Consider the following 113,573-nt stretch of genomic DNA (forward strand, 5'->3'; position numbering starts at 1 on the left):
TGTGATTTTTTTAAACCTATTTTTAACTGAAATACAAGAGTTATACTACCAAAACAACAACAACAACAACACAAATTACACATGTACAGCTCATGGAATTATTCCATAAAACACACATCAATTTAACCACCATGGAGGAAAAGTTACAGAACATCACCAACCTCCTAGAATCACCTCCCTCACAACATGTCCTCTTGTGATAACTATACCCTCTCTATTCCAGAGGTTCAACATCATAGATGAGTTCTGTTTTTGAACAAGCAAATTGAATGATTCAGTGTAATTGTTTTATGTCTGACATTCAACAATGTTTGGGAAATGTATCTGTTACTAAATGGAGCTACAGTTGGGTTTTTCGTCATTATATAATATTCCATTATATATCACAATTCATTTATCCATTATACTACTGCACACATTTGGATTTTCTTGTGTTTATTTAAATACTGCTGCTCTAAGAATTCTTGCACATGAATTTTGTTGCATTTACTCACACATTTCCATTAGGTATATACCAGGAGAATAATTTCTGGGTCATAGTTTATCTATATACCTAGATATCTCTTCAACTTTAGGAGAGAATTCCAGCCAATTTTTAAAGTAGCTGTACAAATTTATAACCTTACTAGCAATATATGAGTATTTCAGTTGCTTCTCATGTTTATTAACACTATTATCACTTTTAAATTTTAGCCACTCTGGACTATGTAATACTAATAACTCACTATAGTTTGCCTTTCCCTGATTACTGATGAGAGTGGACTTCCTTTACTCCTTTTGACTATTTGAATATTCACTTTTATAAAATGTCTGCTCAAGTCTCTCATCCATATTCATTTGGTGATGATTTTATCGTTCTTTCCATGTAGGCACTTTATCAGATATATGTGTTGCATAATGACTTCTCTACAAAAAAAAAGTACATAAAATTGAAATTTGAATGTCGATTGATTTCTTATGGATCCAGCTCTTATTTCCAAACTTGTAACTATCAAGTCACGCTATACATGTGCCCCCTAAGCACATAAAGCAAATATTAACAGGCATAAAGGGAGAAATGACAGTAATACAATAAAAGTACAGGAATTTAAAAGCCCACTTACATCACTGGACAGATGATCCAGGCAGAAAATCAATAAAGAAATATGGGTCTTAAACAACGCATTTGATCAGGTTGACTTATTAGATACACAAAAAATATCATTCAAATAAAACAGAATACATATTCTTTTCAAGTGCCCAAGGAACACTCTCAACAATAAATCATATGCAACTCCATAAAACAAGTCTTAGTATATATAAGAAAACTAAAAGTGTATCAACTATCTTGTCTGACCACAGCAGGATAAAACAAGATAACTTTAAAAAACTAGAAAAACCATAAACTTGTGGTCTAAACAACATGCTCAGTTCAGTTCAGTCTCTCAGTCGTGTCCGACTCTTTGCGACCCCATGAATTGCAGCACGCCAGGCCTCCCTGTCCATCAACAACTCCCGGAGTTCACTCAGACTCACGTCCATCAAGTCAGTGATGCCATCAAGCCATCTCATCCTCTGTCGTCCCCTTCTCCTCCTGCCCCCAATCCCTCCCAGCATCAGAGTCTTTTCCAATGAGTCAGCTCTCCGCATGAGGTGGCCAAAGTACTGGAGTTTCAGCTTTAGCATCATTCCTTCCAAAGAAATCCCAGGGCTGATCTCCTTCAGAATGGACTGGTTGGATCTCCTTGCAGTCCAAGGGACTCTCCAGAGTCTTCTCCAACACCACAGTTCAAAAGCATCAATTCTTCGGCGCTCAGTCTTCTTCACAGTCCAACTCTCACATCCATACATGACTACTGGAAAAACCATAGCCTTGACTAGACGGATCTTAGTCGGCAAAGTAATGTCTCTGCTTTTGAATATGCTGTCTAGGTTGGTCATAACTTTTCTTCCAAGGAGTAAGCGTCTTTTAATTTCATGGCTGCAGTCACCATCTGCAGTGACTTTGGAGCCCCCAGAAATAAAGTCTGACACTGTTTCCACTGTTTCCCCATCTATTTCCCATGAAGTGATGGGACCGGATGCCATGATCTTCGTTTTCTGAATGTTGAGCTTTAAGCCAACTTTTTCACTCTCCTCTTTCACTTTTATCAAGAGGCTTTTGAGTTCCTCTTCACTTTCTGCCATAAGGGTGGTGTCATCTGCATATCTGAGGTTATTGATATTTCTTCTGGCAATCTTGATTCCAGCTTGCACTTCTTCCAGTCCAGCATTTCTCATGATGTACTCTGCATAGAAGTTAAATAAGCAGGATGACAATATACAGCCTTGATGCACTCCTTTTCCTATTTGGAACCAGTCTGTTGTTCCATGTCCAGTTCTAACTGTTGCTTCCTGACCTGCATACAGATTTCTCAAGAGGCAGGTCAGGTGGTCTGGTATTCCCATCTCTCTCAGAATTTTCCACAGTTTATTGTGATCCACACAGTCAAAGGCTTTGGTATAGTCAATAAAACAGAAATAGATGTTTTACTGGAACTCTCTTGCTTTTTTGATGATCCAGCGGATGTTGGCAATTTGATGTCTGGTTCCTCTGCCTTTTCTAATACCAGCTTGAACATCAGGAAGTTCACAGTTCACATATTGCTGAAGCCTGGCTTGAAGAATTTTGAGCATTACTTTACTAGTGTGTGAGATGAGTACAATTGTTCTGTAGTTTGAGCATTCTTTGGCATTGCCTTTCTTTGGGATTGGAATGAAAACTGACCTTTTCCAGTCCTGTGGCCACTGCTGATTTTTCCAAATTTGCTGGCATATTGAGCACTTTCACAGCATCATCTTTCAGGATTTGAAATAGCTCCACTGGAATTCCATCACCTCCACTAGCTTTGTTCATAGTGATGCTTTCTAAGGCCCACCTGACTTCATATTCCAGGATGTCTGGCTCTAGATGACAACATGATACTAAACCACAATTGTTTCCTTGAAGAAATCAGAGATAAAATCTAAAAAACAACCTCAAGACAATTGAAAATGAAAACACAATGCTCCAAAACCTATGAGGCAGAACAAATGAAGCGCTAACAGGGAGGTGTATAGTAATATAGGCCTACCTAAAGAAAACAAACAAACAAAAAAGCCTCAAATAAACAAACTAACCTTATCCCTAAAGGAATGAGAATAAAAAGTGCAAGCAAAACCTGAAGCTCATAAAAGAAAAATAATAAGCTTGGAGAAAAAATAATTGAAAAAGAGACTGAAAAACAAGTGAAAAGGTCAATGAAACTAAGATACTTCTTTGATGAGATAAAATTGATAAACCTCTAGTAAAACATATCAAGGAAGAAAAAGAGAGACAAAATAAATGAAATCAGTAAAGAAAGAGAAGCTATTAATAATTGTCGTTTTGCATTGCTCAACTTTGCTGTTTTTAGATATTGGAATACATTCTTAAATAAATGTGGTTATATTGCACATCATTTTAAAGCTCATTTCTCACTTTATGTTATGTTGCTAATGACATTATTGTGTATTTTATATTTAGACTATGGAAATTATATTAGACAAAAAGCAAATTCTAGAATTTTCTTAATTGAATTCAAAATGGGTTGTAAAGCAATTTGGAGAGTTTTATAAATATTATGAGGTGTTTAAATATATTAATAATTGATTCCTTTATAATATTTTAAAATTCATTTTACATTAAAAAAAAACTATTTTTCAGAAGAACAGAATTCATCAGTCGTGGTCATAAGGCACAGAAAAGGTTAAGAACAGGTGGGCTGGATAATCAGCAAGATTTCTTTCAAATGGATGGAGTTTATAGCTCTTATCTACTCCGATGGGTCTACTGTCCAACTTTTAAATGGCTTAAGGGTTTCTAAGATAGTGGGTAGGGAACAAAAGGGTGGGCTTCCCTGACAGCTCAGTTGGTAAAGAATCCCACTGCAATGCAGAAGACCCTGGTTTGATTCCTGGGTCGGGAAGATCTCCTGGAGAAGGGATAGGCTACCCACTCCAGTATTCTTGGGCTTCCCTTGTGGCTCAGGTGGTAAAGAATCCACCTACTATGCGGGAGACTTAGGTTCAACCTCTGGGTTGGGAAGATCCCCTGGAGAAGGGAAAGGCTACCCACTCCGTATTCTGGCCTAGAGAATGCCATGGACTATAAAAGAAAGTTCCAACTCCCAGTGATTAAGAAATATGTCAGTTATGGTAAGAGACAGACCCAAAGCAAAAGCAAGTCAGATACACTGCAAATACTACATACAGTCAGTGACATGTGTGAGTTCAGATTCATAAGAAGAAATGCGCTAGAGAAACCTTTTTAATAATTTAAACTCAATAGCAAAAATCACAGAGAAAGGGATGTACTGTGAGAGGTACAATTAGTGAGATGTTTGGTGTTGAAGTGTGATGAAAGGAGAGTTGGACTATAAAGAAAGCTCAGTGCCGAAGAATTGATGCTTTTGCACTGTGATGTTGGAGAAGACTCTTGAGAGTCCCTTGGGCTGCAAGGACATCCAACCAATCCATCCTAAAGGAGATCAGTCCTGAAAATTCATTGCCAGGACTGATGCTGAAGCTGAAACCCCAATACTTTGGCCACCTGATGCGAAGAATGAACTCATTGGAAAAGACCCTGATGCTGGGAAAGATAGAAGGTGGGAGGAGAAGGGGATAACAGAGGATGAGATGGTTGGATGGCATCACCAACTCAATGGACATGAGTTTGAGTAGGCTCCAGGAGTTGGTGATGGACAGGGAAGCCTTGTGTGCTGAAGTCTATGGGATTGCAAAGAATCAGACACGACTGAGCGACTGAACTATAATGAAAGGTAGCTAACAAGCAATGTACCTAGCCATATAGTAAACTCTCAGTAAATAGTTATCAGATGAAAGAGAAAGGGGAAGATAAACAATAGATATAAGCAAAAGTGAAATCATCAAGGGACACAAAGAAACAAAAATCCAGGTTCTCTTTTTTACAAACTTGTATTGAAAGACTTTGCAGGGGGTTGGTGAGAGCAGCACGGAACTAGGTTGGAGGTAGGCAGGGACAGCAGACAGGACACATGAATCACAGTCCTGTGACCTTAAAGGACCTTATAATTTCAGCAGCAGGCAGTTCATCTCACAAATAATACAGGGGAATGAAGTAGAGAGGGGAAAGAACACACATTAGAACAAGCCACGCTGGAATTATCAACAGTCATTTCCAGAGGGAAGTGTCACCACAGAGGGTTATGCTGATTTCTATCAAAACTCCATGTCCCTCTCTAGCCCTGGACCACTTCAACTTTAGTTGCATATAGATTAGTGATTTATTTTCCTAAATTCAACTGCTTGCAAGATTTCCTGTTTTCATTTGGGATGGTTTGATTAATTATATTCTTCAATATTTCAATGATTCAAATTTGGGAAACTCATTTTAACTAAGCCCAATACGATCACAATTTCATCTTACAACAGAGACGAGCTCTGTCTTTGTCCAATCCTTCCTAGAACGCTGGACTGATCCAGAAATGTGTGAAGACCCTGACCTAAGAGGAAAAAGAAAATCCAGAAGGAGATAGTCCCTATGATACTTCACAACATTCAGGATTCTAGGGATAGAATCAAAATTTGGCTTGGAATCCAATCAACAGTTCCTTTTCACCATCATCACTAAATTCCCTACTGAACACTTGATCCCTGTACAGGCTACAGGACATTGCTTCATGAAAGCATAAGCAGAAGAGGATGCAGTCATTCAGAGTAGAGGAAAAGGCATGTTTTTCTATTTACAACACTTCTGACACCAGAGCAATTCTATTCTTAAAATCTCTCAGACAGTGAGTAGCAAGGGTTGAGAGGTAGACATAGCCTGGCCCAGTGTAAGCATGAGCAGGTGAATTGTCTGTAAAGAATTTTAAAATAGTAATAAAACTGAAAGAAAGTTAATCTGATTTTCATCACATTTCATGACTATGCTAAACAATGCTGGTGATACAATAACTCTCAAAGAAAAATCTTTTGTTTCTCTAAGTGCTAAACAAATGATCGTTGTTGTTGTTCAAATGCTAAGTCATGTCCTACTCTTTGCAACCCCATGCATTGCAGCACCCAGGCTCCTCTGTCCTCCACTATCTCCCAGAGCTCAATCAGGCACATTTTGTGCCTCCAATCCTTGTGGTAGAACATCAGTTCAGTTCAGTCGCTCAGTCATGTCCGACTCTTTGCGACCCCGTGAATCGCAGCACGCCAGGCCTCCCTGTCCATCACCAACTCCTGGAGTACACTCAGACTCATGTCCATCGAGTCAGTGATGCCATCCAGCCATCTCATCCTCTGTCGTCCCCTTCTGCTCCTGCCCCCAATCCCTCCCAGCATCAGAGTCTTTTCCAATGAGTCAACTCTTCGCATGAGGTGGCCAAAGTACTGGAGTTTCAGCTTTAGCATCATTCCTTCCAAAGAAATCCCAGGGCTGATCTCCTTCAGAATGGACTGATTGGATCTCCTTGCAGTCCAAAGGACTCTCAAGAGTCTTCTCCAACATCACAGTTCAAAAGCATCAATTCTTCGGCGCTCAGCTTTCTTCACAGTCCAACTCTCACATCCGTACATGACCACAGGAAAAACCATAGCCTTGACTAGACAGACGGACCTTTGTTGGCAAAGCAATGTCTCTACTTTTCAATATGCTATCTAGGTTGGTCATAACTTTCCTTCCAAGGAGTAAGCGTCTTTTAATTTTATGGCTGCAATCACCATCTGCAGTGATTTTGGAGCCCAAAAAAATAAAGTCTGACACTGTTTCCACTGTTTCCCCATCTAATCACCATGGAGTGATGGGACCGGATGCCATGATCTTCGTTTTCTGAATGTTGAGCTTTAAGCCAACTTGTTCACTCTCCTCTTTGACTTTCATCAAGAGGCTTTTTAGTTCCTCTTCACTTTCTGCCATAAGGGTGGTGTCATCTGCATATCCGAGGTTATTGATATTTCTCCCGGCAATCTTGATTCCAGCTTCTGCTTCTTCCAGCCCAGCGTTTCTCATGATGTACTCTGCATATAAGTTAAATAAGCAGGGTGACAATATACAGCCTTGACGTACTCCTTTTCCTATTTGGAACCAGTCTGTTGTTCCATGTCCAGTTCTAACTGTTGCTTCCTGACCTGCATACAAATTTCTCAAGAGGCAGGTCAGGTGGTCTGGTATTCCCATCTCTCTCAGAATTTTCCACAGTTGATTGTGATCCACACAGTCAAAGGCTTTGGCATAGTCAATAAAGCAGAAATAGATGTTTTTCTGGAACTCTCTTGCTTTTTCCATGATCCAGCGGGTGTTGGCAACTTGATCTCTGGTTCCTCTGCCTTTTCTAAAACCAGCTTGAAGTTCACAGTTCATGCATTGCTGAAGCCTGGCTTGGAGAATTTTGAGCATTACTTTACTAGCATGTGAGATGAGTGCCCTGCTCTAAAACTATAAATTTAAAATAACCCTAGTCATGTAAGATTTTTCTTTCCTGAGTTAACTTTTGTGTGAGATGAAGTTTCAAATGAGGTCAATCAGACACAAAAGTATCTGCAAACAGCCAGAATATTCCTTGAACACCAGTAAGACACCAAGATTAAAATTGTTCCTTGAACGTCAACCCACAAAATTGTATAGAAAGCCATTACTGATGCACCAACAAAATGTAAGGAAACTGACATATACAAAAAGAATCAAAGCATGAATACTGCTGGGAGAACAAACAAGAGATGACAGTCTCACATAGCCAAAACTATGAGTTTGGCTCAAAGTTTTGAGTTTGCTCAAACTCAAGTCTATTGAGTTGGTGGTGCTATCTAACCATCTCATCCTTTGACATGCCCTTTTCCTTTTGCCTTCAATCTTCTCCAGCATCAGGGTCTTTTCCAATGAGTCAGCTCTTTGCATCAGGTGGCCAAGAACTGGCGCTTCAGCAACAATCCTTCCAATGAATATTCAAGACTGGTATCCTTTAGGATGGACTGGTTGGATCTCCTTGCAGTCCAAGGACCCTCAAGAGTCTTCTCCAACACCACAGTTCAAAAGCATCAATTCTTCAGCACTCAGCTTTTAGTCCAACTCTCACATCCATACATGCCTACTGGGAAAACCACAGCTTTGACTATCCTGACCTTTGTCAAAAAAGTGATGTCTCTGCCTTTTAGTATGCTGTCTAGCTTTGTCATAACTTTCTTTTCAAAGAGCTAGTGTCTTTTAATTTCACAGCTGTAGTCACCATCTGCAGTGAGTTTGGAGCCCAGGAAAATAAAATCTGTCACTGCTTCCACTTTTTTCCCTTCTCTCTGCCATGAGGTGATGGGATCAGGTGCCATGATCTTGGCTTTTTTAATGTTGAATGTCAATCCAGCTTTTTCACTCTCCTTTTTCACCCTCATCAAGAGGCTCTTTGGTTCCTCTTCACTTTCTGTCATTAGAGTGGTATCATCTGTGTATCTGAGGTTGTTGACATTTCTCCCAGCAATCTTGATTCCAGCTTGTGATTCATCCAGCCAAGCATTTTGCATGATACGATTATAATTGATATCGTATTATAATAAAATATATGTAAACTTCAAACTATCACTTTTTACAAACTAATCCACTAAAACATTTTATTTCACAGGCAAATTAATTTGAAAAATTATCAGTTACATAGTCAGATTCAGCCACTTATATTACTTTTCACAGTACTGATAAACTCATAACAATTTGTAAACTTTCAAGTTCACATCAGGCACATTTTGTGCCTCCAATCCTTGTAGTAGAACATAGCCCTGCTTCTAAAACTATAAATTTAAAATAACCCTACTCATATAAGATTTTTCTGTCCTGAGTTATTTTTTGAGATGAAGTTTCAAATGAGATCAATCAGACACAAAAGTATCTGCAAACAGCCAGAATATGCATTGGACACCAGTAAGACACCAAGGTTTAAAATTGTTCCTTGAACATCAATCCACGAAACTGTATAGAAAGCCATTAACTATGCACCAACAAAATGTAAGGAAAGTGTCATAGACAAAAAGAATCAAAATATGAGTACTGCCAGGAGAACAAACGAGATGACAGTCTCATATAGCCAAAAAATATTAAGTTGGTGCAAAAGTAACTGTGGGTTTACATTGTTGAACTTTACCATTTGATATTGGAATACATTCTTAAATATATATGCTTATGTTAGGTATCATTTTAACGTGCAGTTCTTGCTTTATGGTTTTTTGCTAAGGACATGACTTGCTGTCTATTTTATATTTATTTTAGACTACAGAAAAGATTTTAGACAAAAGGCAAATATGATTGATTTTCTTATTCGAATTCAAAATGGGTCATAAAGCAGAGGAGACAACTCGCAACATCAACAATGCATTTGGCCCAGTTACTGCTAACCAATGTACAGAGCAGTGGTGGTTTAAGAAGTTTTGCAAAGGAGATGAGAGCCCGGAAGATGAGTGTATTGCCCAGTCATCACAGGCTGACAACGACCAGTTGAGAGTCATCATCAAAGCTGGTCTTCTTACTACTACACAAGAAGTTGCCAAAGAACTCAGCGTCGACCATTCTACAGTCATTTGGCATTTGAATCAAATTGGAAAGTTGAAAAAAGTCGATAGGTGGGTGCCTCATGAGCTAACTGGAAAATTAAAAAATTGATGTTTTGAAGTGTCATCTTCTCTTATTCTATGCAATAACAACAAACCATTTCTCGATCAGATTGTGACATGTGATGAAAAATGGATTTTATATGACAACTGGCAATGACCAGCTCAGTACTTGGACAGAGAAGAAGTCCAAAGCACTTCCCAAAGCCAAACTTGTACCAAGAAAAGGCCATGGTCACTGTTTGGTGGTCTACTGTCGATCTGATCCACTACAGCTTTCTGAATCCCAATGAAACCATTACATCTGAGAAGTATGCTCAGCAAATTGATTTGTTGTTCAGTTGCTCAGTCATGTTTGACTCTTTGAGACCCCATGGACTGCAGCACGCCAGGTTTCCCTGTCCTTCACCATCTCCCAGAGCTTGCTCAAACTCATGTCCATAAAGTCAGTGATGCCATCCAACCATCTCATCCTCTGTCGTCCCCTTCTTCTCTTGCCATCAATCTTTCCCAACATCAGGGTCTTTTCTAATGAGTTGGCTCTTTGCATCAGGTGGCCAAAGCATTGGAGCTTCAGCATCAGTCCTTCCAGGAAATAGATGAGTTGCACCAAAAACTGCAACACATGCAGCTGGCATTGGTCAACAGCAAGAGCCCAATTCTCCACAACAACACTTGACCACATGTTGCACAACCAATGCTTCAGAAGTTGAATGAACTGGGCTGTGAAGTTTTGCCTCATCCATCATATTCACCTGACCTCTCGTCAACCAACTATCACTTCTTCAAGCATCTCAAAAACTGTTTGTAGGGAAAACGCTTCCACAAACAGCAGGAGGCAGAAAATGCTTTCCAGGAGTTTGACCAATCTTGAAGCACAGATTTTTACACTACAGGAATAAACAAAACTTATGCCTCATTGGCAAAAATGTGTTGACTGTATTGGTTCATATTTTAATTAATAAAGATGTGTTTGAGCCTAGTTATAATGATTTAAAATTTGTGATCCAAAACCACAATTACATTTACATTTGCACCAACCTAAATGAATAAAGACAATGCTTGATGCTGTACATTTTCACCATGTGGATATTTCTTTTTTAAAGCAAATGGATCAAATAACACGTGTCAATATTCAATTTCCCTGAATTTTGCAAAGAAGAAAATCTAACCAACTTTTACCAGTAGAAATTTAGGATGAATTTTCTGATGATGATGTTATACTGAAATGTGGAGATAAGCTGCAAAAATTAATCCCAAATAAATGAGACACAGAGACTACTGCAATTTCTGAAATTTATTGTGAACTGTGGTTTCTATTATTTTCTGCCAACATATCCATATGTTTAAGACTTTTCCTATTTGCATAATTGTTGCTTCAGACTAAGGAAATTTTTAAAAATTAAAATTAACAAGTGTTCTCTGGTTATCTAAGAGGAAAACAGAATGACAAATATAAATATGCTTTCTAACAAACATGAGTATGTGTCTAGGGCTTCCATAACAAAATGTCACAAACTGGGCAGAAATTTACTATCTTATAGTTCAGAAGTCCAAAATCAACTTGTCAGCTAGGCCAAGCATTCTCTGAAGAATCTAGAGAAGAATCTGTTCCACATCTGGTGACAGGGACAGAGTAAAGTAGAGAAGTAGGTGATTAAATAGTTAATCCCTCCAAGGGATTGCAAGTAGAAAAATATATGGGAGACCCCTGTAAGATAATGATTACTCAAGAAAGCAGGTTTGCTTAACCACAAAACCAAGCAGGCTTGCTTAGCAACAAAACCATGAACAGAAGCAAGACACATGCCCCAAACAAGAAAACAATGGTAGCATGAGCCTCACATCCTGACCAATGAACTCAGTAAGTTAGGACATGTTCTGTGCACACATAAAAAACAATAATTTGTGAACCTAGCTTGACCACGTAGGGACAAGAAAACTCCCCTGCCCAGCCTGGAGGAGGAACAAATGATGGAAGCATGACCTCTACTCAAGAATGACGAAGAAGTCTTCTCCTCCTCCTCACTTTTTGATTTTAAAACTGTAGCCCAGTAAGTTCTTTGGGTGCAGCAACCTCTTGTCTGCCTGCTTGTAAGTCTCACAAGCATCCTATTCTAATAAATCAGTTCTTATCTATCACTTTGCCTCTCACTGAATTCTTTCTGCACTGAGACATAAAGGACCACAACTCTTCAGAACCTCCCAACAGGACACTTGACAGTTTCAGTTACTCTTAAGTTTCTTATGTTTGCCAGAAATCCTTGTCTTGCATTAGACAACTCTGATCTTTGCCTTCCTGGTGACATGGCATTCTCCTTGTGTGTCTCTGTCTCTTCACAAGTGTTCTTTTTATAAGGACACCACCCCTTTTGGATTAGGCATCCATCCTAGTCCAGCTGCAGTCCATGGGGTCGCAAAGAGTGGGACACAACTGAGCGACTAAACTGAACTGAACTAGTCCAGCATGACCTCATCTTAACCAATTACATCTGCAAGGACTCTATTTTCATAGAAAGTCACATCCTGAGGTACTGGGTGAAGGAGATACAGGAGGTGTGGGAGTGGGGTAGGACTTAGCATATATTTTTTGCGGGGGGACACATCTGAGTACATGCTGCTAAGTCGCTTCAGTCGTGTCCAAGTCTGTGCAACCCCATAGACAGCAGCCCACCAGGCTCTCCCGTCCTTGGGATTCTCCAGGCAAGAATACTGGAGTGGGTTGCCATTTCCTTCTCCAATGCATGAAAGTGAAAATTAAGTTACTCAGTTGTGTCCAACTCCCAGCAATCCCATGGACTGCAGCCCACCAGGCTCCTCTGTCCATGTGAATTTCCAGGCAAGAGTATGGAGTGGGTTGCCACTGCCTTCTCAACAAGGAACAATTTTGACTAAGTCATGGCAAATCAGCTGACACAAAGGCTCAAAACCAGAGACTATAATGTTACTGTTCATTTCTTTAACACATAAATGCATGTTTTCCCTTTTTAAAATAAAAAACAGTGATGTAATTTAAAAATATTAAATCATTACTTTTCCTTTGAGCACAGTAATCTTTCTTGAACTAGGATGGTTCTATGTGCTTTGCAAATTAAAAATGTCGCCTGCCACATCAGTAAACAAACGATGTTGCAGTCATCAGCCACTGCAGGCACCTCCTCTCCACCACAGTAAACCCCAAGGAGACTCAGGACAGAAACATAACCCTCCCCAGTGAATCATCATACACTGCAGCCACTCACTGAATACAGCAACCTGAGGAGACAGGATGAGAAAACAGGATACTAGCCTCCAATAGCTGGGGTGCATATCAAAACAATGATCTCAGTGAGCCTAGACTCTTGCATCTTCTCATACATAGAAAAGCACTAAATCCCTTGAGATATCTGACTTTAAGAGTAATCTTTTGATGCTCCAACTACCCTGTCTTCCCTGCAAAATCTTTTATATTTTCTGCCCTCCACTCACTCCAAACCCCTTCTACAACCCCCTCTGCCACCATAGCCTCTTGGAGTTATGTTAGCTACTGTGTCGTGGGATCAAGTCCTCAGTTTTGTCTGCTAGGTAAAACAACTCTCAACTTTCACGTTGTGCTTTTTTTTTACCAGCCAACAACTTAAAGGAAAGAAAATTTTCACCATCTCCGTTTCTTTCCTATTATTGTTATTCATTCATTTCGCCATTACTACTGAAAACAGTTTTCTTTTCAAAATGACACGCTCAGCGTGTCAGACGCCCCGCGCCTCAGAAAGAGCAGGTCCGCCGGCCTGAAGGACTGGAACACCGCCAGGCACTTTCCTCTTCAGGTCCTCACTCTCAGAGCCAGCTCCTGGCTGAGCTTCCCAGTGCGGGGTCACATGACGACTGTCGCAGCACCAGAGAAACCGTCGGCCTCCTCACTCCACACTAGGGGGCGCCTGGTTCCCGGGCAAACCAGCCGCGCCCGCTAGACCAAACTCTGCCGGTCTCTCCTCCTCCGGACCAGGTCAACGCCCCGTCTCCGCCCTCCCCAAGGCTGCCAACGAGGCAGGCCCTGATACACATGCGCAAACACGTCCACCACGCAGCTACGTAAGGCGCGTGGGTCCTCTAAGCTCCGCCTCTCGGCCGCGTCTCTGTTTCCAGTTCCGGCCTCACAGGGGCGGGGAGCAGCCGGGAACATGCGGCTGTCTTTCGCCGCCGCGATCTCCCACGGCCGCGTATACCGCCGCCTAGGCCTTGGTCCCGAGTCCCGCATTCACCTGTTGCAGAACTTGCTTACGGGACTGGTGCGACACGAACGCATCGAGGCGTCATGGTCACGCGTGGACGAGCTGAGGGGCTACGCCGAGAAGGTAAGGGGCGTGACCCTCTTGTTCTCGCCTAGGTCTGGCCTGAGGGGGCGGGATCCGGCTGGAGTTGGGGAAGAATTGGGACCGCTCTGGTAAAGAGTGCCGGAAGTCTCTTTCCTTATTATCGTGAGCTGAACCTACTCCTGGTGCCCCTCAAATGGAGACCTGATTAGGACTGCGTGGTTAGCCTGCGAGGTAGCCTGAATTAGCGACATGCTTTGCTAGCGTATGGAATGAATAGGTTGCAGTTTGGCATTAGAGGATTAAGATTGACGCCTCCTTTCTTGCTCGGATTTTGGTCAGTGATGTTGTGTCCTCACAGCTCATTGACTACGGGAAGCTGGGAGACACCAACGAACGAGCCATGCGCATGGCGGACTTCTGGCTCACGGTGAGTGCATCCTGTCCACTTCCCAGATCTTATCCTTTGGTCCTTAAGTGGAAGGGAGTTGTTAGAGGAAAGGGAACTGTGCGAAAGTAAGGCACGCACTTACGGACAAATGTGAACTAAGTTAGAGATATATGTCCTACGTTGAGTTCAACGTGAATCTCAGTCTACACAACTGTCTGTCATTGATCACTTTATAATACCACGTCAGAGGGTGAGGGAAGGGCTGTGGGGGTGTGTGTGTTTGAACCCTACCTTTGGGGATACTGAAAGTTAATGTCTCCGTGATGGTGCCTGACTCTGCTCTCTCCTGGAAAACTCTCCCCCTCTAGGAGAAAGACTTGATCCCAAAGCTGTTTCAAGTACTGGCCCCTCGGTACCAAGGTCAGAATGGGGGCTACACGAGAATGCTGCAGATCCCAAATCGGAATCAGCAGGATCGGGCCAAAATGGCAGTGATTGAGTACAAAGGGAACTGTCTCCCACCCCTGCCCCTGCCACGCAGAGACAGCAACCTCACACTCCTAAACCAGCTGCTTCAGGGGCTGCGGCAGGACCAGGAAGCAAGCACCCGCAGCTCCCACCCAGCTCAAACACCAGAGGTTTAACTGAAGCCAAAGGGCATGTGGCCCTCATCAGTGCCCGTGATCACAGGCCTTGGGAGCTCTATTAAGCTCTAAGAACTGGAGCTTGAGTTGTAAAATGGACGTTTGATTGGAGTCTGAAGCCCAGAACTTTCTGAGAGCCAGATACCCTTTTCTTTGCACAATAGGTAAAAATTCATTGTATGTATATAAACTGATTGTTTTCCCCCCTTCGGATTTCTGGAGAATAAGAACTCTCCACATCGGTCTGTATGAGGTAGTAAATTCATGGCATGTTTCTGGCTCTTAATCTGGGTTGTGTTGAATTAACACAGCTTTGTTTTTCTTCATGCCTGATTATATGGGGCATGTATTCTGTAATTCCAAACTGGCCCCCATAGGTGATTGAGTTTTGTTATCTAGCACAGAGACTGAGCCCCTGGGATTTCTTAAAGATTACTTCCTGACAAGAGTAGGAGGATTAACATCTAGAAGTGAACTTTCTGCAATAATCTGGTACCCTAGGAACCTGCAAGTTTCCATTCCTCTATTTCTGGACAGGATCACATGTTACCCTCAAGTGCTACCTTCAAACCCTGAATAGACTTCAGAGGAGAGGACCATCAACCTGGCCAGGAGAATGGAACCTTTTAGCAGAGGATGTTGACTGCAGAATAAGCTCCTTCCTTTGAGGGTGGGAATGGAGGGGTGAAGGAGAGGGAGGGTAGAAGTGGAAGAAAGATGAGGAAGTCAAGTACGTGGGAATTTCCTGGAAGTTTTCATTGTTGTCAAATCTGGGCCTCTCTGGGAACTCGGAAGAAGGAAATCCGGCTTCAAAATGGTCAGGATGTGAGAAGTAGGAAATTCCTTTATGTGTACTAGGAACTGTGAAGCCAGACTGGGCCCAGCCAGGCTGCCCATCCTCACACTCAGAGGCTTCACTTGGGAGATAGTCATGGGAAGTCTTGGAGCTATCATCCCTGCACGAATACAGGATATCAGGGCCTAGGAGATCCCAGATTTCTAGTACAGTTAAAAAATAGAGATTTTTTATCTTAGGGCAGACCTTCAGAGGGTATTTGGCCCACCAAACCCATACACTGTTTGAGATAATAAGGTTGTGGGTGTAGGGCTCCCCAGTCTAGCAGACAGATACTGGCCTCAATGCCAGCTACTCTGGTCCCATTTCAGGACAGCTGCCTAAGTGAGAAACTTATCTGCCCCCAACAGAGATCTCATCTCTTTTATTCTACTCCAGTTGGTCTTCTGCACTGTTACAAAAAAGCTCTTTCTGACATTATATTTTAAGTGACATATAGTAGACACTTAGAATATTTATTGACTAACGTTTAACTCTGAATGCTCCTCAAAAAAAATTTGCCCCCATTCTGTGTTTTTGGCACTAACTCATTCCCCTCAACCAGATATCTTAGAGTCAGCCTTGACTCCTAGAAAAAGCACTTTCCTTAAAATTAAAACCACATCTCTAAGTGTTGCTAACAGGTGGATTATGACTGGACTCTTTTCCTTTTAAGCCCCAGAAGTACTCCTTCCTTTGGGGCTTCTAGTAGTTCCCCAAGTGTTTTATTCAGCATCTGCTAGTACCCAGCATCATTTTAGGCACTAGGGATATACTAGTTAACAAGTGTCGGCCATATGTCGGGCCCTGGGCTACATATTAGGATGTAGAATTGAGAAGAAACAACCTTTGCCATCAAGGAGCTCACAGCCTGATGGGCCATGTCCAGTGCCACAGTGGTCTCAAGAGACACTGCATCCCTTTTAATGTTTTAGCCTATATAGTAGATAGGGTATGTGAACCCTAAAGCATTTACTAAAGACTCAGGGATTGGTGCAGTGGTAAAGAACTCCCCTGCCAATGCAAGAGACAAGTTCAATCCCTGGGTTGGGAAAATCCTCTGGAGTAGGAAATGGCAACCCACTCCAGTATTCTTGCTTGGAAAATTCCATGGACAGAGAGTCTCATGGGCTGCAGTCCATGGGGTCACAGAGTTGGACTGGACTGAACATAAACACTGGGATAACACCAGGGAAATAACAGTATAGCAGTTTCACTAATCAGGCCTATAAATGGCAAGTCCCCAGCTAAATAGGTGGAATATGCCCCCAAATCCATGCTGGCACCTATTTAATAAATTCCAAACTCCCAAGAGAGGCCCGTATATACTAAAAATTCCCTCCTACTTACAAAGTTTCTCTGTTCAAGCTCCAGCTTCACAGGTTATGCCCATTCTCAAAATGTAACAAATTTAGTCTCAATAGAGCAATGGCAGTGTAAGCCCAGAATCCAAAGGAAACTACTACAAAAGTCAGGCTATTATATTACACTCATTTTCTAGAGTCAAATTAGCACGTCATGGGAAATTTATTTCCATAGTGTTTCTCAAATCTGTACACACGCCTCCCTAGTCTGAAATCCAAGACCCCCCTATCCTGCATTACTCCAGTAGTCCCCTAATGGACTTCCCTGCACGCTGCAGCCATAGTGATAGAGATCTGCTGTCTTAATTCTCTGCTCTACTTTTCCAATAGGGAAGGAGTCCAGCTTCCTTACTGTGACTCTCCTCAGTGAGAAGGCATCTGCTCATTGCTCCAACTTCTTCTCTAGTCTCTAATTTTATGTTCCAGAGTCGTGGAAGGCCTTATTTTGACCGTTTCCCTATACATGGGCTTCCCAGGTGGCGCTAGTGGTAAATAAAGAAACTGCCTGCCAATGAGACAGAAGAGACAGTGGGTGGGGAAGATTCCCTGGAGGAGGGCATGGCAACCCACTCCAGTATTCTTGCCTGGAGAATCTCTATGGACAGAGGAGCCTGGCAGGCTTCTGTCCATAGGACCACAAAGAGTCAGACACACTTAGCACTTCCTCTGTGCATGGCTTTCCTTAATACATTTTGTTCATCTGCCACCCGGAGAACTCTCTGCCTTTTACCTACCTGACTTGTACACACACTTTTGGCATCTCTTGGGTGACTGCTCTGACCATCTCCAAACTTAAGTTTATTACTTAGTGACCCTAGGTGCCACTACAGTATTTCCGTAATGCACTGAATTTACCACATTGCGTTAACAGTTCTTGCAGTGGGTTGATTCCAAAACAAACGCCCCAGATTAGTCTAAAGGTAGTCATGGTACTTCCACCCCCTGGCTATTGATGGGTTCAGAGATAGACAGGTCTTAAATAATTTGAGGCAATGAGAATCCAGGCTCTGTAACAGTAAGAATACATATTATTCTGATAAACAGGGAACTGGCTCAAGGCTGAAGATGATACTGAGAATGGTAGGTCAGAAGAACTAAAAGATACTATATAATAAGAATCTTTAGTGATTACTCCCATTTGTGCCTGAGTTTTCTCTATGAATTGCTACCAAAAGTAATCTGATAACATTGTTTTGTAGTGTTGAATTTTTAGTGTTTCTCCAAATTTTTTTTTACCACAGATCAAAATACATGTACATTAAACACAATATTGATGTGTATATTTATATTGTTGAAACAAAAGCATCACAAAATATTATTTATAAATGTCATGTGCACTGATACTGTCTACTCTCTTCTAGTTTACTTTTTTAAAAGGAGGGTCCCAACTCACCAAGTTGATTTTACAACTCGGTAATGTTTTACAACCTAGCTCTGAAAAACCTGGTTTAAGCCAGCATTACAGTGATTCAGCATTAGCTGTGCTGGTTAAAATCCAAGCTTGTATCCTGGCACAAAGGCCTTCTATGACCTGGCCTGTCACCTCTCAGGCTTGTCTCCTACCTTAATCCTAGAGTTAACTTGTTAGTCTCCAAATGTATCATGCCTTTCTGCATGGTGGTGCCTCTAGCGTAGTGCTTGCCCTCTTTCAGGCTACCTCCTACATGTGATTCAAATCGCTACTCAAAGTCAGTTTTTTGAGGCCAACTTCACATCACCTTCCATATGGGAATAGGTCCATTCTTGGGTGCAGTAAGAGTCCTGAGGTATGGCTGTCAAAGCATTCTCACGCTGTCCTATAGTTGCCTGCTTGGCTGACTCCTTCACTCAGCTGAGCACCCAAAGCCAGGAGCTAGGATTCACCCTTCTGGATAACTCTGTTCCTACAATTGAACCTGAATTCAATATATGTTTTTTACATGAGGTGGCGTCAGCTACATGTTGTCTTTGTCATAATCAGCTCTCTGGCTCAGCTTTACAAAACCATAAATGTACTGTATGCAGGGACAGTGCTGAGCTACACTGCTGAAGATACCAAAGCTGAAGAAACGGGCTCCTTCCTCTCCAGGGACTTAGGTGTTCATAATGACAATCAAGAATGTAAACTTGTGTCTAACTGATTTCCCACACATTTCATATTTCAATTTCCTGAAATATTTCTAACCTACCTACAGACAGAAAATGCCTATACATTTTCCTAGATGTAGCCAGAAGCTGATCTGTTGCCTCCTCTAAGAAGTATTCACTGAATTCTGCAAGCTAAGTTAGGGGCTTTTCCAGTGGTCCAGTTTCTCATGGTACACCCTTCATTGTAGCAATGGCACAGTTACATTGTTCAACACCCATCACTAGCTGATGAATTCCTAGAGGGTAGGGGAGATACCTAATCAACTCGGGCCACCCAGTAGAGAACCTGGGAAAAATAGGCATCTATAAATGTCTCAACTGAGTCAACATATTGTACTAAGTTCTTTAGCCAAGTTCTGCATTTTAAGTTTCCTAACTCCTCCCTTCCCCAGTTTCCTCTTACTTCATCTGAAAATGAACTTCCTGCGATGCTGATTCCCCATTGTTCACTACTGGATAATGTCCGTACCCATGAAGTTTTCCTCTGTGCCCTTAAATGTGTGGGCATATTGTAGCTCTGACTCAGGAACATGAATTCAGTAGTTAAATTTGAGCTGTCATAATAAAAAGGGTTTCCCTGGTGGCTCAAATGGTAAAGAATCTGCCTGCAATGTGGGAGATCTAGGTTTGATTCCTAAGTGGTCTGTGTTTTTATTTTGAGGCAAGGAGTTTCAACTTTTGCGACATTTTGCATTCTGTTCCACAATATATATGTTTAACATAAAAATAATGGTTTTAGTTCTTACAAGTTAAATATTGTACATTGCACACACACATACTAATTCTATCAAAATTGATGCTATAGGAAGATGAACTTTGTTTACACTGTGGCTTCACGTATACTTTGGCACACCACTGTGTGGCCCAGCATGAAAAGCCAAAGCATTAAAGTTTTACTGCCCTTCACTTCAAGAAGATGAAAATACGAAAGCTGTACCTAGAGATGTAACTGAAAACTCAATCCCATTGCCCTGACTTAACTTCTAACTGCTCTTTCTTAAACTGGTCTCAGATTTCCTACAATTAACCTTTCCCTTTATCTCACATGGAACAAAGGAAAAGAAAAATAGTTCAGTTTTGTATGTGCTGAGTTTGAGATGCCTGGGAGCGTGTGGAGTTTAGGAAAGAGTTCTTCCCTGGGAAAGAAGATTTGTGAGTTCTTGGCAGTTAAAGCTAAGGAAATGGATGGGATGACTCAGGGTATATATGTAGAGGGAAAGGAGACGGAGGTCAGACATTAGGGGACAGACAGGATACAGAATATGAAGGAGACTGAGAAATTGCCTTTCAGAGAGGAAAGAGAACCTGCAAAATTCATCACAGTACCCAGTACACTGTCTTCCTTGTGCATAGGAGAGACTCAAAAATTAATTACCAAATGAATTTAGCAAACAGTCCTCCTTCATTCAAAGCACGATGCTAGTATAGAGAATACAGGGATGACTCCTCCAGGGCCCAAAAGGCCATTTGGAGGGACAAATCATGAATAAGCACAAGATAGTAAGATGGATAGCTAATAACGTGGTGTGCACGAGGCATACTGGAGTACTGAGAAAGATCAGTAAGGAACTTTTCAGAGGAAACAATGCTAGGGCTGAATGTTGAAGAACGAGTAGGCATTCATCAAGTATTGGGTAGCAAAGTCCCCTGGGAGGGCACTCCAGGCAGCAAGATCTGCAGGTAGAAGTGTGTTGAATTATGAAACAGAATGGAGTGGTTGAGAAATTCCAAGTAAGTAATTTGGTACATCTGGGATTTAGTTTTGAGGATGAAGTGGAGGAAATGAAGCGAGAAAGCCAGGCAAGATCAGGTTACAAAGGGCCCTGTAAAACATGATAAAGTGCTTGGATTTTATCCTGAAGATGAGGGGAAGCCACTGAAGGATTTTTAAGAGAAAAGGGATCAGATTTACAATTCAGAACGATCATTCTTGCATCAGACCAGAAGATGGGTTAAGGGACAAGACTTGAAGCAAGGAAATCAAATTCCTAGTTAAGGAATCCAAGGGGAGTTGAGGGAAGATTAGACTAGGACAGAAGCAGAGGGAATGGAGAGAAGCCCACAGATCAAACAGGTATAGAGGAGATAGAATAGACTAGATATCACATGTGTTTCATGAGGTAGAGGAAGAAGTTAAGAGTCAAGCATAATACCACATTACTGCTTGGACAGTTGGGTGAAATAATTCCATTCACAGAGAATGAAGACGGCAGAGGAGAAGCAGATCTGAGATGAGCTTTGTTGTAAACATATTCATGTTAAGAGCTATCTCATGAAGAGTTGTTCTGGAGTTCAGAGAATATATAAGATAGTAATACACATGTGAGACTCACACACATATGTGGAAAATGAAGCAACTGGACTGGATGAGATTTCCCACAAAAAATATAGAGTATAAGGAAAAGGACAGAGTCAACATTCAAAGGCCACACAGAAACAGAAGCCCTCTGAGGAGGGTGAAAAGAACTGCAGCTAGAACACTGGTGTCTCAAAATCCAGGGGATGTGGGGTCAGAAATATCTTCAGATTCTGAGCTTCTGGGGACAGACACTAGATAATTTTTGTATTCTCGGAACCTGATGTTGGCCAGGCTCCAAATAGTAGTTATTATAATGAGTATCTTTGGCCATCCGGCTTGAAAATTAGGATATTCGCTGTTGACCGCTAATGGACCAGTTTCTTGAGAGGGGCAAAAGCAGAAACCATAAAAACAGCTAGAAAAGTGTAGTGACAGTGAAAAGGGAGAACAGGGACTTCCCTGGCAGTCCCATGGTTAAGACTTTGCCTTTCAATGCTGAGGGCAGGTGGGAGGGGAGTGCAGGTTCAATCCCTGGTCCTAGAGCTAAGATCCCACATGCCTTACAGTCAAAAACCAAAACATAAAACAAGCAGTATTGTAACAAATTCAGTAAAGATTTAAGAAAAGGAGTTGGGGAAGATAGAAGAGATACAGCAGCAACTTGAGAGGAAAGGAGATTTAAAAAGTAAAATTTGAAGATCAGTGAATTGATCTTTTGCTATGGTCTGAATGTTTGTGTCTGCGCCCACCCCCACAAATTCCTATGTTGAAATCCTAATGCCCAGGGACTTCCCTGATGGTCCAGGGACTAAGATTCCACACTCCCAGTGTAGGGGGCTCGGGTTTGATCAGGGAACTAGATCTCATATGCTGCAACTAAAAGTTCTCATGGCACAACTAAAAAAGATGTCCGAGCTAAAGATCCTGCATGACACAATGAAGATCGAAGACCCTGAATGTTGCAAAGACCAGTGCAAATAAATAAGTAAAACAAGTTTCAGAAAGAACTCCTAAGCCCAATTGGATGATATTGGGAGGTGGGGCCTTTGGAAGGTGCTTAGGTTTTGAGGGTGGAAGCCTCACAAATGGGAATATTGTTCTTATAAAGAGGACACAGTGAGAAGATGTCAGCTATGAAACTGGCTGAGGGTCCTTACTAGAATTCAGCCATGCCAGTACCTCGATCTTGGATTTACCATCCTTCAGAACAATGAGAAATAAATTTCTATTATTTATAAATAACCCAGTTTGTGGTATTTTTGTAATAATAGCCCAAATAGAGTAAGACAATTTTATAATGAGTACTTTTGCCAGGCCTTAGTTATGGAGATAGATAGACACTTAAGGATTTAGACAAATTTAAGGGAAAAGTGCAAAATCTTGTGTTGAGGGCAAAGGGGCTGGAGATCTTTCTCATTCCCTACTGCAGCTTCCACCACCTTTATGTAAAGCCTCTTTTCTTGAGAACTCAAGACACTGGTTGTACCACCTCCTCCTGATGTTCTTGGCTTTAACTGCTAGTGGATGCCTAAAGCACCTGCTGGCCCACTGTGCACAGGAAGTCAGTTGGCAAGCCTGCATGTTGAACATGTCTGCCTTTGAGGAGAAAACATGCAGTGTGTAGCCCAGAGCTAGTCACAAAATGAATCAGACTTAGCAGGATGGGCTAGAGCTGATAGACAGAATATCAGGAATTCCAAACATGACTGAGAAATCAACATGGAACTAGTAGAGACAGGAGCAAGTACAGGACAGTCCAAACTCTGAAAGGGTTTTATAATACTAAGAAACACTTGCCCACATCCATCTTTTTTTATAACTGACTGGGCCATTCATTGCACAAGCCGACTGGGGGTAAAGGTGGGAGAAGACAGCTTCTGATCATTCACACATTCATTCAAGTCTTAGGCACAGAGTCTTACCATCCCAACCTGGGATGCTCCGTTAGAGGTGCTGGCCCCATAGTTCTTTATTGTTCTCTCCTCCTGAAGCCCATCTCTCCAGCCCATTCTGTTTACCAGGCCTTTGACCCTTTCGTGACCAGATCTACTTTACCCTAAAGCTTTACACTCCAGAATCTCATTCTCTAAACCCAGCTTCTGGCCTCTGGGTCTCTCATTCCCTTTGCACATATATCAAATTTTCAAACTCTAGAAACTCTCCAGTCTCCTGAACACTTTTCTGCCTGTGTGTACCAGGCCTTTCTTTCTTTAGTCTGGATATCATGATCCAACATTTCATCTGTTCTCATGGTAGCTCCTACTCAACCCCATGTCTTTCTCTCCCACCCACTTATGAATTACCAGGCTACTCCTGTGCAGTCATCACTAAGCTTCTAGGAACAAAAATGTATTACACAACCACTGGCAATGGGATCAACAAAATTCGGTCCTGAACACAACTATGCAGTCGTAAATTGCTCAATCCTACCATCTCTTGACCCCTCCAAATGTTCTACACTTCTCTTAAACTGTTTTGTATCATCTTCATCTCTTGTTATAAGCACTTAACCTCACCTCCTACTTCTAAAAAAAAAAAAAAAAAGAGGCTATAAGCATGGTCTTCTCAATTCTCTACCCTCCTGATCTTTATCTACATCCAGGAATTAGGCAATTAGCTGAAAATCTGTTTACTGAAGACAGGTCACCCATTGACCAAGCTCCCAAAGGCTCAATTCATCAAGTTTTCCAAAGTTATCAAGTTTAAAAACTGATGGTTTTGAGCACCAAAATCTAATCTGGTAAAGTTATCAATTCACCAAAAATTTGTTCCTATCAGTAGTTTATAAAATTTATGGAAATTGTGTTGCATGGAAAGGTTTAATAACTTTGTAGTTTCACTTTTTTTAATTTTAGTTTTCAATTAATTTCAGGTTGACTTAGTTGAGTTTTACCAAAGTCTTCTCTTTAGGTCTATTGTGTACCACATTTCAATCAAATTGTATTGAATGTCACTATTGTTAGTAATCCTAACATCAGAAACTTAGGATTCAGATGCCCAAAACAAATAGATAATACTCATTTGATCAAGCTGATTTAAAAAAACATAGGAATTTTTAAAAAGTTAAAAACGGCACTTTCTAACTCATTCTGTGAAGCCGTTATTACCATGAACTAAATCCAGAAAAAGAAAATATCACAAGAAATATCACATCACAAGAAAATATCAATACCCCTTATAAACATAGACGCAAACTTTTCAACAGAATACTAGCAAACTGTATCCAACAGCATAAGGAAAGAATTATAAACCAGAACCAAGTCAGTTTTACCCTAGAAATACAAGGTCAGTTACCATTCTGAAATCAATCAGTAAATAAAAACCAATTTTATTTCTACACACTGCTGCTGCTGCTGCTAAGTCGCTTCAGTCATGTCGGAGTCTGTGCGACCCCATAGATGGCAGCCCACCAGGCTCCCCCATCCCTGGGATTCTCTAGGCAAGAACACTGTAGTGGGTTGCCATTTCCTTCTCCAGTGCATGAAAGTGAAAAGTGAAAGTGAAGTCACTCAGTCGTGTCCGACTCTTAGCGACCCCATGGACTGCAGCCCACCAGGCTCCTCTGTGAATGGGATTTTCCAGGCAAGAGTACTGGAGTGGGGTGCCATTGCCTTCTCTGACACACTAGCAAGGAGCAATCCAAAACATAAATTTCATTTACAATAGTATAAAAAAGAATAAAATGCTTAGGGATAAATTTAACAAAAGAACAAGTTTACACACTATAAACTACGAAAGATTATTGAGATAAAATGTAAAACGCCTAAATAATGTAAAGATAACACATGTTCATGGATGCAAAGACTTAATATTGTTAAGATACAAATACTCCCCAAATTGATTTAGAGATTCAACACCATCCCTATGAAAGTTATGCTGCCTTTTTTATTTGCAGAAATACTAAAATTCATATGGAAATTCAAGGGAGTCAGAATAGCCACACAAAATATTCTTGAAAAAGAACAAAAATGGGAGGACTCATACTTCCTCATTTTAAAACTTATACAAAGTAAGCAAGACTATATGGTACTGGCATAAGGATAGACATGTAGATGAGAACAGAATTGAGAGGTCAGAAATAAACCCTCACATTTATAGTCAATTTTTTCCTAACAAGGATGACAAAAAAATCAAAAACAAGTTTTTTCAACAAATAATGATAGGACTAGGTATCTACATGTAAAATAGTTGCTGCTACCTCACCCACATACAAAAATTAATTCAAATGGACCGTAGACCTAAATGTAAAAGCTAAAATCATAAAGCTTTTTTAAAATAATAAATCTTGACCTTGGATTAGGTGATGATGTCTTAGATAGGATGCCAAAAACACAAGCAACAAAAGGAAAATAAGAGGGAGAGGGGGCAACAGAGGGGTGGGGAACAAAAGGGTTATATAATGTGATTATATGAAATCATGTGTGAGACTGAAAACTGTAAAGCACTACAGAATTTAAAGACTCACTCAATTAAAGGTTTGTAAAAAGGAAAGTTAGATAATTATTTAAGGAACAGAATATCCAAGAACTGTGGACGGTGGAAGACAAGAACTCTGGGACAGTAACAATATATGTAATGGGAATACGGAGGGGGAAAAAGAGAAACAAGAAATATTTGAAGTAATAATCATTGAGAATTCTCTAAAATTAATGGAGGATGCCAAACCACATATCCAGAAAGTTCAGAAGACATCAAAATGGACACTGAAAAAAAAAAAAAAAAAATGGACACTGAAAAAATCTACACCTAGGTGTACAAGACTGCAGAATATTTAAACTACAGAATATTCCAACCACAGGAAATCAAAGACAGAAAAAAATCCTGAAAGAAATCAGAGAAGAAAATATACAATGGCCAATAAGCATATAAAAAGAGGCTGAACATCATTAGTCATTCACTTCAGTTCAGTCACTCAGTGGTGTCCAACTCTTTGTGACCCCATGGACTGCAGCACACCAGGCTTCCCTGACACATCACCAACTCCTGGAGCTTACTCAAACTAATGTCCATTGAGTCAGTGATGACATCCAACCATCTCATCCTTTGTCGTCCCCTCCTCCTCCTGCTTCAATCTTTCCCAGCATCGGGGTCTTTTCAAATAAGTTAGCTCTTTGCATCAGGTGGCCAAAGTATTGGAGTTTCAGCTTTAGCATCAGTCCTTACAATGAGTATTCAGGATTAATTTCCTTCAGGATTAACTGGTTTGATCTCCTTGCAGTCCAAGGGACTCTCAAGAGTCTTCTCCAACACCACATTCAAAAGCATCAATTCTTTGGTGCTCAGCTTTCTTTATAGTCCAACTCTCATATCCATACATGACTACTGGAAAAACCATAGCCTTGACTAGACAGACCTTTGTTGGCAAAGTAATGTCTCTGCTCTTTAATATGCTGTCTAGGTTGATCTACTACTCTGTCCAGCCCCGTTCTACTCCATCCATCCCACCCTCTCCAGCTAAGAAAGCATTCCAGCCCTTTCTAAGCCTTTTCCCTCCTGGATAATCCCAGAGGATGGATACCTAGGATGGAGCCAGAACAGCCATAGAGGTAACATCAGGATCACCCCGTGTGTCATCCCTGCACTCGGGCCCCATCCCAGGGGCCTCTGCTCCCTAGTGAGAGGAAGTGCTGGCATCTAGTCGAGGTCACGTGAGGAATCTCACCCAAGGTGTCTGAAGACACTTGTGGCCCAGAAACGCTGCTCTGGCTTGCCGGTCAGCAGGGCTTCCCTGAACCCATGTGGGCAGCAAGGGAACCCCTTCTTCTCTGGCAGGGGAGGCAGACCGGTGGGAGATTTGGGACATCCGGACAGCATGGTGCAGGGTCCCCTGCTCCTGTCCTACCCCCAGCATCTTGGCCAGACGAAGTGTGTTGGCAAGGATGCAGATATATTGGAACCAACAAACATTCCTGGAATAAAGGTAAAATGGTAAAGTTGCTATAGAAAAACTTGGCCCATTTCCTCAAATATTTCCTTAAAATGGTAAACATAGTTTACAATATGCAGTTAACTATATATCATACCAGCAATTCCACTCCTAGGTATATACCCAAGGGAACTAAAAGGGTGTGTCTGCACAAAAATTTGTATGCAGATGTTCACAACAGCATTACTCGTAACAGCCAAAAAGGACAAAAAATCCAAATGTCCATCAGCTAATGAATGAATAATCAGAATGTGATATATTCATACTGCTGCTGCTGCTAGGTCACTTCAGTCGTGTCCGACTCTGTGTGACCCCATAGACGGCAGCCCACCAGGCTCCCCCATCCCTGGGATTCTCCAGGCAAGAACACTGGAATGGGTTGCCATTTCCTTCTCCAATGCATGAAAGTAAAAAGTGAAAGGGAAGTCGCTCAGTCGTGTCTGACTCTTCGCGACCCCATGGACCGCAGCCTACCAGGCTCCTCTGTGAATGGTCCAGGCAAGAGTACTGGAGTGGGGTGCCATCGCATAGGATGGAATATTATTCTGCCATAAAAGGGAATGAAATACTGACGCATGCTACAACACATATGAAAAAAATAAGCTAAGTGAAAGAAGCCAGACACAAAAGGCTACTTACTATATGTTTCCATTTAAATGAAATATCCAAAACAAGCAAATCTCCAGCAACAGAAAGTAATTATTTATTGCCAGGGGTTGAAGGGAGAAGGAAATAGGGAGTAATTGCTAGTGGATATAGGATTTCTTTTGGAACAAAGGAAACATTCTGGAATTTGATTGTGGTTGATGGATACACAACTCTGAATATACTAAAAGTGACTGTGAACTGTACACTTGAAAAGGATGAACTTTATGAAATTGTATCCCAATGAAACTGTTACTTTAAATTAAAAAATCAGAGTAAAAACTTTGTTTAGAAGTAGTAACTACACAATCAAGGATAGGGATAAGCAGAGATATTCCTAAAGTACAGTCTTCCTATAGTGACATGAATGGGACCAGCAGAAATTCTACAAATGTTTCTTCAGTGTCACTATGGCAGGAGGCCCATTTATTCATGGTCATCATGAGATCCTAGAATAATTATCTTGAACTAATAAATTTATATAATTAATTTTATCACTTACTGTAGTAACTATTAATACCATTTACCAATAAGTAAGGAAATATTAAATGGCCGTATTTCAGCCCATATCTATATACCTATTAAAATTATAAATATACAGAAAAGTATTTAAAAAAACAAATTATTAGTTTGAAAATGTTGAAAGACAGAAACCCCCCAAGATTGTTTATATTTGACATTTGAGTCATTTTAAAATAGTTACAGAACAAAATACACAAGAAATTCTCACTCTCAAAAGTGGTAGATTCAAAGTAAGTAAAAATTTAGACTACACTGAACTTTGGCCAGGCCAGCCCTGGCAAAAATGACTTCAGGAAAACAGCTGCAAATGAAACTAAAACTGAGCTAAACTACACTTCAAATTACACTTTGTAATCTTCAAAACTAGTTAAAATCCATACAGCCATGCAAATGGTTGTAAACTTTACACATAATTAAACAAAATTTTGGTAAATTGGCAAAATTGGTGAATTTCAGCAAATTGATTGCTCTGTGAACTGAAATTTAGAGAACTGGCTCTCCTCACTTCCTATCCCAGAGGACAGGAGTCCTTCCTCTTCTCCACATTTAATCCCTCCACCTGTGTTCTAGATTCCATCTGGTTCTGCCTTCTCTGGCTCCTGCTCTGTGGGAGAGAATCAAGAGTCTCCTAAAAAGAGACTTCCCTAGAGTCTCTACAGGGAATTGAAATCCTTCAGAGCCTGAAAAACATACTCTTGGAAGAGCCCAACTCAAGCAGTGCTGGACTCTGGCCATTTTTTAATACTCTTGCTCACTTTCTCCAGGGCTGGGCTCTACTGAAGAGTGCTATTAACTGTGGCTTTCTCATGAGCATTTGAGCAGGGGCTTAGTCTCAGAGCAGTCTACAGCTAAGCACTGATGCTACCCGGTGCCTCCCCCCTCACTAAGAAGGAACAAATGATTATAGAGCCAGCAAGAATTGATAGCCTCCCATCCTGTCTTTCAGGATCATCGTTTACAAGGCAGGCCTTTGGGGTCATCTTTCCTTTCCCATGTGGTCTTCCACACACTCATCTGTTCTTCCATGCCCCTCGTTAATTTACCCTTTCACTGCTTCCCAGAGTTAGCCCTTTCTGTCTTGGACTCTTCTCCCAATCTTTTCTGTTCTGAAATCCCAAAATTCTCAGCCCCATTATATACCTCTGAGCATCCACTTCCTCTAAGAGAGAGCTGGCTTTTTTTAAGTACATCATTTCTTCACATTCTTCCACATGTCTATGGAGAGGGAAGTTGTCTCCATTCTCCGGGCTTTCAAAGGCCCAAACACACACAAGCACTTCTCCATACCTCCTCCCAGTCTTTGAGAATCATATCATCTGGTTATTCAAACCTCTACCCTACTCAGTGTTGTCATGAAATGACCTCTGTTCTTCATCAGAGGCTTAAGTGTAGCTGTGCTTGTATCTTTTGTTCTCTTGCTAGCATCCTCAACTCCATGGTCCTTTGAGCCTATAAGGCCAACAGCCATCATTCCTCTTAACAGTGTCTCCCCTCCTTTAACACTTTCCTCAAAATCCCTAACATTCTGCCTCCCTCGTGTTCCATTTTTCACAAACACCAACTCCTCTCCAGAGAGAATGGGATCACCAGGTACAATGGCCTGAAATTCCCATGTCAACCCTCCATCCCTACTGCCATCATAACCTTATACATGCACTTATCTGGATCCTCACCCATCTTCCCTTTTAGTCTTGAAGGAAGAAGTACCTCTCAAGGTTAAAAACCAGTTCCTTCCAGTAACCATGGTTAATTCCTCACACCTGCCTCTCTTCTTTGGGACCTTTCTCCACTAGCCATTGCCCCTCCATTAGTTTCTTACCTGCGGTGTTAAATGTGATCCTGCTGCTTACTTCCCAGCGACTGTTCCTCAGTCCTTCTTTTCCCCATTCCTCATCTCAGCCTCATGTTACTATCCTTTCTCGTTCGTTCTCTGCTGCACTCACTGAGTGGTAGTAGTTCTTCATCCTGCTGTCTCACTAGCATTCCTTCTTTATTCTGGAAGGAATCTTTACATTCTTTCTTATAGTCAGCATATACTGTGCTTAGTTGCTCAGTCCTGTCCGACTCACTGCGACCTCATAGGCTGTTGCACGCCAGGCAACATGGCGATTCTCCATGGGGATTCTCCAGGCAAGAATACTGGATGGGTTCCCATGCCCTCCTCCAGGAGATCTTTCCAACCCAAGGATCAAACCCGGGTCTTCTGCATTACAGTCAGATTCTTTACCATCTGAGCCACCAGGGAAACCCAAGAATACTGGAGTGGGTAGCCTATCTCTTCTCCGGGGGATCTTTCCTACCCAAGAATTGAACCGGCGTCTCCTACATTGCTGGCAGATTCTTTACCAGCTGAGCTACCAAAGAAGCCCATATTCAGCATGAATGAATATTATTTATTAATTTGCCCATCAATGGAAACTTAGGTTGTTTCCAGATGAAATTAACTAAATGTATGAGTTTACTTCTGGGTTGTCTATTCTGTTCCATTGATCTATATGTCTTCTTTTATGCAGATATACTGTTTTGATTACAGCTTTGTAATACAGTTTGAAATCAGGAGGTGTGGTGCCTCTGGCTTCGTTCTTCCTCTGTCTTTGAATCATTAAGATCATCAGCTACATCTTAATTTCAAAGTTTAACGGAGACCTATGAGACCTCATCTAAGTGTGGTAATTTTTCTCTGATGACAACTCTCATTCTAGAAGCTGTTTCCTTCCTTGGCTTTTATGATAGCACATTGGACACTACTCTCTTGCTCAGTTCTTATCCTGTTGGCCACTTCTTCCCAATCCCCTTCATGGCTCTTCTTTTGTTATCCACCCTAATGCTGCCCAGGCACTCTTTTCACTATATATTCTCTGCAGGTGACCACATCCATTCTCATGGTTCCACTTAACCACTATATACTGACAGACTGGTGTCTCCAAAATATCTTTCCTCAACTTACCTGAATTCCAAATTTTATACTCAACCACCTCCTACACATCTTCATTGGGATATCTCACATACATATTAAAGTCATCATGTCCAAAACCAAATTCATTATCATATCTCTCTGCTCTCAAACATGCTCATCCTTTTCTTCCCAAACATAGTGAGTAACATCACTAAGGTACAGACCAGGAAGATGTAAGTCATCTTACACTCTTCCTACACCAGCGCTCCTCACTTCTAGTCAGCCATCAAGAATGTAGTCCCTAGGGACTTCACTAGTGGTCAAGTGGCTGAGACTCCGAGCTCCTAATGCAGGGTGCCTGGGTTTGACCTCTAGTCAGAGAACTACATCCCACATGCTGCAACAAAGATCCTGGGTGCCGCAACTAAGACTGGGTGCAGCCAAATAAGTAAATAAATATTTTCTCACAGACTTAGCTAATTTATGGTTGACAGGGGGAAGGAATAGTTAGGGAGTCTGAGATAGTCATGTACACACTACTGTATTTAAAATGAATAACCAACAAGGACCTATTGTACAGCACATGGAACTCTGCTCAATGTTATGTGGCAGTTTGGATGGGAAGAGGGTTTGGGGGAGAATGTATACACGTATATGTATAGCTGAGTCCCTTCATTGCTCACCTGAACTATCACAAAATTGTTAATCGACTATACTGATTTTATATATGTGTATTTTATATATATATATGTATATCTCATATATATGTATATGTATATATTCTACATATGTATATTTTATATATTTATATCTTTATACAAAATAAAAGATTTTAAAAAGTAAAAAGGAATTGTAGTCTCTAAAACTTCTCTCATTTCTCACTCTTCTTTTCTAATCCTACTACTAACTTAGTTTAGATCCTCACTACAAGCCAGGCTTTGCCAACAAAGGTCCATCTAGTCAAGGCTATGGTTTTTCCAGTAGTCATGTATGGATGTGAGAGCTGGACTATAAAGAAAGCTGAGCACCAAAGAATTGATGCTTTTGAAGTGTGGTGTTGGAGAAAACTCTTGAGAGTCCCTTGGACTGCAACGAGACCAAACCAGTCAATCCTAAAGGAAATCAGTCCTGAATATTTATTGGAAGGACTGATGTTGAAGCCGAAACTCCAATACTTTGGCCACCTGATGTGAAGAACTGACTCATTGGAAAAGACCCTGATACTGGGAAAGATTGAAGGTGGGAGGAGAAGGGGATGACAGAGGATGAGATGGTTGGATGGCATCACCGACTCAATGGACATTAGTTTGAGTAGACTCCAGGAGTTGGTGATGGACAGGGAGGCCTGGCGTGCTGCAGTACATGGGGTCGTAAAGAGTCAGACACAGCTGAGTGACTGAACTGAACTGACAAGCCAGGCAATTGAAACTGACTCTTGTCCATTCTCTTTTGATCCTCAGTAGTGCAGCCAAAATGATGCTGATGTCTCATCACCTGATCATTTTTACTTTCCTTATTAAATAAACTTTATAATGGCTCAGAGCCTGTACTATATACATAAAATGTAGTATCCTCCATGATTTGGCTCCATTTACTTTTTTTGTTTTCTCCTTTCGAACTAGCCCATATGCCTTACACTCCAGCCAAGTCAATGTACTCAGGAACCATCAACACTTAACCACCTGTATACCAACCTCCATAGCCAAAGGCCATTTTCGTTCATACCCTTCTGATTTGAACATGGTGCTATTTATTCTTCCTGAAAGTCCTTTCTCCAACTTCTCCCTCTGCTATGCTTCTATTCATCTTTCAAGATCCAGTTCCAGCGTCATCTTTGTGACACTATTTGCTGACATCCCAACCCTGGACTGGATTTAGAATCCCCTCTATGCCCACATTTTCCCCTCTATGTGGAAAATTCTGAAAGAGATGGGAATACCAGACCACCTGACCCATCTGTTGAGAAATCTGTATGCAGGTCAGGAAGCAACAGTTAGAACTGGACATGGAACAACAGACTGGTTCCAAATCAGGAAAGGAGTATGTCAAGGCTGTATATTGTCACCTTGCTTATTTAACTTATATGCAGAGTATATCATGAGAAATGCTGGGCTGGAGGAAGCACAAAGTGGAATCAAGATTGCTGGGAGAAATATCAATAACTTCAGATATGCAGATGACACCACCCTTATGGCAGAAAGTGAAGAAGAACTAAAGAGCCTCTTGATGAAAGTGAAGGAGGAGAGTAAAAATGTTGGCTTAAAGCTCATCATTCAGAAAACTAAGATCATGGCATCTGGTCCCATTACTTCATGGCAAATAGATGGGGAAACAATGGAAACAGTGACAGACTTTATTTTTCTGGGCTCCAAAATGACTGCAGATGGTGACTGCAGCCATGAAATTAAAAGACACTCCTTGGAAGAAAAGTTATGACCAACCTAGATAGCATATTAAAAAGTAGAGACATTACTTTGCCAACAAAGGTCCATCTAGTCAAAGCTATGGTTTTCCCAGTAGTCATGTAGGGATGTGAGAGTTGGACTATAAAGAAAGCTAAGCACCAAAGAATTGATGCTTTTGAACTGTGGTGTTGGACAAAACTCTTGAGAGTCCCTTGGACTGCAAGGAGATCAAACCAGTCCATCCCAAAGGAGATCAGTCCTGAATATTCATCGGAAGGACTGATGCTGAAGCTGAAACTCCAATACTTTGGCCACATGATGCGAAGAGCTGACTCATTTGAAAAGACCCTGATGCTGGGAAAGATTGAAGGTGGGAGGAGAAGGGGATGACAGAGGATAAGATAGTTGGATGGCCTCACCGACTCAATGAACATGAGTTTGAGTAATCTCCGGGAGTTGGTGATGGACAGGGAGGCCTGGCGTGTTGCAGTCATGGGGTCGCAAAGAATTGGACACAACCGAGCGACTGAACTGCACTGAACTATGCCTACAATCCCATGCTTTCCTCTATCATTACACTATACAGTGCCAATGTACAGATCTGTCTTCACAGCTTCTGAATGCTCCTTATCATATCCTAACAATGTATCCTAAGCATGAAGCTGGCACATAGTGGCCATTAATATGTATCTTCAATAAAGAGAGGTAAGAAAATTTAGGTTCTCTTATTTGAAAAACTCTCTGGCGCCCTACAACACCTGCCCCTTGCCCCTGCAATAGATCTCCCTCCTCCCTGTAGTCCAGCCTTTTGAAAGAACAGGCTGCACGGCGTGTCTGCAGTTCCTCATCCCTTACCCAGCTCCTTTCCTGACTGCTGACTAGTTTCCACCCCTACTACTCCCCTACCCTGTTGTCCCCAAGGTCACCGATGCTGTCCCTCTGGCAAATCCAATGGATGATTTTCAGTCCCTGCCTCCCTGGCCTCCTCTGTGTCATCCAACCCTGATCAGCACTCCTTGCCTCGTGACTTCTTTCCTAGCCTTTCACTTGGCCTCATTGGCACTGCATCTTCCCTTTCTTCTCTCCTTTGAAGACTGTGATTCTTCTCCTCAACCTTTAAGTGCTAGAACTTCCTAGGGTCTGTCTCAGGCCCCCTTTTCTTCCCAATGTACATTCTGTCCCTGGGAAATCTTATTCACTCCCTTAGCTTCATTTACCACATTTCCCCTATAAGTCAACCCAAACCTATGATGATTTCTCATTTTCCAGTGAGAAAACCCAGAAAGCTTTTTGACCAAACTGAAAACGTGTACCTTCAGGGATGAGGCTGAAACAGCCAAAATTCTACTTCTATCAGTTAATGGACTTTATTATACATATATTTAAATTCATATATCATCACAAAGGGCTTACCAGGTGATGCTAATGGTACAGAATACTACCAATACAGGAGACACAAGAGATGCAGGTTCAATCCCTGGGTAAGGAAGGTCTGCTGCAGTAAGAAATGGCACCCCACTCCAGTATTCTTTCCTGGAAAACTGCATGGGCAGAGGAGCCTGGCAGGCTACAGTCCATGGAGTCACAAAGAGTCAGACACAACTGAGCAACTGAGCACAGCACAGGATCATCATGAAATATAAATATTTATGAATAATACATTGATTTATAAATATGGCTTTCTTTCCATATTCCTAGTTCAATAAACAATTTAATGCATCTTTTAACATGAATTAGCCAAAGCAGTATCTTCCTTATTATTAGGGTCACTTTTGCAGCCATTTTATCTATTTTCCAAAACAGATGACCTTCTCTTCAGTCTAAGTGCAGAATTTGGGCGAGGACACAGCACAATTTGAATCCACATGTAATGCAGTCATTGGAAACTTTATCCCAAGTTACAGCTCCCATTTGCATCACGCTAAGGCAGTTAGTGTTTGGCTTGCATCCTGCAAGAGTATATTCATGACCTCTAAAAATCATTTAATTTTTTGGCCTTTTAAAAATAACCTTTTAGATTTTTTTTTTTACTGAAGTATAATATTCATATAGAAAATGGTCTAATCCATAAGTGTTTGTCTTAATGAATAGTCACAGAGTAAAACATCCATATAGCATCAATCAGGCCAAGAAAGAGAACATTTCCAGCAGCCTAGAACCCCTCCCAAATACTACAGTATTGCTTTTTATAACACTGTTTATAAAACATCCTTAGAAACACCCAACACGTGCAGTTGTGAGGCTGTATTACCAGGAATAGTTATCAAAGCTGGGACTATCGATTCTGTGGCAAGTGACCTATACAGGCAACCATTATTGAGGACATTTCAGGTTAATGGGTCTTGGCCAAACAGTAAAAATAGATAGCATTTATGGACCACTTACTATGTGCCAAGTATATTTACATATTTAAATAATTTAACCCTAAGTCCTGCTTTGTAGATAAGAAAACTGAGTCAAAGACAGGTTAAGTGAATTTCTAAAAGCCACACAGCTTGTAAATGGCAGGGTCTGGACCCCAAGTCAGGCAGTCTGGCTCCAGAGTCCACAGGCTTAGTCACCATACCATACTGCCCTATCCAGTGGTTTGTTGTTCAAAATAAAGTAAATGAGAGCAAACCCTGTAATATGAGAGACTTTGTAAGGACTCAAGTATAAGGTTACTCCCTCTTTCCTTTGGTATGATTTTGGAAAAACAAAACAGCAAAAACCTCACCCTATATTCAAGCTTATATGGTATTTGCAGATGATTCCCAAATATTTATGTCCATCCCAGACCGCTCTTCTAAGCTGCAGACCTACCTAGCCAACAGACACTTCAAAGTCAGCAGCCCAAATCAAAAGTCATCATCTTCCTAAATCAGCCTTCTGCAAGCTACTCCTCCTCCTTTTGTCCAAGGCAGTGAACGTCACCACCAAACCCAGCTGCCCAAGCCAGAAACCTGGATGCTATCAAGGATTCCAGCGTCTTCTTCACTCCTCTTGAAAAAAATCACACTCCCTTCTGCTTTCATCGAAACTTATCTCTCTCCCCAGAAGTTCCTGATTTCTTTATACCACTTGCACAAGTCTCAAGTCCAGAATACCTTTAGACTAACAGCCTACACTCAGTCATTAAGGAAAGACGGAGAAGAGGGATCAAAACTCTTCCACGCCTCCATCTGATGGACTTATTTTCATTTTCTCTCTCAGTTGGCCCCTCAAGACCCTTCCCACCTCCCTGCCCAGTTTCCATCTCGCTTTTCTTTTCTGAGAAGTATATACCCTGAGTGAGACACCCATCCTAAATCCCCTCGTTCCAGTCCCTTCCATCTGGAGCCTCAACTTTGGGATAAAAGAGGAAGCGAGGAAGGGAGAAGTAGGCGACGAAAATGGGGAAAGGAATAAAGAGCACGGGATAAACAGAAGTGATCGGAGAGAATGGAGAGATTCACAAGGAAGAAGAGGATGGGCAAAGAGAGATGACAGGAAATTGGGAGGTAAGGGGATGTGGGGAGGAAACACGGAGAAAGGGACAAGGAGAAGCGGTTAAGAGGTGGGGAGACGGGAAGGGAGAAGGGCAGGCAAAGGACATGGGGAGAACTGGTGCGGTGAAGAGGTGAGGAGAGAGGACCCAGGAGAAGGGATGGAGGACAAGGGTCTGGAGAGGAAGGAACGGAGAGATGGGGCGAGAGGAAGACGATGGGAAAAGGAGAGGGGAACGGGGAGAAAAGGGTTCGGAGGGGAGGAGAGTAGAACAGTGAGGGAGAAGAGGGGACGGTGGGGGAACAGGGGGCGGGAAAGAAGACGGAAGAGCAGGGCGAGAAGGAGACGGGGACGCGGAGAGGGGAGGCGGAGAGCCGGACGGGGAAGGGGGACCGGGCGCTGGGACCGGGAGAAGGGAAGGGAGCGGGGACGCGGGGACGGCGCGGCGCCGGGGCCGGATCCGGCCGGGGATGGGGCCGGGAAGTCGAGGGGCGGAGGGAGGACGGGCGGGGGGGGGGCCGCGGCGGGGGGGGGGGGGGGGGGGGGGGGCGGGGGCGCGGGGCCGCGGCGGCGAATCTCGCATCCTCCGCGGGGCGGCTGTGGAGGAGGCGGCGCCCCGGCGGCGGCGGCGACGGCGGCGGACGGACCGATCGACGGGCGGGGGCGCGCGGACCGACGGCCGGTCGCCCGGAGCTGCTCGCGGACTGAGAGACAGCGGCGGCGGACGATGCGCAGCCCCAGGCCCCGCGCGGGCAGGCGCTGCCCCGGGGGCTGACCGCGCCGGACGGCGCCCCAGGACCGGGCGAGGGAGCCCGCGCCGCGCGGAGGTTAGTGCCCGCGGCTGCCCGGCCCGTCCGGCCGCGCCCGCCGGCCCGCCGGCCTCTCCCGGGCGGCGGTGGCGGCGACGGAGCCGGGGGCTTTGTTCTGAGCCGGAGACAATGGGGGAGGGGGGGCCTGGGCCTGCGGGACGAGGGCTAGCGTGAACGTGAACGTGGGGGCAGGGCTGGGGGTCTTTGTGCTGCGTGTGTCATCGCGTCGGGTGTGTGGCGGCGTGAGTGTGCCGGGGGTGTGGGCAGGGTGTGTGTGTGCTCCTCCGAGTGTGAGTGTGAGCGCGAGTGCATCGCCTAGTGTGAGTCAGTGCGTGTCACTGGGAAGTTGTGTGTCTGCGTGTATGTGTCTGGCCGTGTGTACGTGCGTGTCACTATGATGGGGTGTGGATCAGAGTGAGTGTGTGTCTGGTGAGCGAGTCCTTGTGAGGCAGTGTGTGTGTGTGGGTGTGTGTGGTGTGTGGGTGTGTGTGTTGCCCGCCTCTGTGGGAGCCATGTGTCAGAATGTGGAGGATGGGTGTGTGACAGACAAACTGAGACAAAGAAACTGAGGGGGGAGAAGTAAAGAGAAAGAGAGAAGAGACAGGCCAAGCCCAGGCTGGAGGCCTGTCACCCAGACTGTGTTGAGTTTGGGTCCAGGCTGCCTAGATCAGAATCCCGCACAGAGGACAGAGGGAGGTCACCACCAGCCTCGGCCCACGTGGAGGGGGTGGGGAAGGGGAGGTCCAGAAGCACAATGAACTCAGTGTGGCGTGGGCTGGGCCCGCAGCCACGGGGTCACAGGCCAGAAAAATATTGTTGCTAATGTCAACTCCTCAAATACCCACAGGGGACACAGTCACAGGCAGCACACGTCCAAGAGATGCCTTCACAGCCATCACACGCCCCCCCAGAAGCACTGTCAGAGCCAACATACGTTTACAGAAGGTGCTCTGAGAACAGTGCACACCCACAGCAGAAATGGTGCAGCCAACACATTCCCACAGGACCTCTGTCAAAGCCAGCGCACAGCGTGGCGACACGGCTGCTGCCAGCACCTCTCCTGAGACACTGCCGGAGCAGCGTGCATCCACTGGGAACCTGTCACAGCCCACCAACGTCTAGGTTGTACTTCAGGGCTGTCTGTACATAGCAGGTGTCTCAGAGACCTGACACTAACGGGATGCTGTGTTGCAGTCACTCTTACCAACACCTTTTTGTACATCCCATAAGAAACACTTTTGGGTGTCACGCACACGCCACAGACTGAGCGGTCCCAACTGCTGAATAAACTCCCGTTAAGTTAGGATGCTCACACCAAGGCTTCTTCTCACCCATAGACCTCCCAGGGTTACCCTCTGGTTCCTTGAAAACTTGGGGACTTAGATCAGTTTTTCCCTCACCCGTACCCTGCCGTGGTTCTAAGTGTCCCTCCAAGTGCAGCCTCAGTCTTGAGTTCTTCAGCTCCTGCTGCCGTCTCCTCTCCCAGGACCACTCAGAGCAACTGGTCTGTCTCTGAAATTCTGTACCCACATTCCACTCTGCCCACGGCCTCCTGAGTCCTTTGAGCTCCCTGATGCCCTCACTCCCATTCCAGTTACCCTTCAGCCTCACAGTGACCCCTTGCCCTTGACCTTTTTGCTTTTTCCTAATCTTCTCTTTCTGGCTTTATACTCCTTCCAGCTTATATGTCCAAGACCATCACTTCACCCACTCTTTGACCGCTCTGTTCTGTTATTGTCTTTAGCCCACCCGTCCCACAATGTCTCAACCCAGCTGGAATCATTTCCCAACCACACCAAGTGACGCTTCTATAAATTCACGCTTCTATAAATTGCACCCTCAACTGGGCCCTCCATAAATAAACAAATAGATGAAATATTTTCTAGCTTTTTACATCCCTTCACCTTACATCCCTCATTGTCTTCAGCAGATTGATTAGTCAACCCACTGAATCATTTATTCTGCGAACACCTATTAAGCACCTACTGTGTGCCAAGCAGTGTGATAGGCACTAGCATTACAAGGGTGAACAAAATAGACATGGTCCTTGCCCTTACGGAGCTTACAGGCCATGAGGTGAGCACGGTGGCATGGCAGCACGTAGCAAGCCAACCCAAGCCCTTGAAGGGGAACTGGAAGAGGGTTTGGGGAGGAAGTGGCATTGAAGCTTATGCTTGATAGGTAAGTAGGAGGCTACCAAGCAAAAGAGAGGCGGCGGTGAGGTGGAGTGTGTGGAGAGTGTGCCAAACCAAGGGGGCAGCACTGGAAAGCCCACATTAAAGTATTATACGTCTGAGGGGGAAAGCAATCTAATGAGCCTGGCACTGATAGCACGACGTGAGGGTGGGTCAGAGAGTCTGGGAGAGGTGAGGAAGGGTTAGTTTGAAGCTGTGGTGTGATATGATCAGATCTGTCTTACAGGGACCACTCTGACATCAGTGTGGAGACTAGAGGGAGGCATCTGAAAGGAAGGGGATAGTTGGCTTTTGGAGGAACCCAGGAGGGGATAATGCTGGGCTGAACTGGAAGAATGGCAGTAGAAGTCAAGATAGTAGGTAGCTTCAAGAATTCTTTAAGCAGTGGGGTCAGAAGGACTCAGTGACAGGATGGATGTGGGGGCTGAAGGAGAGGGAGGAAGGAAGGAAGAGCGGACACGACAGACAGATCTGATCTGTCGGCCACTGGGAAAGTTGAGGCATCCAGTTTAAATTCCCTCGGCTGTTGCAGATCCCATCCACTTCGGCCTCAGGGGACACCTCCCTCGACGAAGTGCTCTTGAGTCTTATCCATGTGTCTGGTTTCTCCCTGTGCCCTCGTTCCTCCTGTGAGCACGTGAAGAGCCTCCAGGCTCTCCTACTTTCCTACACTCTGAAATACCTGACTAGCTAAGACGCTCTCTCGCTTTGCTTCACTGCCATGTTTTGTGAAAAGCTCTTCTGCACCGAACTGTTCCCACCTCCTGACCTCACATTTATTCCTGCCCCATCTATATAACTGCTCTCCCTAAGAGAACATGATTTCTTGTTTGCCAGATTTAGGGGCTTTTTTCAAAAGTCCTCAGCTGCTTGACCTCTTGGCAGGGTCCAACATTGTTGACTGTTATTTCCTCTTTGAATCATTCATGTCTTATGCCTTTTGAACCACTATTTTATTCTGTCAACATTTGATGAGCTCTTATGTCCCAACCACACTGCTAGGTGGTGGGAATATGATGATGGAAAACACTGTTCCTGCCCTTGGCAAAGGAGACAGGCAAATAATCAGATGATGGCACAGTAGGGTGGGATCTGTGCATCCCTCGCTCAGAACACCTCCTGCCTGTCCCTTCTCTGTCTGCTTTGGGGGCACCTTTGGGTGGCACCCAGGGCTTCCCAGCTGGCGCTAGTGGTAAAGAACCCGCCTGCCATACAGGAGACATGGAAGATACAGGTTTGATCGTTGAGTCAGGAAGATCCCCTGGAGGAGAAAATGGCAAACCGCTTCAGTATTCTTGGCTGGACGATCCCATGGACAGAGGAGCCTGGCAGGCGACAGTCCATGGGGTCGAAAAGAGCTGGATACGACTGAGCGACTGGGCATGCATGCACGCTATGTGTGATTGAGTGACCCCCGAGTGTTACGATTTATTAGAGTTCTGACTTGGACCTTCTTATCATCTCACTGTATACACCCCTCTGGGTGATCTATCGCATTCATTTCCAGGGCTTTAATTATCATATGAATAAGCTGATGACTCCCAAATAACTCTTTCTTCCAGATCTCTCTTCAGACCCCCAGACCTGCAGACTTGCTTCCTTTTGGATTTTTACTATTGAGCCCATACTATAGAGTCCCCTAACATGTCCCAGACCTGATCTCATCCTTCCTTCTTCCCCCAAACCACCGTCTCCACTCAGTTAACAAGCTACAAAGCCAGAAATTAACGGTAGCCACTCTCTTCTCTACATGTCCTATAACCTAGAACCTGTTGGTTCTCCTTCCTTCCCAGCTTTCTCTGATGTGCCATCCCCTTTTATCCATGGGCTCAGCTACTTCCTTCATCTCACCATCTTTTCACATGAATTACAGCAAAAGCCTCCTAACTTGTCTCCCTAGACAAGTCTACTCCTAGTCTACTCTTTCCTCTTCCAATCCAATCTTCCGTAAAATGCAGATCCAGCCATAGCATTCCCTGCTTGCGGTTTTCAGTATCCTTACACTATCTTGGGTGAGATTTCCACATTAAGGAGGCTTCAGAGATCTGTCACGATCTGACTCTCCCCAGCCTCCCCAGCCTCATAGCCTGTCCCGTTTCCATAGTTCCCTCACATTGCAAGTCCCAGCCATACTGAATTCCTTGTCGTTCTCCAAAGACGCTGCATTCTTCCATGCTTCTGGCCCTTTAGACATACTGCTCTCTGCCTGAAAAGCCCTTTACTCCCTTTGTCTCCTGGCTGATCCCTTCCCATCCTCAGCTCTCTTCTCAGACTCTCCCTCTCCTGACCACCAGACCAGCTTGGAATCCTCTTGTCTCACTGTTGTCATTGCCTCTTTACTTTTTATCTCTCTGCCTGGGCTGGGCCGTCCTTAATGGCAAGATTGCATGTTATTCATCTTCACATCCCCAGGTTCCTCTAGAGACGCTTGGCAGTGAACAAATGAAGGAATGAGGCACCTCACAGCGCCTCCCTCACGCTCATTCACTCTTCAGAAGACTGACTGCTGGTCTCAGCTGCCCGCACAATAGAGTCACTTCCACACATGCCCACGTACCCAGTAGAGACGTTTCCAGTCCCCTCCCCGACAAGCTGTCCTTCCTCCCCCTATGCTCTCCTCTTCTCTCTCTTTCACCTGGGCTTCTCTTTTCCTAGACCCTCTTCCTCTCTCCCAATCTGTACTTTATTTCTCTTTCATTCAGCTGCCAAATATCTAATAAACACCAGAAATTTGCAGATCCAAATCTATTGGACCATGTGATTGTTGGGGTTCTTGGAGGGAATAGAAGCCGAGGAAGCTGTGACATGCTATCAGGCCACAGTACTATGGTGCTGCTCCATCTGTTCTCCTCCACCAGGCCCCCTTCCTAGGAGGTGTCATAGGCTGCCCCTTCTGCTAACAGCCCCCTCACACATACCACGCTGTGCCCTCCTGTTCCTGGCACCCAGACCCTTCCCCATATCAGGTTCCAGATACTTGTGCCATCTTCCTCTTTTTTTCTGCCTGTCAGTAGTAACAGAAGTAAGATCAGACTTTCTGATGCCCTGGCACCTGCAAGCAAAAGCCCCTCTGATGGGTTCAAGCTACTGGATCCCATCGCCTTCCTGGTTCCCTGCTGCCTGCCGCTCCCTTCAGCTCCGGTGTCTATATTTCCAGGTAATCCTCTTCCTTCTGGGCATTTCAGCCTCTGCCACTTAGGAGGGGCTTCTCACTTCCTCTGTCCCCTATTGAGAGGGCATCTCTTCCTGGCAGTCCACCTAGAACCCCCAGGACTGTTGTTTATGTTTTCCTGTCTAAGTTGCTCAATGGAGGGAGCTATTTCTTCTCAGAGCCTGGAACACACTCTCATATTCTTGGTGAGGAAGGAGGAAAGGGAGGAAAGGAAGCAGGAAAGGAGGGCTGTACTTCACACCTTCCAGTCACACCATTTATCACCTGGATCACCTTAGCTTCTCTGAGCTTCCCTTTCCTCAGTTGAATATGGAGGTAACAGTAGAGTTGCTTTGAGGATTGAGAAAGAAAATGACTGTTAAATGTTCAACTCTTAATTTAGTTCGTTCTACTTCCACAGTCTCAGTCCCTCCACTACTCTTCTTCTCCACGTCTCATTTCCCCAAACTCGTTCTTCCCGCTACATCTCCAACTTCTCTGCCTTCTCACCGGCCTCCTGTGTAGCCTGGACTCTCCTTGTGAGAGTTAGACCTTAAGACCAGGCTCTTGCTACTCATCCCACCACCCCTAGCCCCCTCACCCTGCCCTGCCTATCCTTGCCCAAGCCTCCCAACCTGTGAACACCATGAAGGCAGGGATGTGATCTGTCCAGGTACTGCTATGCCTCTACTGCTTAGTATGGTGTTTGACACATTGTAGGTCTTCAATAGATACTAATTGAATAAATGTATCAATGAATTATTGCACATGCATGCCCTGGACCCATCCCTCCTGTTTTTCCCTCTGTCTTCTAGAAACCTCCCAGCCTCCTCTGGTCATTTCCCCTCTCATCGCCTCTCCCCTCTGACCCCACGCCCACCTGACCCTCAACCTGGACTCGTAACTGCCTTGTCACTGATCACCTCTGATCCACCATGTGTGCACGCTGGAATTACTCTCCTACCCAGAGTTCTCCTCAGGCACCTTCCCTGGTCAGTTGCCTGGCCACTTCCATGACCCTTTATCAGGCTGTTCCAGGTCCTCCAGCAGAGAAGCAATGTTTTGGATGAGAAAGCACTAACTTTGGAGTCTGTCGGAGCTGTGTTCCAGATATTTCTCTGCTACCTGCTCTGAGTTTTTGTCTCCTCACCTGTAGAATAACACTTATCCCAGGGTTATTGTGAATGTCTGGCACACAGTAGCAGCCGACATTTATTGAGCCTTCACTGTGTGCCAGCCACCATGCTAAAGTTTTTGTGGCATTCTTTCATTTAACTCCCCTATCAACTATATAAAGCAGGCACTTTGATCCCCATTTTACAAAAGAAAAAACTCAGGCCTAGAAAGATTAAACAATTTTCCCAGGATTACACCATAAGCGGCAGAGTCTGAATTTGACTCAGCAGAGCCCATCTTCCTAACCACTGTAGTAATAGCCCATCCTTGTGCACTTATAAAATGCCTACTGTATGCCACATACTATTCTAACTGCAAATGCACTGTAGTGTTATTATGTTCTTATTTTATAAATGAGCAAATGGAAGCACTGAACGTTTAAGTGGTTCACCAAAGGTTACATAACTAGCAAGTGAGAAGCTGGGGAGAAATCCCAGAGTGGTTTGGCCCAAGTCCAGTCTTCGGCACTGTCCTGTCCTTCCTGACCATGACACATTGCCTCTCTTTTCTAGGTGTGCAGTAAGCACGTGTTGAAGGATGAATCTATGCTGACATCTTGTCTATGGCTAGTTCATTCGTTCCCTGTCATTTCCCATTGCAGGAGGCTTGCTCCCTTACGAGTCTCCTGAAATGATTTTCCCTAAGATCACTATGACCTTATTACTGCTAAAACCAATAGTCATTTCTCAGTCTTCATCTAACTTGGCCTCTCAGCAGCATTGGACACTACCGACCCCTCCATCCTTGTTGAAATGCTGCCTCCTTAACTTCTGAGATACGGCGTCCTCTTTCTTCTCCAAGAAGAATCAAGCTCTCCTTGGCTGCCCCTTGAATGTACTCTTCCCCAGGGTTCTGTCTTACTCTCTTTTTTCTCTCCACACATCCTAACTGATGGGTCTCTGCACCCATGGCTCTCAGTTACTCCTTGGTTGGTCCAAATCCATATCTCCAAACAGACCTCTCTCCTCAGCTTCAGACCTGCAAATCTAACTGTGTGAGGGACATCCGCATGAGAAAACCCCAACAGGCACCTCCAAAATGGCTCTCCTCTTTGGTATCCTAATGGCCCCACAGTAGTCATCAGACCAGCACTAACTGGAGTCAGGCTAGAGCTCTTCTATTCCCTCACCCTCCCTGAAAGGTCCGTGGCCAAGTCTTGTCAACCTCACCTCCTCACATTTTTCTTCTGTGCCTACTCTGTCTCAGGTCCTACTGACCTGGGCTACAAACACCTTGTCCTTGGTGCCCCTCCTCCTGTGGGTTCTCTTCTCCAGGTCTCCATTGTCTTGCTAAGTCTCTCCCTTCAGTTCCCCTGTAATTTCTGCCTCACTCCATCTTTCTCTTCTCTGTAAATCTCAGGCAATGTGGAGTGCATACTCCTGGGATAAGATCAAGGCTATGTCAGAAGGAGGACAAAAATAATCACTTCAGGTTTTGGTAAGCTAAGTCTAGATGCTAAAACTTGAAAGATAACCACAAGAAATAGAGAAATAAAATGGATCACTTTAAAGCCAGTGAAGTGATAAAGACATACTAGAAATGATAAAAACCTAATTCTGAAGAGTAACTTTTCGGGGGGAGGAGAAGACATGCAACTGGAGGGGGTACAGTCCGCAGCTAGATTAGTAATCGTTAAATAAATCAGTGTTTTAGTTAAAAAAAAGAAAAGGCTGTGTTAACTCAGGACAGTTCTTTCACTCCCAGCCCGTTTCCTCACTGAAAGGTGGGATGCCTCCCTGACCCGGGCTGTTAAGGGTGATCAAGATGATTAAATAAGGCACCGTCTATGAATTGCCAACACACTAACAGCTCAGAAAAGAAATTTTCCTTCTGCCTTCTCTGCTCACATCCGTCCCGGCCTCTCCCTGAGGTGCCTAATGGGAACCAGTCCTCGGGAGGGACAGAGCCAGGCCTGGGCACTGCCCAGCTGCCCATCCATGAGGTTGTCCAGGGGGCATCCAGGGGACCCAGCTTGTCAGCCTTCTCCTCTTCCTCCTGTCCTCACTCCTCCTTTCCTCTTTTCTGTTCCCCACACCCGCTCCCCAGCCCTAACTCCTTCCTTTATTTATGCCCCCCCCTTCACTCCAGCCCAGCTGTTCCCGTCTCTGACTTGCCTCTCCTTTCTGTGTGAACTCCTCACTCTTTCCTTTGCCGACACACACTCACTCTCCCCGAGGCTTGCTCCCAGTCATCCCCTGTGAGAACCCTCGCCTCTCTTCCTTTCTCCTTTTTCCCTGGCCCTGTACCTCCACCTCCTTTTGCCTATGGCTGCCCTCTTCTTCCTCCACTTCTGGGCCAGTCTGGCTTTTGCAGCCCCCTCCTCACCCTGTTGTCTTTCTGGTCCCTGCCCCTTCCTGGCCCTGGGACAGGAAGTTGAGGGAGGAGGCCTGCGAGGTGCCAGCTCCCCCAGCCTGCTTCCCCTCTGCACCTCGGGCCACTCCTCTTCCTCCTCCTGGAGCACCCTTCCCTTGTGGTCCCCCCGTGACTCCCCCACAGCCCACCTCTTTCCTCTCCCATGTTCCCCCTGCTCCCAGGTCCTGTAGACACACAGGCTGTGTGTGTGTGTTGCGGGTGGGGGGGGTGTGGATTGACATCACATTGCAGGCCCCAATGAACAGTCTCGCCCCTCCCCCTCCTAATGAGAACCAGCTGTGGTTCCAGAGGCCCAGATGTGGGGCTAGAGGGGGAGAGCAGGATGGAGCCAGAGGACAGAGTAACAGGCCTGGGACCGGGCGAGGGCATGTAGCAAGGAGATCTGGGCGGGGGAAGCACTGTGACCAGTCGAGGGGGAGAAAGAAGGCAGATCTGGGTAGGAGGCAGGACAGACTGGGAAAACAGACAAGATGGATGGTTTAGACCAGCTCTGGGGGAAGGGGTGGGACAGACCTGGAGAGGGAAAGAGACAGGAACAGGGAGGAGGAGCAAGTCTTGGGGAAGAAGCAGTGAGAAACCCTGGACAGATGGGGAGATGGTGCTGAGAAGAGAGTTGGAGAGAGGATGAGACAGTCTCGGGAGAGAGTCTGGAGTTCGAGTTTGGAGCTGGAAGCCCTGGAGCAGGAAGTGATGAGGCACAGTCCAGACAGGCCCCAGGGACCTCAAGGTCACAGCTGCAGCCGCAGAGCTGACCACGAGTGCCCCGGCAGTGTGTGTGAGAGCGTGCCGGCGTGTGGGTGGGTCTGCCAGCGGGAGTCTGCACAGGGGTGAATGTGGTCTGTCTGTGTCCATGAGAGGAAGGGTGTGTGTGTGTGTATGTGCGTGTGCTTGTCTACGTGAGGCCTGTGGGAAAGTGTCTTTCTGTGTGTGTGTATCTATGTGGACAAAAGCATTCCTGTGTGTGTCTGTACATGTGCCTGCATGTGTGGATAGTGGAGGAAGGTTCCAGGTGAATGAATGCGTGTGTGTGAGTGATAACCTGCTTCTCTGTATGTGTGAGGAAGGGTATCTCTGTATATGTAAGAGTAGCCTGTCTATGTGAGTGTGAGTGTGTATGGAGTGTGCCGGTCTGCCCATACTCGAGTCTGTGCATCTGTGTGCCTGGCTGTGTGTGGGCCTGTGACTTCATGAGGAGGCACCTTTGTGCGTCCACTGTGAGGGTGTATGCGGGAGTTTGCATTGGACAGGGACCCAGGATGGCACCAGGAGGGCACCAAGGTCTGCACGACTTGGGAGAAGGGACATCTGCCTGGGCCTGGATGCCTCCTCAAGGCTGATCACTCACCTGAGAGTTACCTCACATCATTCATGCATCTTTTCATTCAGAAAACATGCTGATCATGTGCATGCCCTGTGCTACACAAAACGGTGATTCAGATACAGTCCTGGCCCTCACACAGCTGACATTCTGTCTCTGGGTGCAGAGAACCCTAATACAGAATGTAAGAAGTACATTGACCTCACTGTCCGTTATCTTCTCTGCCCACCCTGCTTTCTCTGCTCTAACTGATTAAATGAATAGGACCTGTTCCTAACCCTTGACCCATACCCCAGTCTCAAGGCCTAGATCCCCGCCCCTGGCCGCTGCACCACCTCTGTACACTGAGCCTCTCCCCTCTCTGGTCAGGCCTGTGCTCACGCCGCCCTTCTTGTTCTCAGTTCCTCTGATCTGTTATTCCATGTGGCAGCTCCTTAGGCTTTGCAGACTTGAGCTCTGGGAAGAGGGGTCTTAGTGAACCCTCCAACTCTGAAGCCAGGATGAAGAGCCTCATCAGGAATGGTGCTGGGAACCCAGGCGAGAGCACCTACAAAGTGCCCAACTCTGGGCTCCCATTTCCATCACCTGTGATTTTCACAAAACCGCAGATACTAGGCATTACCATGGCCGTTATATGGATTAGGAAAATAACATTCAGACTGGACTCAAACTTCAGGGTCCCAGCTCTTTTCATTGTCTCACACAGATGGGAGAGATGGAGTTGGAAGTATAAGTAGAGGATCAGAAGTTCTCATCCCTGAGGAGGACAGGAAGTCCTAGAGCAGAGCAAATCTCAAAAGACCAAAGGACACACTTCAGTAGCCACTTCTGTGGCCACAGTTCTGACCGTGGTGCCTCAGGGGCACAGGCTCACACGCATCTGTGTGTGACAGAGTTGGCATGTCCAGGGACACTTCCCCTTCTGTCAGTAGGTGAGGGTGGTAGTGTGCAGTTATGAGATTCTGGCCATTCATTCTGCACTGATTGCCTGCTCTCACGCTACCTCTACCAAATGCTGGAGAACCTGAGACTAAGACCCTCAAGCTGCTGCCCTTAGGGATCTTCTGATTCAGCATGGAAGGAGAGGAGAGATGGGCGGACACATGAGCAAAACAAGGCTGCTATGCAGTTTGTTGTCAGTGTGCACCCAAAGCAGTGAGAGCCCAGTAGGCTACTCAGTAGGCACTGCAGGAAGGTCAAAGAGATAGCATAGAAACATCCACAGAAGACAGCATCTTGAAGTTCGAGCAGGAGATGGCCAGTTGGACAGGATCTTTAAAGGATATCTCAGGACGAGAGCATAGTTCATACAAGGCAAGAAGTTGTGGGGGGAACAGGTGAGGGGTTTAGTGTAGGAGCGCAGGCTGCAGTGGGGGAAAGTGAATGTGAGGCATAGTGGAGAGATGGTGGGGCTCGGGTCAGGAGGGTATATTAAGGGGGTTGGGCTTTGTCTTGTGAATAGACATTCTATACTTAGTGTCCATGAACCCTTAAAACTGCAGACACAATTTGGGTGTATGCATCTGTTTTCTTTTTATCCAGAGTGGGCAGCAGTTCTCTGCCATCAGTAACGGCAAACCAGTGGAAACCTTTCGTCAGGGGTGGTTTGGTGAGAGTTGTGAGGATAGCTCCAGTCAGGAGGACGCGGATTAAGGGGTCCAATCCAGGAGGCACAGGGAGGATAAAGGACCGTGGAAGGAATCGAAAGGAGGGATGACAGTGCTTGGACTTGGACAGCAGCAGTGTGAAAATGGGAAAGTGCAGGCTTGAGACGTGTCTCACTGAGATAGTCAGGTTTTGACTGAAGAAGAGCAAGGAAAGCAAGGAGAGTTTCTGAGTGATGATGCTGTTCACAGGAAAGGGAAGGGAGGAACAAAATCAGGTTGAGGTGAAGGTTAGGAATACCTTGTAAGGGAGTCTCTTTTCTGGGGGGTTACATGTCTCCAGCACTCTCCAGAGCTGGAGATTGCAAAGTCATCAGCAAATAGACATAAAATGATCAATACTAAAGCTGAAGCTCCAACACTTTGACCATTTGATGCAAAGAACCAACTCACTGGAAAAGACCCTGATGCTGGGAAAGAATGAGGGCAGGAGGATAAGATGGTTAGATAGCATCACCAACTCAATGGACATGAGTTTGAGCAAACTCCAGGAGATAGTGAAGGACAGGGAAGCCTGGAGTGCTGCAGTCCATGGGGTCACAAAGAGTCAGACACAACTGAGCAACTGAACAACAAAGAGAACAAAACGACTGATAACATTTTTAATTGAAGGCATGGGAGAGGATAAGACCACCAAGGCAGTGTGAAAAGTGGGAAAGCGTGTGGCCCTGGACTGAGTCCTGAGGGGCACCAGTGTTTAAGGGCAGAGGAAGAACTTGCCCGGGAGACTGAAGAGTGGGCATAGAAGCACAATGGAAGCAAGAGGTGGAGTGTCACCGTGTGAAGCCAAGAGGGCTACGCTTCAAGAAGCCAGTGATCAGTGACTCAGTATTTCAGAATGATGCAACAAGACGAAAAAGTGTCCATTGGATGCAGAGGGTAGCGATGGTTGGAAGCTTAGTGAAAGTAGTGTCACGGGAGAGGAAGCCTCTCTGCGTAGATGGAGAGAAAAGTGAGAAACTGGGGGAAGTGAACAAACCTTTCTCCACTGATTCTGCTCTCACTCAGTCACTGAAGGCCTTCCTGGGACGTTAGGCCTCCTTCTCCTTGAATATCAGCAGTATTTGAAATGCTGTCTCCCTTAGCATCGTTGACACCACCCTTCCCTGGATTTCTTTCTCTCTCTTTGGCCAGTTAAGGATGCCTTTGTTCAGCTAATGGTTCGGGCCAGAAATTTGCCCATCATCCTTGACTCTTCCCACTCCCTCATCCTCTGCCTTCAAGCCGTCATCAAGCCCTGGCCATTCTACCTGCTAAGCCTCCCACAGAGCTATACACTTCTCCCCATGTTCATTGCTGACGGGCATCCGAGTCTCCTTCAGAGCCACACCCTGGCCTGCTGTGTCGTGAGGGCTGTCCTAAGATAACTTCCCCATCTGAGTGATTCTGTGTTTACAAAGGGGCAGCACTGGTGATTTTCACAAGATGTAAGTCATGTTGCAGTACCCTCTCTTAGAATCTTTCATGGCTTCCATTTGTCCTCAGCATAAAGTTCAAATCATCAGTATGGCCTCTGAGCCCCTGCCCCATTTCATACCCTCTGCCTGAGCACTCTACACCTCACACACCCGCCCTACCCACCCCCAGCCACTCTCAGCCCTTTCTTGACAGTAGACTCTAAGCCTCCCTCTCTGCTCCTTCTTCTGAGTCATCCCTCATTTCTCTGTTCCCCTTCTCTGCCCACCGTTGTCTAGCTAACACCTACATTAAGTAGATCCTGACTTGAATGCTGTTTCCTCGGAGAAGCACTCACTGACTCCTGTGATCAGCCCGTCCTTGCTCTCACAGCTCCCTGCACCTCTCCCTCGAGGCCCACATCACACTGCTAATTACTTGTCCAGTTCCTGGACTGTTTTCTTTATTCACTGGTATGTCCTCAGTTTCTCTACATAGCAGGTACTCAATCTCTTGTTGAATAGAGAGGGAAGTAGAGCCAAAGGGATGGGTGTGTATGTGTGTGTGTGTATGGGGGAGAGGGAAAAGGAGACAGAGAGAGACTTCAACATATTTAAATGTTAATAGAAGACTGGCAGAGAGGAAAAGGTTGAGGTTCAGATGACATTGCCAAGCACATGGTTATTGAGGTATTAGTCCTGAATGAGAAGAAAAATGAGAAAGAACTGGCCACATGTTTAAGTCTAGAGATGGAAAGAAGGGAATCTGAAGACATTCAGACCTGAACAATAGGAATAAAACAATCTGCTGGGGGCTGGTGGGGTTCAGGAATCAGGATGGATAGGACCTGGCAGCTAAAGGCTGTGGTGGATCCTGAGGAGTTTCCCGGGCCCAAGATGGTATGAGGCAGCATGAGGGCCCTACGGGGAGCTGAACACACTTCAGTCCTGGTGTGGCCTGGACCCCAGCCTCCCTGGACTGTTGATTCCTCCCTCATCATGACTTTTTTCCTTCTGATTTTCTCCCAGGTCAGAGAGTGTGAGCTGGAGCCAGGGTCCAAGTTGGACCTGATCCAAAACCTGAGATCAAGCTGCTCCTGGAGCCTGGCCTGGAGCTGGATCCCAAGGCACAGCTGGACTGGCCCTGCCATGCAGAAGGAGCGGGGCACTGCACCTTCGTGCCCGGGCATGCAGATCCCCAGGCCCCTCCCCCTGCTATCATTGCTGATGCTGCTGCTCCTGGGGGCGGGGGCGCCAGGTGCCTGGGGTCAGGCTGGGAGCTTGGACCTGCAGATTGATGAGGAGCAGCCAGCGGGCACGCTGATCGGGGACATCAGTGCAGGGCTTCCAGCGGGCACAGCAGCACCTCCCATGTACTTCATCTCTGCCCAGGAGGGCAGCGGTGTGGGCACGGACCTGGCCATCGATGAACACAGTGGGGTGGTCCGTACAGCCCGTGTCTTGGACCGCGAGCGGCGGGATCGCTACCGCTTCACTGCAGTCACTCCCGACGGCGCCACTGTGGAAGTTACTGTGCGAGTGGCTGACATCAATGACCACGCTCCGGCCTTCCCACAGGCTCGGGCTGTCCTGCAGATACCTGAGCATACAGCACTTGGCACCCGCTACCCACTGGAGCCTGCTCGTGATGCCGACGCTGGCCACCTGGGAACCCAGGGCTATGCCCTGTCTGGTGATGGGGCTGGAGAGACCTTCCGGCTGGAGACACGCCCTGGTCCGGATGGGTCCCCAGTGCCTGAGCTGGTAGTTACCGGAGAGCTGGACCGAGAGAACCGCTCCCACTACATGCTGCAGCTGGAGGCCTACGACGGTGGTTCACCCCCTCGGAGGGCCCAGGCCCTGCTGGACGTGACACTGCTGGACATCAATGACCACGCCCCAGCTTTCAATCAGAGCCGCTACCATGCTGCGGTGTCTGAGAGCCTGGCCCCCGGCAGTCCTGTCTTGCAGGTGTATGCCTCTGATGCCGATGCAGGTGCCAATGGGGCTGTAACTTATGAGATCAACCGGAGGCAGAGCGAGGGTGATGGACCCTTCTCCATTGATGCGCACACGGGCCTGCTGCGGCTTGAGCGGCCGCTGGACTTTGAGCAACGTCGGGTCCACGAACTGGTGGTGCAGGCGCGGGATGGAGGGGCTCACCCTGAGTTGGGCTCGGCCTTTGTGACCGTGCATGTGCGAGATGCCAATGACAATCAGCCCTCCATGACTGTCATCTTCCTGAGTGCAGATGGCTCCCCCCGTGTATCTGAGGCTGCCCCCCCAGGCCAGCTTGTTGCTCGAATCTCTGTGTCAGACCCAGATGACGGTGACTTTGCGCATGTCAATGTGTCCCTGGAGGGTGGAGAGGGCCACTTTGCTCTCAGCACCCAGGACAGCGTCATCTACCTGGTGTGTGTTGCTCGGCGGCTGGATCGGGAGGAGCGCGATGCCTACAACTTGCGAGTTACCGCCACGGACTCAGGCTCACCCCCACTGCGGGCCGAGGCTGCCTTTGTGCTACATGTCACTGATGTCAACGACAATGCGCCTGCCTTTGACCGCCAGCTCTACCGACCCGAGCCTCTCCCTGAAGTTGCCCTGCCTGGCAGCTTCGTGGTGCGGGTGATGGCCCGGGATCCTGACCAGGGCACCAACGGTCAGGTCACCTACAGCCTGGCCCCAGGCGCCCACACCCGCTGGTTCTCCATAGACCCCACCTCAGGCATTGTCACTACGGCTGCTTTGCTGGACTATGAGTTGGAACCTCAGCCACAGCTAATCGTGGTGGCCACGGATGGGGGCTTGCCCCCTCTCTCCTCCTCTGCCACAGTGAGCGTGGTCTTGCAAGATGTGAATGATAATGAGCCACAGTTCCAGAGGACTTTCTACAACGCCTCGCTGCCTGAGGGCACTCAGCCGGGAACCTGCTTCCTGCAGGTGGGTAAGCCCCCCAACACACAGTGGAGTGGTGCTGTTGGGGGGAATGGATCAGAGGGTCGCAGGGGACCTCAGAGCAGGAACCAAGCCTTGGAGGTGCTAGCTGTTGATGGTGACATTTGCCAGAGGGTTCAGTCTTATTCAGTGAGCTGCACAGTCTGTGCAGAGGGTGAGGGTTACTGAGAAGATGAGAAAGCAGGGTGCAGGAGCTGGGCCAGGCAATCTTGGGGTTGAGAGAATTAAGACTGGATACAGAGAAATGTGTCTTGTGGTGTGAGGAAGTGAGAGGGGACTCTTTAAAGTTTCAGAGCTGTTCTGCGAAGGCAGAGATGGAGATTCTGCACACCCATGTGGCTCCTGTTCCCCAGGGCAGATGCCAGCATTTACAGAGCCCTCCAATCCTAGTCCAGTGCTTGACTGTCCTGGTAGATACACCCATCCATGCCCTTGGAGCTGAGCCCTAATGCAACTTGGGATCAGGCACAGGGATGAGAGATAACAGGAAGTATTCAGTGAGATCCCAATGTCCAGGAAGACCTCTCAGAGGACAAGGCAGGAACCCTGGACAGGCTGAGGGAGCCACAGACTTCCTGCAAGTCAGGCCTGGAGGAGATGGGTGGGGAGGCATGCAACTGGCAAGGCAGGCCAAAGCCAGATTGCAGAAGTCCTTGGACACCAAGCTGTGAGGGGTTAGGACTTTACTTGGAAGGCAGAGAGGGTCATTGAACTTCTTTGGTCCAGAAAAGGCAGGATCAGCTGGTTTTTTCTTTGTTTAAGACTTTATATTTGGGAGGCAGTTTTTGATTCATAGCACTATTAAGTGGAAGGTGTAGATTTTCCAAATGCCCCTGCCATGACTCACACTGTCAGCATCCCCCACCAGAGTGATACATTTGCTGCAACAGATGAATCTACATAACCATCATTATCACTCAAGTCCATAGCTTCCATTAGAGTTCACTCTTGGTGTTGTACCTTCTATGGGTTTGGACAAAAGTATATTGTATGTGTATAATGGACATATATAATGACATACAGTATAACACATAGAGAATAGTTTCACTGCCCTAAAAATCCTGTTCCCCTCATCCTTCCCTCCTCACTACAGATTGGTTTTTTTTTTTTTTTTACTTTACAATATTATATTGGTTTTGCCATACATCAACATAAATCTGCCACAGGCGTACACGTGTTCCCAATCCTGAACCCTCCTCCCACCTCCCTCCCCATACCATCCCTCTGGGTCATCCCAGTGCACCAGCCCCAAGCATCCTGTATCCTCCATCGAACCTAGACTGGCAATTCATTTCTTATATGATATTACATGTTTCAATGCCATTCTCCCAAATCATCCCACCTCTCCCTCTCCCACAGAGTTCAAAAGACTGTTCTATACATCTTTGTCTCTCTTTTGCTGTCTCACATACAGGGTTGTTATTACTATCTTTCTAAATTCCATATATATGTGTTAGTATACTGTATTGGTGTTTTTCTTTCTGGCTTACTTCACTCTGTATAATCGGCTCCAGTTTCATCCACCTCATTAGAACTGATTCAAATGTATTTTTTAAAATGGCTGAGTAATACTCCATTGTGTATATGTACCACAGCTTTCTTATCCATTCATCTGCTGATGGACATCTAGGTTGCTTCCATGTCCTGGCTATTATAAACAGTGTTGCGATGAACATTGGGGTACACGTGTCTCTTTCAATTCTGGTTTCCTCGGTGTGTAAGCCCAGCAGTGGGATTGCTGGGTCGTATGGCAGTTCTGTTTCAAGTTTTTTAAGGAATCTCCATACTGTTGTCCATAGTGGCTGTACTAGTTTGCATGCCCACCAACAGTGTAAGAGGGTTCCCTTTTCTCCATACCCTCTCCAGCATTGTGTTTTTGTTTGTTCTTTTGTTTGTTTGTTTTTGTTGTTGTTGTTGGGTTTTATTTGGCTGTACCATGTGGCATGTGGGCTCTTAGTTCCCCAACCAGGGATTGAACCCATGTCCCATGCAGTGGAAGCATGGAGTCTTAACCACTGACCCACCAGGGAAATCCCATGTTTTATGTTTGTTTGTTTGTTTGTTAGTTTGGAAGCTAACTTGCTTTAAGGATGAAAATAGATTAGATCAATGGTAAGTAATACATTGAAAACTTAGCACTGTAGGCCTGGCACTGAGAACAAAGAAAGGAGACAGTCTTGTTCCCAGGCAGGTCACAGTCTAGGCAAGGAGATACACCAGTAGCTAGTAATGTATCAGGTGGCATATGAAACACTATGAAAGCCTAGAGGCAGACCTTTGCAGAAGCAGTGATACTTTGCCAAGGGGATAATATGGGTGTATGGACAGGAACTCCAAGCCCACAGGAAAAGCTGCAGGACGCCATGATATGTCTTCATGGGCAGCATTGTTCAGGTTGGCCTCAACTGTGCTGATGAGAGAGTTATGGGGAGACGAGAGTAGACAGGGGCCAGATCAGCAGCTTTGACTTTATTTTAAAAATCACAGGGAACCAACGAGAGGTTCTAGGCGAATCTGATATGTCTTCTGGAAAGATTGCTTTGGCTCTCCCACAGAATTATGGATGCGGGAGTGGAGACTGGAGCCAGGGAGGTCTCTTAGGAGGAAACGTTTGTGCCTCAGAAGACCCCTGATCATCTTCTAGGAGCTGCTGTTTGCCTAGACTTTCAGGCCAGTGCCTGGACCTGGCTGACCTCCCGTTTGGCCAGACTCTGGGTGCTTGCCTGCCTACTGCTGTCCAACTTCCACCCACTCTCCCATGTGTTTACTCTCCCTCTTGGCCAAACACCAGTGGGCTGTGGCTTCTAACTTCCCTCCTCACTAGTGCCTGAAGCAAGAGGGCATCTCTCCAGGTGGTTTCCTGGAGTTTTTAGTAGTAGTAATCATAGGGAAGCAGGGGTGAAAATGACCACTGGGTGTTCATAATCTTTACAAGAAGGCTTAATATTTGACTCATTCAATATTCATTTGAATATCTGTTATTAGGGACACAGAATACAGTAATGATTGAGTAACTGCTACCTAATTCATGGAGTTTACAGTTTAGAGGGGAGATTCATATGCAAAGAAACAGTTTTACTGCGATAAAAGAAACTTCCATATGGAGATATATATGAGTTACAGATGGGCAATGCGAATGCTTTCCCAAAGAAAAGGACCTTTGAGCTGAGACAAAGGATAAGCAGGAGCTGACGAGGGAACCAGATACGGGCAGGGTTCCATACAGAGGTGACATGCTTGTTCAAGGGCCTACAAGTGGCTCATTGTCTCTGGAGTTTAAGGTGTGAGATGGAAGAGTGGGAGATGAGACTGCAGGAGGCCAGACAGTAAGGAATGAAGCCAAGCCAAGGAGTGTGAGCATTTTTCTTTAAAGGACATTGAAGCTTTTTGAGTAGAGGAATAATTAGATCATTATTTGTTCTCTCAAAAGATGCTTTTAGTGCAGAGCAGTGGTTCACAACAGCTGGTGATTTTGCCCTCTGAGGGGACATTTGTCAACATCTAAAGACATTTTTGGTCATCACAACTGGCGGGATTGATCAGTACCTAGTGGATTGCGTGTGCGCGAGCTTAGTCGCTCAGTTGTGTCTGACTTTTTGCGACCCCATGGACTGCAACCTGCCAGGCTTCTCTGTCCGTGGGATTTTCTAGGCAAGATTACTGGAGTGGGTTGCATTTCCTCCTCCAAGGGATCTTCCTGACTCAGGGATCGAACCCACGTCTCCTGCATCTCCTGCATTAACAGGCAGATTCTTTACCACTGAGCCAACCGGGAAGCCCATTTAGTAGCTAGAGATGCTGCCAAGCATTCTAAAATGCACATGACAGCACCACAACAAAGAGATATTCGGTCCAAAATGCCAGTCATGCGGAGCTTGAGAAGTCCTGGTGCAGAGGACAAGACTGGCGGGTTAGACACCTATCAAAACGGAACTAGAGTAGCCCAGGGGAGAGACGACTCAGGCCTGAGTCAGAACAGCGATAATGGTAATGGAGAGGAATAGACAAACAAGAAGGATAATGAGGATTTACTTGGTCCCCAGTTGATTGATATGTCGGCAGAGGAAAAGGGAAGAACAGATTTCTGGCTCGAGCAGCTGCGTAGATGGAAGAATCATTAGAGAAAGGTTGGAATGATCATGAGTTTAGTTTAGGACAGGTTGGATTTAAGGTGCCTGTGGGACATCCAAGTGGAGATGTTGAGCAGGCATCTGGATGTACAGGTTGGGAGCACAGAGGAGTGGTCTGGGTCAAAGTACAGATCATCATCAGAGCCACAGCAGTGGAAGAGAAGGCACTCAGAGAATGTGAAGAAGAAGTTGCCAAGGAAAGGTTCCAGGGAACAACAGTGTATAACAGACAGAGTAAGGCGAGGTGGAAGAAGGCTGGGCAGTGGGGAAGCAGTGGCAGGAGAAGCAGGAGAGACTCCTGGGAAGGAAGTCAGCATGGAGCAGATGCAGTAAGTTTGTGGTCTAGAAGGAATTTGAGAGAGTTCACACATGAAGGTCTTTATTTCTCCTTGCATTACAGCATTTGATGAGAGCTGGGGGCGGGGGAGCGGGGGGGCCGCGTGGAAACAAGAGGAGAGAGGTGAGGTTAGTTACAGCTTTCAGGCAAAGCTGGAGAGGGAGCTGACCAAGGTTGGACTGTGAAGTGGGGCTGAGAGCCTGCTAACAATGAAGGCTGTGCCTTTGTAGTTAAACCTCTGAGCAGAGGCTGCACAGGCCAGAAAACTCACTTCTGCCTTGGTCATTTCCAATCACTGGCCCCTGTGCCTTTTGGGGTCACTTCCTGACAACCTCCTTGACCACTATTTATTGCTTTCTTCCTGCAGCGAGTCAGAGGGCAGAGGTCTTTAACAGCTTCTGGAGATGGTGCTGCAGCTGTGCTGCTGCCTACCAGATGGATGCGGGGGGTGGGAGTTTGTCTCCTGGGATATCCGGGCCCATGGCCACAGTAAAGAGTTAGAGCAGGAGCTGTTTCCAGGGCTCAGCATGGCAAGGTCTTAGTGTCTCTCAGGAGGGTAAACAATGGCACAAATCACTTCTGTCAAGGGCCTGGGCAACAATCAGAAGTCCTTGGCTCGGCTTCTCTCTGAGCAACATTTTCTGGCTAAGAAAGGGGAACTCTCCAGCTTCCTTTCCACAGCATATCATGACCCTGAGGCCCTCATAGCCACAAAGAGTACTTTGTCACAGCTACAGCAGTCTGCACCAGCTAACCCACTGTTGAGGGCCTAATGTGCACCCAATTTATAAAACTTGCTTTGAAAGAAGCTTTTGTTGTAAGGCAGGGCAATCCAAATGTCTGTTTACTCAATGAACAAATTTACATAGAGTACCTACTGTGCACCTGGCCCTGTCTTAAGCTCTGAAGCTTTTGGAATAGCGTTTCCCGCTGATCTGACTCTGAAATGTTTAGAGGCTCCTGACTTTGGTGTCCAATCATAAACCTTACCTGAGCCAATCTGGGAGATGTCTGAGAAGTCACCAAGAAAGCCTTTCCCTATTTCTTAGTTTGGGGGAGCCCTTGGAACTTAATGGCCTGAATATTATCCTATAGACTTGCAGTTCTGTCTCTCATTTCCAGTGAGATTGGCTCGAGAGATGAAGGGATGTGAAGGGTGCATAAGCCACATCCATAAAGGCATAGAGCAGACCCTCATCAGCCCAGCGATCAATCAGATCCCACTTAATGACCAAACTCAATAAAGAGCAGGCCTATAACAGCAGTCTGAATAACTCTGTAGGTCAGCCAGTTCTCTGCTTGGAGTGATTCTGAGACTTGGTGATGTTTATTAACTTGTGACCCACCTGGAGCTTGCTGTCACAGCCCTTAGCACTTTCCTTCTAAATATAGTTGGTCCTCATCCATTTGCAGATTCTGTATTTGTGAATTCGCCAACTGTCTAAAATTTCTCTGTAACCCTTGAATCCACACTCATGGAGTTTTCATTGTCATTTCCGGACATGTGCAGAAGGATGGAAAATTCAAGTCTCTCGATGAGCACATTCTGGCTGAGGTTGAACAAGGCAATGCCCTGCCTTCGTGTTTCAGCTCTTATGTTGTAAACAAGGGTCCTTTTCGTGGTCTATTTGGTGCCACATTTTTCACATTTTTGTGCTTTCTGTTTGGTGATTTTGCTGTTTAAAATGGTCCCCAACTGTAGTGCTCAAGTGCTGTCTCTGTTCTTAAAAGCAAGAGGGCTGTGCTGTGCCTTATAGAGAAAATACATGTCAGTTTCACTTAGATATGAGTTGTGCCATTAGCCCTGAGTTCAGTGTTAGTCAGCCAACAATATATATTAAATAAGGTGCCTTTAAAGAGAAACGCACATAAAACAAAGTTATATATCGATCAGTTGACAAAAATGTTGTGATCAGAGGCTCATAGGAAGTTAACCCAAGTGGTGAGATCTGAGCTGGGTTTAGAGTTTAGCCTGTAACCTACTAGTCCCTTCTGTGTATCCACCATCCAAAGACTCTGGGCACTAACTGGCCAAGGGTCTGCTCCTTCTAATTCCTACTTAACTATGGCTTTTCTGGCCAAAAAGATGGGGCATCACTCACCCCAGCCTCTCCCCAGGTGACAGCCACAGATGCAGACAGTGGCCCATTTGGCCTCCTCTCCTATTCCTTGGGTGCCGGACTTGGGACCTCAGGGTCTCCCCCGTTCCGCATTGATGCCCACAGTGGCGACGTGTGCACGACCCGGACCCTGGACCGTGATCAGGGACCCTCAAGCTTTGACTTCACAGTGACAGCTGTGGATGGGGTGAGTGGGCACACTGTGGGCAGGTTGGGGGGAGGGCACTCAGCAGGGCCAATCAAGACCCACCTGACTTAATGGCTGCATGTCTCACTAGGGAGGCCTCAAGTCTATGGTATATGTGAAGGTGTTTGTGTCAGATGAGAATGACAACCCACCTCAGTTTTATCCACGGGAGTATGCTGCCAGTCTGAGCGCCCAGAGTGCACCAGGCACAGCTGTGCTGAGGGTACGTGCCCATGACCCTGATCAGGGACCCCATGGGCGACTCTCCTACCATATCCTGGCTGGCAACAGCCCCCCGCTCTTTGCCTTGGACGAGCACTCAGGTGAGGATCCTCCCATTCCCAGGGCCCTGCCTGCCCTCCACCCCAACCCTTCCAGTGATATTCTGTTTCCTTATGCATCTCCACTTCTGTCCCTCCTCCCAGGGCTATTGACGGTAGCCTGGCCCTTGGCCAGACGGGCCGGTTCCATGGTGCAGCTGGAGATCGGGGCTCGGGATGGAGGTGGCCTGCAGGCAGAGCCCAGTGCCCGAGTCAACATCAGCATTGTGCCTGGAACTCCTGTACCACCAGTATTTGAGCAGCTTCAGTATGTCTTTTCTGTGCCAGAGGATGTGGCACCAGGCACCAGTGTGGGCGTAGTCCAGGCACACAATCCACCAGGTATCCCTTATCATTATATCCACGTGGTGCCGTACCCAGACACCCCAATGTAACCCTCGGGTATCACACCACTGACGGTCCCAATACAAAACACTCTGGTTCTAGTCCCCGCCACCTCCTTGGGCGGCACTCTGCTTCATCCCCAGGTACACGAATATCACCCTAGTGCCACCCAGCTTCTCTGCCAACACCTGCCTCTCCTCTAATACTTTGAAAGGCCCAGATGTGGACACTACCTAGCCCTTTTGGGGATCAGAGTCTGGGCTCCAACTTAGAAGGTGTCCCCATCTCTTTTCTGACTGCTCTCTTTTCCCTAGGTCGCTTGGGACCTGTGACCCTCGCCCTATCGGGGGGTGATCCCCGAGGACTCTTCTCCCTAGATGGGGCCACTGGGCTGTTACAGACACTTCGCCCTCTGGACCGGGAGCTGCTGGGACCAGTGCTGGAGCTGGAGGTGCGGGCAGGCAGTGGAGTGCCGCCGGCTTTCGCCGTAGCTCGAGTGCGCGTGCTACTGGACGATGTGAACGACAACTCCCCTGCCTTCCCTGCGCCTGAAGACACAGTGCTGCTGCCATCGAGCACTGCCCCAGGGACCCTCATCTATACACTGCGGGCTCTGGACCCCGACTCAGGAGTTAACAGTCGAGTCACCTTTACCCTGCTTGCTGGCGGTGGTGGGGCCTTCACTGTGGACCCCACCACAGGCCACATACGGCTTATGGGACCTCTGGGGCCTCCAGGGGGGCCAGCCCATGAACTGGAGCTGGAAGCTCGGGATGGAGGCTCCCCACCTCGCACCAGCCACTTTCGACTGCGGGTGGTGGTACAGGACTTGGGGACCCGTGGGTTGGCTCCCCACTTCGACAGCCCTACCTACCGTGTAGACCTGCCCTCAGGCACCACCCCTGGAACTCAAGTCCTACAAGTGCAGGCTCGAGCACCAGATGGGGGCCCTGTCACTTACCACCTTGCAGCAGATGGGCCAGGTAGCCCCTTTGGCCTGGAACCACAGAGTGGATGGCTCTGGGTGCGGGCAGCACTGGACCATGAGGCCCAGGAGTTGTACACACTGAAAGTAATGGCAGTGTCTGGATCCAAAGCTGAGTTGGGGCAGCAGACAGCCACAGCCACTGTGAGGGTCAGCATCCTCAACCAGAACGACCACAGTCCCCGCTTGTCTGAGGAGCCCACCTTCCTGGCTGTGGCCGAGAACCAGCCCCCAGGGACAAGCGTGGGTCGGGTCTTTGCCACTGACCGAGATTCAGGACTCAATGGACGTCTGACCTACAGCCTGCGACAGCTGTCAGAAGACAGCAAGGCCTTCCGCATCCACCCCCAGACTGGTGAGCACTGGGACCCAAAATCTGAGATCCCATAGCCTCATCCTCAGAATGGTGAACACCCAGACACGATCCCCGGAGCCTGGTTGTGGGGACGAGGACTGAGCCCGGAGTTTTCCCTGGGCATTCCTTTCCACACTCCCCCAACCTCAGCCTCTCACAGACCCCAGGCTCTTCATCTCTGGCTACCCCATACATGCTCTCTGTCTGTCCTGCACTTGCAGGAGAGGTGACCACACTACAAACTCTGGACCGCGAGCGGCAAAGCAGCTACCAGCTTCTGGTGCAGGTTCAGGATGCGGGGAGCCCACCCCGCAGCACCACAGGCACCGTACATATCGCAGTGCTTGACCTCAATGACAACAGCCCCACCTTCCTGCAGGCCTCAGGGGCTGCTGGTGGAGGCCTCCCCATACAGGTATGTGAAGCTGCAGGGCCCTGCCTCGAAGAAGTAGGAGAGAATGTGGGTGTCCTCTTAGAACTCTAGATAGAGGTAAAAGAAACTGCATCTTGGAACAGCTGTGAGAGTAGAAAGGGGGCTTTGTCTGCACAGAGGTTAAAGGAATGTATCCTGAGTTGTCTCAAGAACGGAGGGAGAAAACTGTATATGAGTTGTGTGTTCCCACAGGTACCAGATGGTGTGCCTCCAGGAACATTGGTGACAACTCTGCAGGCCAAGGATCCAGATGAGGGGGAGAATGGAACCATCCTGTATATACTAACTGGTATATGGGGAGTGGAAAGAAGGGAGCTGGTGGTGGGTGGCCTGTCCTCATGATATGCCTAGCTCTGGAATGGAAGCCCTCATCCTTGGTCTGCCCGTCCCCAGGTCCTGGCTCAGAGCTCTTCTCTCTGCACCCTCACTCGGGAGAGCTGCTCACGGCAGCACCCCTGATCCGAGCAGAGCGGCCACACTACGTGCTGACATTGAGCGCTCATGACCAAGGCAGCCCCCCTCGGAGCTCCAGCCTCCAGCTGCTAGTGCAGGTATGGCTGCCCTTCCTCCAATCTATCCAGGTCTCCTTGGCCACCCGCGTGGGCACCCCTTCCCAGAGCGCCATCTTCCTAAGCCCTTGTGCCCTCTCCTGTAGACAGGCTACTCTGACCGCCCCTCCTGCTACTCAGGCCAGCCCAGATTCCCTTTTACTTGGGTCCCCCTGATTCCGTCCTCCTTCCCGGGTCCACAACAGGTGCTTCCCTCCACTCGCTCGGCTGAGCCTCCACCGGAACCCTCAGAGCCAGACCCGGTGGCGCCTGTGCCTGTCGTGCTGACCGTGACAGCAGCCGAGGGGCTCCGGCCCGGCTCCCTGTTGGGCTCTGTGGCGCTGCCGGAGCAGGCAGGGGTGGGCGCCCTTACCTACACACTGGTGGGCGGCGCCGACCCAGAGGGCACCTTTGCGCTGGACGCGGCCACTGGGCGCTTGTACCTGGCGCGGCCCCTGGACTTCGAGGCGGGTCCGGCTTGGCGCGCGCTCACGGTGCGCGCCGAGGGCCCGGGAGGCGCGGGCGCGCGGCTGCTGCGAGTGCAGGTGCGCGTCCAGGACGAGAACGAGCACGCGCCGGCTTTCGCGCGCGACCCGCTGGCGCTGGCGCTCCCAGAGAACCCGGAGCCGGGCGCGACCTTGTACACTTTCCGCGCTTCCGACGCCGATGGCCCCGGCCCCAACAGCGACGTGCGCTACCGCCTGCTGCGCCAGGAGCCGCCTGTGCCCGCGCTTCGCCTGGACGCGCGCACCGGGGCGCTCAGCGCCCCGCGAGGCCTGGATCGGGAGACCACTCCCGCTCTGTTGCTGCTCGTGGAAGCCACTGACCGGCCCGCCAACGCCAGCCGCCGCCGCACAGCACGCGTTTCCGCGCGCGTCTTTGTCACGGATGAGAATGACAACGCTCCAGTCTTTGCCTCGCCGTCACGTGTGCGCCTCCCTGAGGATCAGCCGCCCGGGCCCACGGCGCTGCACGTGGTAGCCCGGGACCCCGACCTGGGCGAGGCCGCACGGGTGTCCTATCGCCTGGCAGCTGGCGCGGACGGCTATTTCCGGCTACACCCCAGCACTGGTGAGTTGGACCGCTAGGAGGGATGGGGACGAGGAGGATGCTAATGCAGAGCGAGTGTTTCCTTCCAACCTGCCCACCGCTCACCTAGGAGCGCTGTCCGTGGTGCGGTCTCTGGACCGCGAACAGCGAGCTGAGTACGTGCTGACTGTGGTGGCCTCTGACCACGGCTCCCCACCGCGCTCGGCCACGCAGCTTCTGACTGTCAGTGTCGCCGACGTCAACGACGAGGCACCCGCTTTCCAACAGCTGGAGTACAGCGTCCTCTTGCGGGAGAACAGCCCGCCTGGAACATCTCTGCTCACTCTGCAGGCAACCGACCCCGATCTGGGTAAGCATGAGGAGGGGATGAGTTGGAAGAGGGAGGGACTGGGTCAAGAAAGGGTATATTCACCCTGTGATCTTACCCAACGTTGGCTCTCCTCAGGGACCAACGGGCAAGTGACTTATGGAGGCATCTCTGGCGAAAACTTCTCCCTAGACCCAGACACTGGGGTCCTTAGCACTCTCCGGGCCCTGGATCGGGAGGAGCAGGAGGAGATCAACCTGACAGGTATACGCTGACAGGTTCCCCAAAGCCTGAGGTGGCATAAACATCAGTGTTACATGGGCAGGACCCCCAAAGTACCTTCAAGAAACTTCTACCTCTTAAAGCACAGCTTGTATTTTTAATCCTTTGGGGGAGTTTGTCAGAGTACAAGGTGAACTGATTTCTAGGCTGTCACCACTGTGATTATACTAATTCTCAAATACATAATGTCACAGCTGTGCCTTCTAGGATTCCCTCAGATTACACTGTAGCCATTTAACAGAGGCTCATATGGAGAAGGCAGTGGCAACCCACTCCAGAACTCTTGCCTGGAAAATCCCATGGGCAGAGGAGCCTGGTAGGCTGCAGTCCATGGGGTCTCGAAGAGTCAGATATGGCTGAGCGACTTCACTTTCACTTTTCACTTTCATGCATTGGAGAAGGAAATGACAACCCACTCCAGTGTTCTTGCCTGGGAAATCCCAGGGACAGGGGAGCCTGGTGGGCTGCCATCTGTGGGGTTGCACAGAGTCGAACATGACTGAAGCGACTTAGCAGCAGCAGCAGCAGCATATGGATACTGAGTACCAAAGAGGTTAGCTTAGGCTAACACAGCTTGGAAGTGGCAGAGCTGGGACTTGAACCCAGATCTCTTGTTATCTCATTTAGTGCTTTTCCTGTTACACTACCACATATATGTATGCGTGCCTGTGTGCTTGTGGGGTGTGAAAAGGTGGACATATTCTGATTTTTGTGTGTACCTGGTGAACACATGTGGTGTGGATTCCTCCATGGGAGCGGGATAAATCTCACTGACTTTGTTTCCCAACAGTATATGCCCGGGACGGGGGCTCGCCTCCACTGTTGGCCCATGTCACAGTGCGAGTGGCTGTGGAGGATGAGAATGACCATGCCCCAACCTTCGGGAGTGCCCATCTCTCCCTGGAGGTGCCCGAGGGCCAGGACCCCCAGACCCTTACCACGCTGCGGGCCTCTGACCCGGATGTGGGAGCCAATGGGCAGCTGCAGTACCGCATCCTGGGTGAGAACCTTCCCGTGCCTACTTGCCCAGGGCTACTTCTTATTGGCCTGTGTCCCAGGCCCAGTGTGCCTGGATCCCCTTTTCCTTCTCTTTATGTTTCTGGGTCTCCAAGCATCTCTTTCTATGCCCCTCCAGTACTTGATCTCCCTCTTTGTCTCTTTTTATCTTCCTGTATCTTTTCTTTCTTGATTGTCTCTCCCTGTAGAGTAGTTGTTCTCAAACCTTTTCATCTCAGGAACCTTAACATTATTTTTTTAAACTTTTTATTTTATATTGGAGTACAGTTGATTAACTATAACAGTTGTGATAGTTTCAGGTGTACTGCAAAGTGATTCAGTTATCATATACATGTAATCTGTTCTTTTTCAAATTCTTTTCCCGTTTAGGTTATTACATAATGTTGAGTAGAGTTCCTTGTGCTATACAGTTGGTCCTTGTTGGTTATCCATTTTAAACACAGTAGCATGTACATGTCAATTGCAAACTCCCTAACTGTCCCTTCTCCCCACCCTTCCCCTTTAAGGTCTATAAGTCTGTGAGTCTGTTTCTGTTTTGTAAATAAATTTGTATCATTTCTTTTTAGATTCCACATATAAGTGATATATATTTCTCTTCCCTGTCTGACTTTCTTCACTCAGTATGACAATGTCTGGATCCATCCATGTTGCTGCAAATGGCGTTATTTCACTTTTAATGACTGAATAATATTTTATTGTATATATGTACCACATCTTCTTTACCCATTCATCTGTGGATGGAATGTTAGGTTGCTTCCATGTCTTGGCTACTGTAAACAGTGCTGCAGTGAACATTGAGGGATGCGTGTATTCTTTTGGACTATATTTTTCTTCAGATGTGTTCCCAGGAATAGGATTGAAGGATCATATGGTATCTCTAGTTTTTAAAGGAACCTCGATACTGTTCTCCATAGTGGCTGTACCAGTTTATATTCCCACCAACAGTGTAGGATGGAGGAACCCTTATATCTTAATTTTTAAGAACTGTAAAGAACTTTGGCTTATATAATATCAGCATTTATTGATGCAATAAAATATGATATAATAATTGAACATATAAAATATATAATAAACACATACCGTTAATTACCACATTTGGTATTAAAACTGAGAACATTTTTAAATATCACTGCAAAACAAGCTGATGAAGCGTGCCACTTGCTGTATTTCTGCACAGGCCCAAGGAGATTTACTGTCCATTTTGTTGGACAATAATGAGGTTGCAAAGATTAAAGCAAATATGATTGAACACAAGCTAACAAAGCTGAGTGAATCTATGAAAACTGATTTATGCTTTAAACTTTCTACCTGGGATATTCTGGAAACCACACCATTATATAAGCACACATTCCATTAACCATCCAAGTTATGGCACCATCATATGTCATGTAGCATCTGGACTCCACTCTGCATTTGTGAGTTGCTGAGAATGGAAAAGTCATATAATGTCTTAGTATTGCTGTGAAAATAGTTCTGAGCTTATGTACTTCCAAAAGGGTCTCAGGGGGATTCTTGTGGCCCCCAGACCACACTTTGAGAAAAACTACTTTATAGTCTCTTTCTTTAGCTTTTGTGTTTCTCTGCCTTTATTCTACTTTCCCTCTCCTGCCCTTCTCCTTCTCTCTCTCCTTCCCTCCCTTTCTTCTCCGTTGCCTGTAAATCACCCTGTCTCCCATGGGCTGACACATGTATGTTTCTGTGTGCATGCCCTTCTCTGCAGATGGGGACCCATCAGGAGCCTTCGTCCTGGACCTAGCCTCTGGGGAGTTTGGCACCATGAGGCCACTAGACCGGGAGGTGGAGCCAGCATTCCAGCTGCTGGTAGAAGCCCGGGATGGAGGCCAGCCAGCTCTCAGCGCTACGCTGCTTGTGACGGTGACAGTGCTGGATGCCAATGACCACGCCCCAGCCTTCCCTGTGCCCTCCTACTCTGTGGAGGTGCCTGAGGACGCACCTGCAGGGACCCTGCTGCTGCAGCTGCAGGCTCATGATCCTGATGCTGGGGCCAATGGTCGTGTGACCTACTACCTGGGTACAGGTGCTGCAGGAGCCTTCCTGCTAGAGCCCAGCTCTGGGGAATTGCGCACAGCCACCACCCTTGACAGAGAGCAGTGTCCCAGCTATGCCTTTACAGTGAATGCAGTGGACAGTGCAGCTGCTGGGCCCCTAAGCACCACAGTGCCCGTCACCGTCACAGTGCGTGATGTCAATGACCATGCGCCCACCTTCCCCACCAGTCCCCTGAGGCTGCGCCTGCCCCGCCCAGGCCCTGTCCTCAGCACTCCAACTCTGCCTCTGGCCACTCTGCGAGCTGAAGACCGTGATGCTGGTGCCAATGCCTCCATCCTGTACCGGCTAGCAGGCACACCACCTCCTGGCACCACCGTGGACTCTTACACTGGTGAAATCCGTGTGTCCCGCTCCCCTGTATCTCTGAGCCCCCGAGATCGTGTCCTCTTCATTGTGGCAACTGACCTTGGCCGTCCAGCTCGCTCTGCCACTGGTGTGGTCATTGTTGGGCTGCAAGGGGAGTCTGAGCATGGACCCCGCTTTCCCCGGGCCAGTAGTGAAGCCATGCTCCGTGAGAATGCACCCCCAGGTGAGTCCCTAACCATGTCTCCCAGCTTTGTATCCCTGGATGGGCTGGGGTTGCTCACTGAAAATGCTCCCCAAACTCCCTCAGTCTAGTGCTCACACTTCAACCAAGGCCCTCCTCTCTTTAGGGACTCCCGTTGTCTCCCCCAAGGCTATCCATGCAGGGGGCTCAAGTGGACCCATCACATACAGCATTCTCAGTGGGAATGAGAAAGGGACATTCTCCATCCAGCCTAGTACAGGTAAGGGGCAGGTGCAGGGGGCTCTGGGGGACAGGTTCCTGGGGGAGCTCCTCTTTGGACCCCAGGAGACTCTGGTTGAGGAGGGGCTTCCCTGAAGTGGTAGGCCTCAGAGACAGAGGCGCTAGGGCAAGCAAGAGGTCTGTCAGTGATCCATTCTGTCTTCCTCCAGGAGCCATCACAGTCCGCTCAGCAGAGGGGCTGGATTTTGAGGCAAACCCACGGCTGCGACTAGTGCTGCAGGCGGAGAGTGGAGGAGCCTATGCCTTCTCTGTGCTTACCCTAACCCTGCAAGATGCCAATGACAATGCGCCCCGCTTCCTGCAGCCCCACTACGTGGCCTTCCTGCCAGAGTCCAGGCCCTTGGAGGGACCCCTGCTGCAGGTGTGGGGTGTGATAGGAAGATGGGGGCAGGGCTGGGCAGACTTTGTCTGCCACCAGGCCAGTGCCAGCAGCCTCCTACTCCCACCAGGTGGAAGCAGATGACCTGGACCAAGGCCTAAGTGGACAGATCTCCTACAGTCTGGCCGCATCCCAGCCAGCCCGGGGATTGTTCCATGTAGACCCGGCCACGGGCACTATCACCACCACAGCTATCCTGGACCGCGAGATATGGGCCGAAACACGGTGAAGCTTGGCTCTGTAGACCCTGAGACTCTTTCCTGGGTCCATGCAATTTCGAGTCCTGCATTAAATCCCTTTCAATCCCTAGGCCACATCCTGAGTTCCCCCCTTCCCCTCTGCCACCTGTCCTGAGCCCTCCTGTCCCTGCCCAGGGTTCTCACTTATCCCAGGCCCCACCCCCTGATTGTGCTCTGTGTTCAGGCTGGTGCTGATGGCCACAGACAGAGGAAGCCCAGCCCTGGTGGGCTCAGCTACCCTGACGGTGTTGGTCATCGACACCAATGACAATCGCCCCACCATCCCCCAGCCCTGGGAGCTCCGAGTGTCAGAAGGTAAGGACTGGGTCAAGTGAGAGGTATAATGGGTGGTAGGGAAGCATTATTGCCCACCATGGGGCTCCAGGACTCTGCGACTGTAACAAACACACTTGTGCCATGCATTGTAGATGCACTGTTGGGCTCGGAGATCGCACAGGTAACGGGGAATGATGTGGACTCAGGACCGGTGCTGTGGTATGTTCTGAGCCCTTCTGGGCCCCAGGATCCCTTCAGTGTCGGCCGCTATGGAGGCCGCCTCTCCCTCACGGGCCCCTTGGATTTTGAGCAGCGCGACCGCTACCACCTACAGCTCCTGGCACACGACGGGCCTCACGAGGGCCGGGCCAACCTCACGGTGCTCGTGGAGGATGTCAATGACAACGCCCCTGCCTTCTCACAGACTCTCTACCAGGTGCCAGTGCCCACCCCCGCCCCGGGCCCAGGGCTGCTCATGACGGAGGGAAGTGACAATGCTAGAAGGAGCTGCGGTGGGCTGTATGTTGGAACTGACTTGGGGACAGAGCTTGGGGGATATAAAGGTCCCATCTCAAACCAGCCTTCCCAGGCCTAAGAAGTGTGTCCAGGTTCTGCATTCAGGGCCAAGAAATGGGGGGAAGGGGGACAATTTGAATATTAAGGGGTGTAAGGGCTCCAAGCTGGAACGGGTGCCACGCAGAGCTCATGGGACCGAGCTGCAGAACAGAGGCTGAGTGAGCAGCAAGGCAGCTGAGAGGCTCAGCCGTAAACTTCTGTCTTATACCTCAGGTGATGCTGCTTGAGCACACACCCCCGGGCAGTGCGATTCTCTCCGTCTCGGCCACTGACCGGGACTCGGGTGCCAACGGTCACGTCTCCTACCACCTGGCTTCCCCTGTTGAGGGCTTCAGCATTGACCCCAACAACGGTGTGTCCTTCCTGGCATCTACCCCTTATCTTTGACAGTGCTGGGGCATATTTTGACCTCATCCCTAGAATTTCTTGCCTGAACTCCTGACTCCTAGATCTCTGACCTAGGAAGGACATTTCCCTGCTTTTGTATCTTTTTTTTTTTTAATTAATTAACTTATTTTTGGCCGTGCTGCATCTTCACTGTTGCTCGCAGGCTTTGTGTAGTGGCAGTGGGCAGGGCTACTTTTCATTGCAGTGCCTGGGCTTCTCATTGTGGTGGCTTCCTTCATTGTGGAGCATGGGCTCCAGGCACTCAGGCTTCCGTAGTTGCATCATGCAGGATCAGTAGCTGTGGCGCACAGGCTTTGGTTGCTCACGGCATGTGGGATCTTCTTGGACCAAGGATCAAACCTTTCCGTGTCCCCTGCATTGGCGGGTGGATTCTTATCCACTGGGCCACCAGGGAAGTCCCCCTTTGTCTCTGTTTTAAGCACTGTCCTGACTGCATGTCTAGAAGCTATTCTCTGAATCCTGGAGCCGCTTCCATAATCTCCCAGCACACAGGCCACTCCCTGGAATCTGACTTCCAAGGCTAATTCCCCTTCCCCGGAGGGTCATTCTGCTCACCCACGGTCTCTGCTGATGGCATATTTCTCTTCATTCTGTTTTCATCTCAGGGACCCTGTTCACAACAGTGGGGACAGTGGCCTTGGGCCATGAAGGGCCAGGCATGGTGGACGTGGTGCTGGAAGCCCGAGACCACGGAGTGCCGGGTCGGGCCGCCCGCGCCACAGTGCACGTGCAGCTGCAGGATCAGAACGACCATGCCCCGAGCTTCACGCTGCCACACTACCGCGTGGCTGTGACTGAGGATCTGCCGCCCGGCTCCACCCTGCTCACCCTGGAGGCCACAGATGCCGACGGGAGCCGCAGCCACACCGCCGTGGACTACAGCATTGTCAGTGGCAACCGGGGCCGAGTCTTCCAGCTGGAACCCCGGCTGTCGGAGGCTGGGGAGAGTGATGGACTAGGCCCCCGGGCCCTGGGCTGCCTGGTGTTGCTTGAGCCTCTAGACTTTGAAAGCCTAACCCAGTACAACCTAACTGTGGCGGCAACTGACCGGGGGCAGCCACCTCGAAGTTCGGTTGTGCCAGTCACCGTCAGCGTGCTGGATGTCAACGACAACCCACCTGTCTTCACCCGCGCAGCCTACCGTGTGGCGGTGCCTGAGGACACGCCTGTGGGAGCCGAGCTGCTGCACGTGGAGGCCTCCGACGCTGATCCGGGACCCCATGGCCTTGTGCACTTCACCCTCAGCTCAGGCGACCCCCTGGGGCTCTTTGAGCTGGATGAGAGCTCCGGGGACTTGCGACTGGCCCGCCCCTTGGACTGTGAGACGCAGGCTCGACATCAGCTTGTAGTGCAGGCTGCCGACCCTGCCGGGGCACACTTTGCCCTGGCACCAGTGACCATTGAGGTCCAGGACGTGAATGACCACGGCCCCGCCTTCCCTCTGAGCTTGCTTAGCACCAGCCTGGCTGAGAACCAGCCTCCAGGCACTCTCGTTACCACCCTGCACGCAATTGATGGGGATGCCGGGGCTTTCGGAAGGCTCCATTACAGCCTTCTGGAGGCTGGGCCGGGGCCCGAGGGCCGCGAGGCGTTTGCGCTGAACAGCTCAACTGGGGAGTTGCGGGCACGAGTGGCCTTTGACTACGAGCACACTGGCAGCTTCCAGCTGCTGGTGGGAGCTACAGATGCCGGGAACCTGTCCGCCTCAGTCACTGTGTCAGTGCTGGTGACCGGTGAGGATGAGTATGACCCAGTGTTCCTGGCTCCAGCTTTCCACTTTCAGGTGCCAGAAGGTGCGCGGCGTGGCCACAGCCTGGGTCACGTGCAGGCCACAGACGAGGATGGAGGTGCTGACGGCCTGGTGCTGTACTCGCTGGCTGCCTCATCCCCCTATTTTGGTATCAACCAGACTACAGGTGCCCTGTACCTGCGGGTGGACAGCCGGGCACCAGGCAGCGGAACAGGCACCTCCGGGGGTGGGGGCCGGACCCGACGTGAGGCACCACGGGAGCTGAGGCTGGAGGTGGTGGCAAGGGGGCCTCTGCCTGGTTCTCGGAGTGCCACAGTGCCCGTGACTGTGGACATCACCCACACTGCGCTGGGCCTGGCACCTGACCTCAACCTGCTCTTGGTGGGAGCTGTGGCGGCCTCTCTGGGAGTCGTGGTGGTGCTTGCCCTGGCAGCCCTTGTCCTGGGACTGGTGCGGGCCCGGAGCCGCAAAGCTGAGGCGGCGCCTGGCCCAATGTCCCAGGCGGCACCCCTGGCTAGCGGCTCGCTGCAGAAACTGGGCCGAGAGCCACCCAGCCCGCCGCCCTCAGAGCACCTGTATCACCAGACTCTCCCCAGCTACGGTGGGCCAGGAGCTGGAGGACCCTACCCCCGCGGTGGCTCCCTGGACCCTTCACACTCAAGCGGCCGAGGCTCAGCAGAGGCTGCGGAAGATGACGAGATCCGCATGATCAACGAGTTCCCCCGCGTGGCCAGTGTGGCCTCCTCCCTGGCTGCCCGCGGCCCTGACTCCGGCATCCAGCAGGATGCAGACGGACTGAGTGACACCTCCTGTGAGCCACCTGCCCCCGACACCTGGTATAAGGGCCGTAAGGCAGGGCTGCTGCTGCCGGGTGCAGGAGCCACTCTGTACCGAGAAGACGGCCCCCCAGCCACTGCCACCACCTTCCTGGGGGGCTGTGGCCTAAGCCCCGCACCCACTGGGGACTACGGCTTTCCAGCAGATGGCAAGCCCTGTGTGGCGGGAGCGCTGACGGCCATCGTGGCCGGTGAGGAGGAGCTCCGTGGCAGCTACAACTGGGACTACCTGCTGAGCTGGTGCCCTCAGTTCCAGCCGCTGGCCAGTGTCTTCACAGAGATCGCCCGGCTCAAGGATGAAGCTCGGCCGTGTCCCCCGGCGCCCCGTATTGACCCACCACCCCTCATCACTGCCGTGGCCCACCCAGGAGCCAAGTCCGTGCCCCCCAAACCAGCCAGCACGGCCGCAACCCGGGCCGTCTTCCCACCAGCCTCTCACCGCTCCCCCATCAGCCATGAAGGCTCCCTGTCCTCGGCGGCCATGTCCCCCAGCTTTTCACCTTCACTGTCTCCTCTGGCCGCTCGCTCACCCGTCGTTTCACCGTTTGGGGTGGCCCAGGGCCCCTCAGCCTCAGCTCTGAGCGCAGAGTCTGGCCTGGAGCCACCAGACGACACCGAGCTCCATATCTAGGTGTGGCCCGGGCCGGGCCCCGACCTGGGATGCGCACAGTGTCCCCAATGCAGGCCCCATCTGAGCCTGCCCGGGCAGCCTCGGACCATGATTGGCCACAGGGGAGGCCAGCTCCCCACCCCAGAGTCCTCCAGTAGGGGCAGGTCTCATGTCTTGCCCCAGCCCTGGCAGAGCCCCAGTACCACGAGGCCCAGTTGGGCACTGACCTATGGCCAGGTCCAACACAGGGAGAGAGATGAGGAAGGAGGCAGCAGCCCCGGGGTTCCCCTCAGTGAGGGCCTCTTGCCCTGTGCCAGCACCCTGAGATGGAGCTGAGACTTTATTTATTGGGGGGTAGGGGAGTGGGGGCAGCCCCTGCAACTTTGTTCGGGCCCAGCTCCTTTGGGTTCCACTGACACCCCTGCCCCTGCCCAGAATCAAGTGCCAATTCTCACTCTGGAGCCTTAATAAACTGCAGTTTGTATCCAGTGTCCGGATCTGTTCTCTGGGCCCATAGGGACGGGGCAGTGATGGAAAGGCTCCTGACACCTTGTAGACACCTCAGGAGGCACAGAGTGGGATAGACATAGGGGTGTCCTAGGGTGGGAGAGTGGGGATGGCACTAGGAACCCGAGCCTAGCCTGAGGCTGTCACATCTCTCTGCAGTCGACCTTTCCCCTCTAACATGGGCAGGAGGCCAGATGAAGGCAGACAGCAGGAGCTTGCTTGTGGCAGCAATCCAGAGAGGAATTGGCTGGCTGGGGAGACCTTGGAGACGACCAGCTCTAGGCTTGAGAGTCTTCAAAGAGGTGGGGGTGGATACAAGAGCAGCCAAGTGGTTTATTTGTTTTTTGTGGGGTCATTATATATACTGTAATATATTCATATATAATAACAGCTCACATTTGTTGAGCTTCTGCCATGTGAGGCTCTCAGGGGTTTGTTTGCTTTATCTCTGTAAATTTTCAGTGCAATCCGCTGAGGCAGAGCACTTTTAACCTAACAGTCTCCATATTCTGCATGAAGAAACCAAGGCTCCGAGAAGCTGTGACTTTCCTGATATCATATGTCTTGTAAGGACCTGGATCTCTGGGTCTATGGGCCTCCAGAGCCCCTTTCTTAAGCACCGCCTACACTGTGGTGAGCCTGGGCTCACCCGGTGTTTCACAGTCCACAGAGGGAGCATCTGAGTGGCCGCCCCACCCCTTCTTCAGCATTCAGGACCACCCATTTGAGGGCGGGGCCATCACGTCACTAGTTCCTAGGCAGAGGTGGTGGTGGAGGACTACAGGGTTCATGTGATCTGTCACATGACAGCAGACGAGAGGAAAGGCAGAATGGGACCTCGATCCTGGTGAGAAACGGGGCCTCTGGGAGAAGGGAATCACGTGGGAGGGAGTTTATGTTGGAGGGTGGGAACAGCAACAGTCCAGCTCCTCCTGAAACCCATGTGCTGTCCCTGCAGCCTCCTAGGGCTCTTTGCCCTCTTTGTCGCTGGCAAATGCAGTTACAGCCCGGAGCCTGACCAGCAGAGGAGGTGAGTTGACTTAGCACTGACCGCCCCTTCCCCATGGCTTGTCCTGCACCTATTATCCTGGTTCCAGCCTCCCTCACTGGCTTACCAGCTCCTGGTACCCCCCTCCATAGTTCCCAGGCTCAGTCTGATCATCCATCTCCTGTGATTCAAATCTGCTTCCAAATCTTCCCCCAAATCTAGGTCTAATACTGAACCTTCCCATCCCCACTTTAATAATGAAGGCTGTGTGACCCTTGACCCTGCAGGCTGCCCCCTGGCTGGGTGTCCCTGGGCCGTGCAGACCCTGAGGAAGAGCTGAGTCTTACATTTGCCCTGAGACAGCAGAACGTGAAGAGACTGTCCGAGCTGGTGCAGGCTGTGTCGGATCCTGGCTCTCCTCACTACGGTGCTTGGCGGGACCCCGGGGCAGGATGTGGAATGCACTGGAGGGACACAGGGCTGGGCTGAGCATGGGACAGTGCAGGTCATGTCAAGGGCATGCTCTTAGGGCCTGCGGAGGGGGTGATATAGGACAGATGAATGGCAGTGACCTTCACTGAAGTGTTTCTGAATAAAAAAGTGAATGGGAAGTAGACTGTCCAAAACTAATTCACATTCTTCCCTCCAAAACTTTCCGCCTGTGTTCATCAGGCTAAAAAACTGAAAGTGGGTATGGTTAAGAGCACAGGTTTGGTGATCAAACCTGAATTTAAATTATGACTCTACTGCTTGCCAGCTGCCAGATAAGTGGGGAAGTGGCATCCAGTACATGTAAATTTAGCTCACTACCTCAGATTTCACCTCCAACCCCTGCTAAATTCACTCTCATTTTCTCCTCCACTCAAACCCTAAAGCTGTCAGTTCTAGCTCTGAAACAGTCCACTCTCTCATCGTTCCTTGTTGCCACCAACTCAGCTAATTACTCTCTCACCTGGACTGCTGCCCACCCCCCGTCGCTGGTCTGCCGTCTCTTCCCCTCCAGTCCACTCCCTTTAAACTTCACAGTCTCCTCCAAGAGTCGGTGTTTTGCTCCAACAGTCAAGCTGGACCGTGTGCTTCCTCCGAGGAAGCCCCTTGTGGTGGGGAAGGAGTGGGAGTGGTAAGCGTGTGAGGGGCCAATCTAAGGTTCACCCAGGAGGTGTGTGCATGATCCATGCAGAACAGTGACTCACCATGTTTAGCTTAAAATCAGTAAGTATGAAGATCTGAGCTAAATTAGATATCATCTTATAACTGGTCCTGAAAGTTTTGAAAACTTTTATTGGAAATAAACTTAAAATGAAAAAATTTTTTTTAATTCCACTGGCAGTCCAGTGGTTAGGACTCAGTGCTTTCACTGCTGTGGCCTGGATTCTATCACTGGTTGGGGAACTAAGATCCCACAAGCTGTGTGGCAAGCCCCCGACCCCCAAAAGAACATTTTAATCTATTGATCTCATTTGTTTTTCATGATCATGCGGTATTTGCAACCTACTCTCCTTTAGGATAAATCCATATTCCCCCAAGTTGAGCCTACACCTGTATGGCCTGCCTTTTTACTAGAAGCTTCCCACCCATCTCTCAAGCCCCTACTCCAGTTTCCCTAGGAAGTCCAAAAAGAGCAATTTGGAAAAGCAATGAACAAAGGCAATTCTACTGAACCCCTGCAGGCAAGTACCTGGCCCTAGAGGATGTGGCTGAACTGGTCCGGCCATCACCACTGACCCTCCACACAGTCCAGAAATGGCTTTTGGCAGCTGGAGCCCGGAACTGCCACTCCGTGACCACACAGGACTTTCTGACTTGCTGGCTGAGTGTCCGGTGAGAGGAGATAATTGCCTCACAGAGGGTATTGATCACCCCATCAGGGAGATTTGTCTCCCTACCAGGGGGAGGGAGCTGAGAGTTTGCAGGTGCTGTGGGTGAAAATGTGTGGGAAGATAACAACTAACTACCCGGTGATACTCAGGCAGCCTCTTCTGCTCTGCTCCATGCTTTCTGACCTGTGTTTTCTGAACTCTTACCTCCAGACAGGCAGAGCTGCTGCTCCCTGGGGCTGAGTTTCATCACTATGTGGGAGGACCTGCAGAGACCCATGCTGTGAGGTCGCCACATCCCTACCGGCTCCCAAAGGCCTTGGCCCCGCATGTGGACTTTGGTAACACCCAGTGGGGCTGGTGGAGGTTGGAAGGGCAGAGCCAGGGATGGGAGAAGTTTAGGTGCCACAGGGGGTGTGAATGGGGGTGGGATCACAGTGGTAAAATGAGGGTTGGAGTCTAAAAGATCTCTTCCTCAAGCCTGACTCCTCCCCACAGTTGGGGGGCTGCATCGTTTTCCCCCTACATCAACTCTGAGGCAACGCCCTGAGCCACAGGTGCCGGGGACTGTTGGCCTGCACCTGGGAGTGACCCCATCCGTGATCCGTAAGCGTTACAACGTGACGGCACAAGATGTGGGCTCTGGCACAACCAACAACAGTCAAGCCTGTGCTCAGGTGAGCCATGCAGGGAGCCTCAGCATCCTCGCAGCCTCTTCAAGGTGCCTGACCAGCCTGGGGCTGACTTTCCAACTCTAACCCCTGGGCTCTCATCCCGTGATCTGGGACAGCATCCCCCGACCTGACCCTTGGGGCTGTGTTTTCTGACCCATGAATCTCCCCTGACTCCCTCTGTAGTTCCTGGAGCAGTATTTCCACGATTCAGACCTGGCTGAGTTCATGCGCCTCTTCGGTGGGGGCTTCGCACACCAGGCCTCGGTAGCCCGTGTGGTCGGACAACAGGGCCGGGGCCGGGCCGGGATTGAGGCCAGCCTAGATGTGGAGTACCTCATGAGTGCTGGTGCCAACATCTCTACCTGGGTCTACAGTAGCCCTGGTACTGCCTAGGGGACTGACTGGTGGGGACAGAATTGCGGGGGAGTAGTGATCTTCGCGCCTTCAAAGATGAGCTAGAAGGCGATCCTGATAACTTCCCAAATGATTGCCCTTGTGCCCTGTTCTCCAAAAAATATCCAGGCCGGCATGAGTCACAGGAGCCTTTCCTGCAGTGGCTTCTGCTGCTCAGTAACGAGTCAGCTCTGCCATCCGTGCACACCGTGAGCTACGGCGATGACGAGGACTCGCTCAGCAGCACCTACATCCAGCGGGTCAACACTGAGCTCATGAAGGCGGCTGCTCGGGGTCTTACCCTGCTCTTTGCCTCAGGTGACCTCCTACTCTAAACTTACACCCCACCACCACCCATGCCCACTCAAGATGATAACTTTGACCCCACAGTAACTCCTGGACCTGATCTCTAACTCATAATCTGAACTCAACATGGACCACTGACCTGACCTCAACTCTGACCTCTTGCAGTAATAACTAACGTGAATTTCCTCTCTGACATCTGAACCTACATTCCAAGCTCTGACCAATGAAACTGAATGCTAAACCTGGTCTCTCTCCCAGGTGACAGTGGGGCCGGGTGTTGGTCTGTCTCTGGCAGACACCAGTTCCGTCCCAGCTTCCCTGCCTCCAGGTAAACACCCACGCCCACCACTTACTTGTGATCTCATGGTCTAGAACCTTTGCCTTGACCCCACCAGGTGCTCCTGGGGGTCAGCACTCAGTCGTACCTGCTCTGATTGTGATCGTGCAGTATTTTCAGTCTCCTCTGGTTCCTGCACCCCCTCTTCTTCCCAAAGGTCCCAGGCCCTGAATCTCCTGAGTAGGACAGAGATCCCCGTGATCTGCTTCCTCGGTCCCCAGGCATTGGGAGATCTGGTGGGTGTTCTGTAGGGAGAAGTGTGCACAGTCACCTCAGACCATGCCTTGAGGGCCACAAACCTCTCAGTCTTCCCCGTGTACATACTTCACCAGAGCGCTTTCCCAGTCCCCCCAGCAAGACCCAGGCCGCACTCACCCAGCCCTATGCATTTTGGAGGTGTCTTACAACTGCTACATTCTGAGTGCTGTCTTCTTCCCTCAGTCCCTATGTCACCACGGTGGGAGGAACATCCTTCCAAAACCCTTTCCGGATCACAGATGAGGTCGTTGACTATATCAGTGGTGGCGGCTTCAGCAATGTGTTCCCACGGCCTTCGTACCAGGTACGTGTGTGTTTATGTTGGTGGAGGAGAGATGGGTGGAATCCTCAGTTCAGCAGATGGTACTTACTCAAGAGTGTCTTTCAGGAGGAAGCTGTAACCCGGTACCTGAGCTCCAGTCCCCACTTGCCACCATCCAGTTACTTCAATGCCAGTGGCCGCGCCTACCCAGACGTGGCTGCACTCTCTGATGGCTACTGGGTGGTCAGCAATCATGTGCCCATTCCATGGGTATCTGGTACCTCGGTGAGAAACAGTCTGGCTCCAAACCTCCACCCAGCGAATACCCCTACCTTCCAACCCCAAGACCTTGCACCCAGAACCCCTGACTCCTCAGAGACCTCCTACCCATCCCTCCCAAAAAATCCAACCACTCTGAATCCCTAACCTCTACTTGCACGCTCACCCTTGCAGGCCTCTACTCCAGTGTTTGGGGGACTCCTATCTCTGATAAATGAACACAGAATCCTCAGAGGGCTACCCCCTCTTGGTTTTCTCAACCCAAGGCTCTACCAGCAGCGTGGGGCAGGACTCTTTGATGTGAGTATGGAAGGAAGGGTTGTGGCCATTTTCATATGAAATAACATTCATACTCGTAAGAGTATGTTGAGTGCTGAGATGAACTTGAGGGCAATTCTGATGGGGTGGGATAGCCTCTGGAATGTGAATACAGGGTAAGGGGCTATAGTCTGTTAATATCAGCAGGTCCAGATCTGATGCCCACCCTCTCCCTAGGTAACCCGTGGCTGCCATGAGTCCTGTCTGAATGAAGAGGTGGAGGGTCAAGGTTTCTGCTCTGGCCCTGGCTGGGATCCTGTGACAGGCTGGGGAACACCCAACTTCCCAGCTTTGCTGAAGACACTAATGAACCCTTGACCCTCTCCCGCTAGAAGGGTGGGCCTGTCCTCTGCCCCATAGCAGGTGGCTGGGTCCCTTTTTCTGCAGTGTTGGAGGCCCTGCTGAACCCTCAACCACTGACTGCCACAGACAGCTTATCTCTCTAACCCAGAAATGCTGTGAGCTTGACTTGACTCCCAATCCTACCTGTTCCATCATACTCAGGTCCCCCTGCCCCAGGTTCCTCAACAGGTGCCATAACCAGCACTATTTGGGAGGATCCCCTGCATACAACCACTCTCACCCCCACCCCCCAGGGCCCCCTGCTCTGTTTCTTTTCTTTCCAACCAGGCTTTTCCAACGTGTTTTCTACACTATCTGTGTACACTATTTCACTGCATCCTCATTCCTCAATTCATTGCCATGAGACCTCTACTCTTACTGTTTTACTCTTTCCTTCTCCCTAAGAAATACTCCCAACCTTTGCTTTGTGAGCTCTCTGTCATAGAAGCCTAGTGCCTCTTCTTTCTTAGCTTCCAGGGCTTAACTTCTTCTCTGACCACTCCCTCTTCCTCCTTCATTCCCTTTTCCCTCCTCTTTCTCTGCTTCCTCATTAAACATTGTTGTATTTTGTTACTCTATCCTTTTGTAAAATTTTATAACTCTTGGTTTTTATTTTATCAAAATATATGGGCACATTGTCAAATACTTCTTTAAGTCTTACTGCAAAAAAATAGCCACGCCTTGTATATCTACCACCATTTCCTGCTGCTTGAGGCAATCATTTCAACTGTTTCTGATGATTCTTCAGTGTGTGCTAAGTCGCTTCAGTCGTGTCTGACTCTTTGTGACCCCATGGACTGTAGCCTGCCAGGCTCCTTTGTCTTTGGGGTTCTCCAGGCAAGAATTCTGGAGTGGGTTGCCAGGCCCTCCTCCAGGGGATCTCCCTGACCCAGGGATGGAACCTGCATCTCTTAAATCTCCTGCATTGGCAGGCATGTTCTCCACCACTAGTTTATCTCTAAATAACATGCTTATATTGCTGTTTATTGATTTCCCCCTGACCAGTTGTAGCCATTACTGACTTCCTATTAGCTTGTGATCATTCTTCTGCCTTGTCCCAATCACTCAAAATCCTCACCACCCATTCTTTTGTCCTCCCAATACAATTCTATTTTTGTCTGAGCTGCATACAGGATTTGCATTGGTACAACTGTGTAAATGCTAATCATACCTAATCCATGTAGTATCATTGCTCTATCCTTTGTCTTTTGCTCTTCTCACTTGACTCATTGTCCACTGGAACAAATCAATGACTGGCATCCACAGCCATCACCATCTCACTAAATCGGACTTTCCATCCTACAGTTATTGATACCTCAAAAGCAAGATGTGTAATTCTCAATATTTCGTCTCCGTTCTTCCCAATCCCAAACTGTTCTCTTTTGTTTCTTATTTATAAATGACGCTATGCTTGACACTTCCAACTGAGCCAGAAGCCTGAAGTATCATCCAAGTTTCCCATTTCCTTCACCTCCTCCCATCATCACCTTGTCAACAAGTCCTACTGACTCCATCTATTAAATACATCTTTATCAACCCAAAAGTTCTTCCAATTATATTTCCAAAGTGTATCTTGAATTCATCTACTTCTCTCCAGCTCCACTGCTACTACATTAGCTGTGAGCCATATTCCCACTCCTCTGAATTGAGGCCCTTGCAAGATGTGTCCTTGCATCCTGCCTTTCCCTAAACCATCTACCAGTTGTTTATTCACTAAGTTGTGTCTGACTCTTTTGCGACCCCATGGACTGTAACCCACCAGGCTCCTCTGTCCATGGGACTTCCCAGGCAAGAATACAGAGTGGATTGCCACTTCCTTCTCCAGGGTTCTTCCTGACCCAGGGATGGAACATGGGTATCTTGCATTGGCAGACATGTTCTTTACCACTGAGCCACAAGGGAAGCCCCAAAACCAACTATCAGAGTAAGATGCAAATCTCATGAGGTCATCTAAAAGATTACTGGATGTAGGTCAAGCTTTTTATCATGACTTACAAACCTATCTGCTTACTTGCTATTTGTTTCCAAGTAACAAATTGTTTATCCTTCCCTGTCTCCCCACACCCCCCTCCATGCACTTTCATTCACTGTTGCTTAAGATATTCTTTGCCCTAACATTACCCCTGGCTTCCTGTGCCTGGCTGAGGTCCAGAATTCTTTCAAGACTCAGCTCACCTTCTCTTGTGAATCTTTTGGCTCCCTGAAGCTAGTTGATGTGCATATGACAGAAAAATCCTAGATTCTTGGTTCTGATATAGACTAGAGAGAGCCTGGGGCAAGTAAGTTCAACTCTCGGAGACTTTTTCCTCATCTGTTAAGTGAGGATATTGACACCTGCCTCTAATATTCAGGAATCATTAAGTGGAATAAACTTAATGGAATGCCTAACACACAGATGGAGGCAGCAACTATTAGTTCCCTCCCTCCCTTGCACTGCACACCCTGTGTCTACCTCCAGTATTTTAACTCCCATATATTGGTGAAATGGCCAGTTTAACTGTTTGCCTCCCTTTCCAAGACCACTGGTGCCTGGAGGAGTAGAACCTTCTCCTACTTAACTCTGTATTTGCAGACCCTAGCTCAGGACTGACAAAAATAAAATTTTTGCTGTGTTGAAAACGCCACTCTTTCACTAGCTGTGATTTTACATAAATTGTTTATTAAGACTGAAAAACAGCCATCCCTCTGTATCCTCGGGTTCTCCATCCACAGATTCACCCAACCGTGAACTGAAGATATATATTTTTTAAAATTCCAATTATAAAAAACGAAACTTGAATTTACCATGCACCAGTAAACTATTTACATCAATTGGATAGTATAAGCAATCTAGAGATGATACAGAGTATACAGTGCAAATCCTATGCCATTTCGTATAACGGACGTGAGCATCCACGGATTTTGGTATACATGGGTTGGGGACGGGAGTTGGGGGCGTCCTGGAACCAATCCTACTAACCCTTCACCACCCATACGGACGGTGGACTGTACCTCTCTCCCCATCTGCGGCAGCACTGTGTCAGCTGTCCGGTTACCTTCACTTTGGGCAGCTGGCGGGGAAAGAGGCTATTCAACTCCACTACAAACCCTTAAAAGGCTGGATAAAGAAACTTTGAAAAGATGCAGACAGGCAGGCGACCAACAGTCGAGAGGTGTCGGGGCTATGAGCCTCAAAGCAAGGATTTTAGGCGTCAGGCTGGGTGAGGGAGCCCCAAACCCACAGAAGAGAATCCTCGACATTGAGGGGTTCCCATCCCAGCGGACCCACACTGGAGAACCGCGGGTCCGGACGAGAAATGTCCGCGCTAGCGCAGTTCCGCAGCACTTGGTCTCCGCCCTCCGGCCTTCGTCGTGTAGCGGCTGGACGGGCAGGGAATAAAGGAAGGAGGCCTAAGGGAGGAGCGAACGTGGCGTGGGAGGGACGAGTCGTGGGGCGCGTGACGTCACCCCTGGTGTGTGCGTAAGGTGAACGGAAGCGGAAGCGGCTCTGTTCGCCGCCTCTCCCACCGGCCCGATGAGCTGCAGCGGCTCCGGCGCGGACCCCGAGGCGGCGCCGGCCTCCGCCGCCTCGGCCCCGGGCCCGGCGCCCGCGGTCTCGGCCCCCGCCGCGCTGCCCGCCGGCACCGCCGCGGAGAACAAGGCCAGCCCCGCGGGGACGTCAGGGGGGCCTGGGGCTGGAGCCGCGGCAGGGGGCACTGGAGCCGTGGCGGCGCGGGCCGGGGAGCCTGCCGAGCGGCGCGGGGCGGGTGAGGGCCGGGACGGGTGAGGGCGAGGGCCGCGCTTTGGGCTGGGCCCAGCGGCGGGTGAGGGCAGAGGGTAAGACGCACCTAGCGGAACCCTCGAGCCTCCCACCTCCGTGTCTCAGTTTGCCGGTTTTCCTCCAGCTCCAGTGACGACTGGCGGCGCGGCGCCCCCGGAGGGGGCCATGTCTAACGGGGTTTACGTGCTGCCAAGCGCGGCCAACGGAGAGGTGAAGCCAGTGGTGTCCAGCACGCCTCTAGTGGACTTCCTGATGCAGCTGGAGGATTACACGCCTACGGTGGGCTTCCCGCCTGAACAAGGCTAATGACTCGCTGTCATGCCAACTTCTGCCACACCATCTGGATTTGCAGCATCCTCTTGTGTTTATTGCTCTTCCTAGCTTTTGTGATTTTTCCCTCTGCCCACCCAAACTGGGAGCTTCCTGATAGCCAGGCCTGCCCTCCATTTCCCTTACCCCCTCTCTCAGCCCCGCTGTACACAGGGCTAACGCTTACAGTCGTCTAATTGATTTCTCAGATCCCTGATGCAGTGACTGGTTACTACCTGAACCGTGCTGGCTTTGAGGCCTCCGACCCACGCATGTGAGTAAACTCAGGGCAGGTTAGTGTTGGGTGCTTGTGTGGAGTTTGTTGTCTATGCCCTTCTTATACAATTTTTTTCTCTCTAGAATTCGGCTCATCTCCCTAGCTGCCCAGAAATTCATCTCAGATATTGCCAACGATGCCCTACAGCACTGCAAAATGAAGGGCACAGCCTCTGGCAGCTCCCGAAGCAAGAGCAAGGTGTGAGGGGAGGCTCATTGATTCAGTAATTACCTCCTACAGCAGCAGAGGCTTAAATTATCCTGAAACCCCTTTGAGGGAAATTAAGCCTTAGGGGAGGTGAAAAACCTACTCAGGGTCACCTGCCTGGGATTGAAATCTGGAATTCCTGTGTTCAGCTGGTGCTCTTCCCTCTTCCCTCAGGACCGCAAGTACACTCTAACCATGGAGGACTTGACCCCTGCTCTCAGCGAGTATGGCATCAATGTGAAGAAGCCGCACTACTTCACCTGAGCCACCCAGTCTAAATGTACTTGTCTGTTCTCTTGTCCCCACACCAGCCTGTTTTCATAATAAACTTTATTGTGACAGGCAGGGCTGATCCCTCCCATGCTGGGAGACACCGTGTGGCAAGTGACAAAGCTTTGAGCCCATTCCCTTTTGGGGCCACAGTGGTAGGGATGGGGGCAGGGGATGGGCCCCATGGCTGGGGTAGTACCATGACTAGTGGCAGGGGAGGCAACCAGAGGCCTGCTGCTTTGGGGAGGTGCACTCCCCTAACCGTGTCCTGACACCTCTGGAGTTCAGACAAGGACTTTCCAGCTCTACTTGTCCTGCATCTTCTCGAGGATAGGCACGATCATGTCAAACTTGGGCCGCTTAGCAGGGTCTTCATTCATGCAGATCTTCATGAGTTTACAAACGTGGGGGGAAATGCCTGGTGGGATGGTAGGCCTAAGGCCTTCCAATGCCACCTGCAAACACAAGGAAAAACAAGGTGAGTCTCAGAACTTGAGTCTCATGTGGGGAGAGACGTCTAGCCCTCAGGACAGGATTCTCTATATTTGAATCAATGTGGCAGAAGCCCAGCCCCACTACAGTTATTGTCACTACCACCACAAGTACATCCAGTTATGCTCTCACCTTCATTCCAATTTCCATGTTGGAGAGGTCAGCAAAGGGTACCTCCCGTGTCACCAGTTCCCACAGAAGCACTGCAAAACTCCACATATCTGCTGAGCGTCTGTTTGTGTCTTCAGGCTTCTTTTGCAGAGCTGGAGGGACAGGACTTATCTGTTCCAGCTGCTTGTCCTGTCTCTGTTCCCTTCCGTTACTACTGAGCTGCCCCTTCTCTGCCTCACATCATAATGCCATCACTCACCTTCAGGAGCCACCCAGGCAGGTGCATACATGCGCCCAGGGCACTGGAAGGAGAACTTGACGTCGGCCATACTGATTCGAGCAGTCATGTCCTCATCAATCTGAGGAAGAGAAGATAGTTGTGTGGAAGGAGGTAAGTCCTATTCTAGGGAAAGGACCTCTGGGGCTTGGGCCGGGAGTGAAGTTGTGATCTCACCATTACACTACGGCTGTTGAGTGCATGTCGTGGGATGAGGGGCTCTAGTGTGTGTAGGAAGGCCATGCCCCTTGCCATGTCCAATGCAAACTTCACAGCCTGGCTCTGGTCCACAACGAAATCTAAGTGAGAAGGCAAGAGTTAAATCATTTGGAGAGGCTCACAGACTTTCCTTCCCCACACCCTGCTGCAGTGAGATTTGGCACCCCCTACTCACTGGTGCCTTCATGTAGCACATTGTACAGGGATCCGTATGGCATCCAGTGTGTGATGAGGGTCGGGTGAGGAGCAGGTGGAGACTGACAGGCACCAAGCACTGGGAGCACATTGGGATGTGAGAAAATCCTGGAAGAGGGAGAGAATGTCCCTGGCTGAGATCCAGCATAAAAGATCTCCCTCTGGGTGCTGACAGGGCTCCTTGAAATCAAGGCTTCCAGTTTAGGCCTTGCCCCACCTGAGCCGGGGACACTCCTCATTGAAGTCCCTGCTCTTCCTTGTACTCCAGTCTCGAACCTTTAGCATCTTCACAACAATGTCATTGCCCTGCCAGCGGCCCTTCCATAGCTGAGGGACAGATAAGGGTTAGAAGGCTTTAACTAAGGCTGCTGTTTTCTTGCCCACTAACTGGAGGAGAAACTTAAAACAGGTGCACAACAGGTAATATGGTGGGGTGGGGAGTTACCTCTCCAGAGTGATTCTCGTTGAGCTTCGCCAGGAAGTTGAGCTGTTTGAAGTCAATGCCGGAGTGTTTGTTCAGAGTCCCATTTCCTGAGAGTGTGGGCAGGTCAGGTACCCAGCTTCCCTCTTGCCCAGCCCCAGGAGTCCAGGACTATTCTCTCACCACCCCTCCCCTCACAGCTGACTCACGGGGCCGAGTGCGGGTAGTCCCCTTCCAGAATGTGTCCTTGTATGGAATACGGTTCAGATTCTGGCCCATCTTCTCTGCCCGCTCTGGGGAAGAAAGACAAAGTCTTGACCTCAGCTGTTGTGTGGAAAGAGACAGGCTAGGACAAGACAAGGACACAGCGGTGGGTGGGGACAGACCTCGGAGCAGCTCTCTCAGGGGCGCCTTGGCTTTGTCCACAGGCATCTCTCCATACTTGTTACAGATGCTGACAAGGGCCCCATTCGCCACAAGGTCCTGGAATTAAGAAATGGCTGTGATGGGGGCATTCCCAACTAAGCATGAGTGCAGATGCAGTACACAGGACAGTACTCGCAGGTTGGGTTGAGGGTTCCAGAGTCTCCCACTCAAGCTCAAACTTCTTCCCACCCATCCCAGAGCTCAGGGCCTGAGTACTCACCTCTGCCACCTGATCTTGGCCCCAGAAACAGGCGTAGTGCAGGGGCACATTCCCATGCTCATTCACCGCGTTGATGTCAGCTTTATACTGTAGCAGCTGGTCCCCATAGCCAAATAGAAAGAGGTAGAAGGTACAGTCAGTCCCAAATGAGAGAAGTGTACTAAGGCATGCAAGGAAGGAGGGAGATGAGTACACAAACTTTGTACATTATGTTATAATGCCTGTGTCTTACTTCCAGGCATGTGCGTCAAGGGGTTCATACATACCTTCTGTACAATATCACGGTGCCCATGACTGGCTGCCAGGTGCAGAGGGGTATCATCCCCACGGTTCATCACATTGATTCGTGCCCCCCGCATGATCAGCATCTCAACCACAGCAGATCGGCCTTCTCGGCAGGCCCAGTGCAAGGGGGAGAAGCCATGATCGTCCCTATGAGGAAGGCACAAGGGTCATTGATTTGGAAGTGGGATGGGGGCAAAGGCTTTGACACAGGAAAAACTTTAATATTCTCTCTGCATACTCTCCCTGGGAAGCCTTACCTCTAGAACTTTGATTCTCATTCATGCCAGCAACTCCCAAAGCTGTCCAATCCAGACCTTCCCCTGAGTTTCAAACCCAACCAACCACTACCTGAAATCCCAACAATTCCATATGATTCACTGTTTTCATCTCCCTCTAGCCTTTCATCCCAGGCACTTTCTGTCTCATTAAATGGTAACATTCTTCATCTGGTTTCCTCTGCACCCCTTTGGCAACATCTTGGTTCTTTCTATTTTCACCACATCTTGTACACTGCCTTACTACATAGGTACTTGTCACACTGGATTGTAAAAATCTGTTAAATGTCTGTCTTGTCTATTAGACTAAGCTTCTTGAGAACTGACAGCAGCTGTTCAGTGCATGTTAATAGGAAGGAAGGGAAGCTTTGAGAAGAAAAGCCACAGTTTATGGAAGAGGAAGCAAGTTTACTGATTGGTTTTGGTTCTGATACTGAAATTAAAATCTAAAAAGGGAATGGAATTAAAATGATGGTTTGGAGGGGTTTATAATGAAAAGGAGAAATGCTTTGGGTAAGTCATTCATGAGGCAGATACCACCACATAAGACAGGATTCTTCTCAAGCAATCCTAGGTACAGAAAACAAGAAAATGAGAATGACTTAATTAGAAAGCTGTACCTAACTTTTTTCTTTTCCCAAGAACTTCTCTATTTTATAAAGTTAAATGTACAAAAAAACAACAAAAAAACCACAATTGGGTGGAAACTAGGCCTGCCTGACAGCCTGGGGCCATAAAAGGAAATTCCCTCCAGTCCCGGGCTGCAGATCCAAGGGGCGGAGCAAGGGGGCGGTCCGTGGTCTGGGCCGTCAGCCTCCGGATGCCTTAGTGCTGCGGTCACTTCCCGTGTGGGGGCTCTAGGCGGGGCCTGGAGCTGATCAGGGGTATGGTCACCCCAGGCAATCCAGATGTCCCCAAAGCCAAAATGGGTGGTGGGTGTGACCCTTAACTTACTGATTTCCCTCTGCAGCTGCCCTCATCTGTTCACAAAGATAGCCAAAAGCTTTTCTGGGAGGTATTCCCTCCCTCTTCCTAAAGCAGTCACCACCCCTTACTTATCAGTCAGTTTTGCATCCCAGCTCTTTAATTTGTGCCCCAGTTTATCAGCCTCTGGTGGTCTATGGCCCCAGAGAAGGCCAGAGCCTGAGAGCAAAAGTATGGGCACAAGGGTTCTGCCCACTGCCATGCTCCAGTCACCTCAGAGCCTGAACTTTAATCCCAAAGAGACCAGCAGGAAATTGACCCTTACTTCATATCCACCATATAGCCAGTTGGGGCCCCGAAGCCTATCCACTCATACCTGCACCACTTTCACTAATACCACTCTTTGATGCCCGCTTCGTTGGAAAAAATTACCCTTTATGATGCCACCAACAAAATAGTAGCTGTGTTCTCTGTCTTTATCAGAGCACCGTTTGAAGAATTATATGAAAAATGGAACTAGTGTGAATCATAGAGAAATAGCGTAGAGTCTAATGGGGACCCATAAAGCCTGGATGAAAGTGACAGGTGATCCTTAACAAACCTAAAATCTATTTTCTCCTCGCTTTAAAAAAATTCCACTATCCTGAATCAGTATCACTACTGCTTTTCTTGCCTTCCTGTCTCAGCCAGCCTTAAAGAACTTGTCTACATTCACTTTCTCTACTTCACATTCAACCTGCCTGGAAGACCACTGCCTTGAGGACAAGCATGCCTGATTCTGGACTTCTAGCACCCAGTGTGTGTTCAGTAGAGTTCCTTAAATGAAGGAACCAAGTATAGTCTGGTTTTTTTCACTTGTTTTCCTCTGAAACAGCTCTCACAGAGATCATTAAATATGTAAATAATTGTAAATTCAGTGGTTACACTTTAGTGCTCAAGTTCTTTGACCTCTTAGCAATCTAGAGGACCACTGACCACTCCTTTCACTGAAACATTCACTTCTTTAAGCCTACTCCAGTACTCTTGCCTGGAAAGTCCCATGGACGGAGGAGGAGCCTGGTGGGCTTCAGTCCATGGGGTCGCTAAGAGTCAGACATGACTGAGTGACTTCCCTTTCACTTTTCACTTTCATGCATTGGAGAAGGAAATGGCAACCCACTCCAGTGTTCTTGCCTGGAGAATCCCAGGGACGGGGGAGCCTGGTGAGCTGGCGTCTGTGGGGTCGCAGAGAGTCGGACACGACTGAAGCGACTTGGCAGCAGCAGCAGCATATTTTCCTGTTTGGTTTTCTAGGTTTCTCATCCCCTGTTTCATATCCACCTCTTCAGGTGCCATCTACATGCTATGTGTGTGTGTCTGTGTGTGCGTGCATGTACATGCTCAGTCGTGTCTGACTTTGCAACCCCATGGACCAGCCTGCCAGGCTCCTCTGTCCATGGGATTTCTCAGGCAAGAATACTGGAGTCGGTTGCCATTTCCTGCTCCAGAGGATCTTCCAGACCCAGGGGTTGAACCTGCATCTCCTGCGGGCTCCTGCACTGGCAAGTAGATTCTTTACTGCTGAGCCACCTAGGAAGCCCATCTTCATGCTGCTAAGTTGCTTCAGTCGTGTCCGACTCTGTGCAACCCCACAGATGGCAGCCCACCAGGTTCCCCCGTCCCTGGGATTCTCCAAGCAAGAACACTGGAGTGGGTTGCCATTTCCTTCTCCAATGCAGGAAAGTGAAAAAAGTGAAGTCACTCAGTCGTGTCCGACTCTTAGCGACCCCATGGACTGCAGCCCACCAGGCTCCTCTGTCCATGGGATTTTCCAGGCGAGAGTACTGGAGTGGGGTGCCACTGCCTTCTCCAGTCATGCTAATATCGCCCAAATCTTTGTCTCCAAGTCAGATCTCTCTCCTGAAATCCAGCGGCCTACTCCACATTTCCACTTTATTGTCACTTAAATGTGTGCAGAGTGGAACTCACCACCCTTCAGCCTTGTCCTCAATAAAAGGAACCACTATCTACCCAAGCCAGAACCCTGATCATCATCTTTGACCTCACTTTCCACACCAAGTCTCACCAATTCTTTATCCGAAAGATTTCAGGAATTTGATCACTTTTTTCTTTTTTGCCTGCCCCAATTCTAGTCTAAAGCCATCACCACTTGAGATGGACTAGGCAGTTAGTTGCGTCTCTTCACATCACCACTTGCTCTTCACAAAGCATCCAAGATGACACTTAACAAATGGACAATCTCAGCATACCATTACATGGCTCTAAACCCTTGCCCTTGCAATAAAAACATTATTATAACCTAAATACTCTTGCATGATCTGACTGACCCTTGCAGACCTTTCCAGTCTTAACTTCTGTCATTCTACACTTGTGCTTAGAGCTTTAGCCCACAGAAGCCCAGCGGTTTTCTCTCCTCTAGCCATATGGAGCTCCGGACAGTTTCTGGCACACTCTGCTCCGTGTCTTGCCCCCTAGCTTTTGCCCATGAGGTTCACTGAGGTTAGAATACTTCTCTGCAGACTCTGCCTGTAAATTCTTAGTCAAGATTCAGCTCAAACAACAGCTTCCGGTGTGGAGACCCTCTGCCCCGCTGACAGGCTGTGTTTAACCCTCACCACACTGAATAGGAAAGTAAGCCGCCCGCACCAGAAGTGAGCACCCCACAGAGCGGAGAGGAGCATGTCGCCCCCCAGCCACCCCAGCTCACCCCTGGTTGAGGTCGTTCTCCGTGTTGTCCAGCCACAGGCGGACCGCAACCGCGTTGCCCTCCCGGCACTGAGTGAAAATGTCGTCCATAGCAGCGTCCCGGCACAGAGTCCCCTAGACTGGGAAAGTGTGGGAACTGTAGAAGGATCTTGGGTGGGGGTGGGGGGTGAGCCCCAGGCCTTGTCCCCTACAGGAGAGAAGTGTGGTGTTGGGCTGGGGGTCTGGGCTCTGCGTCCCCAGCTACTGGATGTCTGAAAGGAGTTAGGGAGGCAGCGGAATGGTCCTGGACTGTGTCCCTTGAGCGCGAGGGAAAGGCGGATCGGGCGAAGTAGGCGTTGATTAAGAGGTAGTGTCTCCCGAAGGGCTGTCACGAGAGCAAGCACAGAGACCCTACCCGCGAACAGAGCTGGGGGGGTGGGGGTGGGGAGTTTAGGCGCCGTATACCCTGGAGGAGGCGATCGGAGGTCCTTGCCGGGGATGGCCCTCGTTCCCCACTCGGAACCGAGTAAGTGGAGGGAGGGGTGACCGCCTGGTAGAGCTCGAGCCTTGGGGAGGGGGCACGGGTGCCCCCACACTCACCGGGACTCGGGCTAGAGAAGCCTTCTCCGGGGAACTCCCGTCCGGCCGCGCCCGCCGCCCGGCCCCGCCCCTGGCCCTCTCAGGCCAGCGCGGGCCTCCTTCTCCCAGCCCCTCCCTCCCGCCTTCCTTGCCCTTCTAGCCCACCAGTGTCTAAACTCGATGGTTTTCGGCCCTGCGCCGGCTGCTCTAGCCACTTCAGCTCTCACTCTTTGGTTTCCTGCCCTGTTCCGGCGTCTCTGAGTGGTCTGATTCATAGAGACTCGGTCTGCACGTGGAGAAGCGCGTGGATCCCGCAACCTTTCGCTCCCCAGCCCCATGTTCGAGGAGCCGGAGTGGGCCGAGGAGGCCCCTGTAGTCGCGGACCTCGGGTCTGTAGCCTTAGGGCTTCGGCCCACGGCAACCTCTCAAATCAAGGTGAGTGGCCCCGCAGGGGTACTCAGAACAGACTCTGCTGGATTCCGGGGCTGGGGCGCGCCGCGTGTGTAATTAGGGGGAGGGAGACCGCCTGCAGCCTCCCCAAATCCGGAACTTACAAAAGAAAGTGACATTGGAACTGAGAGAGAATTGGTTGAGTAGAAGTTAGTGAAGCATAGAGGGTTTCTTGGAAGGAAAGGCATGTGGAGAGACCCGGGCTCAAGGGAGCGTGACACAGAATGAGAGGCAGTGTGGTAGAAATTGGAGGGCTACGTTAGAATATTTGCACATGTTAAAGATAGAAGCCAGTGGAATGTTTTAGCAGGGGGATGATTTCTTCAGATTTGCGTTCTGAAAATGTCACTGGTTGCCGTGTGGAGATTGCAAGGAGCAAAACTGAATGGCAGTGAGGGCGGTCAGTGCCACTGTTCAAAGGGAGCTGGTGCTGAGGGAGTACTGAGACCCGTCCAGTAGGACTTCAGTCCAGAACGGCCTCCCAGACAGTAGGCCTCCTTTAAGCCTCTGCCGATGTGAGGGCTGCTGCGCTTGCTCAGGCTCTTTCTGTCCTTCAGTCAGCCTGTGACATGAAATCTGCCTGCTTTATTCCCTCCTCTTCAACCCCTTGACCCACTGCTGTAATCCCCGCCACTGGCCTCTGTCTGCAGCTTGTCCCTTTCAGTGTTTTTTTTTTTTTTTCCTTTCAGTTCTTTACAACTGGAGGCATCTTTAATACACACATGTGTGATCATGTCACTCTTATTTTCAAAAATCTTCCTACTTTTTATAAAAAGGTATAAGCTAGAGGTAGAAACCTGAGATTGAGGGTTGGAACTCCTGGTCACTAGCCTCGGTCCTGTAGCTCGTGGCCTTACAGTGTTTCTCTGGGAACCCCATCACCTCATCTATACAATGAAGAAAGTGAGGTGGGTGGTTTCTCTGCTCTCCAGCCTCCCGAAGGTTGGGATGGCAATTTTGAAAGTTCTTCAGGCCCTGGCAGTCTTCGTGATAAGCTAGGTAAGTTGATTGGGAATAATCCAGATGCCTCGTTACAGCATCTGAGTGAGGTCCCATCTCTTTTCTTACTCCCTAGGCCCCATCCATTCTCCTCACCCCTGCATTCATCCCTTGTTTTCCCCCAGGGCTCCAACCGCCGCCAGCTCTTGGCCACATTACGGGCCCTGGAGGTAGCATCTGTTCCCCAGCATCCCCCTAGCCTGCCTGGCAGTGACTCTGAGGAGGAGGAGGAGGTAGTGGAAACAAAGAAGAAACGCCCAAAAAAGGGCTTGTTTGCTGGTGCGTCTAGTGAAGTAGAGGAGAAAAGGAAGAAGAAACGTCACAAACAGGGCCCACCTAGCAGTGACTCCAAGGAAGAGGAAGTGGAAAGGAAGAAGTGCCACAAAGGGGCTCTTCTTGGCAGTGACCTGGCTGAAGAAGAGAAAAAAAAGAGGAAATGCCAGAAACAGATCCCTTCAAATCTTCCCCAGGCCCTGGACAGTGTTGACCAAACAGGTAGTATTTCTGGGACAATGAGGGCTGGGGGTGTGGGGATCAGCTGACCCTACATATAACAGAGTTCCTCTGCCTCCAGTAGGTATGGAGTTAGGGCATAAGAAGTACTTTCTCATAGACCACAGCTTCTGTCTTAGGGGCAGGGGTATGGCCAGGGTGACGTGCTAAGCCTCTGAGTTCAGGTATCTTGCTCCCCGGTGTGCCCTTCTGTCTCTCCTTCTTCAGATTCTAAAGCTTGGAATTCTAGTGTTACAAGTGATCCCACCAGGCCAACCTGTGAGATCCCTTCCTCTAATCCTCCCCGTACCTTGAGTCGCAAGCAGTGGCGGAACCGGCAGAAGAACAAGCGTCGACAGAAGAACAAGTTTCGGCCATCTCAGCCACCAGAGCAGGCCCCAGCCCCAGCCTCTGCAGAGGAGGCAGAGGTGCCTTCTGGCCCCAGTCCAGACAGCCATGGAGCCCGGGCAGAGGCTCTTCGAGCCCGCATGGCCCAGCGTCTGGATGGTGCCCGGTTCCGCTACCTCAATGAACAGCTGTACTCAGGGCCCAGCAGTGCTGCACAGCGCCTCTTCCAGGAAGACCCTGAGGCCTTTCTCCTCTACCACCGTGGCTTCCAGAACCAAGTCAAGAAGTGGCCACTGCAGCCGGTAGACCGCATCGCCAGGGATCTTCGCCAACGGTTAGTGAAAATCGGGCGCTGTGAAAAGCTAGGCATGTCAGTCCCAGGCTCAGACCAGACCAGTGAGCTCTTCCTCCCTTCCATTCCCAGGCCTGCATCCCTGGTGGTAGCTGACTTTGGCTGTGGGGACTGCCGCCTGGCTTCAAGTATCCGGAACCGTGTACACTGCTTTGACTTGGCCTCTCTGGACCCCCGGGTCACTGTGTGTGACATGGCCCAGGTAAGCCCCTCTCTCCTTCCATGAAATGCGCTCTGCCCACCCTGCATCCTTGTGTCTACTCCTAGCATTCAGTGCTGGCTTTCTCCTTCCCATAATGTGTGCTTAGTACAACATTCTCACTCTCCACAGGTGCCTCTGGAGGATGAATCTATAGATGTGGCTGTGTTCTGCCTTTCACTGATGGGAACCAACATCAGAGACTTCCTGGAGGAGGCAAATCGAGTGCTGAAGCCAGGGTAGGTGCTCCCAGGACATAGATGCATGACTGTGTGCACATGCGCATGTCGGTATACTTACCCAGAACTTTCCGTCCTTCTCAGGGGTCTCCTGAAAGTGGCTGAGGTCAGCAGCCGCTTTGAAGATGTTCGGACTTTTCTGGGGGCTGTCACCAAACTGGGCTTCAAGGTCATCTCCAAGGTGAGGGCCCCAGGAAGACTATCCTATTTTTGTCATGTGTGGCCCTTCAGGCTAATAATGGTGTTCAGGAATGAGGTCATTGTCAGACACAGATATTTGCTCCTTGAAGGCTTGAGTAGTGGGAGAGAGCTGGGAAGCTTTCTGAGCAGGGGTGGGGCCTAGATGGAGGTGATTTGAAGAGCTAGGGTGAGGACTTAGAGCTCACTGGGTCTTTTCTGTCCCTAGGATCTGACCAACAGCCACTTCTTCTTGTTTGACTTTGAAAAGACTGGGCCCCCTCGGGTAGGGCCCAAGACTCAGCTCTCAGGCCTGAAGCTTCAGCCTTGTCTCTACAAGCGCAGGTGACATTTGGAGCCCCCCTTGAATGGGGAGGCAAATCTTGAACTCCAAACTCAGTACTCTGAAGACTGTATCCAGCCAGACTGTGACCCGGGGCCTGGTACCACCCTTACTCCATCTTAAGAACAAAATGTAATGAAACTCTTGGCTCAACCCTGCTATGATGAAGGCTTCCTGGTTCTAGAAAGCATAAAGTCGTTAGGGCTTACTCAAGAGCAAGGAGTTCATTGTGAGAACACAGGAGTATGTGGGAATTACAGATCCCCTCAGTGTCATGGAAACTACATGGTTTGGAATTCAAGGCATCTCTGGGTTTGGTGTCTGTTTCCATTTCTCAAGAGTCATATAAGCTTTCTGTCCTAGCAGCTCCACTCTCTGTTCTGATTTTCCTGTCTGCACACCAGATCCCTCTGCTCACTCAAAGCTTTTACAGCTTTGGTCTGCCCGGGACTTTAAGGCCACAGAGCCTTAAGGCCCAAAGCCTTCTTGGCTCTAGGGCAGCTTGGCTCTAGAGCAAGTGCAGCAGCCCTCACATCAGCAGAGGCAACTTGGCTGTAGTCCACCAACATCATCTGGACATCTTGGTCAAGATGGTTTTACTGTCCCTGTACTGAGTACTTTTCCCCCCTGATTGTCATCTCCATCTCTGGAGCTGAATGGCCCTAACCCTCCTAGCATCTGTTGTTCTGTCAGGCCCTGGTGTTTGTCTGGCTGAGAGCACAGATATTGGAATCAGGTAGGCCTGCCATTGACTGCCGAGAGCCTTTTACTCTTTGAATGTCTTGCTACTCGTTTGGTAAATGATAGAATTACGGACTCATAGGATTGTTGTATGGGTTAATGAGGAAATCTGTAGCCAAGGCTGGGCACATAGGAGGTGCTCAGTAACTGTTGCTGTGGCTGTTGTGTGTTGCAAGCCTTTACTGTTTCTAAAGACCTTCCCTAAGCAGGATTAGGGTTGAAGAGTAAAGGATGAATTTGTTGATTGAGGAAGACTCTGGGAAAGCTCAAGATAGGCCTTTCAACAGCCTTATTTTATAAGATTTTTAGAGATTCTTAATAGATTTTGAGCAGTTCTTTGAGTGGGGTGATGTGGGAGCTGGGTCTCCATAAATCACAACTGATTGATGCCATTTGGGGTGGGATTGGCAGAAGAGTGTGTCTGTTGTTTCTGCCTTGCAGTGGGCCCAGATCAGCACATACTAGGCCAAACTATGGGCAGAGAAGACTAGTCCTGGGAGATGACTGGGATGACAAGTCCTTGGCCTCTTCCAAAAGGCATCTGCCATGGGCCCAGGTATAAAGATACAGTCTGTTCTACCTATTTCTAAGGGCTCCCCTGCTGGCTCAGACGGTAAAGACTTATTTCCAAGAACAAGACCTTAGAGGAACCACTGGCACACAGGTTCCAGGACTCTGCACCAGTTGAATACCTCCAGTAAGGGGGTGTTTTGAGACAGGTTGTGCAGGCCAGAGGGCATGTTTGGAGGCTGGGCTGTGAACCATCCAGTTCAGTACCTGTGCATGTGCTTCTCGCTGCCGAATACTCATCTGACTAGCAGAGTCTTACTCATCCTTCCAGACAGCCTAGTTGTTTGCTACTCCATTACTCCCAAAGCAGAACTACTTTCTTCGTCTGCATTCTCAAAGCACTACAGGAAGAGATCAACTGCCACATTTAAATACTGTGTGGCGATTGTTTTGTGCATTAGGCTGCAGTCTTCTCAGCTCATGTTTGTGTTTCCAGAGCTGGTCATTTGAGATCCATCTAAGGAGGTGATAAAGATGACAGGGTTTGTGGACCAGTGAGAAGCAGGGGTGTTGCAGGAACCCAGGTTTGGCCAGATGATGAGGTCACTAGTGACAGTGCAAGGAGTGGGCAGGTGGGAGGACTTCAGCTGGAGGACTGGTGGGACATTGAGGCTTGGTGAGAGAACGGAATTCTGAAGCCAATGTTGGGTTTCTGGCTTAAGCAACTAGTTGCACTGGTGACACCATTCAAAATGTTGGGATTTTGGTACCTAAATGATCATTTGGAAGCGGGACATAAACTCAGCAGCCAGGGGAGGTAATTCAAATCAACGTAATAGATGAGATATCCAGAGTAAGAAAACAAGAAGAGAAAATGGCTTGGAAGAGGACTCTGAGGAGCATTTAATGGATAAGTAAAGGAAAATGAACCAGTAAAGGTGACAAGAGAAGGTGGGGCCGGAGATGGAGTAAAACCAGGAGAGTGGGTTTCTTAATGTGGAAGGAATGGGAAGGTTTTAGGCTGTTGGATGCTCTTGAAAGGTCTGTTAAAATGAGAGAAAGGTCAGATTTTGGCAGGGAGAGGATTTCTGCTTAATGTTGAGGGGTTTGAATTTATAGTGGTATTGTTCATGAATGTACAGTTACACCAGTCGGCCCAATGGTGTGGTTATCTCCGCCTGCTCAGGAATCTAGGTGTAACTGTAGGAAAAATGAGTACTAAGGGATCATCCAGAGTTGAAACCTTACCACACAATTGAAATGAAATCGAGCAAAGGAGTTTCAGACCATTCACAAGTTAGTGATGTCTATGCTGGGCCATGGAACTTTGTAGAACAACTGAGTGGAGTGAAGACAGGAGTAGGTAGTTTCACTGGGGGTAATTTAAAAAGTGACCTGGGAAGATGGGAGACTGTGGTCAGAAACAGGAATGTCTGAATAGTTCATACTGGAAGCACAGCAGACCCAGACAGTGGCCAAGTTTAATAGTGTAGTTATAGGAGTGAGTGCCTGAGAGGAGTGCACGGGATGTTGCGTGGAGATTGATTATTGCGTGGGGGGCTCAGGTATTGGGAGTGGGTCTGCATGGACTTTGAAGTTCTCCAAGATGATGATAGAAGTTAGCATGGAACAGTGCCAATGTCTTGAAGAAGGGGCAGATTCAGGAAATCTGCAGACAGAGTAGGAGAGGCCGGATAGCACAAATTCAGAAGGACAGAGGGTCACACAACCGACTAGAGAGACTTCCATTAATGATGTGAGGCTGGTGAGTGCCAGGCAGCCAAGACAATACCCTGACAGTCGTCTCCAACTTACCAGGATTCTCTGGGGATTACAGGGGAAACAACTGTTGCAGCAGCTTCATGGGGTGGGAACCTCTTGGGAGGCAAGCTGTAAAGTCTAAGGACATCTGCCTCATTATAGAACATACATCAACTTTTTACAGTGTCATATCCCTGTTTCCTCCCAGGTGTTATGTATATTCCTAGATCTTGATTAGTTTTCCTGTTTGTTATCATGCTCAACAGGACAGCTGGGGTCTGCCTTCCTCCCTCTTTTGCTTTCCTTCCCTTACTTAAAATTTGGATTCTTTCTTTGCCTGTTCTGGCTCCAGCCACCTGAATAAACATCTTTCTGGGTCTGACTCAGGCCCCCAACTCCCCCTATCTCAGGCCAGCCTCCACCTGCTTTTCCATCAATCCTGAAAGCAGGATTTCTGAGTGTGGGTCATCACTGCTCCATTATCAGCTTCAGGACCATCTCTCGTTCAAGCCTGGGCTTCAGTGTCTGATACTGAGAGCCTAGACTGAAGAAAGAACAGTGTATACTCTCTTAAGAAAAAGCAGCATACCAGCTGTTTAAGGAACAATGAGATCAGTTTAAGGTACAATTTGAGAATAGGATGAAGGAGTGGCAGTCATAGTAAGAGGTAAATGGGAGTGGGAAGGAGTCTAACTGGAGACTCCACTGGGAGCATTCAGGAAGCTTGAGGTGTTTATTCCTAAAGCCAAGAAATGGTACACCTGGAGTCTGACTCCTGCCCTGGAAACGCAGAGGGCGAGCAGAGGCTCACTTTCAGTGGTGGAGCCCAGGGTGTGCTGCTGCTTTTGCATTGGTCTGTGTTCCTAGAATTTGCTGAAGTGAACCATGCAGGAAGGTATCCTGTGCACCTTGTAGCAGGGGAAGCATCAGGTGGTCTCGAGTGCTGTCCAGCAGGACCACTGAAGAGGTAAGGAAGCACAGAGAGGTTAGGAGTGTGCCATCTGGGCTAAGGAGGGAACTGTAGGATACTACCCAGAATAAAGCTGCACCCACCAGGGTAAAGGGGACTGCAGAAAAAGGACAGCAAGATGCCCCCTTTCAGTCTGTGAGGCCCATGGGACCCAGAAATATCCAACTGGGCAAAAGCTGTCTTATCCCCTTCCTTCTCTGCAGTTGGGCCCAGAGCAGTCAGCAGCTATTAGGTGCAGAGGAGGTGAAAAGAGCAGAGAGCCTAGAGATCATCCCCCGCCTTCTCCAGTGCAGGCTTCTTGACTTTAGTGGGATAGAGCTGAGAGGTGAAAATAGCTAAAGCCAGAAGAGGTGCAGATTATTTATTGTTACATAGGATTAGATATTGTAATCACTTGAGATTGGGTTTGTATCTTATACTGATCCTAAGAATCTGTGAACTGAGAATGAGCCGTAAGTCACAGGCTTGCCACAGCTTTTCTCTGAAAAAAGGTCGGAGGGGTAGTGAGAGACAAGAATAAAGTTGGGTTTGGATAGCAGTCTGTGCTTAGGCCTCCTCAGCATCTGTTTTAGAGGTTGACTACCCCTGCAGTCACTGGCATGCTCCAGCTTTTGTTCTTGTAACACAGTCCTGAGGGAACACAGTCCCCAAAGCAACAACATGATCTTGGCGGAGACACTGCTCAGCTCCAGTCACTTAACCACTTACATAATTGCACAAAGCCCTTCACAGATTTTCGCAGAGACCTCTAGGTTGTCCTCCATCCCCGGTGACTTCCCAGGCTGGCCACCTGGTTCTAACTACTACAGTCACCACATTACCAGTCCAGTTGCTTCCACTCCTGTTCCCAGAGCAATTCATTTGACGCACAGCCAAGTTGAGCCTTTTTAGAATGTAAGTCAGATAGGTCACGTCTCTGCTTACTCCAAGAACGAAAGGCAGACTCCTTTCCAGGGCCTAAACGATCTTGCCCAGGCCTCCCTCTCCAACTGCATCTTAATCCACTCCTTCCACATGAAAAACTGTAGCTGCACGGGCTTTCTTTTTATTCGTCAAGCGTTCCAAGCCATTTCTACTTCTGGGTCTTTAGAATTGCCACTTTGTCTTCCCAGGGCACTTTTCCCATCTTACAGATCTTTGCACTAGCATCATGTATTCTGTAAAAAACAGGCTAAATCTCACCAGGATGTCCTTTTCCTGGACACATAGTTAAATTACATTTCCCAGCTCCTTGCCTCGAGGTGAGGCTGTGTGCATAGTCCTTCCCAGTGGAAAGTAAGTAGAAGTGTTTCATTACCAGACAGGGCAGTTAAAGAGTGGATGAACCTTCTCTGTATTCTCCACCCGTTCATCTGCCTTGCAAGGTAACCTTGAAGCAGGTGTTTTGAAGATGGAGTCAGAGAATAGACCTCTGGATGATTGAGCCCCAGCTTAGAGGAAAATTGCTTGACCAAGAACATCCACATTGGTTTTTACAAAGAATAACCTCTTTTGCGTTAATTTAGTGAGTTTGGGGACTGTTACAGTCGTTAGCATTATATACCCTGGCTAATATATCTTTTCTGGACATCCTGTCCACCTTAGTCTTGATCACAAAACAAGGAAACCCGTGTTTCCTTCAGGGTGCTTCAGACATTTAATTATTTTACCAGATGCCAGTTTACACTGTCCCTTGTCCTATGAATTGAACTCCTAATTGGGGAAAAAATGCTCACATGAGGAAATTGAGAGAATGATTTTATCAGTTACATTTTGATTGTGAGCCCCCCCCCAAAAAAAATCCTCCTAAAGAATATCTCAAGTTAGATTTTTCATCTCATAAAACTAGAAACCTGATGGTTGTTGGCACTGGCTCAGGAATTCAAGGATCTTAGCAGTTAGGTCTGTGTGGTTCTCTTGGTCTCTTGATTCTCATGGTCACAAAGAGACACCTTGTGATTAGTCAGAAACATCCTACTTAGCCTTCTCAGGAGCCTCACAGATTGCCACAGCCCCTGTCTTTGGTCTTACTTCAAGGGTCCTTCTACATTGTTAATACTCTGGTGTAAATATGTTCCATTATTCCCTACAACATGACTGAGATCAGTCTGAAATACTAACATTTTAAATACATTTGTCTTCCCCACCCCTTCCCACATCTCAGTGACTTGTCAGCAACTCCTCCAGTTCAAAGCTGTTCTCCCTCCAGCTCAGTGGGGGTGGGGAAACTGTCAGGGTTCTGCTTAATTCACTCATTCTTTACCTCCTCTGTCACTTCTAGGATTGGGATAGGGAAGGGTATATTAGAGGCAAAAAGGCTAAACTTTTGGTTTAGTTTGGCTTTATCAGTGCCTTCTACTAAGACAGGCATTTAAATGTCGGTTCAGTGTGTGAGGTGTTGGGGTTCTTTGGAGCCACCGCCTGCCCTTTGGGGACTTTTGCACTAACTGACTCTGGTTCCCTCCTCAAGATACTCATCCCACACCCCTCAGCTTCTGACCCTGGCAGTGTATCCATAGCATCCTAGTGCTAAAGAACCTCACCCTGGCCGGCAGCCCTCCTGAGAGAGGTCTTAGCAAACATCTTAAGAGTGGTTACCTTTCTGGGAGCCCCAGGAAGCTCCCACTTGTTTGTCCTGCCAAAGGACAGAAGTGCAGCCCGACTAGCAGCTGACTCCTCTCCCCTCACCCTGCTCCAGCTAGCCTGACTCTGACCTCTCCATTCTCTCTGGCTCCAGATCCCTACAAGTGTCTTGGGTTACTTTCTCCCAACAAGCCTCCACGCCAGTGGCCTTGTTGAACTGAGGCTGTAAGTTTCTGAGTGCAGCAAGCCTCCCACTAGAGAATGTAATGCTGAGTGAATATAAGGTCTCTCCCTGCCATGAGAATACAAAATGACTACGAGTGGTCCTCTTAGAGCCCTCCTCACCTGATTGAGGATAGAGGGAACAGCACTACTTCTTTGCCTTTCAGGGGGACATTCTCTCTGTTCCTCCAAATTCCCATCAATGAAGCTGGTGTTTCTAACTCCATGTGCGGTAGGAGGGTTAGTGGGCTCTGGATCAGCTTTATTATCTAAGAGTAAATCCTAGGTTGGGCTTCCCCAATGGCTCTTCATCCACCTGTAATGCAGGAGATGTGGCAGGAGCTGCGGGTTTGATTCCTGGGTCAGGATCCCCTGGAGAAGGAAATGGCAACCCACTCCAGTATTCTTGCTTGGAAAATCTCATGGACAGAGGATCCGAGCGGGCTACAGTCCATGGGGTTGCAAAGACTCCGACATGACTTAGTGACTGAACAACATATCCTATATAGATATATCTAGGGCCTTTATTTAATATCCTCTTATTGTGCAAGTATTTTTTTTTAATATTTATTTATTTGGTTGCCTCGGGTCTTAGTTGTGGTGTAGGGATCTTTCGTTCTGGCTTCTCTCTAGTTGTGGCTTGCGAGCTTAGTTGCCCTGCAGCATGTGGGATCTTAGTTCCCCCACCAGCATTGAACCTGTGTTCCTTGCATTGGAAGGCAGATTCTTAACCACTGGACCACCAGGGAAGCCCTTGCACAAGCATTTTTATAAAATGTGAATTGTTCTTGTGTGTGTGCTTAACTTACAGAGTACTGTCAACAAATTTTGTCTTATTTCTTACTTTTTTCCTTCACTCAACTATATTTTTAATATCCATCTGTGTATCTCAGTCAGGAGAATAGAAACCACACTAAATATTTCAAATAGAGGACATTTAATGCAGAGAATTGATTCCTAGTGACAAAAGCCAGTCTAAAGAAAATGCTTGATGTAATTAAAAATTGAGAACTGGAGAAATCAGATACTGTCCAAAGGCCTGGGAAAACCAAGCGGAAGAAGCGATGTGATTATCAGAAACCAGGAGCTCAGAGAAGCGGCCCCTTTTGACTGGTCAATACTCAGACTTTTGTGGGGGAGGCTCCCTCCACATAACCTGGCCTTGAGGGTGGGGCGCACAGTCTGACTCTTCTCTGGCTGTCACGCCGGAAACTGATCTGCTGCTGGTATCTCAGAAGTGTAGCAAAGCTGCTGTGGAGTGCAGAAGAAGCCGGTAGCCAGAGCCAACTGTCTGCAGCTGCAGTACTGTAACAGCAGCTGGAAAACAGGAGTGAAGACCCTCCCCACTGTGTTTCACTTTCAGTTTCCCTTTATGGCATCTCTTTGGCAGAACCTAATGGAACCACCTGGCAGTGGATTCTGGGAAATACAGTTTGCAGAGTCACAGCTGCAGCAACACAACTCCAGAGTGTGTATGTGGGGGTTGAGAGGGAGGTGTGTTGCAGAGGGAGATACAGAGAGTGCAAGAGCCAAAAGAAAACAGATAAATAACCAGAGCATTCTGTGTATTAATAGCTGCTCATACATCTAGGTGGTTGTTTCTGCCAGCTCTGAAGTATTTCCTAATAAGCATCCACCATAGTGAGCTTATCCATCCTCCTGGTTGCCTCAAACATCTGGATAAGTTAAAACCCTTGCAGTTTAGGGTTCTGAGTACAAATAAGTTCCCCCAGTTATATGCACTCTGAGACTTGGGAGGTAAGTGTCCTGTTCTTGCTGCTTGGCTGTTGCCAGAGGCAGGTTTAGATGTTGGGCTTTCTGCAGCAGCATTTGCATCGAAGCCAAGGACAAAAGGATGCGTACTTTTGTGGCTAAAGTTCAACGTAGAACTGGAGGTTCAATAGGTAAAATAAATCTACTTTGTACAAGTTTGGCTTTGATGGTTAAGAGGAAAAATTATTGGAAGGATATCAATAAGTTACTCAGAGAACTAATGGAAAGTCCAGGGAGTGAGGCTTAGAGAACAGACAGGAGCCGGGGGAGGATGAACAGCTGCAAAAACTAAGGTCAGCTTTAGAGTCATCGTGGTTAGGATGGTACTGCTGGCACCATTGCTACTTGACTTTTATCCTCACTCTTGTGGGTACATAGAGTGATGCTGAGAATTGAGTTTCCCTCTAAGTTCATGGCACTGTTAGGATTAGTTCATGAAAGGCCCCTCTCCTATTCTTTGTTATTTTGTTTGTTTCCTTTATTCCCGATTCATACTTCAGTTTCTCTTATAGCTTCACAACGTATTTGTTGTGTTTGCCTGGACACCTGTGTATCCTTGGCAAAATAGATGGTGGTTTTGGTATATGTGTGTTTTGGCAGAGGCTGCCAGCTGATCCTCACACCCATTTTCTTCTTTGTGGGAAATCAGCTGAACTCTTTCCCAGCTTCCCTTATTCTTAAGTGTGATCAAGTGGATGACAGTAGAACTAAGGTGTGCTACTCCTACGACCTGGCTCCTTAAATTTTCCTATGCACGGTCCCCCATGCTATTTCCAATTTGGCCTTGGAGCATACGACCTTGAAAGCTACACCTTGAAAGAGCCAGAAGATGGAAGGAGCCTGAACACCAGTTAAGAGGAGAGCCACCCACCAATTAGGAACATCTGTTTTGGATGTCTCGTGAGTGAGAAATAAATTTCGTCTTTTTCAGCCAGTGACTAGTGATCTTTCTTTAAAATCCCTTTTAATCGAACACTTCAGAAAAGTAAACAAAACAGGGCCCTAAATAAAAGTAAAGAAAAATGTTAAGCCTGATGGTTTATCACAAGGCCAGTGCCCAGGTAGGCACCACTGGACTGAGAAACGAAGTGCTGACGACACCCAGAAGCCTCTTTTATGTCACCTCCCAAACGGGATCAGCTTTCTTCTCTCAACATTACAGAATTGCCACCATCCTGACTTCCATAACATTGATTTCCTTGCTTTTCTTTATAGTCTTATAGTTGAGCTGTTTACTTGCTCAGTCGTGTCCAACTCTTTGCATCCCCATGGACTGCGCACCAGGCTCCTCTGTCTATGAGATTCTTCAGGCAAAAATACTGGAGTGGGTTGCTGTTTCCTTCTCCAGGGGATCTTCCTGACCCAGGGATCAAACCCACATCTCTTACATCTCCTGCACTGGCAGGAGTGCTCTTTACCACTAGTGCCACCTGGCTGAAATACAACCGATGTTTGTATGTTGACCATGGAGCAGCACCCTTGCAAAGTAACCTCACTTACTCTAGTAATTTATCTGTACTCTTTTATTTTCTACACATATTGTCCTCATAATATGTGATTATCATATCGGTTTATTTCATGCTTTCTAATTCTGTATCATTTATTCTTATCCATGATGTACTCCAGGAGGTCCATCACTATGTTCAAGTGATGTTGGTAGAAACCTTTGAATCATTCTCAGACTTGAAGGAAGAACTTTCAGTGTTTCATCACTGGGTGTGATATTTGAACTGAGATTCTGATTAATGGTTGTCAGATTAATAATATGCTCTACTTGATATTATTTGTGTTACAAATCGAATTTTGAATTTTGTCAAATGCTGCTTCTGAATTGAGATGATCATATATTTTTTAAAATTCTGTCAATGTAGCAAGTAAAAGATTTATTTATTTATTTTATATGTGAAATCAACCTTAAGTTTTTGGAATAAAATCAGCTTAATTGATTACACCCGTTTTACATATTGATGAAATCAGTTTGATAATATTTTGTATAGGACTTTTTAGTCTGTTCTCATGAGTGAGCATAAATGATACCTTCCTATAAATCTTCCTTTTCCCACACAATGCAGTGTTTTTAAGTTCTTTTCGTGTTGCTCTCCATACTATAACTCACTTTTAACACCGTCTTCAAATGTTCTAATGACTTCCCATCTTATAGCTCAGAGTTCTTACTATAGCTAAAACGGCCCTGTCTTGTTTGGATTCCAAATATCTCTTGAACACTCACCCCCTTTACACACACCCTTCTAGCCATACTGTCCATTTTGCTACTTTTTGAATATTCTGGGTATGCCCCTGCTGTTGCACTATTTCATCTATCTGGAATATTATTTCCACAGATATCTTTATGGCCCACTTCCATACTGTATTCAGGTCTCTGTTCAACTGTCAGTCTATCAGATTATCCCTGTAGCCAATACTTCTTATTTTTCCTCCCAGTACTTTCTACTGCCTTAACCCTGCTTAGTGTTTCTTCACATTTTAGATTACATATTTATTTGTTTATATAGTTACTGTGTATTTCCCTGCACTTCCAAGAAAGCAGGGACTTCTCTTATTTAATACTGTATCCCTGATAGTACATACTTGCATCCAATATCTGTTTAGTGTTCCAGTGTGTATCTGTTTAGAACATTTAGCATAGCCATTCCTCTAAAGACCTTTAGATTATCCAAGTCCTTGTGACTACAAACATTTTGGGGAAGGATTTTCTTATAAATGTTCTCTTAAATGTAATATGAGTCTTTGTTCCAGATTTCAAGTTAATTGGTCAGGCCAGTTATCCCACAATTAACAACTCTAAAATCTGAACAAAATACAAACAAAAACCAACTATTTGAAGGCCCTGTAAAGTGAACAAAAGCAGGCAGAAAGCAGAGGAGAATTTACTCATGAAAGACTTCAGCTGCACTAGGTAAGAATTGTGATCTTTGTGGTCTTTCTGTCTGAAGGTTTTCCTTCCCCACCCCATTTTCCAGCCCCACCCTATCCCCAAGTTCCAAAAGCAGAAAACCACAGCCTTACTTGCTCAGAATAGCAGAGGACCGAGTTCAGGGCTGGTAAAACTGCTGGAAATATAAGAGCAGAAATCTGGAAGAGAGAGTGGTATAAGGGGTGAAACCAAAATATGGGCATAAACTCAGCCCAAATCCTTGGATGACCACTAAATTACACATACATAGTGGAGACTCAAAGGGACCTAGCAAAAATAGCTGGCAGAATCCAGTGAGGAGTCTACCTTTGAATGATAGAAATGCACTGGGGTAAAGTTTGCAAATTTGCTGCTTTTTTGCCTGAGTGCATTCCTCAATCCATGTCCAACTTGGGATGGCAGCTAACGTGTCAGAAGACAGGGTTTGGCAATGGAGAAAAGCTGGAAACTTAAAAGGAAAGTCCCAGAAGCAAAAGAACTATAGAGAAGATGTGCCCTTAAATCTGTCCAAATCTTTGACAAATGACTAAATTGTGTAAATGCAGGTGAGATGCTCTGAGGCTAGGCTGAAAAAGCAGCTGCTGGAAGCCAAAAAAAGTAAGCAGGTATATCAACTGTTGCATACATATTACAGGAAATATGAAATTTGCATTTTGAGCCCACCTCCCCATCTCAAAAGTTCTATAACAACACCAACAACAAATTGTCAGAACATAACAGAATGTGAATTTCCACTTGGTTCTTGTAGTTTCTGTGTTTCTACAGCATATTATCTATAATATCCAGTTTTCTCCCCAAATTACAAGATATGCAAATAGGAAATTATAGCCCAATTATAATTATAAAAATATGAAATTATAAGCAGTAACTTATACTCCAGGTAAAAGAAACTCAATAGAAACTGACTCTACTGGGCTCTCATACTGGATTTAGCTGTCACAGAGTTCAAAGTAGCTGTTACTAATGTGTCCAAATAATGAAATGAAAATATGTCTAAGAAATTTAAGGAAATTAAGTCCTCAGTGAACGCACAGATGGGGAACCTTACCAGAAACATAGAAACTACAAGAAAGAACCAAATGAAAAACATCAGTAAAATTACAAACTTCTAGAACACTCTTGAGAGTCCCTTGGACTGCAAGGAGATCCAATCAGTCCATTCTGAAGGAGATCAGCCCTGGGATTTCTTTGGAGGGAATTATGCTAAAGCTGAAACTCCAGTACTTTGGCCACCTCATGCGAAGAATTGACTCACTGGAAAAGACTCTGATGCTGGGAGGGATTGGGGGCAGGAGGAGAAGGGGATGACAGAGGATGAGATGGCTGGATGGCATCACTGGCTCGATGGACGTGAGTCTGAGTGAACTCCGGGAGTTGGTGATGGACAGGGAGGCCTGGCGTGCTGCAATTCATGGGGTCACAAAGAGTCGGACACGACTGAGTGACTGAACTGAACTGGGCAGGACTAACAGAGAAAAGACACAAATTATCAATATCAGGAATGAAGCAACAAATACCACTACAGAATGTGTAGACAGATACATAAAGATAAAGGAATGCTGCAAACAACTCTCTGAAGGTTTATTTAACAACTTAGTTGAAATGGAACAATTCTCCTCCCCCTAAGGACACCAGAATACAATTCATACAGTATAAAATGAATAGCCCTGTAAAGATTAATGAAATTAAATTTGTAATTCTAAAACTCCCACGGAAAAAATCTCCAGGCCTTGATTGTCTCACTGGGGAATTCAACCAAATGTTTCAAGAGGAAATAAGGCTGATTCTTCATAATCTTTTTTTAGAAAATAGAAGGGAACACTTCCCAATTCATTTTAAGAAGCTATTGCTCTGATACCAAAACCAGAAAGAAAGAATGTAAACACAGACCAAAATCCTGATTAATATAAATGTAAAAATTCTTAACAAAATGTTAGCAAATAGAATCCAGCAATATATAAAAATATATACAGCAATATATAAAAATCCAGCAGAGTTTATTTCAGGAATGAAAGCTGGTTCAATAGTAGAAAATCAGTCAATGTAACCCACCATATTTAAAGGCTAAAGAAAAACTACAAGATTATATCAATTGATGATAAACAAGGATTTGACAAAATTCAACAACCATTCATAATCTCAGAAAACTACAAATAGAGGGAAACTTGTTCAACTTCATAAAGAGCATCTAAAAAATCTGCTAACATACTTAATGGGTTAAAAAAAAAAAAAATGTTTCTCCCCTAAAACTGAAAAAAATGCAAGGATCTCCACTTTTACCATTTTTATTCATAGACAATCCCAAGGACTCTACAAAAAATTCCTAGAATAAGTGAGTTGAGCATCGTAACAAAAGGTAGACCACAAAAGTGAACTGCATATCTATGCCATTTCCTGGTGGCTTAGACATAAAGAATCTACCTGCAATGCAGGAGACTGGGGTTTGATACCTGGGTGGGGAGGATCCCCTGGAGGAGGAAATGGCAACCTACTTCAGTATTCTTGCCTGGAGAATTCCATGGACAGAAGAGCCTGGCAGGCTGTAATCCATGGGGTCACAGACTCGGACATGACTGAGTGATTAACACACAAAAATTAATTGCATTTCTATACACTAGAAACACACATGTAGACACTAAAATTTAAAATACCATTTACATTTGCTTGAAAAGAAATTAAATACTTAACTATAAATAATACATTTGTAGGATTTCTATGCTAAAAACTGTACCATGGTGATGAAAGAAATCAAAGATCTAAAGAAATGGGCTTTCAGGTGGCACTAGTGGTAAAGAACCTACCTGCCAGTGCAAGAGACGTAAGAGATGCTGGCTTGATCCTTGAGTGGGGAAAATCCCCAGAAGGAGGGCATGACCACCCACTTCAGTATTCTTGCCTGGGAAATCCCATGGACAGAGGACAATCCATGGTGCTGCAATGTGTTGGACACGACCAAAGTGACTTTATGCACGCAAGCAAATAAACGGAAAGACATACCATGTTCTTGGATTGCAAAAGCAGTAAAGACGTCAGTTGTGTACCCACATGGGTATAGAGGTTTAAACACAGTTCAGTTCAGTCACTCAGTTGTGTCCGACTCTTTGCGACCCAATGAATTGCAGCACGCCAGGCCTCCCTGTCCATCACCAACTCCCGGAGTTCACCCAAACTCATGTCCGTCGAGTCAGTGATGCCATCCAGCCATCTCATCCTCTGTCATCCCCTTCTTCTCCTGCCCCCAATCCCTCCCAGCATCAGGGTCTTTTCCAATGACTCAGCTCTTCTCATGAGGTGGCCAAAGTATTGGAGTTTCATCTTTAGCATCAGTCCTTCCAATGAACACCTGGGACTGATCTCCTTTAGAATGGACTGGTTGGATCTCCTTGCAGTCCAAGGGACTCTCAAGAGTCTTCTCCAACACCACAGTTCAAAAACATCAATTCTTTGGCACTCAGCCTTCTTCACAGTCCCAACTCTCACATCCATACATGACTACTGGAAAAACCATAGCCTTGATTTGACGGACCTTTGTTGGCAAAGTAATGTCTCTGTTTTTGAATATGCTGTCTAGGTAGGTCATAGTAAGCGTCTTTTAGTTTCATGGCTGCAATCACCATCTGCAGTGATTTTGGAGCCCCCAGAAATAAAGTCTGACACTGTTTCCCCTGTTTCCCCATCTATTTCCCATGAAGTGATGGGACCAGAAGCCATGATCTTCATTTTCTGAATGTTGAGCTTTAAGCCAACTTTTTCACTCTACTCTTTCACTTTCATCAAGAGGCTTTTTAGTTCCTCTTCACTTTCTGCCATAAGGGTGGTGTCATCTGCATATCTGAGGTGATTGATATTTCTCCTGGCAATCTTGATTCCAGCTTGTGCTTCTTCCAGGCCAGCGTTTCTCATGATGTACTCTGCATAGAAGTTAAATAAGCAAGGTGACAATATACAGCCTTGACATACTCCTTTCCTGACTTGGAACCAGTCTGTTGTTCCATGTCCAGTTCTAACTGTTGCTTCCTGACCTACATATAGGTTTCTCATGAGGCAGGTCAGGTGGTCTGGTATTCCCATCTCTTTTCAGAATTTTGCACAGTTTATTGTGATCCACACAGTCAAGGGCTTTGGCATAGTCAATCAAGCAGAAGTAGATGTTTTTCTGGAACTCTCTTGCTTTTTCAATGATCCAGCGGATGTTGGCAATTTGATCTCCGGTTCCTCTGCCTTTTCTAAAACCAGCTTGAACATCTGGAAGTTCATGGTTCATGTATTGCTGAAGCCTGGCTTGGGGAATTTTGAGCATTACTAGTGTGTGAGATGAGTGCAATTGTGCAGCAGTTTGAGCATTCTTTGGCATTGCCTTTCTTTGGGATTGGAATGAAAATGGACCTTTTCCAGTCCTGTGGCCACTGCTGAGTTTTCCAAATTTGCTGGCATATTGAGTGCAGCACTTTCACAGCATCATCTTCCAGGATTTGAAATAGCTCAACTGGAATTCCATTACCTCTACTAGCTTTGTTTGTAATGATGCTTTCTAAGGCCCACTTGACTTCACATTCCAGGATGTCTGGCTCTAGGTGAGTGATCACACCATTGTGATTATTTTGGTCATGAAGTTCTTTTTTGTACAGTTCTTCTGTGTATTCTTGCCACCTCTTAATATATTCTGCTTCTGTTAGGTCCAGACCATTTCTGTCCTTTATCGAGCCCATCTTTGCATGAAATGTTCCCTTCGTATCTCTGGTTTTCTTGAAGAGATCTCTAGTCTTTCCCATTCTGTTGTTTTCCTCTATTTCTTTGCATTGATCGCTGAGGAAGACTTTCTTATCTCTCCTTGCTATTCTTTGGAACTCTGCATTCAGATGCTTATATCTTTCCTTTTCTCCTTTGCTTTTCACTTCTCTTCTTTTCACAGCTATTTGGAAGGCCTCCCCAGACCCCATTTTGCTTTTTTGGATTTCTTTTCCATGGGGATGGTCTTGATCCCTGTCTCCTGTACAATGTCACGAACCTCCAGCCATAGTTCATCAGGCAGGCTATCTATCAGATCTAGCCTCTTAAATCTATTTCTCACTTCCACTGTATAATCATAAGGGATTTGATTTAGGTCATACCTGAATGGTCTGTGGTTTTCCCTACTTTATTCAATTTAAGTCTGAATTTGGCAATAAGGAGCTCATGATCTGAGCCACAGTCAGCTCCCGGTCTTGTTTTTGCTGACTGTATAGAGCTTCTCCATCTTTGGCTGCAAAGAATATGATCAATCTGATTTCGGTGTTGACCATCTGGTGATATCCATGTGT

At 47.8% G+C, this 113,573-nt stretch overlaps 6 protein-coding genes across 9 annotated transcripts; 5 read left to right on the top strand and 1 right to left on the bottom strand.

Annotated features, from left to right (window-relative positions):
- Positions 1 to 13,605: 13,605 nt before the first annotated feature.
- MRPL17 (mitochondrial ribosomal protein L17) lies at positions 13,606 to 15,207 on the top strand. The gene is made up of 3 exons (XM_040258503.1): positions 13,606 to 13,928; positions 14,248 to 14,316; positions 14,646 to 15,207. Exons 1-3 carry the CDS (start codon positions 13,755 to 13,757, stop codon positions 14,919 to 14,921), a joined length of 519 nt encoding a protein of 172 aa, XP_040114437.1. The 5' UTR covers positions 13,606 to 13,754; the 3' UTR covers positions 14,922 to 15,207.
- Positions 15,208 to 38,058: 22,851 nt separating this feature from the next.
- On the top strand, positions 38,059 to 75,276 carry DCHS1 (dachsous cadherin-related 1). The gene is made up of 21 exons (XM_040258504.1): positions 38,059 to 38,232; positions 52,515 to 54,425; positions 61,026 to 61,214; positions 61,306 to 61,537; positions 61,640 to 61,876; positions 62,194 to 63,219; positions 63,441 to 63,634; positions 63,845 to 63,941; positions 64,046 to 64,203; positions 64,407 to 65,271; positions 65,360 to 65,599; positions 65,696 to 65,821; positions 66,630 to 66,839; positions 68,577 to 69,455; positions 69,580 to 69,693; positions 69,863 to 70,074; positions 70,163 to 70,317; positions 70,516 to 70,646; positions 70,760 to 71,043; positions 71,397 to 71,535; positions 72,197 to 75,276. The coding sequence occupies exons 2-21, from the start codon at positions 52,635 to 52,637 to the stop codon at positions 74,806 to 74,808; spliced, it is 9,891 nt and encodes a 3,296-aa protein (XP_040114438.1). The 5' UTR covers positions 38,059 to 38,232; positions 52,515 to 52,634; the 3' UTR covers positions 74,809 to 75,276.
- A 767-nt stretch (positions 75,277 to 76,043) lies between these two features.
- Positions 76,044 to 83,892, top strand: TPP1 (tripeptidyl peptidase 1). Its single transcript, XM_040258506.1, has 13 exons — positions 76,044 to 76,141; positions 76,253 to 76,324; positions 76,570 to 76,709; positions 77,953 to 78,103; positions 78,313 to 78,440; positions 78,598 to 78,776; positions 78,957 to 79,155; positions 79,296 to 79,484; positions 79,731 to 79,800; positions 80,251 to 80,371; positions 80,456 to 80,614; positions 80,783 to 80,908; positions 81,104 to 83,892. Exons 1-13 carry the CDS (start codon positions 76,098 to 76,100, stop codon positions 81,242 to 81,244), a joined length of 1,719 nt encoding a protein of 572 aa, XP_040114440.1. The 5' UTR covers positions 76,044 to 76,097; the 3' UTR covers positions 81,245 to 83,892.
- Positions 83,893 to 84,740: 848 nt separating this feature from the next.
- TAF10 (TATA-box binding protein associated factor 10) lies at positions 84,741 to 86,192 on the top strand. The gene is made up of 5 exons (XM_040258511.1): positions 84,741 to 85,014; positions 85,153 to 85,307; positions 85,547 to 85,611; positions 85,698 to 85,812; positions 85,996 to 86,192. The coding sequence occupies exons 1-5, from the start codon at positions 84,783 to 84,785 to the stop codon at positions 86,083 to 86,085; spliced, it is 657 nt and encodes a 218-aa protein (XP_040114445.1). The 5' UTR covers positions 84,741 to 84,782; the 3' UTR covers positions 86,086 to 86,192.
- Positions 86,141 to 93,327, bottom strand: ILK (integrin linked kinase). Of its 4 annotated transcripts, none has more exons than XM_040258507.1 (13): positions 93,222 to 93,327; positions 92,644 to 92,761; positions 88,719 to 88,884; positions 88,453 to 88,548; positions 88,193 to 88,289; positions 88,016 to 88,099; positions 87,831 to 87,916; positions 87,603 to 87,712; positions 87,366 to 87,493; positions 87,149 to 87,270; positions 86,954 to 87,053; positions 86,716 to 86,846; positions 86,141 to 86,546 (listed from the first exon to the last, which is right to left on the bottom strand). In XM_040258507.1, the coding sequence occupies exons 2-13, from the start codon at positions 92,730 to 92,732 to the stop codon at positions 86,397 to 86,399; spliced, it is 1,359 nt and encodes a 452-aa protein (XP_040114441.1). In that variant the 5' UTR covers positions 92,733 to 92,761; positions 93,222 to 93,327; the 3' UTR covers positions 86,141 to 86,396. The 4 variants fall into 4 exon arrangements, with proteins under 4 accessions (XP_040114441.1, XP_040114443.1, XP_040114442.1 ...); XM_040258509.1 differs by having other exon boundaries at positions 92,644 to 92,756; positions 93,222 to 93,296; XM_040258508.1 differs by having other exon boundaries at positions 93,087 to 93,288.
- Positions 93,328 to 93,424: 97 nt separating this feature from the next.
- Positions 93,425 to 107,402, top strand: RRP8 (ribosomal RNA processing 8). Its single transcript, XM_040258512.1, has 7 exons — positions 93,425 to 93,635; positions 94,775 to 95,144; positions 95,370 to 95,823; positions 95,914 to 96,043; positions 96,173 to 96,279; positions 96,364 to 96,460; positions 96,686 to 107,402. The coding sequence occupies exons 1-7, from the start codon at positions 93,537 to 93,539 to the stop codon at positions 96,803 to 96,805; spliced, it is 1,377 nt and encodes a 458-aa protein (XP_040114446.1). The 5' UTR covers positions 93,425 to 93,536; the 3' UTR covers positions 96,806 to 107,402.
- Positions 107,403 to 113,573: the final 6,171 nt, after the last annotated feature.

Source organism: Oryx dammah, unplaced genomic scaffold (genome assembly GCF_014754425.2).
Source record: "Oryx dammah isolate SB20612 unplaced genomic scaffold, SCBI_Odam_1.1 HiC_scaffold_17, whole genome shotgun sequence".
In the NCBI taxonomy this organism is placed as follows: domain Eukaryota; kingdom Metazoa; phylum Chordata; class Mammalia; order Artiodactyla; family Bovidae; genus Oryx; species Oryx dammah.

Bases quoted from the DNA above. Each gene is read 5' to 3' on its own strand.
- MRPL17 (XM_040258503.1), top strand. From the start codon at position 13,755: ATGCGGCTGTCTTTCGCCGCCGCGATCTCCCACGGCCGCGTATACCGC. The intron at 13,929-14,247 runs GTAAGGGGCGTG...GTGTCCTCACAG, and splicing joins TGAGGGGCTACGCCGAGAAG to CTCATTGACTACGGGAAGCT. The intron at 14,317-14,645 runs GTGAGTGCATCC...CTCCCCCTCTAG, and splicing joins TGGCGGACTTCTGGCTCACG to GAGAAAGACTTGATCCCAAA.
- ILK (XM_040258507.1), bottom strand. From the start codon at position 92,732: ATGGACGACATTTTCACTCAGTGCCGGGAGGGCAACGCGGTTGCGGTC. The intron at 87,917-88,015 runs GTGAGTCAGCTG...CCACACTCTCAG, and splicing joins GACTACCCGCACTCGGCCCC to GAAATGGGACTCTGAACAAA. The intron at 87,713-87,830 runs GTAACTCCCCAC...TCTGTCCCTCAG, and splicing joins ACGAGAATCACTCTGGAGAG to CTATGGAAGGGCCGCTGGCA.
- DCHS1 (XM_040258504.1), top strand. From the start codon at position 52,635: ATGCAGAAGGAGCGGGGCACTGCACCTTCGTGCCCGGGCATGCAGATC. The intron at 61,877-62,193 runs GTATCCCTTATC...TCTTTTCCCTAG, and splicing joins CCAGGCACACAATCCACCAG to GTCGCTTGGGACCTGTGACC. The intron at 69,456-69,579 runs GTGAGTCCCTAA...TCCTCTCTTTAG, and splicing joins CCGTGAGAATGCACCCCCAG to GGACTCCCGTTGTCTCCCCC.
- TAF10 (XM_040258511.1), top strand. From the start codon at position 84,783: ATGAGCTGCAGCGGCTCCGGCGCGGACCCCGAGGCGGCGCCGGCCTCC. The intron at 85,015-85,152 runs GTGAGGGCCGGG...GTTTTCCTCCAG, and splicing joins TGCCGAGCGGCGCGGGGCGG to CTCCAGTGACGACTGGCGGC. The intron at 85,308-85,546 runs GTGGGCTTCCCG...TTGATTTCTCAG, and splicing joins TGGAGGATTACACGCCTACG to ATCCCTGATGCAGTGACTGG.
- TPP1 (XM_040258506.1), top strand. From the start codon at position 76,098: ATGACAGCAGACGAGAGGAAAGGCAGAATGGGACCTCGATCCTG. The intron at 79,156-79,295 runs GTACTGCCTAGG...AAAAATATCCAG, and splicing joins CTGGGTCTACAGTAGCCCTG to GCCGGCATGAGTCACAGGAG. The intron at 80,909-81,103 runs GTGAGTATGGAA...CCCTCTCCCTAG, and splicing joins GTGGGGCAGGACTCTTTGAT to GTAACCCGTGGCTGCCATGA.
- RRP8 (XM_040258512.1), top strand. From the start codon at position 93,537: ATGTTCGAGGAGCCGGAGTGGGCCGAGGAGGCCCCTGTAGTCGCGGAC. The intron at 95,145-95,369 runs GTAGTATTTCTG...CTCCTTCTTCAG, and splicing joins GGACAGTGTTGACCAAACAG to ATTCTAAAGCTTGGAATTCT. The intron at 96,280-96,363 runs GTAGGTGCTCCC...CGTCCTTCTCAG, and splicing joins AATCGAGTGCTGAAGCCAGG to GGGTCTCCTGAAAGTGGCTG.